Source organism: Mustela erminea, chromosome 1 (genome assembly GCF_009829155.1).
Source record: "Mustela erminea isolate mMusErm1 chromosome 1, mMusErm1.Pri, whole genome shotgun sequence".
Classification (NCBI taxonomy): Eukaryota; Metazoa; Chordata; class Mammalia; order Carnivora; family Mustelidae; genus Mustela; species Mustela erminea.
In genome coordinates this window covers 144,545,454-144,689,632 of record NC_045614.1, presented here as the reverse complement: position 1 = coordinate 144,689,632, position 144,179 = coordinate 144,545,454, and the positions used below count along the sequence as shown (strand labels likewise).

The following is a 144,179-nucleotide window of genomic DNA, read 5'->3' as shown; positions in this document are numbered from 1 at the left end:
AAAATGTTCTGACAAGTCATTCTGTCTTCCAGTACTCACTCAATTATAGCCTCTCACCATGATCAGCAACTGCGAAATTGGTTATAAACCCAAAATAGGAGCTGAAAACCAAAAAATAGAGGTGTGGCAGCAGGATGGAGCAGAATAATTTGGTCATTTTCCCAGCAGAGGAAAGCCAGTTTAAGAAAGACAAAATGAGTGCTTCTGCAAAAGGTATACAAGATTGGAAAATAACAGAGAAATTAAAGAAGTTATTAAAGCTCACAAGAGAATTTGGTGAGAGAACACTACTCATTTCAGCTCAGTAGGAGCCAGTTTGCATTATTATGTTTTGCTCTATACTTAGCTTTGAAGAAAGCCACAAATTACAATGGTTAAATAGAGCTTTTGAAAATAGAAAATAGCTACATTGCAAGTACAGAACAGCACTGGGCTAGAACACCCTGCAGACCATCCCCAAACCGGGATGACTGTAGAGCACTTCCGAAATTCCTCCCTCCCTCTCCCACCCCCAGGAGTTTCAGTCCTGTCCTTCGTGAATCCCCTTTACTGTAATAATATTTGTGTAATAAATACAGCTTTGTTTTGTTTTTAAACTAGGATCTTCAACCAAAGGTTGGGATGGAAAGAAAGCTGCCCGGGTAATTTGACCAGGTTGAATACTTGGGGAAGAGACTGAATTAAGACATATCCGGATCCAGAAAGGAATGATGATCATCACATTTGTTGAGGTCTTTGTATGTCGAAGGCACTGCTCTCTAGACATAGTACATGTGTTACATAATTTATCCTCATCACAACCTTAAGAGATAGATACTATTCCTAACCCTTGTTAGAGATGAGGACACTGGGACAAAGAAAGACTAAATAACTTGCCCAAGGTCACATGCTGTCAGGTGGCAGAACCAGGATTTGGTCTGGTCATCTGGCTTCTGAGCCTGCATTCTTTTTCTTTTTTTCTTTTCTTTTTTTTTTTTTTTAACATATAATGTATTATTTGTTTCAGGGGCACAGGTATGTGATTCATCAGTCTTACACAATTCACAGCGCTCACCATAGCACATACTCTCCCCAGTGTCCATCACCCAGCCACCCCATCCCTCCTACCCACCTCCCCTCCAGCAACCCTCAGTTTGTTTCCTGAGATTAAGAGTCTCTTATGGTTTGTCTCCCTCTCTGGTTTCATCTTGTTTCATTTTTCCTTCCCTTCCCCTATGATCCTCTGTCTTGTTTCTTGAATTTATCATATCATATGATAATTCACTTTCTCCGATTGACTTATTTCACTTAGCATAATACCGTCTAGTTCCATCCATGTCATTGCAAATGGCAAGATTTCATTTTTTGATGGCTGCATAATATTCCATGGTGTGTGTGTGTGTGTGTGTGTGTGTGTGTGTGTGTGTGTGTGTTATATCACATCTTCTTTATCCATTCATCTGTGGTTGGACATCTAGGCTTTTTCCATAGTTTGGCTATTGTGGACATTGCTGCTATAAACATTCAGGTGCACATGCCCCTTCAGATCACTACATTTTTATCTTTGGGGTAAATACCCAGTAGTGCAATTATTGGGCCATAGAGTAGCTCTATATACAACTTTTTGAGGAACCTCCATGCTGTTTTCCAGAGGGGCTGCACCAGCTTGCATTACCACCAACAGCATAGGAGGGTTCCCCTTTCCCTGCATCCTCACCAACACCTGTTGTTTCCTGACTTGTCAATTTTAGCTATGCCGACTGGTGGGAGGTGGTATCTCATTGTGGTTTTGATTTGTATTTCCCTGATACCGAGTGATGTGGAGCATTGTTTCATGTGTCTTTTGGCCATTTGGATGTCTTCTTTGCAGAAATTTCTGTTCATGTCTTCTGCCCATTTCTTGATTGGATTATTTATTCTTTGGGTGTTGAGTTTGATAAATTCTTTACAGATTTTGGATACTAGCCCTTTATCTGATATGTCATTTGCAAATATCTTTTCCCATTCTGCTGGTTGTCTTTTGGTTTTGTTGACTGTTTCCTTGGCTGTGCAAAAGCTTTTTATCTTGATGAAGTCCCAAAAGTTCATTTTTGCCCTTGCTTCCCTTGCCTTTGGTGATGTTTCTAGGAGGAAGTTGCTGCGGCTGAGGTCGAAGAGGTTGCTGCCTGTGTTCTGCTCAAGGATTTTGATTGATTCCTGTCTGACATTGAGGTCTTTTATCCATTTTGAGTATATTTGTGTTTGTATGTGTGTGGGAGGTGTAAGGAAATGGTCCAGTTTCATTCTTCTGCATGTGGCTGTCCAGTTTTCCCAACACTTTTTTTTGAAGAGACTGTCTTTTTAAAATTGGACATTCTTTCCTGTTTTGTTGAAGATTAGTTAACCATAGACTCGAGGGTACATTTCTGGGCTCTCTATTCTGTTCCCTTGATCCATGTGTCTGTTTTTGTGCCAGTACCATACTGTCTTGATGACAACAGGTTTATAATAGAGCTTGAAGTCTGGAATTGTGATGCCACCAACTTTGGCTTTCTTTTTCAACATTCCTCTGGCTATTTAGGGGTCTTTTCTGGTTCCATACAAATTTTAGGATTATTTGTTTCATTTTGAAAAATGTTGATGGCATTTTAAGAGATTGCATTAAATGTGTATATCGCTCTAGGTATGAGCCTGTGTTCTTGATAACCACACTGTAATGCCTCAGAGGTCACACTGTGGAGTGAATATTTGTGTCCCCCCCCCAATTTATATGTTCAAAGTCCTAACTCCCAGTGTTTGGAGGTGGGACCTTTGAAATGTAATTCAATTTGATGAGGTCATGTGGATGGAGCCCCATGATGGAATTACTACCCTTATAAAAAGAGAAGACACTAGAACTTTCTCTCCTTACCATGTGAGAGTACGCTGAGAAGGCAACCATTTGCCAGCCAAGAAGAGTGCCATCACCAGGAACTGAATCTGCTAGCTTCTTGGTTTTGGACTTCCCAGCAGCCAGAAGCATGAGAAAATAAATTTCTGTTGTTTAAACCAGCCAGTCTTTGGTATTTTGGAATAGCAGCCCAAGAAGACTATGACAGACCACTAAGCTGGCACAATCAAGCTGTTACCTAAGAGGTCAGGGAATTGTAGACAGAAGAGCTTCCACTCAGACCCAGGGATTTATTTTAAGTGCTTCCTTATGAGAGTCTTGCTTACTGTAGAATGGGATTGAGTTACATGGTTCGCTCAAAGGTAATCCAGGGTATGTACAAGTCCCAGAATCAGATTTCTGTTGTAAGCTAGGTACCTTCCTGCTTATCAGTGGCCACCTCATTTCTGAGTGAAGCAGCTGTTATGAGCTAAATATGCAGGAATCTGGATCTGGTTAGTGGTATTGAATTTAGAAGGAGGAACAAGGCTGTTCATTCCCCTCTCATTCCCTGGGATATGGTACAAATCAAGATCTGTGCTAAATTTGAAGAGATTAGTATTTGAGGGGCCCCAGCTTGTCCCTCTCAGTCTTTCATAGAGTTTAAGTCCCAACTGGTTTGACTCTAATTCAGTTCTTTTTATTGCATATTTAATGGTATAAATGCATAATGGTATAAGTGCATGTAAATTGCATACTTAATGGTATAAATGCAGTATCTCTCAATTACATGAAACTCATACTGTTACCAAATTTTTGCCACAAAGAACAGTGCTACATACTAACCCTAGGAATATATGCTCTTATGTATGGATAATTTTACTTGTACAGAATAAATTACAAAAAGTGGGATTTTAAGGAAAAAGTATTTTTAATTTGAGAGATATTATCAGGTTTGCATTCTAAATAGGCATTAACAGGGGTGGCTGAGTGGCTCAGTCAGTTAAGTGTCTGCCTTTGCTCAGATCATGGTTTCAGGATCCTGGGATCGAGCCCCAGCCTGATGTTGGGCTCTGTGCTCATCGGGGAGTCTGCTTGTTCTCCTTCCTCTCCCTTTGCTTCTCCCCCCCACCCCCATTTGTGTGTGTGCACGTGATGCTCTCTCTGTCTCTCAAATAACTAAATAAATAAAATCTTTAAAATATAAATAAATTTAAAAATAAATAGGTGCTAACAAATCACTCTCCACTGGTACTGTAGGGCATATTAGTCTGTCCTTCTTAATCATCTTCCTAAGTTCAGGATGTTCTTCCCAGGGAGAAGCCAGATTCTCACTTTCCCAGCACCCCTTGCAGTCTGCGTGTAAACCTGTGACCTAGGCCCTGCCAGTCAGGTACCACAAAGTGAAGTCACTTCCCACTGATGAGACAAGGACACAGGCGCTGTACAGAATCCAGTCTGGTGCAGTGTCTGCGGATACTTCCAGCTTCTAAACATAGCTGTGGCAGTCATACTTTGTTCTGGGAACTTTGCAGCTCTAAAACAGGGATATCTTGTCAACCCATCAGTAGTAGGAATTGATCTGTTCTTAAAGGCTCAACTTCAGTCTATCCCATTGCTTCTACTCCAGCTGAAGCCATAGTGACCCCTTCTTGGGTCAGCAGCAACAAACTCCCACGTGGTCTCCCAGGCCCTAGAGTAATTAGAATCCATTTTCCGTCCTGTAGCCTGGATGATCTTTCTAGAACTCAAATTGGATCATATCACCCCTGTGCGTTCAAAAGCTTTCGATTTCTCCACTCTGCCTTAGGCTAAAGTTTCTGTTCCTTAGCCTGGTCCATAAAACCCTCCGAGAGCTGCCCCCGACTTCCCTTCCCAGGCACACCTCCCTCTTCCCTTCTCACCACACACTCCAGTCATGCTGCCCACTTCTCAGGTCCTTCCTTGTCCCATGCCTTTTCCTACTTCTGGGCTTTTGCAGGCCCTCTAACCTCTGCTCTTTCCCCTTTTCTTCCTGTCTAACTTCTGGCTCTGCAGTTGTCCGCTTAGGTGGTGCTTCCCCTGACGGCCCGGGACTAGATTGTGTTCCCACAATACACTGTTTGTGTTTAGTAGGTAATGAAGAAAAATTTGATGAATTAATAAATAAACAGATAAGACAGATATTCATATCACTCATTTACTCATGAGATAACTAAGGTTTGGAAAGTCTATTTTCATTCATTTACTCATGAGGTAACTAAGGTTTGGAAAGTCTATTTTCATAAAGCTATAAGGCTAGTGAACAGTAGACCTGGGACCAAAACACAGATCTTCTGACTCTTGACATATTTTCAACTATCCCTCGATGGCCCCTTCAAATGCAATTTATCACTCTTCTAGGCTTAATAAATACCATTATCATGTGCAAACACTGTGAGGCAGGTTTGTCAACCTCAGCACTATTGACATTTTGGGCTGGGTAGTTCTTTGTCGTAGGCTGTTCTGTGCATTGAAAGATGATTAGCAGTATCCCTGACCTCTACCCACTAGATTTTAGTAGTATCCTCCTCCTTTCAGTTGTCTCCAGACATTGTCAAATGTCCCATGGTGGGGCAAAATAGCCTTCCATTAAGAACCAGTGCTCTGGGGCGCCTGGGTGGCCCACTGGGTTAAGCCTCTGCTTTCGGCTCAGGTCATGATCTCAGGGTCCTGGGATCGAGCCCCGCCATCGGGCTCTCTGCTCAGCAGAGAGCCTGCTTCCTCCTCTCTCCGCCTGCCTCTCTGCCTACTTGTGATCTCTCCCTCTGTCACATAAATAAATAAAATCTTAAAAAAAAAAAAAAAAAGAACCAGTGCTCTAAGGAAACCACGTATGCTTTGTTAAATCTCTACAGCTCTGGGTTGAGAATATGAGTTTCAGCATAAGGGCGCCTGGGTGTCTCAGTCAGTTAAGCATCTGCTTTCAGCTCAGCTCATGATCCCAGGGTCCTGGGATGGAGCCCTGCAAAGAGCCCTGCATCACATTGGGCTCTTTGCTCAATAGGAAGTCTGCTTCTGCCTCTCCATTTGCCCTTCCCCCTGCTGGGCTCTCTCTCTCCTTCTCTCAAATAAATTAAAAAATAATAAGTCTCAGCATAGGTATACCTCAGAAAAATGGAAAAATGGAAGGCAAGAGCATACCTATGTCTAAATATTGACGTTGCACCATTTAAGCCACAGGTCTTAATCTCACCAAGCCTCAGTTTTCTTATCTACAATACAGGGATGATAACGCTCAAAACTGTAGAGAGGATCAGAGAGAATGTTCATAAAGAACTCAATAAATTACATTAATGTAAGGAAGCAACTGCTTTCTTTTGAACAATAACTAGTGGATTAACTCACTAAAACAGTTATAAAGAAAAACAGGACTAAAGAGAGGAGCTGGAAATTCAGGTGAAATGGAATGGGTTTGATGAAAAAGGATTTTGAATTCTGAGAGGCCAAAATGAGCCCCACATTTCAGGAATGAAAACAAGTATGACATTTGAACTGGCAAGCTTATGGGTGTGCTGCCTCTTATTTATTACCTCCTTATTTCATGGTTTTGAGAAGAAAAGAGAAAAGAAAAAGCCATGCCTAAGGATCAGGTATCATTTTTAAAAATGATTGCATACCCCGTGGGAGTGGAGGACAGGGGGCATGGATTTCAACATTGCTCAAAACTGGAATCAGGTGAATTAGCAACTGCTCACACTCTTCATTTCCCTTATGAATTTTAATATTTGATATATTGTGTTTGTTTACAAGATTCCTTCAATTTTGAATAGCAAATCCAGAAAAAGATTTTCCTTGTAAGTATCTACCATTTTTGCTGACTCCCTACCTTGACATAATAGAGCTGCTCCAGAAAGTGCTTCGAGGAAATTCTACAGGGTGTCCTTGCCTGAGGGTTCAAAGGAGTGAGCTAAAGGCACAATGACAAACAATCCTGTCAGGAGTAGCAGAGCTCAACAGCACTCACTCCTCTAGCTCCCCAGAACTTCTGCTCTCTCTTCCAGTCCCTCTGTCCCTCTCTTCCTTCTCCCTCCCTGGAACTTTCTCCCCTCTGTCTCTAGGGAGATGCTCCAACCTAAGATCTTTTGCCACAGAGCTATCTCCTCTTACTTAGGTCTAAGGATATCTACCTCCTGAACCCTATACATGAAAATACAAGGAAATAACATCAACCAAAAGACATGCATTTAAATGCCCACCCGAACATCCATCACAATGGAATGGATGAATTGTGTAAATTCATACCGTTGAATACTACATAGCAAGGAGTATGAACAAAAGGCAACTTAGTGCAAAAACACAGATGAATCCATTGTTAAATGAAAGGGGAAAGCACAAAAAAGTACATTTGGTACTCTTCAATGAAGTCAAGAGCAGCAAACTAATCTCTGCTTTTATTTATTTTATTTTTTATTTTTTTAAGATTTTTATTTATTTATTTGACAGAGACACAGTGAGAGAGGGAACACAAGCAAGGGGAGTAGGAGAGGAAGAAGCAGGCTTCCCACTGAAAAGGAAGCCTGATGTGGGGTTCCAACCCAGGACCCTGGGATCATGATCTGAGCAGATGCTTAACAACTGAACCACCCAGGCACCCCTACTCTCTGCTTTTAGAAGTTAGACTAGTGGGATGCTTGGGTGGCTCAGCTGGTTAACTGCCTTTGGCTCAGGTCCCAGGATCCTGAGATCAAGTCCCCACATTGGGCTCCTTGCTCAGCAGGGAGCCTGCTTCCCTCTGCCTGCAGCTCCCCATGCTTGTGCGCACTCTCTGTCTCTCTCTCACTCTGTGTGTGTGTGTGTGTGTGTCCAAAAAAATAAATAAATAAAATCTTGAAAAAAAAAAAAAGTTAGACTGGTCAGGGAGTAGTGATTGCACTCTCTCTCTCTCTCTCTCTGTGTCCAACAAAAAAATAAAATCTTGAAAAAAAAAAAAAAGACTGGTCAGGGAGTAGTGAAAAGAAGGGTTTCTGAATGCTGGTTACACGAGTGTGTTTTTGTGCAAATTCAGCATCTCCTCATTTATGGCTTGTGCATTTTTTCATATGTGGATTACACTTCAATCAGACATTCACTAAATAAAACAAACATAAAAACATAACAAAACAAAAAAAAACAAAACAAAAATTTCCAACACTCGTATTTCTTTGAAAATCCTTTCTTTCATGGTAGTATTCTTTCATGAATATGACTATCTCTCTCAGATTATAGCCTTGTGATAAAAAAAAAACTGCTTTGATAACACTTTTCAGAAACTGAAGCAGTAATAAAAGACCTGAGTTCTAGGTTCTGCTTAATTTTCCTGTTGACTTCTGCAAACTAAGCACAGAATGTTACTGCTGCGAGAAATCACGGGAACGTCAAGTGACTTGAATTTCTCCCTTCTCCATAGTAGGGGAAGTTGAAGTCTAGAAAAGTGAAGTGACTTACTCAGGGCCACATGTTCTTTAGTAATAAAATGGGCATTAAAAAAAAATCTCAGGGGTGCCCGGGTAGCTCAGTTGGTTACTCATCTACCTTTGGCTCAGGTCTTGATCCTGGGAACCTGGGATCAAGCACCCCCCTCCCACCCTACCCCCATGCTCCCTGATCAGTGGGGGATTCTGCTTCTCTCTCTGCCAGCACCTCCACCCCAGCTCATGCTCTTTTTCAAAAATAAAATCTTAACAAAAAATCTAAAAAAAAAAATGACAATGGGAGTTCACAGTATCCCCCCACCCCAATCCCCATGATTTCACTTTCTATTTAAGAATAAAAATACTGCTGTAAGGGAGAAGGAACTGGTTTGGTTGTTCTATAAATACAGAACTTTAATTAACTGACACCACTTAGGTAAGAGGTAACTCCTATGACTCCTAAGCAAAATTCCCTTTTAATCAACACCTGTAAGTTAGTTTCTCCTTGAGACTCCAAACAACAGATGTAATAGGAGAGAGTATAGGTTATGCTGCAATAACAAACAGCCCCCATACCTTGATGGCTTAAAACAACAAAGTTTTATAATTATGCTGCATGCCCATCAAATGTCAGCAGGAGTTTTGTTCTACCTCCTTATGATCCTTTCCCTGGGACCCACTGAAGAAGCCACTCTCTGGATCCTGTGGCTATGGGGAAATAGAATGTGGTAAAGCATGCAGCAGCTCTTAAAGCTCTGTCTGAAAGTGACATAGGTACTTCCAGATCCATCTCCACCAGAGCAAGTCTTGTGAGCACTCCTGACCTCCCATGGGCAAGGAGGTACGATCCCACCATGAATCCAGAAGCCAGGAGAGCAGGAATATATGGGAGCAGCTCTAATGACTATCTAAAATAAATAAATAAATAAAAATAAAAAGTGAAACATCCACCGTGGGAGTCCCATATTTCCTCCTGAGTTTTACCATAATCACTATGACCTACCTACACTTTTTAAAGATATGATAGAGTGAAGATAAACTCTGGAGAAAGGAAAACATAGACATGAAAGGCAGCATTGGCAGGTGTAAATAAAACTCTTTCAACTATAATTGAAAGGATTTTTATGAAAGGCATGAAGTGGTTTCCTCTGCCTTTCTGCAAGTAGTTTAGTGGGCTGAATGATCAATATTCTTCTAAAGTGCCCAGAAACCATTTTGACCAAAGGCAACTAAATAAATTAATTGCCTTCCAGGACTGTAACATTGAACCCTTTAAATGAAGGCAGCTTTCATGGATGCAAACAAAATGTGTCCCTTGTGGTCATTGTAAGCTTTTAAGTAGGAAAGGAAAATATCCATTTTGTTGGGGTTACAATCTCTGATGCTAAATTAAAAAGAAAAGAAAATTAAATTAAAAATAAAATGATTTTATAGGTAATAATTTGTTTTGGATGACTTTCTCCCTTTTTTTCTCTGCACACAAACATAACATAAAAATCATTAAGTGCTGATAAATTAAAGGGAGAATGTGTCAGGCCTCACCCTTCAGCACCACTCACTTTCTGTACTAGATTTCAAGGGATATTATCTTTGGTTGGTAGCAAATAAATATTTTATTTTCAAGAATCTAGTTAAAACATGCATTTGAATGGACACTGGTCAAAAAGCAAGGTTGGGTATAAGTAACAGTCTATGAAAATACACACGCAACACAACTTGGCTAGTTAGCAGCTGGCAATGCAATGGGTTCTCTCTGGAATTAAGTATCATGTTTATGTGCTATCACACTTCAAATGATGCCAGATTCAGAGACTTGCTTTACAACTTGAAGTAATGTTATATAATACATCCTTCTGGGGCCTCTGTAACAGGAATATTGTTGATGTTCTATAGTCATATCATTTGTTAGTTTCAATGTCCAAGTGTTTGTAGGTATTATATGTAAGACCGTATACAGACTTATGGTTGCATCAAGGAATACACATGATTTAGGTTCTGAATTACCCTACAGATTTATAAATTCTTTGAGAAAAAAGGTCAGGTAAAAAATTTTTTCAATGTGGAATGTAAATGTGGGAAAAGGGAAATTCATATATGATTTGGGAATATTCACTCAAGTTTTAGTGTTAATGGCTTGTAATAAAGACACAAAGTTTGAGAACCATACCAGGGATGTGGGTTCCTGGAATAGGGGTCCAGGTGCAGATGGTGGTTTAGTGAGGGTAGGCAAAAATTGGGTCAGGAGATGGTGAGAAGAGTGGCGGTGATCAGGATGGCAAGGAAAGGAAACAGTCTTGCCTGCTAGGTCAGATGCAGTCTAGATATATGAAAGCTCTCCAGAAAAAACAAAAACAAAAACAAAAACAAAAACAAAACCCTGACATCATCTGAAGGGATTTTATCTTTCCCATCTAAGGTTAACTTGCTTGTTATGATCTAAATAGGAGTTTAGTCCTTCTGGAACTGAATGTCAGCCTCTTTCTCCAAAGAGGACTTTAGCTGGAGATCAAGGTCTTACCTTCTGGCCTGACTTTGACCTCCAAGGAGGAATCTGTACTTGCATTTATTAAATCAGTGCCAGACCTTGGTACATATAAGTACTTGATAAATATTTGTTGAAAAATGAATGTTGAATAAAAAACATGAGCAGAATGGGAAGTGGGGCAAATGGTGGTGGTATGTTCTCTTCAAAAAATCATTTATTCCTGGTCCAGCACCAGGGCCATTACAGAAACCTCCTTAGCAAAGAAGGCACCTTTCAGGGTTGCAGAAATTTTATTCAATCCCGTGCCTGGGTTTCTTCCACGTTGTGGACCTTCACTGGCACTTCACCTTTAGCTGGAACATGTGAACTCAAAGCACCTTTGTTAACATTCATTTATGCTACAAGGCAGTTGAATTAAAAATGTCAACTGTCATGACATAGAAGGAAAACCAAAGCTACAAGTGTAATTTCATGAGGAAATGTGGAAATAGAAGATAAGCCACCTCCTAAATGACATTGATCTCACTGGTGTTGAGTGAAGAGTGAAGTACTTAATATTGCAAATGCCATGAGCAACAGAAAAGCACTCATGTATAAATATATGACCTTTCATATGAACTTGACAATGATTACATGTTGAAATTGTAATAATTCTGGTCTTTCACTGACTATACTTACTTTCAAACACCTAGCTAAAATCTGGAGCATATGGATATCTGAAGTTTAAAGCCGAACACACTTAGGTTAATATTTTATATCACCAAGAATATAATTACAAAATGGACACTGATTTTTAAAAAATAGTTCTTGAACACGTCAAGTCTCAATGTACACTTCTTTTCAAAGTACACAGTCAAGACCCCACAATCTAACCTTCCCATCTTGCATTTGTAACTATCCTTGCAAAGTTATCAGGAGAACACTACTTGGGAAAGAGTATTTTCACAAAGTGTTGTGTTCACCCCTAATAAAGCTCTTGCCCTACTTGCTCTCTGGCCAACAGTGCACAACTTTATGTTCTTCTTGACTGGACTGACAGTAGACACAAACATAAAACAAGATATTTCTGGAATGGAGACAGCCTGGCAAAGGCACCAAACCAAATTCCTGTTGCCCCCAAATTTCCGGTTTCAAAAGGATTTTCCAAAGTCCTCAGCAGTTCTTCTCATCTTGGCTGTCCATTAGAAGAGTCTGTGAAGTTTAAAAAAAAAATACATATTTCCAGAAGCCCATGAGAGAACATCTTTGCAGGGTGAGGCCCAGGTACTTCCCTTCTCAAAACTCCTATGTGATTCTAATTCAGTGCTGTGGTCTGAATGTTTGTGTTCCCCTGAAACAAATACATTGAAATCCTAATGCCCAGTGTGATAATATAGGGAGGTGGGGACTTCAGGAGGCAATTAGGTCATGAAGGTGGAACCCTCATGAATGAGATTAACATCCCTATGGGAGGTTCCCTTGCCCTTTCTCCCATGTGAGGATGTAACAGTGAAGTCTGTGACTAGAAGGGGGTCCCCACCTGGCCAAGCCTGCACCCTGATCTTGGATTTCCAGCCTTTAGAACTGGGAGAAATGTATTTCTGTTGTTTATAAGCCACCCAATCCGTGGTATTTTGTTACAACAGCCCAACGGACTAAGACATCCAGCATGGCTTGAGAACCCATCAGACTATAATCACAGGAACTGAGCAGTTGATGTTGTCCCTTTGACTTATTTAGAAGGTCCAAATATCTGTTAGCCAGGAAGTAATAGCTTAGTGATATTTCTCAAACTTCTCATTTTACCACCTTCATAATTTTTGCCACATTCATGTATCATGTTCCATCCTTTACTTAAAATTTTTTACTAAATTAAATAACACTTAAAACTGAAACATAAGGAATAAAAACAAAGTTCTTATTACAACTGTAATAATGAACTCAGTCCCCCTTGCCATTAATAGAAGGAAACAAACAAACAAAGGCAAAAACAAACACCCCACACATTATTCAAATCAAGTGAAACACTGTGGCTTGCCCAGAGGCTTCCAGAGGCCTGCTCTCTTTTTGTTAACAAGGGAATGGAACGAGTCTTGCTTTAACTGGTCAGCACAGTCAGTCCCCTAACCAGGCCTAAGGCTCAAGCCTACTCTTGGCCATTGGAATTGTTCAGAAAAGTCCTTGTGAGTCAATCTGATGAAATAGGGCAGGGTGGGGGTGGGGGTGGTGAATGTTTCCTAGAGGTTTTCGGGAGGAAAAAAAGATTTTGTCTTTTGGGAGCCCCTGGAAGAGAATGCATCTCTTCCTTTGGATGTCGACTGGGGCTAATACTGGGGACAAATTGCAAGGCTGGAAGTGGCCAGCTGAGCACACCAGCCGGAGCTCTTCCCCTGTCCTTCTCTAGGCTAGTTTGGTGACTGAGAACATTTTGAGTTGGGTTTTCTGTTAGCTACCCATCAAATCACAATACAGGGAAAGAAGCAAGCATTCAAAAAATACCAGCAATACCAGAGACTTTCTTCTTGATATAATCTGGAGGACTGAAAGAGAAGTGGAAGGGGAGTAATATCCTTCTTGACTCAAGGCCGATGAATGCCGTGTCCATCTATCAGGCAAAATCACCTTAGGGGCACACAAGCCTCACTTGAGGAATATTGGTCTTAGGTTGGGAGACAAGGTAGCCTGATAGAGACAAAGCCGCAGTGGCTGTGACTACCTTATGTTTACTTCTTGATAACTTTTCTCAATAAGAAAAGCCACAGTGCACATTGCCAGCTGCACTTGAACTCCCACAGGAATCTGAAAATGTGAACTGGGAATGGGGGAGAGAATAAGTTAACCTAAATAGTGTCTGCACCTCTGGCATTATGCATAGAGCTCCCTGAACATCTCCTAAGTCACCAGAACTCAAAAGTGTAGCGCATGGACCAGCAGCATCCGTGGCCTCCCCTAGGAGCTTGTTAAAAATGTGGAGTCCCAGGACCTACCCAGACCAACTAAATTAGAACGTGTATTTTAACCAGATGCCCTTTGATACGTGCACAATAAACTTTGAGAAGAATTGCGCTTGGAGCCCGGATCCAGTGCTTGGAGCCTGGTCATGCAGCTTAGACCACAAACAGCTGATGGGTGCAGAGTCTGGACTCGGAGATTTGCTTCCCCCTGTGGAATGCTGGCTGTACACTTTTAGCCAAGACTGTCTGCTGTGTTTCCCTTCAGCTTCTCTGCAACCGATAGGTCATCTGCACAAAAGAACCAGTTTCCCCAAATCCTTGGGTTTCACTTAATACTAGCGTATCTCCGTCCATCGCTGGCGCTCTCACCTTAGAGCTGTAGAGGTCATAGATATGGGAGCAATGAACACCTTTGGGGTTTTCTCCTTTGCTATTACATTTCCTGCATCCTATGTATCAATTCATTCATCAACTCAAACACAGATTAAATGCCTTCTTTGTGTCATTTGTAAGCCATAGCTCCTAAATTTTTTTAATCAAAGCTACGGTGGCGATGAATAATGCCCTAAGGCCTTTTATAATCAGCAAATTCTGAGCTGTCCTGAGGAAATAGACCAGAGCTCTCCTGCCTCTATCAAGTTTTAGAAATTAACTATTAATATAACTGTCAAGAGTCAGGTAAGTTACATACCAAGGGACAGCTAAAGGTTAAATCAGTGCGGGCAAATAAAAAAGAAAAAGAAAATGGTAACGTCTTCCTGCTAGGTGGGTCCTCTGTCCTTCATTTTGCACATGTTATTTGGGAATGATCTACATAGTACCTGAGTGATGTTGAATCTAACTTTCTGCATCTGTAAGATGGAGACCGTGGTTCTGAGGAGTCCATGTCAGAAGACAGAGAAAGCAGCTGGCTGCAAAGCTCCATACAGTGAGGGCCCAAGAGAGATAGAAGCAGGGAACATAGACCCTAGAACTTCTACCCTTCCCACCCAATGGAAGTCTAAGTTTGACCCATTGGTAAGAAACGAAGAATTGGACAGAAGGGACTAAAGTTTAGGTACTTATGGCTGCTGGAGCCCAAGTTTCTGGGGAAGAGCTAGGAGCATATAGCAGGTGAGACCTTGAGGAGAGGCAGCCCATGAAAGATAAAAGGGGGAAGATGGGGTGGGGGAAGCTCAGACTACAATGCAAATCTCATTTATTTATTTATTTATTTATTTGAGAGAAAGAAAGAGAGATCCATGGGAGAGAGGGAAAGGGGCAAGCAGATTTCCCACCAAGTGTGGAGTCTGAGGCGGGACGTGATCTCACCACCCTGAGATGAACTAAGTCGAAATCAAGAGTCAGTCACCTGACTGTGCCACCCGGGAACCCCTATAATGCAAATCTGACAAAGTCTCTTCCAGCCCAAACAGGGCTCTGTTTGGAAGCATCCCAATGTTGGGCAGAAATGGCAAGACTGGAGTATCCCGCTACGTGCTCAGTTTTGGACAAGGCCCTGCGTCAGAAATGTGGGGCCTAGTAGCTAAAACCATTCTTGCATCTGAACACCAAGTTTCTTCCTTAAAGGGAGATCCAACCTGTACAGCTCCATGGCTGGACAAGATGGGATCATGGAAAACCTCCAGATAAGTTTAGAAGGATCCCACAGCAGAAGATGCACCATTGCCTGTCTTCCTCAGAGAGGCCATGACTATGACCATGACTGTAGCCCTTGAATATTGGAAAGGTAATGTGTGGGGAAGTGTTGGACCAGATGAATCTGGGGATAGCTTCACAGCACCCTACCCACCCTGTCTGGTCCCGGGGAAAGAGTTAAGCGGTCCTGAGATCCCAGCATGGGGGGCAAAAGAGCCAATAAGGGTGGAAAGACTTGGAGAGACTTTGTGGTCAGACTAGGAGAAGGCAGAGTATGTGGACCAAGTGCCCCAGGCCACAGGAAGGAGGTGCAGCAGGGACAGAGTGATGCCCGAGACCTGGGGGACCAGTTACACCTCAGGGGAGGTCACCAAGGCCAGCAGACAACTGTGGACCAGAACTGCACCTCCCAGGGGCCTTCACCTGGCTCAGTGGGAACCACGGGAGGAACAAGAATCCCAAATTGATGGAGAAGTTACTAAGAACAAATGGAATTTTAAATTGGAGGAACTAACTAACTTTGAAACAGTGGGATTATTTTCTACTTAGGAGACACAAGGGCATGGGGGCTATTTAAGTTCAATTCTCTAAAGAAATTCACAAACTGCATTTCTGAGTTCTGTAGTCTATTGAAGTTCATCTCTGCCACACATAGGTCCTTTAATCATGTCACTTTGGGGAATCTATTCTTAAAAGAAAAAATACTATGCAGAGATATGTTTTATTTCCATTTTTTAAAAAAAGATTTTATGATTTATTTGACAGAGAGCAAGTACACAAGCAGAGGGACTGGCAGGCAGAGGGAGAAGCAGGCTCCCTGCCAAGCAAGGACCCCGATGAGGGACTCGATCCCAAGATTATGGGATAATGACCTTAGCTGAAGGCAGACGCTTAACTGATTGAGCCACCATTTCCATATTGTTATTAATATATTATTTTATTAATAAAGATAAATTTATTAATAATTTAATAAGACAATTTACTAAAATAATAAAAATTAATTTATTAATTTATTATTATTATTATTTCCATATTATTTCTAGTAATGAAGTGATTTAAAGTAGAAGTATTTGGTAAATTACAGTATGTTTATTTGATGGCGTGTTAGACTAATTACAATGACATTATCGTTAATATGTAATAAATAGCATATAACCATTTTTCTGTTAAATTGGTCAGTGGAACAAACAGAAAGAAATAGTCTATGGTGGTTTTCAAACCTTTTCACCACAGCCCACAGTAAACAGTTCATTTGACATCTCGACCCAGGATGCCCGGATGTATTTTTATCACTGACATGAAGGTTGCCTGAAACAATGCTTGCCTACCCTGCATGCCATGCATTTTGGCATTTTATATGCTCCTCCATCCTGTCTTTTTCAAGGCCAGGCTCACTACATGGGTTTCCTGGCCACTGATAACTCATGCCCCTGCTGAGACTGAGCATGACTCCACTGACAGAAAACACCAAACGACAAAAGTGTACGTCTAGGAAACGTGCCTGGGGAGCTGTGCCAAATATCAACAAGACCAACTCCCGGGGATTCATGTCTATGCCCCGATTGGTTCCTAATAAACATAATTATTTTCGCTAACGGAATTGATAGCACCAGAGCAATTGCTAAATTGTTCCTGAGGCTTCCCTTCTCCAGGCTAAATAATCCCAGTTTCTGGCTGTGGGGCGAATTCACTGTAGACCGCCCGATAAACTCTAACACAGGAGCCCCAAAGCAGGGCTGGTGTCCAGAGCTAGAGGGAGTCGCGAAGCCGAAGCCCCACACGGAACCCCTCTGCAGCTTGGCGCCTCATGACTCACGGCCTCCACGCAGCCGCTGCTGAATTATGTGCATTCTAATGAGGAGACTGATGTCACAGTTCGCCTATCCTTGACATCTCCTTCCCTTTTTGACCTCTCTCCGACACAATTTTATTGAGTGCCTGTTTTGTTCCAAATACTATTCTAAAAGCTACTTTTGAAAAGATCTTTTTTTGTATTTTCCTTTTTCCTCTAATTAGCATGTATTTTTTTTTCATAGAGAAAAACACATATTGTTTTGAAAGACTTGAAGACCTAGGTTTTCTCTTTAAGATGCCCACAGCTTAGGAAGGAGCAGTCATGTAAACAAATATGTCAGTGCGAGACTTCGCTGGGTCGCTTACCTGCCCCAGCCTGAAAGTGGTGGCTCTAAGAGCTCTTTTTTTTTGTTTTTTTTTTTTTAAGATTTATTTATTTATTTGAGAGAATGAGGGAAAGAACATGCAGGGGGAGGGGTAGAGGAAGAGGGAAAATCTTGGAGCAGATTCTCTGTTGCACGGGGCTGGATCCCAGGGCCCTGAGATCATGATCTGAGCTGAAATCCAGTCGGCCGCTTAACACACTGAGCCACCCAGGCGCCACTACTCCAAGCAGCTTTTAACTGATGGGGCACAAGGTGTTTGTCTCTCCCCTTTCCCAGAACAGCACAGAATTTGTCTGACTCCCATCTCTGCCCCCTTAAGCCTTCACTTCCATTTGTTGGTTGAGAGAAATTAGAGAGAGAGCAAGAACAGAGAGAGAAAGAGGGGAGGGGGAGGAAAGACAAAAGAGAGAGGGAAAAGGGGAGGGAAAGGGAGGAGGACAGAGGAAGTCTGCATGGTATCTAGTCCGGGGTGGCCCACAGGCGCTTGGATCTAAGGTGGATCAGGTCCGTACATTGGCCATAAACATTTGACTGAGTCCAGTATTGGGAGACATGCTGTGATGCTCAGAATACCTTGTAACTCTGCACCCTTCTGAGCTTCAACAGTACTCACCCAAGCCTGGTTGATCTACTGGTTTATTGCCCATGCTGTCACGGATGGCCTGGCCTGTGACCTCCATGGGAATGAGACAGCCGGCTCCATATTTGTCTGGCATCAAGGCTGGAGCCAGATCTTTCTGATTACTTTCAGGTTTTCCAAGTTAATGAGTAATGTTCTCATGGTAGCTGCTACTCAGGACATTAACTTCTGATTCTGGTATTTCCCCAAAGAGGTGGCAGACAGCAAGCTGGATAAATCACCAGAGAATACAGCACAGCACTCCTTAGGTCTGAGCTCAGGGGCCACTGGGCATGGAGAACAACTTGATTTATCACCGTCTTGTTGAAGGAAGTGTCTATTTGTTTTTCCATCTTGGGTAGCCTGTCAAAATTTAATATAATGCTGGGGGCGCCTAGAGTCAGTCAGGGGTGTTTTCCCTCAGCAATTCCATGACCTCCTGAACTCTTGTCTCCTGCTCTAATCAGAAAAATTTCCCCTCAGCATATTCTTTTAATAATCCTTTGGACACAGTTGTGGAGGATTCTGACATGCCAGCTACCCTGGACCTGCCAGCCCTAGTTTCCCTCAGCACCTGTCTTCCTTCGGGGCCCCTGTTCTGCTGAAAGGCACTCTGCTGATAGCAGAGGGGCTGAGTCAGCTAACAGGAGGTGTTGGGGAGGTCTGGGAGGTGTGTTTCCAGTTCTGAAAAGCCCACGGAAAAACATCCCTCTCCAGTGCCTCTTTTGTTTGCACCTCATGATAAATGTTCCTTTGGCAGTTTATAAACAGACTGCTAAAATGTCACCTTTTTAGAAGTGTGAGTCGCTTGTTGGAGAGGGATGCTGGGAGTCAGGAGGCCCAGGTGCCGTGGCCTCCTTGGCCTGAGTGGGTGATTTGACTATGAGCAGGTTGTCTGCTGAGTTGGTTTCCCAGTTTGGAAAATTTCAAGATGCCATCCTTCACGCAGATAAAAAAAAAAAAAGTGACATCGGTGATCCTCTGAAAGTCAAACATGGGGCTTCTGAGTGCCTTTCGGTCTTCACGAATGCCTCTCAGTCCTGTCTGTGAATAGCATGGAAGATGAAAGAACAGGAAGCAAAGAGAGTCTTAGAACAAGAGAAGCCAGCTGGTCTAAAGTGGGAGCAACCCCCCGCTTCTATCCCCAGCCCCCTCTTATAGGAGCAACAAGCTCTAGCTCATGGAATGAAGCAGTCTGATAAAACTGGGCATTTACCAGCCAAAACAACCAGCCACAACCAGCTTCAACCAGCCTGCAGAGCGAGAAGGAATTAGGTCATCTTGATAATGCATTTGGGATCCCGAGAAGCTAATGTATTGTGAGGCGAAGGAACACATTATTTGAATTCATGCTTGTTCAATTAATGTAGAAATTAGTTGTAATTGGGTTCAGTCCCATCCACCCCAGAGAGCAGATGGAGTCCATTCTGCTTTGCTCATCCATCACACATGGATGAAATTCCATCTGAATTCCAGAGATTCCCAAGAGGCTCATAAAATTATATCTTAGTCGCTATACAGAACACATTGGAAATCAGGAAAATAAAAGTCTTAATTGGTAAAGTGAGGAAGAATGCTGGATGCTTCAGGAAAGGAAAATGCTCACAATTTTATAGCTAGTGGGGCTGGTCCTTCAGATAGAAGCTGTCTCCATTCAATGGCCTCCAAGGCCTATGCCATTCAGGCCCAGAGTTTTCTCAGCTGAATGGTATAATTTTTTTTTAAGACTTTATTTATTTATTTGAGAGAGAGCAAGAGAGCACAAGCAGGGTGAGGGGGGGTGCAGAGGGAGAGGGAGGGAGAATCCCAAGCAGACGCCGTGCTGAGCGTGGAACCAGACATAAGGCCTAATCTCACAACCCCTGAGATCACAACCAGAGAAAAATCAAGTCAGTCACATAACCGAGGCACCCAGGTACCCCTGAATGGTAGAATTCTTAGTAGCAAAAAACCTGCTTTACATTTGAATGGTTCAAATAAACCAATTTTTGACCTCAAGCTCAGATTCTTATCACAACCCTTTTCTTCCCTTTGACAACAAAAGGTTTAAGAACTGTACCATCTGATACAGTAGCCCCTGGCCACCTTAAGCTCTAGAAATGTACTAGTCCCAACTGACATGTGCTGGAGGAGTACAATACACACTGTGTTTCAAAGACTTAGCACATTACCAAAAATGTGAAGTATCTCAATGATTTTTTTGCCATCGATTACATACTGAAATGATAATTTTGGGGATATAGTGATTTAAGTAAAGTATATTATTAGAATTAATTGTTTCTTTTTATCCTTTTTAATGAGTCTGCTTGAAAATTTCAAGTTACAGAGGTGTATTTCTTTTTTTTTTTTTAATTTTTTATAAACATATATTTTTATCCCCAGGGGTACAGGTCTGTGAATCACCAGGTTTACACACTTCACAGCACTCACCAAAGCACATACCCTCCCCAATGTCCATAATCCCACCCCCTTCTCCCAAACCCCCTCCCCCCAGCAACCCTCAGTTTGTTTTGTGAGATTAAGAGTCACTAATGGTTTGTCTCCCTCCCATACATAGGTGTATTTCTAACAGACAGCACTGTGTTAGTGGTTTCATTTCAAGTGTGAAAAGAATCTCCAACTTTCTTTCCCACACACACCTTCAAAAATCTTCTTTTGGTCTAATTTTAAAGTCTTTTTTATGAGACACCAAACTTTTTTGTTGTTGTTGCCACAATTAGGAACAATATTCAAAATCCAATAATTTTTTTTTTAAATGGACAATGACTACTCAAGTAGCTTTGTACCTGGAAAGCCAGGCAAGAAACATGGATCAAAGGGATAGTCTCAGATGTTTTCAGGTGAAACATTACATTTTCTTCACCCCAACCTTGCACAAAATGGAGGTTTGTATGAGCCCCACTACACAGATTTGCCACAAGTAAGTCATTGCCTAAGAGTCAGGTTATCTAAGTTTTACATATCAGTGGGGCTGGATTCCTATTAGACATAAAAATACTGTAGACAGAAGGAACATCAGAATTAGCAAAGACACTTTAAAAGTGGAGGCAGTGGGAAGGACATGGATTCCATCATGTCAGTGTCCAGCCACTCAGAGCCATCTCTCTCTAAAGATAGAGTGTCAGATCTCAAGAAAGGTCAGATTACAAAATTTCTGCCATATAAATTCATTTTTTAAATTTTGTTAAAAAAAAAAAGAATTTATTTATTTGAGAAGTGTGCGTACAAGTGGAGCAGGGAGGGGCAAAGGCAAAGGGAGAAGCAGATACCCTACTGAGCAGGGAGCCTGGCATGGGGCTCGAACCAGGACCCTGAGATCATGACCTGAGCCAAAACCAAGTTGGATGCTTAACTGACTGAACCACCAGGTACCCCAAAGTTCACTTTAATGTTCTTTATATATTAGACATAATTGATTAATAGGTTAGCATGGCACTAACTCTGCAATTCTAATTTGTTGATATTCTTCAACATTAACATCATTCCTTGTAATGAGCTACACTAAGGTACAAATAACTGATACTGGATCTTCCTTCCCTGATATCATCTATTTTAATAAATGGAATTCTTTCTCAGGCCCCTTACTCTTTTTTCCCTTGTCTACTAAATACAGGTAAATCCCAGTTATAGGAGATATATATTTATATGTAACTTTCTTTTATAGATCTGCTCTATCTGGAGTTATTGCCTCTTTTTTCCCCATCTGTTCACTGGCTTGTTCTTCCCACACCTTGAATAGCTCTATAAAACACTTAAGAGTACAATCTTCCATTTTGTCAAAACTGTTACATAGTTCATCCAGTCCATTTTTCTTCCAGGGATAGTTCTTTAAGTGTTTTTTCCTTCAGGATGCCCTGTTTCCTGATCCTAGGTCTTCTATTCTTGGTGTAGTCTCATTTTAATGAAGCATTTCCTCCAGTAGCTTCTGAAAAACATCAGAAATAAATTTTTTGAAATTCAACATGTCTGAAATATCTTTATCCTCATATTAGAATGCTTCGAGTTCAAAATGATTTTCCATCATATTTTTGAACTTGTTTTATTGTCTTTTAGTTTTAAATGTTGTGGCTGAGAAGTTTGATGCCATTTTAATTTCTAATTCTTATGTATGATATGTTTTCTCTCTAAAAGATTCTGAACTCCCTGTTTAACATTGGAGATCTTAAATTTTGTGATGGACCTGATTCATATCTTTGTTCTTTCATTTCTTAGATCCTTTCAATCTGAAAGCTCATGTTCTGAAGAAATGTCTATATTACTAGGTTTTAATATGGAATATTTTAATATATAATATTAAATTTAATAATTTTCCTTTAATATAAAATTTCCTTTTCCATTATTTTTTTCTCTCTCTCTTTCTGGTTCCAAAGTTTAACTTTGTTTTTTGGTCACCTCTTTTTCTATTGTTTTTCTAAGGAATTTTTATCATTCCCTTTCACAGTGGAGGCTGTTCTTAAAAGATCTTGAATATCATAATTCAGCTTAAGCTACTCAGTGTGTTTGGATGGAGTCTATTGGTGTGGACTTTACTGTAGGGCAATTGCATGACAATCTGGCTTTTCCAGAAGACTATCAAACATCAATTTTTGGGTATCTTTGTTCTGCGGTTGTTCAGTTTCTCGAGAGGATCCTCTGATCCCCTGCTTGGGGGTCTTTAGGAAGCACATTTGTCTGTTTAATTTTGGACATGTTATGTTTGAGGTGCCCATGAGACATGCAGGTGGAGATGTTGAGCAGGTAGGGCTCTATTGGATGTATGGGTTTGGGGCTCAGAAGAGAGCATTAGGCTAAGACATCTAATGGGGCTGGTGTGGGTATATAGATAGTAAATGACAGGGCTGAAGTTACCTATGGAAGGAATGTAATGTGAGGAAGAGGTCCTGGGCAGAATTTCTGAAGAGTCACAAAACATCAGGGTGAGATAAAGAGAAAGCATGTGGCTAGGGAGATTGGAAAGGAGAGGTTAGAAAGGTGGAAAGAAAAGAGTATGAGAGTATGGCTTCATGGAAACCAGAAGTCTCCTGACCCAAGTGTTTTTTCCTAAAATGAGGTTAGACCCCCCTCATATGCTCTTCTCCAGGTTGCACTTTATATCATGTACTATAGTAAGCATTTACGTAATTGATTCATTTGTTCACTGAATAAATATCTAATGAGCACCTACTATGTGCCAGAATTGTTTCAGGATACAGATACAGCAGGTACAAGACAGACAGGGTCCCTGTTTCCATGAAGTTTATCTTCTAGTGGGGATTAACAGGTAGGGCTAATAAGGAAGGAGGTATAGCAAGAGAGAGGTCAAGTGTGGCAAATGCTTCTGGGAAGTCAGTGACAATGAGGACCGAAGAGCATCCAATGGATTTTTCCACATGGAGCTCACTGGAGACACTAGTGTGGTGGGAACAGAAACCAGACCAGAGAGGGCTAAGGAACAAATGATGTACCAATCGAGAGAGGAAACACAGATGACTTTGGTGGGAAGAATGAGCAAAGGGGATGGGAATAGAACAGCACCTGTAATATCTTCATATAGGAAAAAAATTCAGTTAAGAATGATTGGAACATGTTTAACAGGTGATTGAAAGGATCAAATTGCTAGAATAAGATTGAAAAGGTAGCAGAGAACAAGGGCAGATACTGAGTAGCTTGAGGTTTCTTAGAAGAGGGCTAGAGAGAGGTACAGGAATGCATCTGGGGAGATTTGCCATGGAGAGCAGAAGGGACTTGCTCCAAGGGTGGAGGCTGAACATGGGATGTTTAAATGAGTGAATTTAAAGATTTGTGAGCAGCAGTGGGTGTAGTATAGGGGAAACTCACTGGAAATGACGTTCGGGAAGTACATGGCAGAGGAACCGATGGCCATCCTGGGTGATGTTTCTGTTGCCAGGAGGACGGAGTAGATGGAAGGGAGAGGAAGGCTGGGTCAATGTTCTCAGTGCAAAGCCTTTAGGTGATGGCCTGGCTCATGGGCTCCACCCAGGGACTGAAAGTAGGAGAGAGGTGGATCCATAAACAAAGTCTCAGCCACAGTCCTAAGAAGGCATACCGTGTGCAGGGAGGCAAACCTCAAATGCTGGCTATGGGTCATGGACAGTAGTCCCCAGTAGATGCTCCATATGGAATCAGCCTGCCGCATGGGACCAGCTCCAGAGTTGAGACTGGGGACTTTTGTTGTTTCCTTCTACCTTAAAGCCCCACAGTTTATGCACGGTCCTGCAAAGTTCAATTTAAACCCAGAAGCCTAGATGTTGTGTCAATAGTGGCTTCTGTTGTTAGACAAAACAGTGTTTGGGGCAGGTAAGGCTTGTATTCCCTTAAGCTCCAGGTGGAGAGACATAGCATTTTTATTTAGAGCAGCGCTGGTCAATAGTGCTGTAGCATATACCAAAATCATCTGGAGAGCTTGTGTAAAAAAAAAAAAATGATTGTTAGGTCCTACTCTCAGAATTTCTGATTCAGAGGGGTTGGGGTGGGGTTTGGAAAATTTGCATTGCTAATAAGCTCACAGGTGCTGGTGATGCTGCTGGCCCAAGGACTACACTTCAGAGCACTGTTGCAAATTCTGATAGCACATTGGAATCACCTGGGGAATTTTAACACTCACATGGTCTGGGGTAAGACATGAACATCAGGAATTGTCCAAGCTCTGCTGGTGATTTGACAATGAGGACTGAGAGTCTCTGGTTTAGAGAATTGGCCCCACTTGAGAAAAGCACGTTGAACAATTGATTTCTTCTGCTCTTGGAGCAGCCGTGGTTATTTACTTCATCTGTTCGGACAGTCAGTTTCCAAGAGATGGTTCATTATATACCTTATGCCCATGAGCGTTGTGAAATAGTCCCGTATTTGACTTTGTGTTGCTGCTGTTTTTACGCAGATCATCACAAAGTGTGATTTTTAATCCAGAAGGAATTATGGCATTTGTTTATCTGAAAAGACCCATTTTGATCAATTTGCAATTTAAGGGGATATTTGGAAATGTGGTATAGTTCATTTCTTTAATGGAAGTGACTTGGCTCATTAAGCCCCACCAATAGGTTTCCACTTGAAAAGCTTTATAACTTCCTGGTCAGGCCTGGGCGGGGTACATACTTGAGGCAACACACTTGACTCCGTAAGAGCTTATAATGTGGAACCCACAAAACTTGCTTCTAGGCTGTCTACATTAGGAGCTAATAGAAACCAGGATAGGGGCGCCTGGGTGGCTCAGGGTCCTGGGATCAAGTCCCGCATAGGGCTCTCTGTTCAGGCTCTCTGCCTACTTGTGATCTCTGTCTGTCAAATAAATAAAATCTTCAAAAGAAAAAAAAAAAAACAGGATAAAAGTACTATGTGGTGCTTTTGGTACTCAGCAAGTCATCATTTACTCCTTACTTCTCAGTTGATCTATACCTTGCTAATTCTCTCCACTGTTGACTAGTTTAAAGCTCCTTCTCTAGGATCCATGATTCTAGGTTGTAGTTTTAGCCAAGTTATAATGAAGTCCTTCTATTATTCCTATGACCAAATTAAGTTAACAAATTTTAAGGGCGATCCCCAGATTTCGCAAGTTTAAAAAAAAAAAAAAGCCTACAGTGTAACATAATAAAACCTGTTTGGGGGTGCCTGGGTGGCTCAGTTGATTAGGCATCTGCCTTCAGCTCAGGTCATGATCTGGTGTCCTAGAATTGAGCCCAGCCAGTCTCCTCTCTGGCTCCTGGCTCTGCGGGGAGTCTGCTTAGTCCGCTTCTCCTTCTTCCTTTGTCCCTCCCCCACATTGTGCTTGTGTAGGCACCCTTATTTCTCTCTTTCTCAAATAAATAAATAAATAAAATCTTAAAAAAAAAAAAAGCCTGTTTGTGGTGCTGTTTAAGAGTATGGATTTTGGGGGCATCTGGGAGGGTCAGTGGGTTGAGCCTCTGTCTTTGACCTTCTGAGGTCATGGTCTCAGGATTCTGGAATTGAGCTCTGTGTCAGGCTCTCTACTCAGCAGGGAGCCTGCTTCCCACCCACCCCCCTCTCTGCCTGCTTCTCTGCCTACTTGTGATCTCTGTCAAATGAATAAATAAAATCTTTAAAAAGAGTATGGATTTGGAGTCTGAATGCTAGATTCAATTTCCTAAAAACGAAAGCACTTTACATAACTTACTAATTACATAACTTCCCTGAGTTTTCATTTCTTTATCTGTAAAATGGGAATATTAAATCACCTGGCAATAACTACTTCACAAGTTGTATCAAAAGACACAATGTGTGAATGCTTTCTGTAACTGTTAAATAAAATACAAATGTTAATGATTTCTACCACAGGGTTTACAACATGTGAAATTTTGGAATGAATTTTTAGGGATAATTGAGGTTTCTGTGCAAATGTTTTTATTTCAATGAAAGTGGAAACATTTTCCTCATGTTCAGCAATCCTGGGACCAGCCCAAATAACTTACCTATTTGCTCCAGAAAATACTTGTTCCCAGAGAGTAAGACTGAGGTTAAGATGACTTACCAAAAGTAACAGCTTGCTCAGTAAGCTCAACTTCAAGACTCTCTCCTCCCAGCCTGACAACCCGAAGCTATTGAGGTGTAATAGTCCCAGCCTCCTGCCTTCCAAGTCTTGCCTTCAAGTCATCCATCCCAAGCCCTAAAATCCTATGAACATCCTCCCTTGACTTTCACTTTTTGAGACACATCCTGGAGTGTCAAGGTGGTTCTCTTTCAATACAATACAGACAAAAATCTTAGTTTTTCTTAATTAACAGGTTTTCCCGATGGTCTTTTAAGGAGCCGATGCAATTCTATTGAAAAATCTTTCCAACTTTCTTCATCTAAGTAGGGATGGCTGCCCATGAAGAACATAAGGGAATCTTATCTATTTCCAGATATTATTCAGTGCCTTAATTGATCTCTGAGTACTGATTTTTTATCCAAACGCATAGCCCACTAAACAATCTAAACCTCTGGATAGTTGAGCCTTGATGAGTGGAAATAAAGTGGAATAGTCTTCAAAACTGGCTACCTACCTTAGAATCTTTGGGGGTGGAGCCCAAGAACAGGGTAGGTTCCATGGGAGCCTCTGATTTAATGTTAATTAATTAGGGATCATTAATTAGGTATTGGTTAGGTTCTCAAAATTCCACGGGCATCACAGTCTCCTGAGGAGCTTAGTAAGAATGCAGTTTCCTGAGCCTCATGTCCAGAGATTCTAATTCATAGACATTGGGTGGGAGCCCAGCATCCATATGTTAATCAAGCATCTGGAGTCTTCTACTGACCAATTTTGGGAAGGGTAGATTGATGTGGAAGAAGTAAGATTCTCACAACTGCAGGAAACTGATTATGATTAAAATCTTTAAATAATTTCTAATAATGAGGTACCATTTCCTGAGATAATACTTTTTAAATTCTGAGCTTTAGTTTCCTCATTTGCAAAATGGAATTGCTACCATAAGAGATGTCCTATTTTTGTCTGTGTCAGTACCTTGACTGAAATCTGCATAGTGAAAGAACAATTGGCAATTTGGTTAAGATCCTGTTTTGAATTCTATTGTTAATGTTGCTAAGCTCCTTTAAATTTAATGTGTTGCCTTAAATAGAATATTCATTCTCTAGGAATAAGTCCAATTATATGTAAGTGTTTTAAATATATTTGATTTGTGCTCATCTTGGAATTTGAGCTTAATCAATATTGTCATATGATCACAAATATTATCAGTACAAAAATCTTAACAAGTAAACAGCTGAGGTCCTAAAAGTGCCAGGTACTATAGGACAGGAGTTGACGAGACGTGACAGGTACATATAATTATAAAACAAGACCAACTATAATAAATAAACAAGAAAGTTCTGGGTCCAAAGGATAGAAACAAATCTATGAAAAGGTGGCACTTTTAAACAGTGAAATTTATAGAATTTATATTATATCTGAGAATTATATCTCAATACATCTGTTATTCAAAATACATATTTAGCAGCAGTCCCACTTTTGGGTATATATCCAAAATAATCAAAATCCAAATAAAGAGATATTTTCATTCCTGTGTTCATTGTAGCACTATTCACAATAACCAAGATATATAAATTACCCACATGTGTATCAACAAATAAGTGGATAAAGAAAAGGTATAATTCACACAATGGAATATTATTTAGCCTTTAAAAAGAAGGAAATGCTGTCATATATGACAACACAGATGAATCTGGAGGATATAGAGGATATAAGGCTAAGTGATAAGCCAGAGGACAAATGATTCCCCTTATATGAGGGATCTAAAATAATGAAACTCATAGAAGCGGAGAACAGGATGGTAGTTGCCTGGAGTTGGTTGCAGGAGGCGGAGGGAAATGGGAGTTGTTTAGTAAAAAGTCTTAGATATATGAGATGAATAAGGAGTAGAGATCTGCTGTACAACTTGGTGCCTATAGTTAAAAATACTGAATCGTGTACTTAAAAATTTATTGACACTAGATCTCATGTTAAGTGTTCTTACAACAATAAGAGACACAAGAAAACTTTTGGAAATGATGGACATGTCTATTACCTTGACTACAATGATGGATTCATGAGTATACACATTATGTCCAAACCCATGAAGTTATATACATTAAATATGTGCATTTTTTACACATCAATTATGATGTGGGAAACAAAGGCAAAAGAAGAAAAAGCGAATTTTCTTACTACTTATACCCCACTGGCAAGTCCTTGAAAAGGCAGAGTGAACTTCCTCTAAGAATTCAGCTTCTTTGATGTTGATCCTTTGCTGAAGGCAAAAGGCAATCTTAGGGGCTCCTGGGTGGCTCAGTCGTTAAGCACCCACTCTTGGATTTGGCTCAGGTCATGATCTCGTGGGGGAGCCCTGCATGGGGCTCTGTCCTCAGTGTGGAGTCTGCTTCTAATTCTCTCTCCCTCTCCCTCCTGCTCTCTCTCTCAAACAAATAAAAAATCTTTAAAAAAAAAAAAAAGGCAATTTTTTGTTAACATTGTCCCAACCTCCAGGATTCTACTTATCTCTACCCCTCAAGATATATACTAGAAGTCTTCCAAGCATATGGCCCATTGATATACATCTGAAGGGTCTCATGAGTAAGGTTTTACTAGACAGTAATAAGTGACCTTTTCCTAACAATGGCTAGCCCCCTCAAGATCCTGCAAACCTTGTTTCCAAAATTCGCTAGAGACTTGCACCATCCCTAAGCCTCTCCCAGCTTGAAAGTGAATAATGTGCCACTCCTCATGACCCCAGTGCTGCTCTTTCTGCCCACAGGTCCTGTCCCCATGCTTTAATAAAATCACTTTTTTGCACCAAAGTCATCTCAAGAATTCTTTCCTGACTGTTCGCTCTGAACCCCAATATTTCCACATCAGATTATACCTCATAGAGCTGTAAAAAATGCATATTTGGAAATGTAAAATTAAGATAAAACTTTTTCTTTTATATATAAAAGTAGTATCAAGACAGTCAATTCAGGAATGATGTGGTGTTCCACAAGGTCAGGGAACCATGCTCTGTCATCTTCAGCATGTGGCTTCCCTCTATGATTCCAAATGGCTATTTGGGTTTCGGTGACCATGCTGGCATCTTAGGCAGCAGAAAGAAGTAAGGGAAGGATGAAAAGCATGGTCTTCCTCTACAATACTTCCTGGAAGTTGTGCATGTCACTTCTTATATCTCCTTGGCAGAAGTAAGTCATGTGACCATATCCAATTAAAGGGAGGCTGGAGGATGTAGTCCTTACTCAGAGCAGCCTGAAGTCTGGGACTAGCATTCAGTAGGAAAAGAATATTTCTTATTAATGAGGAGAGAGAGGACAAATTAGTAGGCTCTGATACATGAACATTCTGTAGATGGTCTTGAATACCACGTTAGCCTAGTTTGTTCTTAATTCATCAAGCAACTTGAAGACAATAGATTATTTTGAGGCAAAATGTGACATTGCTTAGAAATGTAATTTCTGGCAGTGATATGTAGGATGGTTTGAAATGAGGAGAAACCAGAAGCAGGGAGACCAAATAGGTGATCATAATACACGGAGCAAGAGATACTATGGACAGAGTTTAGGGAGGGAGCAGGAGGACTGAGAGGAGACACTCAGTTGAAAGAATACAAGGGCTCCAGTAGATATGAACTGAGTAAAATGGGCTCCCACCTTCCCAGCAAGAAGGTGGGGTGTGTACGGGGGGTCTTCTGCATGCCTATTCTTTTGGGAGGATAGCTACTTGGGCCCCTGGAGGGGTACAGCTCAAACTCTGAACACCACTGGGACTAACTGAGAGTAAAATAACACACCTTCTGGCATCTCCTACAGCAGGAGATAAAAATCATTATCAATATCCCACATTTTACAGATCACCAAATACCCTGTTAAGTAGGTATATAATCACTTCTACCTCAGGCCTCAAGATGGGTAATCATTATATAACAGAGCCAGTATTTGAAAATGCTCCAACAGTACATAAAAATTAGCATTTATGTACTGTTTTGTAGTTTGCAAAAAGTTTCTAAACCACTCAATCATTCTCTTCAATGAGATACCCATTCAATAGGTGAGAAGACTGAGAAATAGCCATGTTGAGTAAGAGCCTATGGGCTGCGATGGGAAGGGATGACACTGAGGTCTTAATTGAGATCTTCTTGTCTCCTAATCCGAAGGTCGCCTTTCTTTGCTGCTTGAATGAGCAGAAAATGGCCATTTCTGGACGTGTTTGTGTGTAATGTGTGCTGTGCATTTGGTTATTGGAAAAAATGGAGAATGCTCCGAATAACCTGAGAATCGTGATTATCTTGTCATCATCAAAAATTTCTCCTGGGTGAAAGGGCCAGTGTTCCCTGTGATAGGAATGGTTTCTCCAACAAGGACATTGAGACTGGGTAGTATTTCCAGCCTTCCTAAATTACTTGTACATATTCCCTTGGTTGGTGTGGCAACGTGCTTCTCTTGTCACTCCTGATTTATGCAGGCCTTTCATGGTGTTCATTGAACTTACTGAGACTTCTGGGTTGGCTCATGGCCCATCCACATCTCCTTAAACCCTTCCTACCTCAAGTCAACAAAGATATAAAGCATGCTTTTAGCCTACTTAAGAGAATTAAATGCCTGCTAACCTAGAATAAATTACATCTGGTTAGGAAAGAAAATAGGAAGTATACTGTAGTTATTGATAACACGAGGAGTTTGGGACCTGCCCAAACATCTCAACATCACTAGGGCTTTATGTGCCCTATTTATTTATCATCACGAGCAAATAATGATAGATCTATTCAATGAAATGTTATTTACTCATTGAAAAATGGTAGCAAAAAGACTTTAGCCACACACATACAAAAATACATTATATAACAAGGGAGGGGAGAAAGCAGTTAAATGTGCCCCACAGTTTTTATTATGTGAAGGAAATCTAAATATGCCACCCCAAAATATGCCAACTTGGCATAAAAATTGCTTTGAGCTGATAACAATTAAGAAGCAACAAATACAGAAAGAGCTTTGTGGCTTCCCCCATCTGCCTAAAAGCAGGATATAAATCTTCCTTTGTGAAGGTGTCCCCCTCCCTGCTCCTGGACCAGAAGAGCAGTCATTATCATTGGAGACAGAAAGTTGGCCCTGCGATGGGTCTGCACAAACAAATCATACTGAAGTAACCCTTATCTTCCAGTAGTTTCCTCCATTTATTTACCTTCCCACAATTTACCACCCCCCGAGCACGAATCCCTTTTCTTTCATCTTGCACTTCTCCACAAATTTCTCATCCTTTATTAAGACGGTATATAAGCCCCAGATTCTGACAACTCCTTTGAGTGACTCATTACTGAGTCTGCCAGTGTATGTGCACATTGGATACATAAATAAGCTCTGGGGTTTTTCTTCTCCTGTTCACCTGTTCTTTGTCAGTTTAATTTGCAGGGCCCCAGAGCTAACCTAAGAGGATAGAGGAGAAAGTTCTTCCTCCTCTACACATGTTAAATAAAAAGGAAAATGGCAGGAAGAAAATATACCACCATGCTAATATTGGTTATGTAGTGTAGTACATTCAAACAGGAAAAAAAAAATCAGTTATCAAGCAGTACTGCAGTATTTTCTAAGGACTGAAAATTACCTGAACATAGCATCTGAATGGTTATAAACAAATTTGGCTCAGGAGTTAATCAACAATAATACCTTGAGGGGTACTTTGATTTAGGCCTTCATAAAGAGACTAGAACTCAATGAGAGTGAGTAAACCCATGCTATGAGGCAAGAGATACACAGTTTGACAACACAGTTAACAAAAGCATGATGAAGAGGCAGGCTCTGGAGTTAGACTGTTATTGGCAAAGGTTTGGGCAAGTTGTTTAAACTTTCTATGCCTCAGTTTCCTCTTCTTTGAAATGGGGGTAACAGTAACTGCTTGGTGGCATGGTTGAGGATGAAATAATACTGCCTATATACAGTAAGCACTCAATAAATATTACTAGAGCCATTCTGAAAATGATTCTTTTCTTGCTAAAAAAATGTTCATAATCATCAGCTATGTGTAACAAATGAATGACTTTATCAAATGTTTTGCAACTTTATTGGCCCTTCCAACTGTTTGATTACCTAAAACATCTCCCTGGGCCCTGGAAGTTTCTCTCTGGTCTGGGAGCTCTGTGGTCTCCTTTTTGGGTCAATAAATAACTTCATATATGAAGTCCAAAATAAAATGATTTCCACAAGTGGTCGGAAATACAGATGCCATGATATGTCCTGAGAAATGCTGTCATATGTCCCGTTTCCCATTTGGCAGCACACAAGGGAGGTCACAGGCTCCAACATGCAGTGCCCCTTATATTAGGCATGAATAGTGGGTAAAATGGAAGTGGCATGGGTGAGTCAGCTGTAGGAGGCAGAAAGTGTCATTATGAGGATGACAGACTAGAAGCGATGTTTTGCCACAAATTAGCTTTGTGACCCTGGGCAAATGGATTCCCTCTGAAAGGAGAGGAGGAAAGAGGGAGCATAGCTGTATAGATTCCAACACGAAAATTCTATGTCTATGCACCTCTCCCAGGGACCACTTCCTCTGAAATGACAGAGGAAACAATGCAGTCCTCATAGGCCTCTACTGACTCACAAGATCCCAAGCAGATTACAGTGGGCCCTCCACCCTTCTTCACCAGTAAAGTCTGACTCAAGCTGAATTTAGGCTGAGTTGAGGATAGAGGTTCTGAGCCCACTTAGGCGGGCTCTGGGTTTCCTGGCTGTCATCATTGCCATGGCCTATTGCTTCCTCGTCTTTGGAATTCCCTCATGCTGTACAGTCTGCTTCTCTTTTCTCCCAACACCCTTCTGAATCAGGCTGATCTCTTCCTTTCCTTCACAGAAGTTCAGTTTACTTCTGGCTTGAACTTGGAGCTTTGGTGATGAAACGAAGGAGATTGTATTTCTTCTAGTCAGAGCTATATTTTCAGGGCAGAGCTGCCTAGACCCACTAGAAATAAAAACAAGAGGAGATATGAGGTCATGGGCAAATCCCACCTGGCTGCCTCCTGGTTGGAGAAGAGCCCAGTGAGAATTTAGTCTCTGGCAGGTTAAGCTCAAAGTCTTGTGGGGTGGATGCCATGTACTGGTGTCTTATTAGCTGATGGGTTGCAGGGAGAGCTTTTTTCTGGGTGCTGGGTAGAACTGCCTCCAACCCTTACTCTACACCCATGACTTCATGACTCCCCGAGGTCTAGAAGAGCCTTGATCTTTGATACATGCAACGCTGAAACCAGAGGGTCCCTAAAAGCTGTTCGGTAGTGCGATACCACAGCCCTATTTGGTATGGCCCTGAAAAGCTATAACATACATGGCTGGTGCAGAACACATTCCGGAGGACTTCCAGGTGGATTAGGAACCTTTTCATTTTCACACAACATGAGTAATGTTGTGTGGCCAATACATACACAGACACAGACTCAAGCTCAAAGCAGGTGACTAAAGAATGAATGACCTGTTTTCCAAGGCATTTGAAATATTCACTCCAAGATGGCAAACTGCAGTAAGCACAAGTCTTATGATCTGGTAATAATAGCTGTGGGTAGGCAGTATTTACTGTACTCTTATGAAATGTCAGGTGCTTAATAAGGATTATATCATTTCATGGTTGCTATATGTTTATCAGAATGGGGTCACTTTTCTCCACATTGTATGGATGGGAAAATAGAGGCTTAGAAGACTGAAATAACTCTTCCAAACTCATAAAGCCACTAAGTGGTGAAAACAGAATTTAAATATAAGCAGTCAATCCATGGAACTTGTGTAGCCATCAGAAAAACTGATCTACTTCCACACATGTGGTCTCTCTCCCCAGAATATGGTCAACACTATTTATTCTGTAATGAATTTCATTCGCTGTAGGTTAAGAACTAGGATTTTAGAGAGTTACTGCCTGGGTTTGAATTTCATTTCTACCCTCTATTTATTGTTGTAATCTTGACTTGGCTTAACCTCTGTGCCTTAGTTTCCTCATCTGGGGATAATAATAGTACGAAGTTCATGGCCTATTGCAAGGATTAAGTGAAACAACACAAATAAATCCCTAAAAACATAGTAAGTGCTAGTCCTTCTTATCATATGTTAGTTATTATTAGTGACACGCATTTATTGATTGTCTACTATATGGCAGGTACTAGGTTCTTACATACAGACAGAAGAGAGGAACAGTATTTTGTGGTTAAAAAGATAAGTTATGGGGAGTGGAAGACAGATATTTAAAGCAATTGCGACACAAAGTATTGAGATCCATCATGTAACACTAAGAAAGAAGTGAAGAGGCGGAGAGAAAGCCGTAGGGGAAGGTTTGGGGCTAGACTCATAGGAATGAGTCTAAGGAATCCTATGTGTTAAGAGGTTAGGACTTCATCCTCTATAGGCAATCAAGGGGTTGGGACATTTTTTCTTTTCCTTTCTTTTTCCCTTTCTTTTCTTTATTTTGGGGGAGTGCATTTTAAAAAGAGGGAGTAGCACCATCATTTAAGGGCTTTACTCCCCTCTGTTTGAGCCCCATTTAACCAGAGGTGAGTGTAAGCAAAGAACTAACAGAAGAATAAAAGTTCTTATGAAACTTTTTGGCCAGATTTTTAAAAAATTATGTTTGGAAGCTGATCTGTAGATTTTATAGAAGAAGATTCATTGTACAAAAAAAGGACTTCAAGTCATTTTATATCCTGATCCCATATGCATCGTGCAAGTGACTCTCATTGACTTAATACATTTGGCACCTTCCAGCATGTATAAAACATGGTGTATAAATAGTAGCATAGCCCATGCTGCCAGGGGCTCCTCTTGACGAGGGCAAAGATGACACTGTATTCTCTTAAGAATATGAGGTAACCTATAAGGCAGTTTTCTCACTGTGTCTGCCAGAAATTTTGAGCTGGGGGCATAATCCCCAGGGAACAGCAATAATTTTAAGAGTCCTAGCTAGGGTTGGCTGGTTTTTATGGCAGTAAACTCAACCTGTTCCACTGGTTTCAGTCTGCATGGCTGATTAAATGACCAGCATAGCCAGCCAGCTCCAACACAGAGACGCAAAGGAAGTGGAAAAACCCAGGCTATTAATGAAATAGCCAAGGGTGAGTGTAAAAATTTAGCATACAATGTTCATTTCTTCTTAGAGTTGATGATAGTAGTAAGAATGCCCAACAATTGGTGAAATGCTTAAAAAATACAGTATACCTGTAACACTCATTCACAATTGCATAGTTATGGAAAATGATATGGAAAGGGTGACTGGGTGGCTCAGTCATTAAGCATCTGCCTTCAGCTCAGGTCATGATCCCTACATTCTGGGATAGAGCCCTATATTGGGCTCCCTGCTCACCAGGGAGCCTGTTTCTCCCTCTCCAGCTCCCTCTTGCTTGTGTTCCCTCTCTCTCTCTCTCTCTGTCATAAATAAATAAAATCTTAAAAAAAAAAAAAGGATAATGATATGAAAGAGAACCCAATGACAACTCAAGCAGGTTATACTCTAACCATGTCTAAAAAAAAAAAAAGTTTCTAAGTTGATGTGTAAAATAAAATCTTTTTTTTTAAAGAAAATAAAAGACTCACATTTTAATAGTTATTATTTCTAAGTGGAGGATTACAGTTAATTTTTATTTTACTCTTTTGCTTATATGTACTAGATAATTTTTCTATAACTGAACATCTATTAATTTTGTGTCCAAAGTTATTTTTTAATTAAAAAATTTTAAATGTAACTGGTGGGAATCCAGAGACATTTGACAACAGGATACAGAGAACATTCAAGGGCCAGAGTGTGATGCTTAGCACTGGTTATGGGAATAAGAAGAAAATGGAGTATGTGCAGCCCAGTGGCTTCCAGAAATTCCTGGTCCACAACACCACGGAGCTATAAGTGCTGCTGATGTGCAACAGACTTCACTATGCAGAGATTGCTCAAAAAATGGTTTCCTCCAAGAACCACAAAGTCATTGAGGAAAGAACTGCCCAGCTGGTTATCATAGTCACCAGTTCCACTGTGAGGCTGCACAGCAAAGTAAACGAATAGGCAGCTCATGGGCATGTTTTATTTGTGGTAAATAAAGCCATGAAAACTCTACCATCTGGCATTTTCCTCCTTTAGAGCAGAAACAGAAAAAAAAAAATGGAATGAAAACAAATTTGTAGGTGTTTCATACATGTGGCCCATTTTGTCCTCATGATAATCCTATGAGATAATTGTAGTTGAAACCATTGGTGTTCTACCAAATCTGTGTGTTTCACAGCATTTCCCAGCCTGCCTTTGCAGTCAGGTTGGTCACACCACAGACTTCTGACAGATTGAATACAGGCAAAAGGTAGGTGCCTCCTTTTAGCCTGGTCATGTAAGATCCCAATGTCCTTTTTGCTTTCTCTTCTTCATCTACAAAATTGCAAGCAATTGACTCCAAGTTGTGCCCAGTGAAAGGAGCCCACATGGTCAGAGAGAGCTGCCAGGGACAGCCATCCATCTGTACCTTCCTGTGAAACAAGAAATAAACTTTGACTCCCTTAAGTCACTGAATCTTTGGATTTGTTTGTTACAGCAGCATAACTTGTCCTACTTTAACTAATATGGATTAATACTATTGTTATCCCATTTTACAGGCAAAGCAACCAAGGCTCAGAGAGATAAAGTAACTTTTGAAAAATTGCAGGGCTATATAGGGTAGAACTAGGATCCAAACTAATAGCTATTACACTCCAAAGCTATACAGAGGACAACCTCCATAGAGTTATACTTTTTCTCTCAACTACCCCAGGTTGGAAGGCAACAATGCTTCCAACATATGTGGATTTTTAGAGTGAATATCAGGTTTGCTGTTGGGGGTATACATTAAAGCTTGAGGTACATAAAAATTACTAGGGATGCTGGTTAAAAACAAATACAGTTCCAGGACCCAATTCTCATAGACTCAGATTCAGTAGCTCAGAGGAAGGAACATGGAATCTGCATTTTTAAACAAGTACTAAAGAAGAAATCTGATGCCCAAAGGCAGGGCTTTTGAGGTAGCTGACCTCAGTGGTAGACAAGTCCCATCTTTCTGGTTTTCAGCCAATGACTCCCTCTAATGGAGAATTCTGGAAACATTCCTCCTCTTTCCGGGTTAAGGTATCAGAGAGAGTCCACCACCACCCTCCGTGAAGCTGATAAAGACAATTATACACCTTCCAAGATCCCAGGTGCATGACCTGGACTTGACTCTCAGCCACACCTTGGAACCAAAGTTAGTGAAGGAAAGGAAAACTGAGATGATAAAGCTTGTAAGACTCATGTTGAGGTTTCAGAATCATTCTAGATATATAGATCCAAGCCCAGTTCTCTACTGCCCTTCAGTTTCTGTGAGTTACCCAAAAACTTTTAAATAAATGACATTTAAGCTTAAATCCATGAGAATGTGTAGCTTGCTGTTGCTTACTAGTAAGAGCAATGAAACTTGCCACTCAAAAGAGTTATTATAGAGAATTGTGGCGGGTAGGTCACTGTGATTCTATTGAAACTGTAGCTAAAAGTGGTACAGTCTGAGCCATCTAAAAGTAATTTCAAAATATCTGACAAATTTACTACTCAAGCACAAAGCAAAGCAATACTAGTCTAGGGAAAATTTGTGAACATAATTTACTAGTCTAGGGCAAATTACAAACATAATTTGTAAGCTACCTTTTCTTCTCCATCCACTTGCTTCACACCTTGCAAACTTCCCCACTGCTCAGCAAACTCCTTTCCCAGGATGCTAATGAGATTCTCACATTCTTCCACCTTTCCCTTTTGCCTCTCAGTTCCACAGACAAGCCTCCTGAAGAACCTCTCTGGCAAAGGCAGATCTCTCCCAGTGGGCACTAGAATGATTAAAGCTGGACGGGTTAAGGCAGAACCCACTGCAATGAACTTGGGAGAGGAAGTCTGAGAATTCTCATATATTGGTGCTTTTTTGTTGCCACATATCCCGCAAATGAGTGAGGCCACCTTGCCCATTCTACTGCTGCTTCTCGGTGCCTAGAACTGGCAGTGGTCATGGGAATTTGTGCAGGGAAATCCAGAGTCTCCAGACAAGTCTTGTTGTGCAGCTTAGGAGGGGCCAAGAAGCAGGTAGGTAGAATACACCACAGACTAGAATACACCACAGACTAACAGCCTGCCCTGTAGGAAAGCATAACGTGGGCAACAAACCCCAGGCCATATACCCACCCATGCAAGAAGCAGAATTTTCTTTGTTATTTTTTAACTGTACTCATACTTCAGCTTTTATCCTGTCTGCTGCTAGAAACTTAACATTCGTTCAGAGTTCCTCCTTCTCTGTGAGGCTGGGTCTAAGTTCCAGGAGGCTAATACTGTGTCACGGCATTGGGAAGGGACAGCTACTAGGCTGACATCTGCTTAGATGTGTATTCCCTCCCCTTGGTCCACACGTGTATGTTTATCTCATCCCCATTTCTGACCTCTGGGGCTCTCCAAGTGTGGCTCTTTTTGCTTCTCTCAGTCCACTCTTGGGCCCACTTTTTAGTGCATCTTCCTTTTCTGTTTGGGAGCATGAGCAATTCTATGGGGCTCTTGCAGGTTCATCAACCCAGACACCCCACCTAACCATTTTCTTTCATTGCTCCTGCTTCCTGCCCAGTGCTGGATAAACGGGGGAGGCTTATCACCACTTGGGTTCCACTTGGGCAATAAGAATACACACCTTCTGCACTTGGATCCCTCAGATCTGTGTGGGGTTTCCAGCATTCCCCCAACAACAGACCCCAGGGAAGACAGGAACAGATGACCTCTTCAGGGACCCAGCTTTTTATACTCCCTTCTAGTCCTCTTCTCCTGGCAACCCAGGGGATTTGGGAAAGCTAGTTTGGAGGGTGGGAAAAACTGGCTCTGAGTCATTATTTATTCTTCTGGAATCTTTTGTCCTATGCCCTGTGCTCTTTCTGGTCCCTGCTGTGGGTTAGGCTTTTGGAAGTACAAAGGCTTCTTTTCCTCTCCCTATGTCATTCCTGCCCGGAGGCAAAGTGCATTGAGCTTGAGTGGGAGGAAGGGCCATGGGAAAATCCTGGGGCTGGGTGGGGCCCCTGTGGTTAATATCTTAAAATATTATTCCACCACAGGGGTCTGATATGTAATGTTTGGCAAGGGCTGTTTTTGGCTTTTTTATGAATGTCTAAGTATATCACGCTCCTACTCAGTCTCCCTGTTAGGTGGTGATTAGATTATAAGACCTTGCTCGCATACAGTCAATTAATTGATTCCTTTGATCATGTCTTTTTATTTAAAGAGTGGACATTATTATATTTTCCTGTACTATACAAGTGCACCTTTTGTGTGCATTTGGGATTAGTTGCTATAAAATGAAGTACAGCATTTTCCTCTTCTTGACATTTACATAAACGGAATTGTACACTGTACTTTCTTGTGTCTGGGTTCTCTTGCTCAGCTTAATATTTGTGAGATTCACTTATGTGGTTTTGTGTATTTTAAAAACTTGTTGCATAGGACTCCATTGAATGAATAGGCCATGACTTATTGACCCATTCTCTTACTGATGGATATTTGGGTTGTTCCCAATTTTTGGTTATCATTAAAGAAGCTGCTAAGAACATTCTGGCACATGTCAGTTGGTAGCATAGGCTTCACTCCTCTTGGGATATACCTAGAATGGGATTGTTGAGTCATAAGACAGTTGTGTGTTTACCTTTAATGTCTAATGCCAAATGGCTTTTTAGGAGTTGTACAAATCCCTACTCTCACCAGCAATGTATTAGAATTCCAGTTGCTTGACATCCTAATTAATAATGATTTGTATCATCAGACTTCTAATTCAGCCACTCTGTTGGATGGAATCACACACTCTGATGGGTTACATCATTGTGTTTTAATTTGCATTTCTCTGAGGAGTAATGTTGTTGAGCACCTTTTCATATGCTTATTAGCTATTTGCATATCCTCCTTTGTGAAGTGTCTGTTCAAGTCTTTTGCCCATTTTGTATTTGGCTGTTTGTGTTTTTCTTATTGATTTATACGAATCTTTTATACATTTAGATACAAGTCTTTTGTTGGATATGTACATTTCAGATATTTTCTCCTAGGCTATGGCTTATCTTTTCTCTCCCCTACAAGTGTCTGACTTTTGGCAGGCAGAAGTTCTTAATTTTAACTATGTCAGATTTATCAGTTTCTTATGTTAGCAATTTCTGTGTCTTATTTAGTAAATCTTTCCCCTTAGTCCAAGTTCATGAAAATATTTTACATTTCTTCTAGAAGATTTATTGTTTCACCCTTCACATATAGGTCTATTATCAATCTTAGATTAATAATTTGTGTTTGATGTCAGGTAAGAGACAATGTTTATTTTTTTATACATGGATATACAATTGCTGTAACACCACTATTAAAAGGGTGCTTGACTGGCTCAAGTTGGTGGAGTGTGTGACTCTTGAACATGGGGTTTTCAGTTAGAGCGCCACCTTGAGTATAGAGATTACTTAAAAATAAAATCTTTTAAAAAAAGATGATCCATTTGCCATTGTGTTAATTTGCACATCAAGGAATTGTATATATTTGGGTATATTTCTGGATTCTGTAGTTTATTTTGTCAACTTATTTGCCTATCTTCAGGTCAATATCACATTTATTTCATAATACCTTGCTATTTCACAATAACAAGGTATTCTATAAATATCTTTATAAATTAAGGAAGCTCCCTTCTAATCCTAGGTTGCTAGGAGATTATATCAAGAATGATTATTGAATTTTGTCAAATGCTGTGTGTGTTTTGAGGTGATCTATGATTCTTCTTTTTAGTTTATTTGGTGAATTACATTGATTTCTGAGTATTAAATTATTCTTGCAACTACTTGGTCATATGTATGTCTATTTATCACTGGATTCAATTTATTAATATTATTTTGTTCAGGATTTTAGTATTTGTAATCTTAAGACATAATGGCCTATAACATTCCTTTCTTACAATATCCCTAGCAGTTTTTGGTATCAGGGTTATGCTGGCCTTATAAAACTTGTTTGGAATTATTTCTTCTTTCTCCTCTAAAAGTATATTAATTCTTCCTTGAATGTTCAGAAAAAAAATAATCAACAAAGCCATCTGGGTTGGGCTTGTAGGGATTTGTGGAGGAGAAGGGAGATTTTTAATTATAGATTCAATTCCTTTAATCAATGTAGGACAACTTATTTTTCCTATTTCTTTTGTATCAGTTTAAGTAATTTATGTTTCAATTTCAACTATAATATTAAATTTGTCAATTTCAACTATAATATTACATTTTTGGCATAAAGTTACATAGGTATATTACTCTTTTAAATTTTTTAAATATTTAGGATCTATAGTTATGTCATCTTTTTTATTCCTGATATTGCTAACTTATGTATTTTGCTTCTTGATCCCATGCTAGGGGTTTATCAATTTTACTGATCACTTCAAAGAATACATTTTTAGTTTCTGTTTCATTAATTTCTGCTCTTGTCCTTTTTTTTTTTTTGCTTCATTTGTTTTTCTTTGCCTACTTTCTTACAAAAGAAGCTCAGATCATTAATTGTCAACTCTTTCCTTTTAAAGTTAAAACTTTCCCTCCAGGCACTGCTTTGGCTGTGTTCCACAAATTTTGATGTGTCATATTGTTATTTCTTTGATTTATTATTTTTATATTTTGACTAGGTGATGCAAGCACATGAAAACACACATATAAATGCATACACAGTGGAAAGTAAGATTCCATCTGTATCACTTAGAATCTGGCAAGAAACAAAAATTTCTCCAACTCAGATCATTCATATGACGATATTTTAATAAGAAATTATTATGGAAGTGTCACTAGGACAGAGGGCTCAAACAAGGAATGCTAAATCACTGCTGACTCATCATCAATAGGATGTCATTATCACCTCTAGATCTGATAGAGTAATGTGAGGAAATAGTTCATAGAAGCTAGTAATAGTTAGAACCATGGGGATAGGGCCTTCTTAGGGGTGTGCAGTTATGTAGGGGTGACGAGACTCCAGAACCACTTCATCAAGCAGGAAGCGAGTGGAATGACAAATACCCTGGCCACTCTTCTCTTGGGCATCCATCTTCTGCTGCTGCTGCTTTGTAGCTGAATCCAATCCAGTCTTTAGCAGGTAATCCCCAGGACAGAGAATAGGTCAAAGAAGGGGTGGGGAATGAGGGGGTGAGGAAACAAAGAATAACAAGCACAAGAGGATGTTCTTAGGGTGGAACATGAGGGTGACCCTATGACCTGATTCCATCCTGACTTAGCTAGGTTTGGTTCATGATGGGTGATTGTAAGGAAAGGCACTCTGGTAATTGGAAAGACCAGGACTCCATTCCAAAGAAAAGTAGGATTTGGAGGATCACAGAAGAAATTGCCAAGACAGTACATTGTACACTGCTAAACTCTATCCCCAGTGTGGAATGTATGTCACGGCGGTACACAAAATAGCGCTAGGACTTGGTATTATAGAATGCTGAATCACATGCTGAGAAATGTATTCCCTTTGAAATTACTCTTCAATCCTGGTTAAATCAGGAAGAAAGTTTTTCCACTTGAAAATTTTGACAACTCTTTAATAAAAACAGGCCCAGGGTGCCTGGGTGGCTCAGTCAGTTAAGTATCTGCCTTTGGCTCAGGTCATGATCTCAGGGTCCTGTGATGGAGCCCCACATCGGGCTCCTTGTTCAGTGGGGAGCCTGCTTCTCCCTCTTCCTGCTGCTCCCCCTGCTTGTTTTCTCTAATAAATAAATAAAATCTTAAAAAATAAATAAAACAAAACACATGAGAAAGCAGGCCCAGGTTCAGAGATTTTGTTAAGCACCAGTATCAAGATAGAAGTTAATAAAATTGTTTGGTTTTCATGGCACTTATTTTGAAGTTACTTTCAGTTTATGGTAAATAATACTGGTTTTCCATTTATGGTAATGATATAAGGTTTCTTCTGAAAAAATATATATTTAGGTAAAAACCAATCTGTTTCAAAAAAATAAGTAAACCATAACACAGGAGGTAATCAGCTGTGGCAAACATACAGAAAGGATACTTGAAGACTAAGTTGGGATGAGATTGTTTTAAATGTAGATATATTACCAAAACTGAGACAGCACATAGTGAAGGGTAGGGTTCTCCAAGAGGGGGAAAAGAAGCACAAACCTCTATGGAGGCAGAGTGCTACCTCCTGCATGGAGGGTTTTCTTAAGACATGCTCCCCACTTCTCTGTCCCTACAAAATTGTTATCAACTTTATTAATACACAATTCACACACTGTGAAACCCACCCATTTAACATGTAAAATTCAGTAGTTTTTATTTTCAGAGTTGTGCAATCTAATTTTAGAACATTCCCATCATCCCAAAAAGGAACACTATACCCAGTAGCAGTCACTCCCCACTATCCCTTTTCCTAGCTCTTGGCAACCATTAATTTATTTTCTGTCTATTGATTTGCCTGTTTTGGGTATTTCATATAAATGGGATCATACAACCAGTAACCTTTTGTGACTGGCTTTCAGTTAGCATAATGTTTTCAAGGTTTATCCATATTGTGGCGTGTTATCAGTGTTTTCATTTTCATTGCTAAATAATATTCCTGCAACGGACTGAATATTTATACTCCTCCCCCAAATTCATATGTTGAAACCCTAACCCTCATTATGATGGTGTTAAAAGATGGAGACTTTAGGTAATTAGGTAATGAGGATAAAGTCCTCATAAATGGAATTAGTGCCCTCATAAAAGAACCTCAGAGAACTTCCTTGCCCCTTCTGCCATGTGAGGACAGTGAGAAGTTAGTTGTCTGTGAATCATGAAGTGAGCTCTCCCCAGATACTCAAATCTACCAATGCCTCGATCTTGGACTTCTTAGCCTCCAAAACTGTGGGAAACAAACGTTTACTGTTTAAGCCACCAATTCTATGGTATTTTGTGACAGTCACCTGAATGAACTAAGACAATTCCCTTGTGTGAATATTCCACATTTTCTAACCATTCATCGGTTGATGGACGTTTGGGTTGTTTCCACTTTTTGGCTATTATGAATAATGCAGCTATGAACATTTGTACAGGCTTATTTGTGGACATATGCTTTCATTTCTCTTTAGTATATACCTAGTTGTAGAATTGCTGGGTTGTGTGGTAAACCTGATGTTTAAAATTTTGAGGAACTGACAGACTGTTTTACAAAGTGGCTACATCATTTTACATTATCATCACCAATGTAGAGAGTTACAACTTCTTCACATTCTTGCCAACACCTGATATTCTTTTTTAAATTATTATATAGCCATTCTACTGGGATGAAGAAGTGTCTCACTGTGGTTTTTATTTGTGTTTCCCTAATAATTACTAGTGTTGAGCATCTTTTAATTTTATTATTGAGCTGTAAGAGTTCTTTATACATTCTGGGTACAAGGCTTTCCCATTCCTCCCCCTCCAAAGGATAGCCCTCACCAGCTAACTTAGCAATTACAAGAGATAGCAAGAAGCAGATGTAAATGCTAATCCACTAAAGAGTTACCTTGCCTTGTAGGAGGCAGTCTACCAAGTGGGGTAGCCTGGGCAAGTGTGTTCTCAAGAAGCATTCTGAGGTCTATGCAAGTGTTTGGAAAGAAATTTGATGTAAGCCTCAGATATCCCCACCAGCAAGACTTTAAGAGACGACATCAACCAGGAAGATTTTGAGTCCAAAGGTTTTTTATCACCAATTGCTGCTGTAAATATTCTGCATATCTTTGCTGTTCATTGCTGTTCAAAGTGTGGACCTTGGACCAACAGCATTTACATCTCCTAGGAACTTGTTAAAATTACAGACTCTCATGCCCCACCCCAGACCTACTGAATCAGAATCATTTAATAAGAATTACAGTGATCTGTACATACTTTATAGTTTGGGAATTGCTGCTATAGGACACTTAAAATAGATTCTAAAACTGCATTGCAGAAAGCCTGCCTGGGTACCTGTGCCAGATGGAGCTGGCTGGTACCTGAGACTGGATTGAGGAAAAACAATTATGCATGCAGATTTTTCTCCAGTATCCCTACACCAACCCCCTCAATTCCAATTCTTTCCTTTTATATTTGGGGTCCTCCTTTTTCTAATTACTTTTTTAGATTAACCAGTGCTTTCTCTTTATTTTACCTCTCTCCTATAGCACAAGCTCTGAGCAACACTCTGGCATCACACTACAGAGAACAGAATTAAAGGTGTCTACAATTTATAATTTTCCTCCAATTAAGAAATGAGAAGAACTAAGTCTTTTGGAGAAAACTTGATAGACTGGGATGCCCGGGGATTTTTCAAGGTCCTGAAATGATACCAGAGATCATCTTTATTACTTATATCCTATATTTTACATTGTGCTAAAAAGAATTGAAGAACTGAAATAAGTGTAACAAAATATGAAAAAGCCCCCATGAGTAGGGTTTGTGTGCCAAATCTATACCATATTGAAGAATGTCTTGCTAGAAATCGGTTGTAAATTTGGTTCTGAGCTTCCTAGCGGCCAATGAGAAGGGTAAAATACTGTGACTCACATGTTCTGTATGTAAGATAAAAAATCAATCAGCTGTTTTAGTTGCCTGGCCATTCTTGGTGCTGATGTGTAAGAGAATTTTCTTTTTCAGTCCGGAAATTTCCAGATAAGAGTGGACACATCCAAACACATGGACACTCAGTGAGTTGATGTCCTCTTAGGAAAAGGACTCTAATGTGAGCACCTTGGACCAGCACAAGAAATAAACCAAAGAGAGGGCTTGGGACTGGGGGCCACTCTGACATACCAACAAGCAGTCAACTGAGGCAGAAAGGTTTATGTCATCGATAAATTGTACCTTGTAGGTGGTCACCTGGATAGGGACACTCTAGTGAACTACTTTTTTTCTTTCTCTTTTCTCCTTCCTCAGATATGATCCTACTGTAGAAAATCTTAAGGAGCCTTATCTTTAGTCCAGACAACTGAGTCAAAAGATTTATTCTCTTTTACCTAAGAGGAAAAACTGCCTTTGCTTTCTTAGCTTAAATCCTCTGAGAACATTGGGAATGACAGGGACCTTGGAAACGATCTAGGCTACACTCCAAATATCAACAAGCCAGAGAGCCATGGAAATTGGCTGCTTCCAAGGGACAGTCATTGCACATTTTGCCAATGGAACAGTGCTGATGCGACTCATGATACTAGCAGCTGGCTGCCAAGTGGTTATGATAAAAGGGAGCAAGCTAGTTGAAAGCATGTGGGAGGTGGAAGAGAGGGCACAATGTGACTCATAGGCAAGAGGAGTTCGTTGATATAATGGAAAGAGTGCTAGGCTAGCATCCGCTGTGTGACCTTGGGCATGTCCTTAAACTCCCTGGATTTTTCTCACCTATGATAAATAATCAAAGTAATTAACACCTACAGGGTCCTTAGTACTTTACGTGAACCATTCATGTTGAATTTCCACAATAATGCATAAGCTAGATCCTATTATTTCCTCTATTTTCCAAATGGGGAAACTGAGGTACACACACCCAAGGATCACTCAGTTGAACCCAGGCCATCTGAATCCAGAGTCTGAGCTGTGTTATCTGGGGTGTCAGATTAGATGAATGCTAAAGACTCTACCTCTGCAATTAACTTCCTTTCTCACTAAGATAATAATAGCTTTGTGAAGATTATGAAGTAACACAGATGAAGTGCTTAGCACAGTGTCTGGATCATAAGTGCTCAATAGATGTCAGCTGTTACTATTGTTCATAATTTCACTTTTACTATTGCCATTTTATGGAACAAATCACTTCTGTCACCTCCTCAACAGCTGCCTCAGGGCACAGTTAGCCCAACTGAACCGATTAATAAGTTCGAACAGTGGATCAATTCAGCCATGAAATCAAGCAAGCCTGAATTGATGCCAAAGTAAATTGCCTAGTTAAATCATCTGAAGCAGTGCTCCCCAATAGAACTTTCTGTGCTGGTGGAAATGCTCTTCATCTGTGCTAATATGTTAGGCACTAGCAACGTGTGCCTACAGAGCACTGGAAATGCGGTTAGTGTGAGTGAGGGACTAAGTATCTCATTTAATTTCCCTTTGAATTTTTATCTTGCTGCATGTATCTAGCGGCTACCATACTGGACAGCTCAGGCTAATGCCAATCTGACAGCCAAGAACCCTTGGTGAGAGGACACTAAAGCATCAGACACAAGAAAGAAAGTTTGGAGTCCCTCTGACCACAGCTGTTTTGTTACAGGTGCCTTAAAGAATGGTGGGTATTTGAATGTTCCTGATTTGGAGTACTTCCTCCACATAGTCCGTAAAGTTGTGTATTCTAGGGGTGGGAGGCAGGAGGATGAGAAGAAAGAAGGCAACTGCACTTTCATCGCCAGGATGTCCCTAAGGGATTCTGAGTAGAATCAGATTCCTTATTGTTGTTAAAAATTATTTTTAGGGGGTGGGTGTTTTATACCTGTGCTATGTGACAGCACCATGACATGCCATTTTTCAAATGCTTGGTTTCACTACATGAAGAAACTCAAAAGTGATTAAAGGTCATGGCTTCAATATTTAATTAGGGAAAGATGATCACAATGGAGGCTCGAAAAATCGAAGACTTGGAAGGGGGCTGTCTTGCAAGCATGTCCATTACAAACTGGCATTTTAAGGAAGCCATGCATACAACCCCAGGACACAAGTGCCACGCTTTTTAGGCTCACTGGCTTTGGATCAAGAGAGGAGGAGCAATCAGGCAGATGGTGACAGCACCTCCCTCAGCTCTTACCCTGGTCCTTCAGGATCTTGGCTTTTTTTTTTTTTTTAGTGGAAGAATTTCTTGATGATATGAAGAGATCAATAAGCCTATTTTGATCTACATATGCAAGCATGAGACTAGTGCCCTGGTACAAATTTCTATGCCTTGTATTATATTCTGGTTCTAAAAATCTTTCAGCAATGAAGAATCCCTCTTCTACTTACTCCTCCCTACCACCAGGATTGGTTGGGTGACTAATTCAATGGCTGCCAAAATTTGCAGACAACGAAATTGAAATCTAATGAGGCTTGCTTGTGTTAAACCAATTTTTAAATGATAGTAATTAAGAGAGTTTTCATATAGGAAAGGCTTTGTTTAGATGGCAACATTAAAAGCTAAGACCAGAAGAAACACAAGGGTCTTATGCACAAAGGATTCTCTTTATGTTGTTTTGTAATCAGGCTGGTCAGTGTTTGAGCGGTGAATGCTAACACAGTGGCCCGCCCTGGCGTGTGCCTCACTTTACCGCTGTCCTAGTGAGTCTACCTCGGAGAATGTCTTGTACCAGGGCTGCAGCTTCTCAGGCTGTCTGCAAACAGACACCAGGCCATCTGCCCTCTTGCCTTCCACCCAAACACAGCTGCTGGGCTCCATCCCAGCTCCAGCCATCTGGAGGAGGAATAAAGGCCCCTCTCCTCACCCTCCTCCTGGCTGCCAAGAGGAGACTGGGGAATCTTGGCACTCTCTTAGCCCCAGTGAGGCAAGGAGAATGGAAGAAGCCGCCAGATCTTCTTCCAGTGGCAGGCAGCTCCTTCTCTCTGGTTGTTGGGGTCAATGAAACCCTTTATTCATTCCCCAAACATGTATTGAGCTCTTGCACATGTCAAGCCCTGGACCGGACCAGTGTCTGAGGACTGGATGGGGGAAGACACAACTCCTGGGCTGTAGAAGTTCAGACTCTGGTGAGGGTGATGGACATGTGCACAGTTAAGTTCATTGTGGGCAGAAGCAAAGAGTGGTAGGGGCCCAGCAGAGGGGTATTTGACCCAGTGTGAGAGGATCAGAGAAGTCTTCCCACAGAAGGTGACACTGGGCCTGACATCTCAAAGTGAGTCTGCAGTAGGTGCTAGCAAATCAGAATGTCAAAAGGCTGGCCCAGGTGGAAAGAGTATGGAGCCCTGCCTGGTAGGGTAAGGAGAATGAAGGGGGTAGGGTTCATTAAGGGAGGGGCTGGACAGAGACAGCCGGACTCTGGTGGGCCTCAATGCCCATCAGAGAATGCAAGGTAGGCAGTGGAGGGCTGAGTGACAGTCAATATGGGAAGATGTTCAGGTGGTGGGAAAGAGGACAGCTCTAAGGCATTAAGACTAATTAAGAGCAGTCTCCATATATCCAGAAGAGAAATACCTGGGGCTAAATGAAGTAACGGTGAAAAGGAAATTGGAGGGAGATATCTTTACTAAAAATGTCTAAACCCTTCAAACTGGTTCCCAAATAATTTTGAAGTTCACAGGAAGCTCTGCAATGGAGGAACTTGAAACTACTCTGCAATGTGCCTGGACCTTTTCAAGGACAGGAAGAACTTAACTGCACAGGGCTCGCTAGTGCCTAATGGCCCCAGGAGCCACCTGGCAACCACGGATGGCAAGAAATGGCATGCCAGGCTACTCTCAGAAAGGCTATTGACCAAGAGATACCTGAAGAAATGGCTCAAATCCCAACTATAGCATTCACCTATGATCCTCGTTCCAGTTCAGTCCCCAAAGCCACGACCAGAGGAGACCGGACCTAAGGCAGGTGGTTTGGCTGGTTGCAGTCATCTCTCGGGGGCTTTTGGCCTGATTGGGAGAACTTTCGGGCAATGTAGGGCAGCTCAAGGAAGAGAGGCAGGTCAGCCGCCACCTCTTTCTCCTCTTGGCCTCTCTAGAAGGCCAGATGCTGCCCACCAGGCCCTGCAGGTCAGAGGCCAATGGGCCGTTTGCTCTCTTCTCCCTAATTAAAGGGAAAGGAGGTAAAGGTGCTTTCTGTTCCAATGCCCTTCATTCCTGGCCTCCTGAAAGTGTGCGGAGTCCATCATTTCAAAAGCACTCATGAAAAAATCAGGAGCCAAAAAGCAGTGTTTGAGACTGGCTCCTCTTTGAAAGGCCAGGATGAAAAGTTACTGACAATCTGAATTAAAGATAGAAAAGGAAGCAACAGATACCACAGCCCCATCCCTGAGACCCAAGCAATAGTGTCCACGTGGGTCGAGAACCCAAGGCCCAGCTCAGTGCTTAAAACCTCAGTTTCTAACCATAAAAAAAAAAAAAAAAACGTACAAAGCACTTTATTATTTGCAGATTTTTCCATTTTTGAAAATGTGAGGCATGGAGAACTGTAGTAGGTCATAAATCTAGCAGGTAGATTAAAACATCCTGTAAGTCTTGGAAAACGTGTATACCATTATTTTTCTTTCTCAGTGATGAATCTTAATTTCTATTCTGAGGAATTCTTCTTTACTTTTAACACATAAAATTTAAAAATTACAACAGCTAAAAATAACCCTGGGTGGATCTTCTATCCTTTTCTCTAGTTTCTCAGGCCCTTGTATCCTTGCTGCTTTCCTCTAAGAAGGGTTTGGTAGGTTTTTAAAAAATGTATATTTCCTATTGCTTTAATTCTTGCATTGTAGAGCATCTTCTGTTATTAATGTTACCCTAAATGAGATAGTATAAGAACAGTAGATAAGCTTGCTAATTCAGTTGATTCATAATTTCTTACATTAAAAAAAAAAAAAACCAACAAGTCAGCAGCTTTAGAAGACATGATAGATTAATGCCATACCTTTCAAAACAGATGGCTGAAGAGCCCAAGGATTACCACTTAGTGCCTTTGTTGGGAAAGTTTTTCCCCCCTCCTGGTGTCTTTTCCATATTTTAAGAAAGTAAAAGATTTCAAGCATCAATCTCATTTCTAAAATTCACGCTGTGAATCCTCAGCACGTGGATTCCCAGAGCACTGAGCTTTGTAATTCTCTTCACTTCCCTGGGCCTTGAGGTTTGCCCTCTTGGCTCCCGTGTGGAGTGCCTGAATGCCTGCACTCTGAAATCTGCCTTCCCCCTTGCTGCGGGCTCTGTTATTACGGTCTTTGAATCACATGCTTTCAGTCAGAGAAGCCTCGCGACACAGTTTGCCCTCCAAGATCCTGCATACTTTTGTTGGACCAGAAGGGCAAGTCACATGACTTCCTTCACTTGTCTGGAAATTGCTCAGTCAAAAGATTTCTCAGCAATTCTTTCACTTCATTTATTCCAGATCCTTCAAATCCTACTTTGTTCTCATGCTCAGAATTTCAGCAGATGGTCTTCTAAAGGGAAAAACCTGTTGTGGTGTTCAATTCCCCTCTCTTATACCCCTCACCTCTCCTTAAAGACTTTTTTTACAAGCCACCCTCTTCTAAGCATACACACACACATGTATATGTATTTTTTTCTTTTGAAGTAGTGATCCACACAACCACAATTTCTTATTTTTTTCTCACTTCCAAGACAAAATCTGCAGGCAACATCATTTTGCACCTTCAGACAAATGCTGAGGTTTTCATTATAAAATCCGTTTTTTTTTTTTAAAGCCACAGAAAATGTTTTAGCAATTCCAAAATCAAGTTTTCTAGGAACAAAATAGAGAAGTGCACAGTCCTATCTTAGGGGAAGGGGACTCCTTCAAGAGGATGCGATGGAGCATCCACATGCTTCGAATGAGAAACTGACTGTCTGGAAGTGGCAGCCCAAGGTCACGCCATAAGCCCTGGCATAGTCAGGGCCAGCGCAGAGCGGACAGCTGCCTTCCAGACCAGAGTCATCACCAAATCAGTTTCTCCAACTGTAAAGTACAAAGGATAATACAACTGTAAAGTGATGTAGCCGGCCTGCAAGAGGATGTTGAAAGGTAAATGAGTTAATATGTGTAGGCGCTTAGCTCCTGGTGCAGAGTTCATGTTCCATAAATGTTAGATTGACATTGTAGGGAAAGGATGCCCTATATTCTCATCGTGTAGATTTTGCCAAAATGATCTCATTTCTGTATTCTATGGAGTTTCTATTAGAAATGTGGAGGCTAGGATTTGGCCCAAAATGATGATGCTGATAAGTAAATTCACCAATGTAGAATACAATACTAATAATTTAACAGTAAAATAAAATATCTCAGTATTAAAATGTTTTATAAGGGGGATGGCATCACTAAGGGCATAGTGCAATTCTTCATAATCTGTTCTCTTTTTACTACATGTATCAATATTAAGGGTTTTTTGGGTTTTGTTTTTTTAAAGATTTTATTTATTTATTTGACAAGTAGGCAAAGTAGGCAGAGAGGCAGGCAGGGAGGGGAAGGGAAGCAGTCTCGTGCCAAGCAGAGAGCCTGATGCGAGGCTTGATCCCAGGACCCTGGGATCATGACCTGAGCTGAAGGCAGAGGCTTTTTTTTTTTTTTTTAAGATTTTATTTATTTATTTGACAGACAGAGATCACATGTAGACAGAGAGGCAGGCAGAGAGAGGAGGAAGCAGGCTCCATGTTGAGCAGAGAGCCCGATGTGGGGCTCGATCCCAGGTCCCTGGGATCATGACCTGAGCTGAAGGCAGAGGCTGTAACCCACTGAGCCACCCAGGCGCCCCTCAACTTTAAGTTTTATGATGATTTTCTCCCAAAAATATATACTATATTTTAAAACATCAACATCTTCTACTTTCATTCCTCAGTACTTCTTTTCCTTTCTTCTCGTCCATCTTTATTATTATTCACTGAGAAACAAACGTAGGGCCTTCTAGACTTACAAAATGTATCCAGAAGTAGCAGTCTGTCCTTTCTATAATCTAATAAGGCTACTTATTCATCAAACAGGAGCTCTGTTTTTAGTTATATATTTGCATCCTTATCCCTCTGATATTTTCATTCTTAAGAGGGAGTAGACAGGGGATGGTGGTGAAGAATCTTCAAAGACAAATGGCTTAAAATAAAAAGGCTTTAAAATGTCAGTGTGTCAATACACTTACAACGTAATGTTCATGGATATAAATAGAAAGAGGAGAGAGATGAAAATAACTAAGTTATTTGCCAAATGGTTGAAAATGTGGTATACATTTAGAGTCGCCTTTCAAATGTCAAATTTGTAAGAATATTTTTAAATGTATGGCTATTTTATATATTCATAATAATTTACATAGATCCTTAAGAACAGATTAATTCTGGGGTAAGTCTGGACCTGACTGAAATCTGCACTGTGTACCTTGTGTGTTTATTTTTCTGTAGGCCACTTCTTCTGAATAAAACAAAACAAAAAATCCACATACACTCACTGATGGACACACATACACACACAGGTAGTTCCAACATGACATTTTAGCAGGAACCAGTCTTTATTTTAGACAATTTTTATGTTTGGTTTATTCAAGACTGGTTCTCTTGGCCACCCTCAGAGGAAGGTTAAGTATGCAGTGTATTCAGCAGTGCCTTTGGGATGAACATTTGTGAAAAGGGGAAAAGAAAGCAAAGGAAGAATGAGACCCACTGACTGACTGCCTAAGAGACTCAGCCAACACTACAGAGATCTCCGGAGTGAAAATTGCCCTTTCAGGTGTCCCACATGAAGTTAAAGGCTGGGCTTTTCTACTGCCTTCTCAGTCAGTCACTGGATATGGGCTGCCCCAGGAAAGGCCTGTTCCCAGGAGAGACTACTCTCTGCAACTGGGGCAAATCCTAAAAAGGCTGACAGCTGAATGCTGTTGGCCAGCTTAGCGGCCCTCCCAGCAGCACTGGCAACCAGTCCTTCAAGAGACATCTGGGCGACCCATTAGTGAGACCACCCTGGATCTGGTCATGGTCTCACCATGCACTTGGGCAGCATCACTTGGGGTTTCAATTTTATTTCCTAGAAAAGGGCTGACTGGATTAGATCATCTCTAGGATTTCTTGGAACTCTAAAATTTTAAATTAAAAAAAAATCAAACTGAATTTTCATAACCTGACTTCTACCTTGCCTCAGCCAATGTAGAAAATAGTTCTATGTAATATATACAATGAAAGAATATAAACATGCATACAAGTAGATGGAAACTTGCCTTGTTCCTTTGGTCACAACAGGAGTTTGGCAGGAAAGTACAAGCAAGGGGGAAAGTGGGAGGGATTAGGTAAGAACTCCACTTCTTGGGCAGCGCTAAAGAGCTATCAAGGGGCCATACACTGTGTGTCTCTAGAATATAGAATTCAAAAATAAGGTTGTTTTCTGAAACCTTTAGCTCGCTCTACCCAACAGTGATAAGAGCATGTTCTCTCTTTCTCTTTCTCAAATTATGGTGATTAGACCCAATTGTTGCAACATTAAGGGGAAAAAAGTACCCTTCTCATCTCTTCCTTTATCAGCCAGCCCACAGGATCTTCCACCTCCTCCCCAGCTAGATTTTTCAAGACTCGTGTGGGCATCTGCAGCATGGAAACCAGATGGCAGTTTTCTTGAATCTGCCTGTTCTACTTTAGCAGCCTCTCTGCAAAAAGCTCCCCAAATGAGTATGCTGCAGGTAGGGTCAGCATGAGAAAACTGGATTCGGGTCATCTGAGAACATGGGATCCCCCCTCAACACCAAGAAAACGATGAGAAGATAGTCTAAAGACAAACTCAGTAAAATATGCAATGTGGGGAAACATGTCCAAGAAATAGTCTCTCTTCTTACTTGAATTGTAGGAACATTCCCCCATTTGTAGGAAGGGGCTGATTGGCAGGGGGAATTTTGGATGTCTGGTGTGGAACTAAACATTTTCTAGACTTTGGGGCAGATCTTTGTCTCATGATGAGAAAGTCTCATGATGGATCAACTTGGTTGCTGGGTTTTGGCTGCTAAGAGAAAATGGTTAGGGCAGCATGGCTGGTGGAGGAAAGGGGAAATGTTACAGGATTCTGAGGTGAAGAAAGATGGAGGGCTCTGTAGGTTCTCAAACACCAGTGGGCAGGTTGAGATCAAACTGGCTGCTTCAGAATCACTTAAGAAACTTGTTAAAAATAGAGATTTCTGAAACCCACCCCAAAAAGTTTTGATATCATTACAAATTCCCCTGTTTGATTCTGATATACAGATAGGTTTAGGAACTATGGGGGTGGTTGGAATGTAAATACTTAAATCATTAGAATTCATCTATTATTCAAATATATGGTCATTAAGCATCTTCTATGAAAAATTTGCTTAGTTAAGTTCTATGGGGTTTATAAATATGTAGAAGACTTAGGCTGCCTCACCTGCCTTTGAAAATGAGCAGAGGACAAGAAAGTTATGCAGGTAAGTGACAGGGATGTTCTCAGATATCAACTTATAGTCCCGTGGGATGGAGAGAATAGAATGGAACTATGATGCCAGGGGGGAAATAAGCAGATGTTTTAAACTGAGTAAGAAAAGAAGAAGGAGACAGCTTGGCAGATTTCCCAGGAATGGTCCCTAGTTCAGATGCCCAAAAGTTGGAGAAGACAAATACTAATATAAACCTAAGTTTGTGGAAAAAATTCAATGAAAGCACGTATAGAGTGCTAAGCACAGTCTGTGGTAATCAGCAGTAAATGGTAGATATTAATAACTGTAGGAGATTTAAAGAGCTATGGGCAAATACCTTCTTCAAAAATATCTTCCTCTCTGCCTGTCACGGTGCCTATAATTCCTTTACTGAGTTTTGAAATCTTATTAGAAAATACTTTTATTGAGGAAGCTATTTTGAAAGTCTTATACCTTAAGCTTTTAATAGTCTAGGAAGAAGGCAAAGAAAAACAGGGGACAGTGGCCACATGGGAGGACAGAAGTCAGGAAGGGGTTGAGGTGGTGTCAGAAGCTAACTTTCATACATATGACATCATTGCTATAGATACTGCTTCCCTGAGAGTGAGTCAGCAGTCTAAGGCAAGCTGTAAAGCTTGTGTGATCATCGAGAGCCTGGGCCCGCTGCACCTAATGGCTCCTTTTTCCTCTTAGCAGCTGGCAGATGGGGAAAGAGCCTGAAGAGAAAGGTCCTATTTCTTAACTACTCAGGTCTAAACACACACACACACACACACACACACACCCCTCTTTGGGCTCACATTCCTTTGGCGACAATCAGTCACTTCGCCCATCTAGACAGTGGGTAGGTGGGGGAGGATGAGAAGTGTAGCCCCTGGCTGGGCAGAAGGCCTCGGGACTCTTAGAGTCCTGAGGGATCCTGGGAATGTGACAGCACATTCATGAAGTGGAATCAGAAACAAAGAGACACAAGCTTGGCCAGCAAGAGAAAAGCTAAAGTCCAGAAACAGGCCAAAGTATAGGTGCCCCCCAAACAAGTGAACCTTTTCAGGGAGAAGAAATGTATTAAGTTAGGTACCAAATGGAGAGAAGAGAAGGGAAAGCATTTGGGGGAAGTTTATAAGGGATTAAGAGGAGTGGCCTGGGCTGAAAAGATGAGAAATCATGCTAGAAGAAAGTAGGGAGGCCCAGGGGAAGAAAAAAATCCCCAGATGGAAATTTGGACTTTAAAGACATGTGATACACATGGTTAGTTGATCACCACAGATTCACGATCCCCCTGGCCAGCCAGAGACCACATCTCCCACTCCTTACATGCAGGTGGGCTGTTGATTGCTTCTCACCAATGGAATGTGAGCAGAAGATTTTTTTAAAAAGTCAAGGGAGCCAGTGGGCCACGAGAACACATGTATCTCCAGATAATCGCTTTCTCCATTTGCCTGCTTCTAAGAAGATGAAGAGGAAGAAGGAACCACAAAGGAAAGAGCTCTGGGCCTCTGAATGATCACATGGAAGGCCATAAGACCTGCATTAGGTTGCAACAGGAATTAGAAAGAAACTTTATTGTTTTGGGTCTCTGAGAGTTCAGGGTTTGTGTATTTCAGCAGCCTGCTTTACTTAGTACATATAAAATACATATGAAAGGTCAGAGGAGGCCTGTGGGGAACAGAGGCAATTCAAGAATCAAGGTGATGACTCCTCTGAACTAGACCTTAAGATATAGCATCTTAGGCAGCCACCAAGGCCAAGTAAAGGAAACTTCCCTCCCCCTCCACTTCTACACTAGGCTTCAGGCTCCAGACTTTGGGGGGATTGATTTCTCTTTCTTAAGGCCTCCATCTGTCATCTCTAAACCACTTTGATTCTAGACAAAAATGTAGAATAGGAAGGACACTAGGTGTTTTTACCCTAGCTTTTTTGTGAGGAGAAGGGGCAGAGTAACAGAATCAGATAAACAGGAGAAAATCAATTGTGAAGAAGAGGGCAGTGCTACCATAAGAGAACATCATAGTATCTCTGACCTCCGGGTATGTTAATGGAGGTGGTTTTTAGTCAGGCTAATCTTCCATGGGCTTAAGGTGCGTAAAAACTGGGCTGCGAACTCAGTTTGGGAGGAAGACCTGGCGAACGGTTTGGTTGAGTTACTCTGCAGGGACGTTTAAGGATGGGAGTTGAGGGAAGGAAGAAATGTAAAGAGAAGTGACGGCAAAGTCCCGAGATGCCAGAAGAGTTGGCAAGGTGAGAGCATTAGGGATGTGATGGGGAGGAAGATGAATCTGCCACATCCGTGAAACATGCGTGTTCAGTGTTAAACTATCTGGTCACTTCCACATAAGTCTTTGTTTCTTCCATTATCACTGAAGGCTTTCTACCTTCTGTGGGAGGTTTTCCAGGAGCACACTAGGAAGGGCTAGAATTCTACAATCTGACAAACAGTGAAATAAGGACGTCATTGTGCAGGTTGGGCAAAGAGCTATGTACAGAGCTGATCTGGGTGGAGCCTGGAATCCATGAACATCCATGAACATCCATGCCACAGTCATTGAGCACCAATATGTGCTGGGCACTACTCTAGGACCTAAGGACAATGGCTTGAGCCAAACAGAGAAGGTCTCTGGGAACTCACAGTCTAGTGGAATGGTGGACAATACATAACTGAACAAATAACTAAAAGAGAAAACAAATTGAGGGGAGGTGATGTGAATGGAGGACCTACTTGAGAATGGGTGGTGGTCCTGCAGAGGCCATATGGAAGCTGAGACTTCCATAAGGAATTTGCAAACACCTTGGAGGGTGGAAGTCTAGTCTCCCAGGAGCAGAGCCACCCCAGTACATGTAGCTACTCGTTTCTACTGCTAATTCTTTCCCTCCTCGCCATACTGATGTAATGTTCTTTTTCAATGGACAATAAACTTGCATTGAACCCTTTTTTGTCTGCTATGGAGAGAGACTTGCTATTCAAAAGGATGAAATCAAGGTTGCCGCTGAAGAAGGTCCCAAAGGAAAAAGGAGTGATCCATGGTATTTGAAATGATTTGATCTCACCCTGGTCTAGAGGCAGAAGAATAAAGATGCCTGGCAGACCGCTTAAGCTCCTTAGCTGTCCTGAGGGAAGATGCACTCCACCCTCCCCCAGAGTAAAGATGTCTATGTTGGCGGAAGCTGACATCCTGGTAAAGCCTGAGGTGCCAGGGGCCCCCTAGCTCTGGGTTCGGAGAAACTGCTGAACCCAAGCTGGCTCCCGCCCGCCCGCACCAGCTGAGAGGGAACGAAAAGAAGGAGCTCCATCTAGTGTTGTCACAGAACAAGACCCAATGCACCCTGAACGTCATTTATCAGGTGAACAAACACACCTTGTCCGGTATCAAGAAAGATGATCTAAAAAGCTGGAACTGCTGGGGGAGTTTAGCACAAAGTAGAAGTGGGGTTCACCTTTGTCTGGGAAGGCAGACTCAGTGGTCTTAAGCTCTTGCTCGTCCGTGACAACGCATAAAATATCTCCTCCTGGAATGGCAGACCCCAGCCCCACACACAGGTTCATTTATTGTTATAAAATCAGGGCCTGGGCCCTTGACAACATCCAGAGGACCGTGGGGAGACATATACACTGGGTCCTGCACATTGGTGACTTTTTTTGGAGCTTTTGCACACATTTTTGCACTTGATGGGTCATGGGGTTCACATAGCTTCAGCCTTACTGAATAATGGCAGACTGTTTTCCTAAAAGGGATATGATGATTTATGCTCACTGACACTCTATGAGGGTTCCTTTTAGTCCTTGTTGTCTCCAAAACTTGGTTTTGTCAGCCATATTCATTTTTGTCATCCTGATGGCTATGGTCCTGATACTTTGTGGTGTTTTAATTTGCATTTTCCTAGTTAGTAGTCAAGTCAAGCACCTTCCATTAGTTTCTTGGCTATTTAGATTTCCTCCTTTATGAATTACCTATTGGCCATTTTCCCATGATCTTTTTCTTAATTCTTAAAGTATTTGTTCATTACATATGCCAGTTAAGAGGTCTTTATCAGCACATGTCTCATGCCTTCTTTCTTCATTTTCTTTTCCTGGCATCCCCGGATGAACACTCAAATGGAATTCAATGTATAAATCCTTTCTTTTTTAATATAAGTCCTTTCTTTTATGGCTTGTATTTTCTGTGTCCTATTTTAAAACCATTTCCCTATCTTGAGGACAAGAAGACATTGTCCTATATTATCTTTCAAAACTTTATTAAAGTTTTGTTTCCTGTATTGAAGTCTGCACTCTCCTGAAAATGAAATTTTGTTGGTAGAAGGTAGCACTCATGTTTTTAAATTTTCTTCCATGTGGATTTCCAATTCTAGATCTGTTTATTGGAAAGACTGTCCTCTTCCCACTGTTCCGCAGTACCACTCTGATCTTAAATCAGGTGTCAGTTTCTGTGTTTTGAAATGTTCTATTCTGTTCCACTGTCCCAGTTGCTGTAAGTTTATAATATGTCTTTATATCCTAGAGAGCTAGTCGTCTCACCTTGTTCTTCAAGTGTCTTGGCCATTCATTTTTTTTTTTTTAAGATTTTATTTATTTATTTAACGGAGAAAGAGAGCACAAGCAGGGGGAACAGCAGGTAGAGCAGTCAGAGGGAGAAGCAGGCTCCCCACTGAGTGAGGAGCCCAATGCAGGACTTGATCCTAGGACCCTAGGATCATGACCTGAGCCAAAGGCAGTCACTTAACAGACTGAGCCACCCAGCATCCCACGTCTTGGCCATTCTTTTTTTTTTTTTTTTTTTTTAGATTTTATTTATTTATTTGACAGACAGATCACAAGTAGGCAAAGAGGCAGGCAGAGAGAGAGAGAGGAGGAAGCAGGCTCCCTGCTGAGCAGAAAGCCCGATGCGGGGCTTGATCCCAGGACCCTGAGACCATGACCTGAGCCGAAAGCAGAGGCTTTAACCCACTGAGCCACCCAGGCGCCCCGTCTTGGCCATTCTTAAACCTTCGTACCTTCTGAATGAAATTTATAATCCCAGGGTTGCATTAAATCTGTAGGCTATTGGAAGAGACTTGACATCTTTATAATATCAAGTATGCAGTCAATAAACATGGCTATTTATATAGGTCTTATTTAGTTGTTCTCAATAATACTTTGTAACTTTCCATATAAGCATCTTGGACTTCTTTTATTGGACTTATTTCTAGGTGTTCGATTTTTTAGGCTTTTTAAATTTTTTAAATAGACTTTGTTAGAGTAGTTTTAGCTTCACAGCAAAATTGAGCAGTAAACAGGGTTCTCATATATGCTCTACCCCTGCATGGACATATCTTCCCCATTATTAACACGACTTACTAAAGCATCACCTTTGTTACAACCAATGAACACACAACAAATCATCACAACCCAAAGTCCATAATGTACATTAATGTTCACTTTTGCTGTTGTAAATTGCATGGATTTTGACAAATATATAATGACATGTATCTGTATCCAGCACTATAATATCACACAGAGTAGCTTCAGTGCCCTAAAAATACTTGCGCTCCACCTGTTCATCCCTCTCTCCACCCTAACCCCCAACAACCATTGGTGCTTTTACTATAGCCATAGTTTTTCTTTTTCCAGAATGCCAGATAGTCGGAATCATACAACTTTTTCAGATGGGCTTCCTTCACTTAGTAATATACATTTAAAACTCCTCTATTTATCTTTCCATGGCTTGGCTGAAGGACATTTTGGTTTCTTCTAAGTTTTGACAATTTTGAATAAAGCTGCTATAAACATCCCTGTGCAGGTTTTTGTGTAGACATAAGTTTTCAGTTCCTTTGGGTAAATAACAAGGAGTGTGATTGCTAGATTCTATAATAAGAGTATGTTTAGTTTTGTAAGAAACTGCCAAATTGTTTTCCAAAGTGGCTGTGCCATTTTGCATTTCCACCAGCAATGAATCAGGGTTCCTGTTGCTCCACATCCTTGACGGCATTCAGTGTTGTCAGTGTTCCAGATGTCAGCCATTCAAATCGGTAGGTGTCTGGTGGCATTTCATTCTTTTTCTAATTTGCAATTCCCTAATGACATATGATGTTGAGCATCTTTTCATATACTTTTTTCCATCTGTATCTCTTTTTTGGTAAGGTATCTTCTCAGGTCTTTTACCCATTTTTAAAACGACTGTTCATTTTCTTATTGTTGAGTTTTAAGAGTTCTTGGTACATTTTAGATAACAGCCCTTTATTAGATATGTCTTTTGTAGCCCTTTTTCAAATATTTTTTATCCCCATCTATGACTTGTCTTCTCATTTTTTTTTGGATAGGACCTTTGGCAGGGCAACAATTTTTAATTTTAATTAAACCTAAGTCATTTATGAATCATGACTTTAGTATTATATCTAAAAAATCATTATCAAACCCAAGATCATGCAGATTTCTCCCACGTTATCTTCTAGAAGTTTTATTGTTTTACATTTTATATTCATGTCCGTAATCCATTTTGAGTTTTTTTTTTTTTTTTTAAGATTTTATTTATTGGTCGCTTGGGTGGCTCTGAGCTCATGACCTGAGCCAAAGGCAAAGAATTTAACCCACTGAACCACCCAGACACCCCCTCCTTTTTTCATTACATAATGACCCTCTTTATCACTGATAACTTTCCTTGCCTTGAAGCTTGCTGTGTTTTGACATAAAACTCACAAAAATGTGGAGGGCCCCTAGGACTGGGCTTTTAACTCTAAGACGTATTCACACTGGGTCTCTAGCACCTTATCAATTACAGTTAAGATTTTCCTGCCCCACTAATCATTCTCAGGAAGGTTTCTGCTCATGGGTTTCTGCTTCAGTAAATTGTGATTCTCTGTATTTGCCTGTCTAATTTAGGGGGCAGTGGTTTGCCCTCCTACCTCAATTCTCTTGACAAATCTAAGAGGAGTTGATTTTTCAATTTGTTCAGTTTTTTACTTGTTTTGGAATAGAGCAATGATTTCCAAGCGCCTTACAAGCTGGACTGGAAATGGGTAGTCCCATTATATTTGAAAGCAATTTAATAATCTTTGTTTTTTAATTCAAAGATTTATTCTATTTATAGTTACTATATTTGACAGATATATTTGGATTTTATCTCTGTTACTCTGTATTAATTTTTCACATATAGTCCCTTTCCTTGACTTCATTCAGATTGACTGAGTGTTCTCAGCAATCTTTCTAAGTAAGATTCTCCCTCTCTCTTTTGGCCAGATGTATATTAATGTATTTTTATGTATTTATCCTACTTGGGATTAATTTGGATTCTTGATTCTGTGGATTGACATCCTCCATCAATTTTGGAAATTCTCAGCCATTTTCCTTTCAAAAATTTCTCTTGTCCAACTTTTTTCTTCCTCTCCAACTCTAAATAAGATCTGTGTTCTTTTATCTTTTTTTCTTTTTAAGATTTTATTTATTTTTTTGACAGCCAGAGATCTCAAGTAGGCAGAGAGGCAGGCAGAGAGAGAGGAAAGGAAACAGGCTCCCTGCCAAGTAGAGAGCCCGATGCCTGGCTCGATCCCAAGACCCTGAGATCATGACTGAACTGAAGGCAGAGGCTTTAACCCACTGAGCCACCCAGGTGCCCCTGCGTTCTTTTATCTTTACTACATTCTTTCATACCTCTTTGCTTCATTCTGCATATTTGCTTCTAAACTATTTCCAGTTCACTAATTTTTCTTCAGCTGTGAATAATGAACTATTAAGCCCATCCATTGCATTTTTTTTTAAAGATTTTATTTATTTATTTGACAGAGAGAGATCACAAGTAAGCAGAGAGGCAGGCAGAGAGAGAGGGTGAAGTAGACTCCCTGTTGAGCAAAGAGCCTCATGTGAGGCTCCATCCCAGGACCCTGAGACCATGACCTGAGCTGAAGGCTTAACCCACCAAACCACCCAGCTACCCCCATCCATTGCATTTTTAATTTCACTGTTTCTTTTTTTCAGTTCTAGAATTTCTGTTTTTTTTTTTTAAATTGGCTATCAAAGTTTTCAGTTCCTTCACCAGATAATCCGTTTTGTCTTTTGTCTTCTTGAATGTATACTGCAGTTATTTTAATACTTGTTTCTGATAACTCCAATATCTGCAGTTTCCATACATCATTTTCTACCAGAAGTCGCTATTTCTACTGATTATAGTTTGTGTTGTTTTATCTTCTTGTGTGCTCAGTTATCTTTGTGTGCCAGGCATTATATTAGAAAATTTTTTTCTTGAAATTATTTCGAAGCCAAGGTGATACTATATTTCTCCAGAGTGCATTTGACTTGCCTTTGCCAAGCATCTGGAGTCCCTAGCATTGTTGGATTACTTGTGTGAGGTCTGTAAGAGGACTGTGAGAGACTTTTTTCTAGGTTCGCTCTTTAGTTCCAGGGGATAGCTCGGGGTCCCAGACCAAAATGGGACTCACCAAAGCCCTACCTTGACAGATCATTTTACTCTTTTATCTCTCTGACTCTAAAACTAACAAGAGTACTGATTGGCCTCTTGGCATTTCAACAGCCTCTTCTAAATCAACAAAAATTTCAAGGCATAAGCATCACCTTTATGGGTTTTCATTTTCTTCCCACTCTTGACCTACTACACTCTCTCATGTTTTTAGACATATCTACTTATATATAATTTTTTCCATTTTTTACTCATTTTTCTCAGTGAATGGGTTTGTCTCATTTATCTAGCTCCCCATTTCCAGATGTTGGAAATTTAGAGTTTGAAATTTTTGGTTTTAAAAATTAATCAGTTTGGGTTGCCTGGGTGGCTCGGTGGGTTAAAGCCTCTGCCTTCAGCTCAGGTCATGATTCAGGGTCCTGGAATTGAGCCCCACATTGGGCTTTCTGCTCAGCCCCCCCCCCCCCACTCTGTCTGCCTCTCTGCCTACTTGTGATTTCTGTCAAATAAATAAATAAAATCTTAAAAAAAATTAATCGATTTAACTAATTTTAAGGGGAGAGAAGCTTAGAAAAAGAAATACTAAAACTTCATTTAAGTACAAAAACAAGAATGTCAATAGAAAATGTACGTTTGAAGAAATGCCCTAAAATAAATAATTTGCCTTAGGCATAGCATATTAAATAGAAACATTATTAACTTTTTCCTCACCACAAATATGATGTTTGGTCCACTTAGGTATTACCACAATCAGACAGAGTAGGATGCCAGAAGACCAGTTCTGGTTTAACTAGACTGACATTGTCCGGCCCTGGGTTTTAAGGTCTCAGGATCTATAGGTAGATCTGAATAGACTACTTTCCATTATTCACCCTAATCTTACTCAATTCATATGTTAGAGCAAAATGTTCAGGGTATTTTTCTCTTATTTAGAAAGCACTTAGCTAAGGTGTGTTTAAAGAAAATCTATTTATGATAACTGTATAGTCTTATTTTTCCCAACCACTGACTAATCCACATGTACAGTATTTATCATTCTAATGAGAAAATAGTTTTTATCAATAATTTCATATAGAACACTAATATTTTATTGAAATAAAAGTGGATTTTCATGCTTTTTTTATATGTATAGCTAATGCACATAGATGAAAAAAAAATAACCGAGAAAATAAGGAGAATTGGCTTGAAGTCTATATATTTTGAGGGTTATGCTTCAGATTTAAGAAATACATTATAGTACAGAGAAAATCTTTATTATGTCCACTGAGAATTTAGGATTCTCTATCTACATGCTAATAAAATTTCTGAAGGAATATTTTATACCTGGTAACACTACGGACCATGTTCCTATCTAGTGTACTCTCTGGATTTAAATCTATATTAATAATAATGAAAATAAAAGTGGAGGTACGCACAATTTAAATTTAGATTAAATAAAATCTATATTTTGGGATCAACAAAACTTCTACAACTAATAAGTGAGTTGAGCAAGTTAGTGGAATACAAAATCCACATGCAAAAATCAACTGTATATCTATATATGTCAATGATTATATGGAAATTAAAATTAAAAACAAATTGTAACCACTGAAAACAGAGTAAAATAATTAGGCATAACTCTAATAAACCATGTGCTGGACTCATATGCTGAAATAAAAAATATTTATGAAAGAAATTAAAGACCTTAAAAAAATAGAAGGATATACCATGTTCACAGATCGAAAGACTCAACATGATAAAGACAGCAGTTCTCTCCAAATTGAGCTACAGTTTTAGTCCCATTCCTATCAAAATCCAACAAGAATTTTTGCAGATATGGGAATAGTTACTCTAAATTTTATATGGAGAAGCAAAGGAACCAGAATAGCAAATAATTTTGAAAAAGAAGAATAAAATTTACTAAATCCCCCTACTTGATGTTTAGACTTAATATATAGCTGTAACTACTAGGACAGTGTGGAATGGCCAAAGCAATATGGACATAGACCAGTGGAAAAGAAAAGATAACTCAGAAATAGAGCCTGTACACAAGTATGGCCAACTGACTTCCAAAAGCATTTCAAAGGAGGAAAGATATACTTTTCAATAAATGATGCTAGAACAGTTGAACATGCGTAAGCAAAACTAATGAACTTTAACCTAAACCCTCATACTGTCTATAAAAATTATCTCAAAATAGATCATAGATTTAAATACAAAACCATGAAACATTTAGAAGAAAACAAAACATCTTTAGGATCTTTAGATCTTGATCTTTAGATCAAGAGGTTTTAGACATGATACCAAAAGTACGATCCATCAAAGAAAAAAACTGGTCAACACAACTTCATGGAAATTATGAATTTTGCTCTGCTCTGTGACTCTGCTAGGAAAATGAATGGACTGGATATAGATTGGGAGAAAATATTTGCAAACCACATATCTGACAGAAGATATATCTGGAATACATATATATTTAAAAACTCAACAGTAAAACAAAACAAAAAGCAAGTAATCCCATTAGAAAATGGTCAAAAGACAAGAACAGACATTTCACCAAAAGGGATTTCAGTGGAATTGTCCTGAGTAAAAAAAATCCCATCTCAATAGCCCACTTATGCAGGGTGCCTGGGTGGCTTAGTGGGTTAAAGCCTCTGCCTTCAGCTCAGGTCATGATCCTGGGGTCCTGGGATTGAGCCCCACATCAGGCTCTCTGCTCAGCGGGGGAGCCTGATTCCTCCTCTCTCCCTCTGCCTGCCTCTTGGCTTACCTGTGATTTTTGTCTGTCAAATAAATAAACAAAATCTAAAAAAAAAATAGTCCACTTATGCAACATTTCAAAATGAGAAAATTTATGGAGATGGTGAACAGATAGATGGTTGCCAAGCATTAAAAGATCAGGGGAGAGGAGACTGGGTATGACCGTGAATGAGGAATTTTTGTGGTGATGAAGTAGTTATTGACTATGGCAGTGGGTACATGAATGTACACTGTTGGGTCCCCCAATAATGGGTCCGTGATTAAAGGAGCGAGACTGATACAAAGCGAAGGTGAAGCAAAGCTTTATTTTGCGCCAAGCATCGAGAATCAAACCGAATGGCCGGGGCCACATCTCTTAGAGAGAGTGCGACCCCTCCCTGCCTCACAGACTAACTTTTATAGAGCAACCATGTGGTTGGGCCTGGCCAAACACAGGTGGCGAATGAGATTGTAACACACAGAGAAAGCTGCACAGTCATGCTAGGTCACACATAAGTGACCAACTGAATTACAATTTACCCTATAATAGACATTTGAACTAGACATTTGAATTGGTGCCCAAAAGGCAGGGGCCGGGGGCGGGGGGGCACACTCCTTGGTAGCTAGGGAGATAGTATGCGCGCGCTCTACTGATTGGATGTCTCCACCTGACCCAACTCATCCCTGCATTGGGCTGCTATCTCCACCTGACCTGACCCACCCTTGTGTTTGGGCTTTGTTACAAAGCCCAAAACCTGGGACTGGTTTCTCCGACTTGCTTTTAAATAAGTTCCCCTGGCGGGGGCCAGGGTCAATTTAAGTTTTACTGCATAAACAACAAAATGGCTGTTCAACCGAGGTGGGGCCTCTCTGGCTAAATAGGCCCTTACATACACATGTGATAAAATTGCATAGAATGTGCACACATGCACACACACACACACACACACACAAATAATGTGTATAAAATTGGTGAAATCTGTAGAAGGTCTGTGAATTGTACCAATATCAGTTTCCTTGTTCTGATACTGTGCTATCCTTGTTAGCTGTTGTCACTATCACTGGGGAATGCTGGGAGAAGGGTACATAGGATCTGTCTCTACTACGTCTACAACTTCCTATGAATTTATAATTACTTCAATATGAGAAAACTTTTAACATACTACATTTTTGCCACTGGTCTTGCTCTCCTTTCTTCAAAATCTTTACAGAAGATGCCAAGAAGTAGCCAGTTGGGGTGATTTATTTTTCTACTATCTATTCTCCACGACTTAATGGCAAGGACCCAGACTTGAAATATATACAAAGTCACCTAGCAGAGGAAGAAGGTGAAAAAAATCAAAAATATGGGCCAGGGCCGGAAAGTATTCTGTGCAGTCATTACTGAAAGAGATGCCTTTCTCAAGGCGTTTATTTTTTTAAATGACCTTAGATTAACAGGAGTCAGGGCAGCAAGCCCGTTTTAAAGAGAGGTGTTTGCAAATGAATGGGCAGGAGGGGAAACCTTGGAGGCAAAAAAGAAGAGTGAAGAGATTTAGGAGAGAAGAATTCCCTCAAAAGACAAGGTGAGTGGAGGAGACTGTAAATTCAAAAATAAAAATGATCCAGAGAGCCAGCACTTGATAAAATTATGAGCATTTTTACTTCTTACCCACTAGCCAGAGCTAGTCTTTGTTGTGGTTTCCATGAACCTCTGAATTGCATGAGAGAGGTGAGAGAGAGCTCAGTAGAATCCAGAATTACTTGACAATGGGTATTTACCAAATAAATCTTAAAGGGAAAATATCCTGTTTCAGCAATGTTAATTGCTGCCTCATTGTCTTGTCTTTTGTTACCAAGTGAGCAAAATGCAAATTGTTTGTTCGTAATTGTTCTATGGTTCTGTGGTGTTCTATCAATATTTGCAGCATCTACAAAGGGATAATTGGATACAGACAAAAGTAAAGAAAACTCAGACTTCCAAAACTCAGACTTTTGCAACAGACTAGCTTAGAATTTCAGCCCCACTACTCACCAGTACAAAGACTCAACATCCCTGAACCTCAGCCTTTTCAGAGGAGACAGTAACACCTTCCAGGACTACTATGAGGATTAGAGATGATGTGGAGAAGCTTCTAGCACAGTGTGTGGCACACTGTTGGCATGTTAGTCATTGGTAAATGTTCGATTATTATGTTATTATTAGTAGTAATGATTCTTCGAATTACACTATTCACTATAAAGTGTCATTTTGCACACGTTGCATCTTTCTTGAGCCAATCCAAAGAAGACTAGTTACTGATGAATCACAAAGGCCTCTGTATGAAGCAGTCTTAACCATATAAGGCTGTCTCCTGGGAGGGATCCCAAGGATAGAGTTACAGGGAGGTCATAGGTTTATTTCCCCAAATTATAAATCTTACATAATAGTGCTCTGTACTAATATAGTAGAAAGCATACACTGTAGATCTGTTTTTTTCTCTTCCAGAAACCCAAATAACATATCCATAACATAATCATAAAATAATTAACAGATTTACCCGGAAAACCTCAGGAAGTCAAAGCCAAAATTATATACATTTTTGTCCCTCAGAAAGAAACCCAGGTTTTTCTACCTCTTGACAATGATTCTTTGCTTGACCAAACTTAAGCCAGGCTCCTGAAGCTTTTCTTAGGCCCAATGGCACACTTACTTACAAAATCCACTTTCAGCAAGAACCCTGCTAAGTCAGTGTGCCAAGGATCCCCCATGCTCCACATCTGATCACTCTGGACCTCTACTCAGGTTCCTCAGCCTCCACATTCTCTGGGTGATGTCTGGTCACCTTGGCCTGTCTGCAGCAAGAATCCTGTTAGGTCAGTTTAGCCGGACCCCCCTTGACCCCCCAGTGCTTCCTCTAAGTAACTGTCCACCCACTCACTCCTGCTATGTTCCTTGGCAATAAATTCCCGCTTGCCCATGCTATACTCAGAATTGAGCCCCGTTCCACAATAAGGTTGCTTTTCTCCTATTCCAAGAGTCCTGAATGAACTCAGATTTTACTGCTTGAACTACTCTCCAGCTCTGGCTTTGCTTGGACAGTCTCACATCCCCAAGACTTGCCGTAGTTCTCTGAGTCAGTGAAGTGTTCAGTGTGTTCACAAGATCTACCTCAATTTTTATGGGATTAAATTACACATTATGACTGCAAATCTTTGAGGTGGAAATGAATAAATTCGCCGAAAGAAGTAATTATGGTTGTTCTCCCACCGCCAAGTTCAATGTTACACTTCTAGGCACTCATCTTGCAGTCATGAAGGGTCCACTTGTTGTAACTGAACCCTAAGTGACTCCCTGTGAGGTGCTTTCTTATTAAGACTTCTTCGATTCCCCTGTGGTTCAGAACCCAATGAATTCTGGAATATTTGGCCGTCCTGAATCACCTGTCATGTTCCAATGACAATGGAAACATTTTCTATTACAACCTTAAAAGGAGAACAGCAGGGTACGTTTGGAAACAACAAGTTCTCAGGGAAAGCCAGAGAAATCAAATTATCTGGGAAGATTTAATTTTCATAAAAATATTGCCTTTACCCCAAGTTCTCTCTGAGGTCTGCTCTATGAATGAACTAAGTCTCTGGAAGAAAAGTTCAGTGGAATTTGACAACAGAAAAGCACGTTATTTTTAAGAATTAAAGGAAGAAATCATGACTCCAGCTCTTCTCATAATCCTAATTAGTGATTGCTTAGACCCATAAAACTTTATAATGGGAGAGAGACCTCAGAGATTATAAAATCCACTCCCATAGTTTTCCTGATGATGTAACTACAGCCTGGAGGTGTTGCTGGCCTTTCTCAGGGTCACATAGATCCTTAGCACTGAGCTGAAGATGAAAACCCAGGACACCTCATCTGTGGGCCAGGCTCTTTATACTACCATAGCAGCCACTTTAGATCACTATATGAATCAGGGCTCTCCAGAGAAACAGAGCCAATAAGGACATAACCAGGTAGAAAGAGGTTTAGTGTGAGGGTTGGCTCACATGATTATGGAGACTAAGGAGACCAATGATCTATGGTCTGCAAGCTGGAGCCTCAAGAAAGCTGGTGGTGTCCTTCCAGCCCAAATCCGAAGTCCTAAGAACCAGGATAACCAATGGTATAAGTCACAGTCCATATCTAAAGGACCCCAAATCAGAACACCGAGGTACAAAAGAAGAAGATGGCAGAAGGCAGAAGAAGATGGATGTCTCAGCTCAAGCAGAGAGATTTGTCCTTCCTCCGTCCTTTTTGTTCTGTTCAGGCCCTCAACAGATGGGATAATGCCCAGGCTCATTGATGAGGGTGATCTTTACTCAGTCTACTAATTCAAATGCAAATTTCTTCCAGAAACACCCTCACAGGCATACACAGAAATAATGTTCTATCAGCTATCTAGTATCCCTTAGCCTATTCGAGCTGACACATAAAATTAACCATCGCAGTTATTGTGTATTTTCAAATATGTCTTCTATCTCCTCTTATGTGTCCAATAAGAACCTCAAACTCAACAGAAGGGGACTTTGTTGGTGGTGTTTATTACATTCCAGAGCCTAGACTAGTTCCTGACACCTCGTGGACAATCTGTATTCCCTACAGAAATCACAGGGAGTATTAGGCCTACTCCCACCGCTGTGTCTATCTATTCTAGGCCTGTAGATCACGTTCAGGCAATCTTATAGTTCATTGCAACCATGGAGGATGAAAGATGGCCACAAATTCTTAGATAATACTCCAGTGGGGTGGTAGGTCTAAGTCCCCTTGCTCAAGAATCTAGATAAGCTCTGTAACTGCTTTGACCAATATAATACGGTGAAAGTGAAACAGGGCCCATTTCCAGGGCCAGTTTTGAGAAACTAGAAACTTCTGTTTGAGCTCTTTCTCTCCAGGGGCCCTGAGCCACCATGGGATGTCTGAGCTGTTGTGGTGGAAAAGCCATGTGTATGTGCTGCAGTTAAGAGACCCCACTGAGCCCTGCTTCAGGGGCTCCCTGCCAAGGCACCAGACAAGTGGGTGGAGCTGTCTTGGAGCCTCTAGACTAGACCAGCCGCCAGCTGAGTACCACCCAGTGACCACAGTTGATGCCATATGGATCAGAATAATTGCTCAGCCGACACTGCCTGAATTCCTGACTCACAAAGCCAGGAAAGAGAGTAATTGGAATAATTGCTGGTTTAAGCTCTAAGTTTTGGACTGGTCTGTCATGCAGTAATAGATAACCAGAATAGGCTCCCACCAAAACCCCTTTCTGTGCCCTCATGGAGGGTCTTAATAAAGAATATGTTTGGCTGCAAATAAGAGAAAACCCTGTTTAATGGCTTGAAGAGATAACAGAAGTCCAGAGCCAGGTGTCCTGGAATGGGACAACTTCTCCAGGCTACCCTTGTGGGCTGGGCTCTACCTTCCTGCTTCGTCCAGGATGACTACAATCTCTCCAACCACTGCAGCAGCACTGAAGACAGTAAAAAGAGGTAAGGGCAGAGCAATGAGAGGACAAAGGCCTAGGAGACTGCCAGGCAAATCTGCTTCTTCCCCAAAGCTTTTATGGAGGTTTCATTCAGTGACTTTCCTGTGCATTTCTTTGGCAACATTTGGATCACAGGGGGTACCTCCAGCCATCAAGGGAGTCTGAGAAGGTTTTAGCACAGCACATCATCGCCCTCATCATAACCAGAGTTAGCAAAGAAAATGGGTAGTAGAGAAGCAGTGAGCATATTTCCCAAGGATTCTTTTTGTCCTGGAGCCTCAAGCAGGGAAGAAGCTGCCTGTTGTTACAGGTCCTGAATTCCTAGAGAGAAATGGCTTAGAGCACAAGTCTTTTCAGAAAGGTAGGTGATGGAAGCTGAACTTTCAGAGCAAGTTCACTTGTTTCTGCTTAAATTCATTTAAACGTTTATCAGGATGGCTTAGGGAAGCCTGTGATTTCTTTTAGTCGGGGAGCGACTCCCCTCCCCCACTGAGCACCCTTTGAAACTGACCCTGTCTTCTCAGGCAATGAAGCACCAGCCTCCTCAGCTACTCTGGGAAATGGTTTGAAATTTGCTCTTCACAAAATATAAAAGGCCTTAATAACTGGGTCAACCCATACCAATCATTTCTGTACATCTTTGCATGACAAATGCACAAAGATGCAAATTCGCTTTCAGCGGCACCCATATACACAAAAACTCATTACAAAAAAATGGAGGCTTGTCATGTTTGGAACAAGAATTAAAAAAAAAAACAAAAAAAAAAAATGAAGCTCATCTGAAATCCAAATACCTCACAGGCACTTGAACGTGTAACATGGCCTAAATGTTAATGAAGCAATTCGGCTCACTCAGCAGGATGAGCAACAAAAGAAAGTCTTTTCAAGACACAGCTGTCAACAATTACACTTGGTGGGGTGGAGCTGGCTGATATTCAGCATCTTAAAACTCATGGAAATGTGGAGCCTATTTGACCAAAACCATTCCAGACTCCAGGGAAGACAGTAAACCCTTATTTATTTGGCAGGCCCGAGCACAGGATATTCTGGGGAGCTGGGCATCCCCACCCAGCTCAGACATAAATGACAGATTTTTGGAAAGACTCAGAACGATATAGAAAGCACTTATGAATGATAGAGGCTCCAACCTACCCTTCCTTTGAGGTGGTGATTCAGATGGCATTTCGGGATCTGGCAAGGCCTCGGTTTTATATTTCAGAATTAAAAAAAAAAAATTGGAACTGATCATTTTTATAAACTGAAATTCACTTTACAGTATTGGGGTTACTTACAAGAGAAAGCCCCCATTGTGGCTGGGAGTGCTCCTTTGAGAACTACTACCCTTACCCCAACAGACTCACACACACGGGCACCTAGTGAATGCATTTGTACCACAGATAATTGGGCTGAGAGTAATCTCTGACCAAAGGAAGATACTCAGATTCTCTTTCCTGGCAACTGGGAAGTCAGAATTTAGGGAAAGTCCTGCAGCCTCTACCAGTTGCCTTGAGCCAAGGGTTTGAGAACTTGGGACCTAAGGAGTGGCCATGTTCTGCCTTGTGCATAGGGATACAAAGTGCCAGAGGGGGGAAAAAAAGTAGGAGGTACTTATGCTGAATGAAGAAAGACTAGAAACCATGTAGCCCCAGAAGGAGACCCCACACCCCCCAGAGTGGTGGCCTGGGTTCCTAATAGCTGCAGTTCCTGGGTCTTGCCCACCCCCCCGAGGCCTGACTGAACAGCTTCCCTTCCACTTCCTCCCCTCTCTCCCTCCATTTTGTGGCAGGTCTTTCTGCCACATTGATCTAAGACTTACTATTTGTTTAACTGTGAAAGATTTCTAACGTCCACAAAAGAAAGCATAATTAAAACCAAAAACACACATATTCCCATCACCCAGATTTAACAATTGTCAAGATTTTGTTGCATTTATTGCATTTTTTTTTTCTTTTCTGAAGTATTTTAAAACAGATCTCAAACGTCACATTATTTCACCCCCACCTACTTCAGTGTGTTTCCCAGAAATATATGTAATTCCAGGACTTTTGTGCTGTGAAATCAGAGGATGGACATTGAAGGATGGAGTTGAGCAAAACTGAGGAGTGGGGAGAACCATGGGGAAGGGTAATGGGGGGAGGAAAGTGGGCGAGGGGTGGGCAGAGGAGGTGGAAAGGACTTGTCAAAAGCAGTGTCCTAGAGAGCTGCTGGGCTGGGGATCAGGAAGAGGGTGTGGGTGAGCTAGCTGAGAGGCTGGGGGAGACTGAGGTTTATTAAAACAAAGAGACAAGGGGGTCCTAGAAAGCTCATAAAGGATTGTATTTGATTACCCTTACATTCCTTCAAAAAACTTGAAGACTTAATTTTAAAAAGCTGATTTTTAAATATTTATATATTGAAAATATGACTCTATTCTCAGTGTGAATCATGTGTGACTTGGCTCCACCGAGGTACATTAAGTGTGTTGGGAGAAATGGAACACATGAATTTCCCTCAATATTGTAGGCATCTTTTAAGAGTGTTTTTCTTAAGATTCACTCACAATGGGCCAGGCACTGCTTTCAGTACTTCACGTGAACTGGTTTAAATTCACAGTAACTCTATGAGGTAGGGGCTAAGGCTATTATTATCCCCATATTACAGATGAGGATATCATGGCTGAGAAACGTTTAAATGTCTTGTCCAATGTCACAGGTTGTGGGGCAGAACCAGGTTATCGAACCCTGGTGCATCCTTTCCAAAGCGAGGCTCTCAACCGCTCCTCCACACTAAGGATTAGGAGACTGTGAGCCCCCAGTCGTGGGTGGGATGCCCATCTGATAGGCACAGAACATTCCATGACTCTGTGCTGTCAGAAATGCCACCACTACCCGTGCGCTCTCCTTTCTCGGGGTCCCTGCGGGTCCTGCGGGGGTTTCTGTGTTTACAAATTCCTGTAAAAACAAACTCCCCCTGAGAAGGCAGAACCAGTGAGGTGAATTCACTGCTCATGAATATGTGATGAGCTGGAAAGGAATTGTCTTAGTCTGTTCGGGTTGCCACAACAAATTACCATACACTGGATGGCTTATAAACAACAGAAATTTATTTCTTATGATTCTGGGGGATTGAAAGTCTGAGATCAGGGTGCCAGCACAGTTGGGTTCTGGTGAGAGCCCGGTTTGGGGTTGCAGACAGTCTACTTCTTGCTGTATCCACACATGGAGGAGAGAGAGCAAGCTAGCTCTGGGGGGGCCTCTTAAATAAGGGCATGAATTCTCTCGATGAGGGCTCCAACCCCAGGTCTAAGTACCTCTCAAAGGCCCCACTTCTCAGCACCATCGTATTGTGGATTACAATTTCAACATATGAATTTTAGGGGGACACGGTCTATAGCAGGAATGAAGCGATTAGGAGGAGGATCTTTGGATTCAGGGGACCCTGGTCTCAAGTCCTGTGTCTCCCCTTTCTAGGTCTGGGACCTTGGGCAAATTGCTTAATTTCTCCAGACCTCAATCTTCTCAAAGCAGTAATTACATGATTACAAAGAGTAGAGAAAGCAGAGGATAGGGAAGAAGGACATGGTTCATAAACCCTAAGAGGGGAAATAACATGGAAAGGCAACCATGTCAAAAATAAGTTTCACATGTTGGGCTGGTGATGTTGGCCTTTTGTTCTGCCTATTTCAAAGCCTTCAGTCTAGGTCAGAGTTTCTAAAGAGTGTCCCTGACATTGACGCCTCCTCTTTGAACTAGACTTTGTGGGTGGATGGTACCTGTTGACTAGCAGAGGTGTGGCCTAGTGGGCTCACGCATGGAGCCAGAACCATCTACTAACAGAACATCTTACTGCCCACTAAGAATTGTCAAGAATTCACACTGCCCTGCTCCTCGTGGTCCAACATTGTAAAACACCGCCAGGCCTTCTGCACTGCACACAGAGTGACCAACCACTAAGGAGGGGTTCTGGGTGCCAACTGGAACCACCCAGGGCAAACCGGCATAAACTGGTCATCCTACCCACACAGCTCCAGGGCCGGGCTCCTCATGAAGGCGCCTGTGTGAATGATGCCCCCTTGCGTGAGGCACAGTTTGTGTTAACTACACACCAGTCCCCAAAGAGGTTATTTAAAAAAACCTTTCAGGTTACATTATTATGGACAGTTTGTACTCTCAATGGTTAACTCCAAGTACCTCCAGAAATGAGAAGAGGGTGAAGAAGTAAATAAAGTTATTTGGGATCTACTTGGAGAAAAGGTCAACCTTTTTTGGCTCTAAAAATAAATAACAAAATGACCTGGTCTCCAATTGAACCATGAGACCAATTTTTCTCCCAAACCATTTATTCTCTCAACATTTTCGCACATATGGAAAAGGAAAATGGGACAAAACAACTATACACACTCCACTTAGTTTTTTGTTTTTTTTAAAGAATTATGTATTTATTTATTTGACACAGAAATCACAAGTAGGCAGAGAGGCAGGCAGGGGCAGGGGGAAGCAGGCTCCCTCTGAGCAGAGAGCTTGATCAGGGCTCCATCCCACCATCCTGGGACCATGACCTATGCCATCCGGGTGCCCTCACTCCACCTAGTTTTTAACAATTGTTAGCATATTGCCATATTTGCGTGTTCATCCCCACCCCCCTCTTTCTATATAGACAGATATGTAGTGTGTGTGTATGTGTGCTACATATCCTCCTAAATATCCTTCAACACACAGGACAGGCCCCACAACAAAACATTACCTAGTCCAAAGTGTCAGTAGTGTTGAGGTTGAGAAGCTTTGCTTTATATGAATCTGTCCAGAGTCCAGTAGAACCATTATATTTTAAGGTCAGAACACATTCTAGAATGCAATTCTTTGCTACTCATTTTCATGACTGTTACACTCCTGCTTCATATCAAGCCTTATGTTGAATAACCTTCCTCTATAAGGAATGGTCTGATCACCTTCATCCTCATCTTATACACAGGCCATTATTCTTTGGACCCAAATGAATCCTTCATTTTTAAAAATTCCATGTTGCTGATTTCATTCAGTGGGAACTGTTTTTCCCCAAAGGATATAAGTTGTCCTCTTTGCTTTGAATAAACTATAAATAACTAGGTAAACAACTCTATGTTACTATTGTTAAAATTATTGGTAGAAAATCATTGACCAGAAAAGGGCCAAGGTTGGGTGTTTTGTGGCACATCAAAAATAACGAGTTGGACACAGAAATTAATCACTACATTGTATGTGCTATGATGTTCAAACAGAAATGACTTAGGAAAACTGTCATCCAAATGGTCACACCTCACTGGGGATGATATCTGCTATATACTACATTGTAACCCCCCCACCCCATGCCTCCATTCATAAGTTGAAGTCCTAACCCCCAATTTGATGATATTTGGAGATGAAGCCTTTGGAAGGTGCTATGGTCTGAATGTCTGTGTCCTCCAACTTCATATGTTGAAATCCTAACCCCCCAGGTAATAGTGTTAGGGGGTAGAACCTTTGGGAGGCATTAGGTGACAAGGGCAGAGCCCTCATAAATGGGATCTGTGTCCTTATAGAAGAGGTCTGACGGTGCTCCTTGCTCCTTCCACCCTGTGAGGACATAAGAAGTGGGCCATCTGTAGCCCAAGAAAGGGCCTTCACCACAACCTGACCATGCTGGCACCGTGATCTTGGCCTTCCAGCATCTAGAACTGTGAGAAATTTCTGTTGTCTATAAGCCACTCAGTTTATGGCATTTTTGTTATAGCAGCTGGAACATGCTAGTATGGGAAGTAAATAGGTTTAGATGAGCTCTTGAGGGTGGGGTCCTCATGCAAGGATTAATGCCTTTATAAGAAGAGACCAGAGAGTCTTGCACTCTGCCACCCCTTCCCTCACCACCCTGCTCTGTGAGGATATGAATAAGGTGTTGGCCAGGAAGAGGGCCCTCACCAAGAACCAAATCTGCCAGTACCTTGATCCTGGACTTCACAGCCTCCAGAACTATGACAAATAAATGTCTATTATTTAAGTCACCCCGTGTATAGTACTGTGTTACAGCAGCCGAGCTAAGACACCATCCTTGACGCTCTGGAAATATTTTACTATTTTTATGCCATTTGTAATCTGATAACCCCATCAAAAGGTACAACTTAAGATTTCTTCACAAGGCATTTCCCACTGCTCTGAATTTTAGGAAACGTTCTCTCTTTGCTGGAGCTGCTTTGCCAATGTGTTTTTATCTCATAAATATAACTATTAATTATAAGACATACCATTATTTAAGTTACTAAGAGATAAAAAGCCCAATGTCATAATGGTAAGAGATATACAAGGCACGTCTAGTTTTAAAGATGCTGAAATGTAAGAAATGTATGCTTTGTAACTGAGGACCATATGGCCCTGGGCGTAAGGTGTGACTCTAAGAAGAGAGGAAAGAATCAAGCATTTCTGGACCATGGTACTGGTCCTAAAGCTGAAACTTCCTGTCTTACTCCGGATTCCTTTTTCAAGGTCCACATTTAGAAAGTAGCTCTTTCCTCAGTGGGGCTGAATGGAATGGAGAGCCATTTGCTCTCCCCATCTGCTAGGGAAAAGATTGTTGCTCAGCAATGATGGGGTGTCAGCAAGGTGCTCTTTTTTGCTGTCTGAGCAAAAAGATGTGATGAGATCGGTCTTCATTGAACCAGGGAATTTTGCAAAATAGGGCCCTTCTCACTCCTGGCTTGAAGCAGAAATGTTCCCTTGTAGGTAGACTACAGAAGAAACAGTTCTGGAAATCCAAGAAAGGAGAGGACTCATGGTGAATGGGAACCAGCACAGGACTCACATATATTGCTTACTTTCCAAAACAAGTCCACGCCAGAACCGAGGGCGGACATAGCATTCATCCCCAGATTCTCGGGGGAAGGCAGGCACTCACAATAAAAGCCAGCATCTAGATGCACAGGACAACAGAGGCTCTCCGCACTCGTGGCGAGAGCACATCCCGACAGTGGATTCTCTCTGGTGGTACTGGAAAAGCAGTAACACCTCGTTAAAAACCAACTCATGATTCTGAGGCTGTGAGGCGCTGAGGGAGCCTGCGTGCTTGCTGGAGAGCTTTTCTATTCTCAGTCTTGCTGCCAAGGCCCTGGGCAGCTGGGAGTCCCAGGAGGAAAGCCTCCCCACTGTGGCTGGGTTGGGGAGCTGGGCTCTGAGGCTGGAAGCCTGTGATTTGTGAACATTTCTCCTTCCGAGTCTCTCACAGAAGGATCTGACTGGTGCTGTTTTCCGGGGTCCAGACTGGACCCAAGGACCTTCCTTCTGCACGTTCAGGCTTGTCTGGTGGGGTGGGGAAGGCCCCCCAGCCTGCCTGTGGCAAGTGGGGCAGTCAGAGTTCCCAGGTGATGGTGCTCTTTTGGGGTACCTTTTACTTTTTGGCTGGGAAGCATGCTACACCGCCTCACGGCACCCTTTGGGGCAACAGAAATGGGCATCAGCGTTCCCTGTAAACCAAGCCAGGCATCTTGTTAACTAGCCGGAGTGACCTTGTCACCAACAACATTTGCAGTCGTGGGCAAGTGGCTCCATTTGCTTCCTGTGCTTCCAGAACGCTGGCACACCCTGCTGGGTCTCACAGCTTGGCCTCCACATGCTTCTCTGCTGGGAAGCTGTGCACAGAGCAAGGCAGGGGTTGGGGAGGGTACTCTGCAGTGGTTTTATTCTTGGTCATCACCACTGGAAGGTTTTTGTATTTTTAATTTCAATATTGTCATCTTGCCAAACAAACAAACAAATCCCCTGTACCAGAAGCATTTGAAATGTTTAACAGCATCCCTTTCTTCAGGGTGACAACCCCAAAGGCCAGTCCAACAGGACATGGGACATGAGCACCACAAAGCAGTAACAGCACTTGAATGTTACACTGATGCCCTAGCAGCGCCCTCCCCTGGGGCTCATTTTGGAAATTTATGGGGGAGTTTATGATTTCACCATGACTTGGGAAGGGGGTTCCCAACCTGTAGAGCATGGGCTCTCACCTTGAACAATAATTTTTTTAAAAAAGATTTTATTTGTCAGAGAGAGACAGAGACCGCACAAGCAGAAGGAACAGCAGGCTCCCCAGTGAGCTGGGTGCCCGATAAGCCCAATGCAGGACTCAATCCCAGAACCCTGGGATCGTGACCTGAGCCGAAGGCAGATGCTTAACTGAGCCACCCAGGTGTCCCTCATACAAGAATTTTTCTGTATCCCGAATAAATTATAAATGTCCCGCTGGACGGTTGGGTAAATAAGAGACGTGTTCATAAGTTATATGTGTAAAAAACCTAACCTGAATTACAAGGTACTTTTTGTGAAGTTTTAATATACACTGACATTTTGGGGAACTGCCACTAGTGTACAAATGGACAGAAGATTGTACTCTGTTTTGTACAAAATTCTACCAGCGATTGTTCACTGTTTTGGAAAAATGTGGTCAGTCTGATTTGTACCTGTGACTTTCTCTGTGGTTCTATACACAGGGTGCAAATATCTGGCTCTTTCATATGTCTTCTTCAGTGATTAGGACTGGGCACTCACCTGTTGAAATACATGTATTATTCTCCTTTTAGAAAACCTTCCTTGTACTTCTTATAATAGAGTTAAGACACTATACTGAAATTTATTATGTTTTATAAGCAGACTACATTATCTATGAATTTTATTTCAAGATGGAGAAGGTGAGTATTACTTTTCCAGTGTGGTATTATAAATTACCACAGATTTAGTGGTTTAAAAACACATTTATTCTCTCCAGTTTCTGTGGGCAAGGGTCCAGAGGTCCTCTGTCAGGACCCCTCACAAAGCTGAAACTGAGGGAGGTGTTTGCTAGTTGTGTCCTCATCTGGAGGGTCAACTAGGACAAGATCTGCTCCAGGTTCACTTGGTTGTTGGTAAAATTAAACTCCCCGTGGTTGGAGGGCTGAGGTCCTGGTTTTCCTTGCAAGCCATGGGCCGGGACTGCCCTTAGAGTCTAGCACTTTCTGCAAGTTCTTGCCAGGTGCTTCCTTCCACAGACCCTCCAACAGTGTGGTAGTTTGAGAGAATGTAATATTTCACTGTCTTTTAAAGATCAGGTTCACTTGAGATAATCTCCTTTATTAACTCACAGTCAATGGATTAGTGTAACCTAATCATGGGAGGGACATTCCATCCCATCACCCCCTCGGCCTGCCCACATTCTAAGGGAGGGGATTAAACAATGTGTGTACCTAGCCAGGTAGGTACTAGGGGGGACTCCCAGATATCTGTTATGAGAAGGAGGCCCTGGGTCTCCTAGAACTGAGGAACCACTGCATGCCATGAAAGGGAGTTTTTCACGTACATTTATCTTATGGAAGCCTCCAAATCACCTCTGGAGGCAGGTATAATTTTTGTGGCAACTCTCCCCATAGCCATAGTCAATGTGAATTACCACTTGGGCTGACTTAAAAATGTTTAGGGCCGGGGCACCTGGGTGGCTCAGTGGGTTAAGCTGCTGTCTTCTGCTCAGGTCATGATCTCAGGGTCCTGGGATCCAGTCCCGCATTGGGCTCTCCGCTCGGTGGGGAGCCTGCTTCCCTCTCTCTCTCTCCCTGCCTGCTTGTGATCTTTCTCTGTCAAAAAAAAAAAAAAAAAAAATGTTTAGGGCCCCAGCATAGCAGGATGGAAAAAGAAAGAAAAGGAAAACTTAAGCTCCAATGAACTTAACTGGAATTTGCAAAACCTAAAATTTTAGAGGAAATTCTAAAGCCAGAGGCACACAGATAGGCCACCCCCGCTCCCCGGCTTGATTTCTGACACAAAGAAAACATGAGGTAGTAATTGTTTGCTATCTTAGCTACTAAATTGTGGGGTAATTTGTTATTTAGGGAGGGCTACAAATATATGAGAGATACAAAGCAACAGCTGATTAATATTAGAAGAGGCCCACTTACCAAGCTGATTTCATGCCGACTCACTCACGGAGGAAGCATTAGAACAGTACTTCAGAAATGCAGAATTCTTGACCTATGGATGAAAGAGGACTATGTATAAGGATAGGAAGAGGTAAGTTATTCTAACGTGAGCAGTTTAATATCCAAATGAGTGTCACTCCTTTCAAAATAGTCACCTTGAGTGACTGTACATTTACTCTAATGACAATTGTTCCAACCACATCGGGAACAATTCTCAGATACTCCACTTTGAATAGCCAAGAAGTTGCTGGTCACACCTCAGAAGTAACAGATACCCAAAGACAGAAATTCCAGAACTTCTTTCTGTGACTGTGGCTAACCCTGGTAAGCTCCTACAGAGCTTGGCCCCAGGTGCAAAGTCAGTTGAGGGCACTCTGATACTGACAGAGCCATGACCTGAGATTTCCTTCTGCTAAACCAGCAGGGAGAGGTCATGGCTCTGTCGGTATCAGAGGCCAGATTGGTACCAGAGCTCAAGATTCCTCGAATTCAATGTAGAAGAGAATTCCCCCACAGTGGTTTGTAGTGGGGGGCTCTGGATGGGTTACTAGAGTGTCCTAAACCCCGATTTTCTTAGGCCTCCACGCTTGAGAGGCTGGGGCATCACTGGCGATTTCAGTGTTGGTTGCCACGCACAGTGGAGCTGAAGGCAAGTGAAGGAGGCATCTTCCCCCTAGGCATCTACACCCTGGCAGAGAGCAGCAGTGCCTGTACAGATGAGGGAGCCAAGAAACAAGAATGAAGCCCAAGAGGTGGCCAACGGAGGAGAATAAGGAGACAAAAAGTCCCAGCTTCTAGGCTTCATAGGTACCTAGTATCTGTCTTTATATCCCTGGAATACTTTGGGCCATTTGCAGCAAGGGAAGCCCCCTAATGACATATGTCCTCTGCAAATGAAATATTTGCTCTAAAAACCTTCCATTGAATTCATAATCTACTGGAAATGCCAACATTCTCTTTCCCAACGAAAGAAGAGGAAGAACAGTGGGGTCTCTTTTGTTAGAATTTCCCATGTTGTAATTTTTGGACGGCTGTAAAGCTGGTCTTAGAAATTTTATCGCCTTCTATAGCAAACAAAATCCTTGATGGTGACTGTCAAAACTCTGAAGAGGTTATGATTAAAACATCTTGAGGAATTGTTGTAAGGAGACATTTTAGGCATCAAAATCTAATTTAAAAATTCTGTTGATGAAAGCAAACTCAAGCTTCTCATTAAAAGTGTTAAACGATTTTATTTGAAAGTTTCATACACATTCAATACTTATGTAATATAATATGATGCCTCCAGATCCTCTTTAGTTCTAGTTTTTTTTATACGAAAAGTGGCCCTCTTTATGCATTTGTGATATAAAGATGGTTGGGAAGCACTGGGACAGTAGGAGCCCACTTCTGGGCCCACACCAGCTCAGACCCACCTTCAGAGGAGTGGAAGGGGAGCAGAGGCTGCTCTCCAACCCCAGCCTTCTCTCAGCTGTGTAAGAACCAGGGAGAGGCTAAGAGAGCATGCCACAAAGACAACCTCCTCTCACATCACAGAGCTATAACCCCAACACCAAGGCTGGATTCTGTTTATTCCTCCCTCCTCGTCGTGGAATGGTAGCCCCTAATGGAGGTGGTGAGTCTTTATCCTTTGGAGGTGGATTAATTTCCAGAAAAGTTTTGGGTCACCAGAGGCTAAATTCACTTGCATAAAACACTTTGTAAGATGGCTAATAATATTTGGAGTCCCAAAGAGCCATGACACAAGTCAATTTTTAAAAAATTTTCCCTAAATGGACTCCAAGGGTAATTTCCTAAGCCAAATGCTTTGATGCCTGCAATAATCATATTGGTTCCTGCAGTTTGCAGGAAGAGTGTCAATTAGATAAAAAAGGTCTAAGATGTTTAATTAAAAATCATTGTCACTGCTTTATGGCTATGCCTCTTAGGATATGCAAAACAGATTCTCTAAATAGATGCTTCCAAGAGGCAACTGAAATAGCTTTACTATTGTTTCTAATGAATTCCTAACAATTGAATGGCATCAAACACTTTGAGTTTTATCTTCGTAAAAAAGTGGAAATGGTAACAGCTTCAGTTAAGAGTCACTGCAATTGGGGTGCCTGGGTGGCTCAGTGGGTTAAAGCCTCTGCCTTCTGCTCAGGTCATGATCCCAGGGTCCTGGGATTGAGCCCCACATCGGGCTCTCTGCTTATCAGGGAGCCTGCTTCCTTTGTTCTCTCTCTCTCTCTCTGCCTGCTTCTCTACTTGTGATCTCTGTCAAATAAATAAAATCTTAAAAAAAAAAAAAAAAAGAATCACTGCAAAACACTGACACTATCTGGTATTAATTTATTTCTATTAATTTCAGGCTAAAGGTAGTGTGTTCAGAAGGCAATTAGAATTCATAAAAGAATGAAAGAAGGAAAAAGAGACCATGGAGATGAGTACAGATGTGGAAGTGGAGGGGCAGTGCCTCATAACAAAACAAAAAATCCAAGAATGACATTGATGTTTCCTAGAACTCCAGAGCAACTTTGGGATTTTTCCAACATTTTTCTCACTGCTTGTTCTGTTTCCCATTTATTTTAAATATGTTTCTTTATATGCTGTCAATTTAGAAAATAATGTATGCTTCTTTAGACAAAAAAAAAACAGAATAGTGCAAAGTAAAAGATGAAAGTCCCCCAACGATTTATTCTTCACATAAAACATGATTAAATTTTGACACGCTCCCCCTCTGTTTAATTCTACAGTTGTTTTCCCTCATGTTCTCTCTGTTCTGCTCCCCACTAGGCCTCCCCCTTCTCTCACTTTGGCTTTCTGTCCAGATTCCTTTTGTGGGTTCAGTCCAGCCTCTGGGGGTTCATTACTGCTGCGGGTGGCTCTTTTAAGCCCAACTCCCTACACCACTGGCTCCCTCTTGTGGCTCTAGAGGGTCACTGCATACCGCTGAGCTGCCAGCAACTTCCAGAGAGGCTTTGACCCTGGGAGAGCAGTTCCACCCTAACCGCCTCCCCCAAGGTAGCTGAACAATTCCGCACGTTGTCAGGAGTCCGTCAAGATGCTGTCTTCTAACTCTAAAGACATTCCCAGAGAGCAGTTTGGGTCTCCTAATGAATGTGAGGGCTCTTCTTAGGATTTCTGAGAATCATGACCCTTTCATGATTTCTCATGTTCTTCTATGAGGGTTTCCAAGAGGCATCAAAAGAACACACCTGAACTGTGTTGTTTAATTCAAATTTGCTGAGAGTAGGGGCACCTGGGCAGCTCAGTTGGTTAATTAAGCATCTGCCTTCAGCTCAGGTCATGATTTCGGGGTCCTGGGATGGAGTTTTGGGCTCCTGGCTCAGTGGCAGGGATGGCCTGTTTCTCCCTCTCCCCCTGCTTGTGTTCCCTGTGTCAGATAAATAAGTCTTTAAAAAAAAATTTGCTGAGAGTAGAACTTAAATTATTTTCATATAAAGATAAGCATATGTAAATATGTAAGGTGATGAATGTGTTCATTAACTAGATGGAATGCTTCACAATGTATACCCATACCAAGTATTTTACAGTTTAATATGTCAGTTATCCATGAATACAGCTGGGGGAGAGGAAGCAAAGTCTGCAGGGTTGAAGTTCGCGTGTGTGTCAGAGTGAGTGAGGGTATGCGTGAGAGAAGTGTGTGCATGTGTGTTGTATGCAAATGTAGCTGGGAGGAGAAAAAGGAGTGACAAAAACTTCTGCATCTCTTTACAGGTCTTGGGGGAGGGGAGGGATTTTAAAATTCATTTACTGTGCACCTGGGTGGCTCAGTCAGTTAAGCATCTGCCTTCGGTGGGGCTGGGATCAAGTCTCAAAGCAGACTCCCTGCTCTGTGGGGAGTCTGCTTCTCCCTCTGGCCCTCACCCTGCTCGCTCTCCCTCGGTCTCTTTCTCAAATAAATAAAACTTTAAAAAAAATTTTTTAAAAATTCATTTGCTTTACTTACAGATGTCAAGCAATCAAAATATACCAGCACTGGGGACGCCAAAAGTAACCAGATACGATCCCGCTACCAAGGCTCTCTTTTACAGTTAATGGGAGACAGTTTATAGGAAACACTGGCCTAGGAGCAAGCACTGAATGGCACAGAATCAGAAGATGTGATGTTGAGCCTCTCCTCCACCACTATGCAGCTTTGTGATCTTCGAAATAATGCAGGAGTTGGAAGAAAGGCGAACAGGGACAGCCCTGCCCAAAGAGGGAACCACCCCTAAAAGGATTTACACCATGGGGAAAGGAGCCCTCCACCCTTTCCCAAGCCATAGTAGAGGACAAAAACCTGACTGGATGACAGGCACAGGAAGGGTTAATCAGGTTAAAATAGATGACAACAAGCCCATAAAACCCCCTTGACTCAGAAACTCCGGTGACAACCCTCTCAGGTCCCCTCCCTCCTCGGGAGCTTTGTGCTATCGCTCAATAAACTTTGCTGCCAACCACTCTGTCTGGTCATCTACCTCTTTATTCTTCAAAGTAGTGTGAGCAAAAACCTCGGCATTAAAGTAAAAGAAGTCCTGTAACAGAAATAGTCACTTGACCTCATTGAGTCTCAAGTTTTCTTCATCTGTGAAATGAGGACAAAAATACCCCCTCATTTGTCTTCATTGCCCCGTTGTGAGGGTCAGCTGAACTTGTGAATGTGCTCTGAAAACCCCACACCAATGCAGCTAGACGCTGTTATTCTCAGTATAATTTGGCCCTTCCAAAAGCTGTATTTTTTTCTAAAATACCTTCCTGCAATTTGTGCCTGGAAATTCTGACCCACAGAGTCACTCTTAAGGGGTTTTCCTAACTGGGCAAGGCATTGTTACCTGGAGGGCCCAGCGGTTATCTGCAGTAGCTCGTCTATCCCACGAATCCACCCACGGATTACGTCTACCCGCATTCCAGTGGAGAGGCTCAGTGGGAACTGGTGACTTACCCCACACAGCAGGGCCAGGTTCTAGCTCTTTAACTGGAACTCCCGACCACTGTGTTATCTACCTACTGGCTCCAGCATGGAGATCACCCAGACTATACCTGAGACTATGTCTCTTTCCCCAGTAGCTTCCAACCACCATGCCCATTTGGGCTGGGTCATATCGTTTTGGCGTTTTGGTACTGCTACCACTATCATAGTGGGGATAATCCTTAGCTCAGTTCTGATACAAATTTGTGGCTGAGGCTGACATGCCCAGCCAGTATCTCCTTGGCGCTCACCTCTAAATACCAACAGCTGTTTTTGTAAACACCTGCTTTTTCTTTGCTGAGGGCTGTTTTGGGATGCCAATGAGTCAGCACCTCCAGATGCAGCCCCCAGGCAAAGTCAGAAGAGGTGTGGATAAATACATCAAGTTTCTCATCCCTTGGGCACTGGATAACTGAGGAATATTCTAGAGTGTTTCCCAGTGGGATTAAATCCCAGTATCTCCCAGAGGGCTCTTGCTTGATACACACCCTTATTGGCTTCCTGCCCTTCCCTGTCTCTACGAGTGCTTCCTGGGAACCCCTCACATATCCACTACTTACACCCAAATCCTTGTGTCTGAGTCTGATTCAGGAAAACGCAAACTAGGACAGTTGGTACTGGAAGTTAAACTTGGAATGGCATTGTGGAATCAGACCATTAAGCAGCCCAATGGCAACAAGGGCCCATTGTGAGTCTTATCTGGGGCTTTGAAAGATTCTAGAAGATTCTCTCTTTAGCTTGTGAATAAGTTGGGTAAGACTCACTTGCAGTGCCGAAATGGAGTCTGCTGGAAGGAGATGCATCCGCTTATGCAATGGCTTTGGCACTGGCATATCAGAGATTCAGTGGCAAAAGATTATAGAGCTGGTTAATTGTTGAAGAAAACAACAAGCTCAGATCAGCCAACCATCAACTTGGAACATAGCGTAAAAGCCAGAAGACTTTGGGGCGCCTTGGTGGCTCAGTTGGTTAAGTGTCTGACTCTTGGTTTGGCTCAGATCATGATCTCAGGGTTGTGAGATAGAGCCCCATGTCAGGCTCTGAGCTCAGTAAGGAGTTTGCTAGAAGTTTCTCTCTCTCTCTCAAATAAATCTTTAAAAAAAAAAAAAAAGCCAGAAGGCTTCGCAGGCAACATTTTAAGAACCCTCCTCCACTGCAGCTGGAGGGTCAGTCAAAAAGAAAACCAGGTCTAGGACTGGATTTTCAGGCTGTTGCAGTAACAAGAGGTTGAAGTCACAGCCTTGGCCATATCTCCCATAAGGAAGTGAGGGCCCTGATAAGAGTGGGACTCTGAGATGGGACATCTGGGGTGATGTGCCCCAGAAGCTCTAGGCTGTCACAGCAGCCCTCTCCCAGTAACAGAGCGACCACCTACCACCTGGAGATTAGACCAAGGCCTCCCCGCCGCCAGATACCTTGCTAGACAGTGTTTGCTAGCCTCGAGATTTGCTCCTCCAACTCCTATTTGCAGCTGTATCAATAATTACGGTCCTGTCTTAGTAAGGCTTGGAAAGGGAGTAATATCCCCGCTACCGGAAGGAGGCAATCATTCAGGAAACCTGGCCCGAATTCTAAACGACTCCCAGGTGAGTTCCGCCAGCTGTTCTATAGAACCGTCCTGCTTCTACACGGAGGAACTGAACCATCTTGTCCCTTCATGTTAGTGGCTTGAAACTGGCCATGGTGGAATTATGTCCCAACTAAAAATCAGTAAACGCCACGTATTGAAGTCAGAGTTTTTTCTCCTCCTCCCCTCGTGCCACTTCCCCTCCGCTCCCGCGTTTTCCTCCTTCTTCATAGAGAGCTGGCCTACCACCAGCATACCACCGTGAGACACGGAGCCTGGAGGCAAGCCCCAAGTGACAAATGTTGCGCAGCCAAGGTACCTTCTACTGGCTCTTAGGGTAGGACGGCTTCCCACACAGAACAGAATCAGGAGACGGCCAGGAGTCGGTCCCCTGCACAAGTCAGATTTAAAACAAGATCCGGCTCCAAAAAGCACCAATGAGCTGCCTGAGTTGCCGCCCATATCAGCCAATCAGGATTAGGCTCTTCCAACCAATCAGGATAAGGTCTTTCCAACCAATCAGGATGAAGCACTACTTTTCTTTCCTTTATTAACATATTTGACCCAGGGGACCGGGAACCCGAGTGGGCACTTTCTCTGTATAAAGAAAGCCTTCCCCCTCTTTTTTCTTTCTTTTCTTTTCTTATTTTTCTTTTCTTTCTTTCTTTCTTTCTTTTTTTTTTTTTTTAGGAGACAATCCTAACTAATTATTTTCTATTGTTTGTGTGTGTGTGGTTGCTCCATGTGGATTGTCCTGTGTCTTTTGGCTGGGACTTAGCTTGTTTTTGTTGCAACCCACACCGAGAAACTGGGTGAGGGCTGCCATTCTTCACTGTGGCAGCTGACACCAGCCTTTGTCCATTTGCGCTTGATCTTTTCTGTTAGGTAGGCTAGGAAGACCCGTACTGGCTCCCCTGACTTGACTCCCACGTGCACCGTGGTCTAGCAGTCATTAACAAAGGCCTCTGGAGGGTTGTCTCTCTGCCTTGCTTGCCATTATGGCAATAACTTCCACCTTGCCTCTGATGGGCAAATGCCTCCCTGCTCCCCCCCCCCCGCCCCCATACAATGACTAGAGCCCAAGTTTAACGTTATATATCCTTCAGTCAGTCTTGGTCTACAGAAGGCGGCCACTGCTGAACTGTTCAGGGGTGTTGGTGTAAGCCCTCCCAGCTAATGGTTCTTTATCTGTTGGAGAAAGTGTCTACCATGCCTTCCCCAGGATGTGAGTCCTGATTCATGAGAGTGAGTCAAATAAAAAAGTTTTGCCTTATTTTCTGTGGCCCAACGGTAACTCAATACTCTGAAGATGAATTTCCATACTTGTTTTCCTGGTCCCTCAGTGTATGAACAGGATGCCTATATCAATCAGCTAGCAGAACTGACCGGGGAGTCCATTAGAAATGCAGAATCTCAGGCTCCTCCCAAACACCGAATCAGAACTGATTTTTAATGAGCTCCCAGGTGATTCATCTTTATATGAAAGGATGAGAAGCCCTGTTTCAGAACTTTCCAGAGACCCCAGCAGAGAAGAGTCTTCAGTTTCTTAGGCTCGAGTAAAAGAGCTAATTTTCTCCGACTCCATCATCACCAACCTCCTTGTCATCATCAGTGACTGTCAGCGTTATCACCTCCAGCAGGATCGATCAGGCGGACACTTCATCGTGGACCAGCACATATGGAGCAGACAATGCCTTGTCCTAGCTGACCCCTTTTCTACAAGTATATTTATAAAGTAAACCATTTATTTTTTCCCTATCTGACAGGATTCTGTAACTTATTTGCTTTCACTCAGAGTTTTAAATCACCTTCTCTGGCAATTCCCACTTTCCCCAACTCCTCCACCCTCGACTGCTTCTCATCTGCCCAACATGCCAGGTTCCTTCCTCACCCTGCCCCTCCACCTTTGTGCACTTACTAGAAGGCTTCTGCTGTTGTCAGAACTGCCAAAGACAACAATGCTTCAACTGGCAGGAAACAGTCTTCACACTCAGGATTTCCTATTATGTGCAGCCTTTTCCAGAAACACAATTGCATCTAAAAATAGAAACTGCCTGGATTTACCTTCATCTCAACACAATGACTCCATGGCCACTGTGACTGGCCTTGAATGAGGGCCAAACACTTTGAAACACAGAGACACTCTAGCAATGGAGGTGAAGGAAGCCACTTCCAGGGACTTCCAAGTGAGGGTAGGCAGCTGTTTACTTATTCCCCATTCTTTGTTATTTTGCTCGGTTTTGCCAGTAAAGCTGGGGTAGGAGGAAGGAAAGAGAGGAAGACAGGGGGCCATGGACCGAAAGGAAGGAATTCAGGGAAAAGGGCTAAGGAAGAACAGGAGGTGGGAGTGACAACTGTGGGGCCGAGGAGGTGACTCATGAGGAAAGGAAAAGTGGCAGGTGTGTTGTTGAGGAAGAAAAGTGAACTGGAGAAGGAAGAGAGGAAAAGGACCACAATAGGATTTTCAGCAGTCTCCACGCAGCTGGAATGGCCAGGGCTTCACAGCTGGCTCACGGTTTCCTGAGAGTGGAGAATGAAGAGAGCCGTGTTTAATGTCCGTGCCAAGTTTGGTGTTGTTTATTTTCTTCTTTACAATCCCCAGAGTAGCAGAACCTCCTCTGAGGAAGAGATGTTCTCACCTCTATCCTCATTCCCTTCTGTCGGACACGTGTGTTGGGGATGGAGAGGGACAGGGCATGGAGGAGGTCAAACAGTGTCTTGAAAGCTAGAGAGGTGTCTGCCCCGTCAACCTGAGACCAGAGAAAATAAGCTGTTGCTAAATACAGTTCTCAGACTCCTGTTTGAGAAGACACCACAGCCTAAGAAGTAAGCCCTAAGAAGTTGGATATTGGAGGAGGTGATCCTGGCAGAGAATTTCTAGTGATGATTCTGGGAGAACATTTTTCATGACCTGAAAATTCAGAAGCAAAAGCAAATGGAGAACTGGTGAGAAGTCAGGAGACAAGTGCATTGGAGGGTACCTGGAGAGAAATAAGCAGAAGGCTGGGAGTTTTCCAGGGCTGGCAGGCTCTCCTGACTCAGAGTTAAGCAGAGCTAAGGGTAGGCCCAGCTCTGCCCTTTCCCACTGGGGGGCCTGGAAGCACTCTCATCCTTTCTCTAAGCCTCAGGGGCCCCATCTGTGAAACCTGGACGAGGACACCCACTTCCTAAGGTGTTTGTGATGATTCCGGGGTTTGTGAATGAAAAGTTCCACTTCCTGTTTGTTCTATTTGGGGGGATTACAGATAGAGTCAGGATTTAGGAGGTGTTAACAAAAGAGCTTTGACCTGAAGTCAGACATTGGACCAGAGAAAGAAGGAGATGCAAGGGAGCAAAAATTAGAGTTCATATTCAGATCTGGTGAATGAAGAGAGAATATTGGAACCCTAAGGACCCAGACTTTGTGACACAGGGAGAAATGGTGGCAGTGGAGAAAGAGCCAGTTTCTTGTATATACTGTGCCTCAGGACAACCAAAGAGATGTAGAAAGTGTCTCCCTCTAGGAGTGTTCCGCCTAATAAATGAAGATAGCGAGAATTAAAAATGTAACCATTTTGCAACCTCTAATGAAATAAAGGGCCTAGGACCTGATCATTGTGTCAGTTATCAATTTATTGCCTCTCAGCCCCCTACCACCCTTCAGTACCTGCTCCGTAATAATGGATTGGACTCTTGAAGCAGTTTTTTTGAACAATGAGTGCAATGTTAAGCTTTGTCAGTAGAGGGCGGAGGAGGGACACTGCTGGAGAATGGGGGTTTTTCTCAGTCTGCGTTCCAGTATTGTTTTTCTTGGTCCAACCGCGTGGCCTCTCAAGGGTGCTTGCTCTGCCCCAGCCACGTGCTTAGGCCGTGCAGTCCCTCAGAGACCTCAGAGTCCTAGCCTGGGCCCAGCGATCACCTTGACTCGGCACTGCGCTCTCCAGGCCTCACCCGGGCAGTGGAGCCCCAGCTCCTCCTCTGCACTGTTCAGCATCAGCTGACTTGTGCCTGAGGACACTGTTCCCAACATGAACGCTGCGCGCAGGCCTTCCACCCTTAGCAGCCGCCAGCTCCCACCGTTGCCGGCATCCGTGGAGTCTTTCTGGCTTGCCTGGCGACTGTGGACTAGCTCTGGCCAAGAAGCCCAATGAACTCAACTGCCTTCATCTGCTGTGCACAACCAGACCTGCTCCAACTAAGGGGCAGCCTCAGTCTTTGGAGAACCCTCTCTCCAAGCTCATTTCTCCATGAGTATTCTCCCTTAGATATTGGATACCATACATCATCCTTCTTTACAGTTATTCTCCTATCACAGTTAATCATTCTTTATATGATTAAAAATAAGGGAATGCCTACTACTAACCTCACAAAGACACAGCTGGAGTCATGGGGCCTTGCTGGAAACACAACACACCTATAAGATATTCTTGTCAAAACATCAATCTTGAATCTAAGCAAGACTTCGACACAAGTATTCAAGAAACTCACAGGACACAGAGACATGTCCAATGATATCATCAGATGCAATCAGCAAAATCCAGGCTATGGGAAACTCCAAAGAAAAAGAACCAGAATTCTCCAACAAATGAGAGAAAGAATCTGTAAATTAAAAGAGACTTAGAAGGCCTATTAGCCAATTAAAATTCATTGACCTTCTTTGAATCTGGATTCAAACAAGCTGTTAAAAAAGATTTATGAGCCAATGGAGGAAATTTACTGGATACTTGATGATGTTGAGGTAATTATTTTTAAAACTACAAGAGCTAATGAAGGAAATACGAACACTGAATGTTTGATGATATTAAGGAAATAATTTTTCTTTTTGGATATGATATTACTGTGGATATTTTAAGAGCTTTGATCTTTTAGGTTTACTTACTAAAATATTAACAGATGGTTTGGTATGATGTTGGGGATTTGCTTCAGAAGAATCCATGCATGGGGTAGAAATGGATAGGAGAATATACTGGCCCTGAGTCGACAGTATCAGAACTGGGTGATGAGTACACGAGCTGATTAAAAACCTTTTTCAACTCCTACAGATTGATAAGAAAAAAGGCAACCTAAGTGAAAAATAAGCAAGGGGTATAAATAGGCAATCCATGAAAGAAATATAAACAGCCAAATGAACATGTAAATGTGCTCAGCCTTGCTGGTAATAAAGAAAATGCAAATATAAAACAACAATGGAAGATCAATGAGATGGGGAAATGGGTATTCCCATTCGTATTACCATACAGAAGGACAAGTGGGCAGAATCTTTCAGATGTAAAACGTGCATTTCTATAAACCCAATTCTTTTGCTTATGGTCAGACATATGGGCAAGAATATTTGTTTATTGCCATATTTTTTTTTTTGAAATAGCAACACCCTAGAAGCAAACTAAATATCCATCAATGAAGAAGTGGTTGACCAAAAGGAGTAGCTAAAACATGATGTGATATATCCACACAAGGGACTCTGTAGCCATTTTAAAAGGCTTCATGAGCTGATATAATAAAGCACTCTAAGACATATTGTTTAGTGCAAAAAAAGCATGTTACAGAGTAATGTGTTCCAACTGATCCCATTTCTGTAAATAAAACTAAATACACCTTGTGGGTGGGGGGACACCTACAACGTGTCCCCTTAAAAATGGAATGTTGTAAATGTTTACATTTCCATGTAAATATTTACTTGTATTCATATGACTTTGTATATACACATACTCTGCTTTGTTGATTTTTCATAATACTTTCATGGTGTTTATGTCATTTACTTTTCTTTTACTTTGTAAGAATTTACTAAATTTGGCAAGAAATAAGTCGTGATGAACTGAACATAAGTGATCCCTCCAGGGTATGGTGGGAGACCCAAGGCAGGGAAGTGAGAGCTTGGTGGGGGCCCACACGCCAGAGGCTATGCCCACAGCCAGGCCCTGGCCCACCCTGCCCCACCCACCTTACCTGCCTGGTTCAGTTAACACATAGATAATCAGACAAGTTTTAAGATAGAGAAAACTCAAACAAGTTTTTACTATTTAAAAGGTTTCCTCAAATGTGTCTTGTCATAGGACTTTCAGGCCAGTGAGTTCAATTCCTGATTTTTAAGGATGCTGAGGAGCTGAGGCCCAGGGAAGCTAAGGGAGTTACCCAAGGCCTCCGGACTATTTGGCATTTTAAAAAGTTCTCTTGCACAGTACTAAGAGGGCAACCAGGAAAGCATTCCCAGGAAAGCTCTGAACGTTTGGGAACAATGAGGAAGTAACTAGGGGATTATATGTTCAGGACAAGCATTCAGAATTCCAGCAAATTTGCTGACAGCCATTATGAGTGACCGGCATCCCGGGGTAAATCACCAGGATCAGGAGAATGAATCATCCCAGGCTTTGTTCTTTGTAGGACAGCACATTTTTCTCCCGCTCCCTCTGTTCTACATCACGGGATTGTTTCCATCAGGGTCACCGGGCTGAAGGACCCACTAAATCTGGCCTCAGTCCTATCTTGGCAAGCGGCCATGACCAGGGTGATGGAGGAGTGTTTACACATGTCAGATCCCAGGAACATTTTCTCTGTTCTGTCTGATAAAGCCCAGAGTCAGATAGGCAGTGGTGAAGAGCACTGGACGAAGAGCCGGCTCACCTGCGGGTGGCTTTTGTTCTGCCCTGAATCCAGCTGTGTGAGCCTGAACTGGTCATTTAAGGCTTTCAAAGCAGGCACAATAAACAGGTTAGATGTGACTCCCCAGGTCTCATGCCCCAGGAACCTGCTTTGGGATGAAAGTAGCTTCCAGCCTGAAGATCCGTTTTCAAAATCTGTTCTCTCAAGCAGAGTGAGAAAGAAGTGCAAGTTTATAGCCATGACCAGTATAGAGCCAAGGCCAGATGTAAGGAAGAGAAAGAATCAAGGTGGACATCACTACCCTATCCAGGTAGAGCAAGAAGACTCACCCTGGGAGCCAGCTGTTTGTAGCGGAGGCCTGGAGCACTATGTTGAGAAGAATCTAAAGGAAAGCTGAGCTCAGGGAAGAGAGTTCCCTGACCCATGAATGATGTCAGCCATAGTTGAGGAGGGTGAGGGCACACCATGTTTTTGCTACCCTTGCTCCTAATTACTGTATTTATGTTCCTATAGCCATGAACCCGGGGACCCAATATGAAGCAGGAAAATGCATGTGATGAAACCTTTTTAGAAAAAAATTTCAGGGGCACCTGGGTGGCTCAGTCAGTTAAGCATCTGCCTTCGGCTCATGTCATGATCCCAGGTTCCAGGATTGAACCTCGTATCAGGACTGCTGCTCAGTGGCGAGTCTGCTTTTCCCTCTACCCCTCACCGTGCTCTCATGTTCTTTCTCACTCTCTTTCTCTCAAAGAAATAAAATCTTAAAAAAAAAAAAGAAAAGAAAAGAAAAGAAAAAAATTCAGAAAGCTGGCTGATTTGGGGTATAATTAGCAGATAAGGGGGTGGGGAATCTAGATGCCTGGGCTCTGTTCCTTGGCCTGTCACTAAGTAACTAAGAATCTTGGAGGAAATCAATGTGTTGGGATATCGATGTTGGGATCTGTATGTTCCGGCTCTGTTGTGGACTAAGATGTGATAAGGAAGGTGCTAAAAGGCCTTTGGAAGTGGAGATGGCTTGTAGACCAGCCCTGGTGTTCCTTCAGCCACAGGAAGTATTTCTTAGGGGCAGTTTGGCCCAGTTTTGTCTTGTTTTAATTAATGCTGTAATTGTCCAACATAAGAAAAAACAAAGTGAATTATAAACATTTCTCTTATGATATGTAAAAAAGGGCAGAAAAGAGAGACCAAAAGAAAATTATCTGGTTTTGGGGGGGGGGGTTGTTTTTGTTTTTTGTTCTTTGAGAGTAGCCAAGAGGGGCAGAGGAAGAGAGAGAATCTTTAGTAGGTTCCACGTCCAGTGCGGAGCCTATCACAGGGCTGGATCACAGGGCGTGACCTGAGCTGAAATCAAGAGTTGGATCCTCAACCAACTGAGCCACCTAGGAGCCCCCAAAATTACCTGTATTCCTATCATTCAAATCCAACATTTGATATCTTATATTCCCTTGATCTGAAGAGAAGTTGATATAAATGTCTTCTGTGATAACTAACAGATTCACCTTTTTGGGCTCCTTTTCAGGAAACTGAACTGCAGACGAAGAGAGTGTTTTATTTAATATTAATTTAATTTAATAATATTAAATATTCATTAAATAATTATTTAACACAATTGGTAATAATAATTTTATGTTATTTTATCTTTTTTTTTTTTTAAAGAGGAGGCTGAGAACAAAGGTGTTACAAGCCTGTTCTTTTTTTTTTTCCCAAAGATTTTATTTATTTATTTGACAGAGAGAGGGAGATCACAAGTAGGCAGAGAGGCAGGCAGAGACTGAAGGGGAGCCAAGCAGAAAGTCCAATGTGGGGCTCGATCCCAGGACCCTGAGACCATGACCTGAGCCGAAGGCAGTGGCTTAACCCACTAAACCACCCAGGCGTCTCTTATTTTATCATTATTATTATGAATGACTAACCAGGGCCAAATGAGGGTGACACTCTTTATGCCAGCATCACTTCTAACTTTGTGTATAAAATTGAGGCAAACCTGGTCCTTTTTGAAATTACATGTAAAAGTGAGTGAGGACTAGAAAGTAACAGATAAAAATAATAAACTACTTTTAAATTTTTTATTTGATGCTGCTAAGTTATCTTATTTGATAAAATAAAATGAAAATCACTTGCAAGGATGAAGGAAAACCCTAGAATCGTTTTCCAAGGCAGGGTGAGGTATCTAGTATACAGTACTTGTTAAACCTATTGGCTCTGACGTCAGACAGGCCGAAATCCTGGCTCCTCCCAAATAATAAGGATAATAGTGGGAGCCAAACTCTTATAATAAATCATTTCATATATATGTACATATATATCCTATTGTCTCTGTTTCTCTGGAGAGCTCTAATGCAACATGCCAAGTCCCTAGGACAATGTCTAGCACATACCAAGCACACAATAAATCTTGTTAAGATACATCATGTTGAATCAAACACGATGAGGTTAAGTCTGTGTTGGGCTCCCTTAGAAGATCTTTGGTAGCAAGTATACAGAGCAGAAACTGTTGCTAGGACTGAGAAGAGGAGTACCCTTGCTGGCAAGAACTAAAAGCAACAACGAATGCCAGAAATTTCTCAAGTTCAGAAGCTATGCCACTGAAGTTGTGGTTCCAGCCTCTCCCTCTCTTATCTACACAGCACACCATTGCTAGAACGTTCTAAAGTGCCTTTTAAAATGCTACTAGCTAAGGGTGCTAGGGTAGCTCAGTTGGTTGAAATGCTACCAGCTCAGTGAGGGTGAACTCATTCATTGACCCCATGAGTATTTATTGAGGCACTGGGCCTGATTCTGGGGATAAAACAGTGAGTGAAATACCACATCCTTGTCCAGGGAGTGTAGAGCCTAGTGAGGGAGCCAGACACCCACACATACAGACACCTCTCCGGGCTTAAACTGATACAGCAACAAAAAATAACTTGGTGCTGCGAAGGGGATCACTGAGGAGACCTTAATTCAGAAAGATTTCCTGAAACTCCCACTACTTTGTACCCTCCTCACCCCAGGGCACCACTTTGATTTAGGTTCGATGGATTTTTTAAATTTTATTTTTATTTTTATTTTTTTTTGTCTTATAGATACTAGAGGCAGTCAGTCACAAAAGGGAGGTCTCTGAGAGTGGAGGAACCCAAGGCTCCAGGGCATGACACCATTTGTCCCAAATTACCCACCTCAGCCATGGAGGGACCTGGATTTGAACTTGAATCCATCTTCTTCCTCCTTCTCGCTCCCCTCATTCTCTCCCTTTCTCCACCTCCCCCAGCATCACTGGGGGGGCACCCACTCAGCCTTTGCCCATGCTGTTCCTGGGTGTTTCCCTTCTCGCTGCTGCTCAGCTAAACCCCTCTGTGTGGTCTAACCCTAAGTGCAATGGGAGAGGAAAAAAGGGGGGTGGCGGCACAAGCTGAAGGCGGTAAGGAATGCAAGGGGGTCTATGTTGGACCTTGAAGGTTGTGTGGGATGTAGGATTTAGCTAAGAGAAATGTGGGCAAAGAGGGCCTGGATTTGGGGAGCAGTGGAAGAGGTTATATGTGCTGCCAGTGACCAACACGAAGCCATTTGAGTGGTCTGGGAGAACTGTGGAAGGTGGGATATTAACGCAGCGATATTATCATGGAAAAAAACAGACAACATGCCTGCCCTCAAGGAATTCTCTATTAACTGGAAATGCAGAAGAAAAAAAAAATCTCTTTAATAACTCCTCATGCCCTGGCACAATCCTGGGCACTGCATAGTTTCCAAAGTTCAATACCAGACTGACGGGCCGAAATTCTTTTGAACTCAGTAGAGAGCCGACTCCAAACCTTTCCATCTGCTGACTCCTTCTTTGTACACGAAGACCACATTTTCCATTTGCCTTAAAACAGCTTAACATTTTTGCTGCATTACTGAGGCCACTTTAATTTATCACTTTGTTTTAAAGAACCACACCATCCAAAAATAGCACAAAATTACTCATTCTGTTCGAGGGTAGATGGTACGTACTGTAACCTTCACAGGAGGCGTGTAATCTCTTATTGATCGGACCAGTGTGAATACAGTCCCGATTATCTGTGCATTCTAATGGTCTCAAATGGGAGCTGCTCAGTGTTTGTGAAGCAGGTTACCTGTTTTTTCCCCCTCCAGAGCCACTGAAGGATGGCTGAGCAGCCACAGAAAGAAGCTGCACGACTGGGTTCTGAATTCCTCCCTTATCCAGGCCCAGGCAGGCTCAGATATTTTAGAAAGAGTTGACTTACCAAACTTTCTCTCCCCCAGCTCTTCATAATGTTATTTCGTGTCTTTATTTCTCAAACGTTTAGTTTTACATTGGATTTCATATTTTAAGCACAGAAGAACATGGTTTAGGATTTCATTGGAGCCTGGGCAGATCATTTAAAGGGAGAATTTTTTGAGAAATAGGAGTCAGGGCTGGGCTTTCCAGAAATTTTGTTGGGATTACTTGTGATTGTTCTTATTTTTATAGCAATTATAGTTTCCTCTCCCCACCACTTGCCTTGTGTCCTCCCTATCCTCCCTCACCCCCCGCCAGAACAAAAGAGGGCTCCTTTTGAGTGCTCTGTCATGAAAAATCACCATAATGGAATATATATGAGGATTAGGAATAGAAATGTCAGGCCTTATTAAGTCTCAGTAGTCAAACTCTTGTGTTTCCCATTAGGGCTCCAGTGTTTGAGCTCTTCCAGAGAGGAAGAATTCTGCCTGTCCCATAGGAAACGCTGCCCCTCCCCCAGACTTAGCAGAACCTTGCCTGGGGTCAGTCATTATTGGAAGCCTGCAGTGTTTTCCACTTTTTTTGACTTTTAGAAAATTCTATTTCAGAGGAGACCTTTGGGAGCTTCGTGTAATCAAATTCTGTCAAGGAGGGGAAAGTCTAGCTGTTAGTATATTATTAAATGCCCTGTATAACTACAGAATCTGGGCATTCATAATCTCTCTCCCCAAGGAGCTCAGAGAGCTTTGGAAACATTACTTTCTTTTATTCAACCTCACAAGGGACATGAAGAAAAGGGGGGGGGGGCAGGCTCTTTAAGCAATCCTCCCAGCATGCTCAGCTGTCTTAGTCCCATATTCCTTATTTCTATTCTGGGCTTCTATAACTCAGGAGAAATGTGGACGAAGGTAGAGCCACCAGAGAAATGAACTACGAAGGTAGAGCCACCAGAATGGGGGCAGTCGTCAGCGTCTGGAGGCACTCCTGCACTTGGAACAAAGCAATGATCTTGTTCTTGAGTGGACTTGTAAGTCCACTTGTGAGGGAGGAAAGGAGGTGCCTTCTTTACTGCCTGGGAATTAGCAGATGACTTCAGGAGCCCAGAAATGAGCCATTGGCCCAGGGTAAACCTTGCTCAAAAGGCAAGCTCCCCCACCTTCTGCTGCTAAGGAGAGCTTCTGACACATCTCCCTGGCCATCTTCCACTTTAGAGAATGATTGTGCTTATCAGCATAGACCCACCTTCCTGTGGGCTGCCAAGAAGTATCTGGGTTAGTGGGAGTTTCTAGCTGTAGGAGCCGCCAGCCCAGGATGTGAACTATGGTGATTCCGTATTGAACTTTGTGGTCAGAGTGACCACGCGCACTCTCTCAGGGGAAGAGTCCCTGATGTCAGACCAGTCTCTAGGCAAAAAGTAAACCAAGGGGCATCTCTTCCCTTCGGGCATCTAGATTCCTCTGGAGTGTAGATGGAAATAGTTGGAAACCTTAACACACATTCACATCTCTTCCTCATCTACAACTTTGCTCAGTCGGCTTTACAGAAAAGACTGAATGAAATTATTCTTGGTGAGATTCTGTTGCTTCTCCCAGGGGTATTTGCATCTGTAAAAGAGCCAAACTTGAGGTCAAAGAGTAAAACTAATATAGAGGAGGTATTGGGAAGTAAGGGAAGCATTTTAGCCATAGTACATCCCTCCCCTAGACAAAGATTCTCCCAGAAGCGTGGCAGATGCCTGCTCTCCCTTCTCAAAGATGTGGGACAGGGGCACCTGGGTGGCTCAGTGGGTTAAAGCCTCTGCCTTCAGCTCAGGTTATGATCTCAGGGTCCTGGGATCAAACCCCACATCGGGCTCTCTGCTTGGCAGGAAGCCTGCTTCCCTCTCTCTCTCTGCTTGCCTCTCTGCCTACTTGTGATCTCTGTCTGTCCAATAAATAAATAAAATCTTTTTAAAAAAAATGTGGGACATACAAGAGAGCAGCAAGGAGCGTGGAGATTAATCACGGCTTCACCAGCTGAGTGACTCAGCCCTGACCCCTCCCGCTTCTGGACATAGGTCTGTGTCTCTGAAGAATGAAGGACAGAAGGAAGACCCAGTCCACACCATTCCTTCCACCATCTCCTCTCCTCCTGCCTCTTCCTCCCCCTCACTGTTGGGGGCCCTGAACTGATAACAGCGTTTACTCCAGGCCAGCTGTGTAAGCCACAGCGGGAAATCAGGGCCTATCGCGAGTCACCCCCAGAAGTTCTGTGTAGGTTGAATAGGGAGCAGCAATCTGGTGGAAGGGTGGAGCGGGCAGGCGCGTGCTCTACATAGTCCGGTGCCCTCCCCACCTCCACCCAAGCCGCTCTTCGGCTCTAAGGCTTACCAGCTCTCGTACGTCCTTCGGCTCTAACACTTACCTTATCCCCAAGATACCGTATAGCCTAGAGTTTTAGGATTCAAAATGTCAGCCTCAACTCTGGAATCTGACCTAGTGGCTACTTCAGACGGAACGTCTCTCCAGCCCTTCTGTGCTTTTTTTTTTTTTTTTTTTTTAAAGATTTTACTTGTTTATTTGAGAAAGGGATCACAGGCAGGGGAGAGACAGAGAGAAAGAGAGAGAGAGAGAGAGAGAGAGACTCCCCGCTGAGCAAGGAGCCCTATGCGGGGCTCTATCCAAGGACCCAGGGATCATAACCTGAGCCCAAGGCAGCCGCTTAACCAACTTGAGCCACCCAGGCTCCCCCTTCCGTGCTATCTGCCTTCCGTCTTTTCCTGCTCTGCCCTCCGACGTCAAACAGGCTGGAGAAAGGCAGGCCCCTTTCCGCCGCAGCTGTGAGCCCGCTGGGGCCTCCCGTCTTACGAAGCTGGGAGCGTGGTGCCGGAAAGCCCTTCAGATCCCCGCAGGCCCGGCAGAGGCACGAGGCCGGGCAGGGTTGCAGCTGGAAAGGGAGTAACAACCGGTTCTATCAGAGCAACTTGCATGAGAGCCGACCGGCCGGACACGGGCACCAACGCTAACACGAATTAAACAGAGTCACTGCAGAACCGGTATTGCTCTTTTTCAGTCCCTGGGAGCCTCCTGCCAAGATCAGAGCGATCCCCACGGATGTGATGAGTGTGGGCAAGGCCAGAAAAGGGACCGGCCCGCGCCGGCGACACGTGTGTTATTTTAACCTTCTGCAAGGCTATTCTTAGTCTGTACACCTTGTTCTATCTCAGATGCGATCCAGATGGTTCACAACCTAATGGTGTTGCTTCAACAGAGATTTGTAGGTAACCAGACCAAGCGTACACTACGTCAGGAGCTGCTCACCTGGGGGCCCTGTGGTTCGGGTCACCGGCGTGTCCCCGGGCAACGCGCTAATCAAGGTGCTGGAAGCTGAGGACACACGGTGAACTCCTTCTCTCCCCTCATGGGCCAGGTGCACAGGCAGGTAACTTTAAAGTGATCCCAGACGCAGAAAGAGCCAAAGGAGCCGGGAGGAGGGGCCGCTGACTTGGCGTGGCGGTGGGGGCGGGGCCTTGGAAGACAGAGGTGAGGCGAGGCTTACAGGTTGAGAGGAGTTCCCCAGGTGAGAGGGAGGAGGGAGGGCATTCCCGGCAGGGGGAGCTCTCCTGTTGTGCATTGCGTGGAACTCCCGTGGGGGTGGCAAAGGAAGCCCGCAAAGGGGAAGAAAAACGATTGCCTACTCTGCCTTATCTATTCTTCTCACCCGGCTCTGATTCCTGAAGAGAGAAAGGACACACGGAGGGATGGTTTTGAGCCGCTTAAAGGAGGTTGGATAATGTTGGAATGCTGTTTCTAGTCAGGAAGAAAACCAACAAAAACCCAACCTGCAAACAGGAATGTCCATGCATCGGGAAATAGTGAAACAAATATGGTACACCCAGCTATGTTATGGGCAGTCTGTAGTCATTAAAAAAAAAAAAAAAAAAAAAAAAAGATCTACATGTGCAAACACAAAGAGATAGCTGAGAAACACTGTTAATTAAAAAAAGCAAGTAAAAGAAAAATATGTATAATTATAGTAGGTTCCCATTTATGTAGAGATATGTAATTTTTTTTGCATTTATGTGTTTTCTGTGCATTTACACATACAAACACATAGAAGATACTATGTGATTACACATACAAACACTAGAAGATACTCAGCTTCTGGGGAGGGAGGTGGGTTAGAGAAAGGCAAAGGAAAAGAAACTTTTAACTTTTATTTAATTCACTTCCATATTATTTACATTTTTACAAGAGCATGTATTACTTGGGTAATTTTTTTTTTTTCCCAGTGGGAGAAAAAGCACTGGATTCAAAGACAGAGATCCTCCAAGAAGTCGTAGAGAGTGGTCTTTGCTCCTTCCCTTCACTCCCCGCAATCATCTAAATTCAGGAGAAACTGAGATGCCCCAGAAACTCCCCTCTCCCCTCCTGGCCATCAAGAATAATGCCAGCACAGAGAACCAGAGGAAAGTAGTGTACTAGGAGTACTGGATTTGTTTGTGGGCTTCCCTATTGTTAGAAACAGATGGTTTATTTCATTTACTCTCGGGAGTTATTTTTCTGGTGGTAAGTAATTCAAGGGATCCTTTGTGATCACCTGTGAATACATAAAACAGTGATATTGCAATTAAAATAAAATAAATTAAATTAATTAAAATAAATCATTAAAGTCAACTTTAATGCTGACATAAGGAATATAATCTAAATTCTAACGTGCATTTAAATTATAACGTTGTGTCAGAGGCTATTGGACCTAGGGATAATATTTTCTAAAATGTCTTCTCTTACCCAGTTCCCCACCCCACCCATCCATCCATGATTTCATTTGATCAACCACAAAACAGAAGTATCAAGCTCGAACAATGCTTCAATGATACCCTGTTAGAGCCTGTTCCACCAACACCACATGGGCTTGGTGGGGGGGGTCATCTACCTAGAGTCTCCTATGTCAAATAAACTCCAATAATCCATGAGGGGTCCCTGATTACCTACAAGATTCCTTTCTCGGACTTCTGGTTCAAGTCTGATCTAGAAAGAGCTCCTGGCCTTCTTAACCCTCAACTTGCCAGGGATAGAAAATGACCATAAGTAATAGAACTTTATTCTGCCTCAGGAATGAGAGGCTGTAGGGTTTGAGGGCTCTGCCCATTGTTTAGTTCTGGAGGAAAGGTCACTTAACCTGCTTAAGCCCCCATTTTCTCGCATCTGCACAGAGTCTAGGCCAGAGAATGTGTTTAAGTTGTATGTACCCCTGGCAGAGCGGGGGCGGGAGCTGTGAGATTACAGAAGATTTTATTTTTGAGTAGAGCTTGGCTGTCACACCCCAAAGCAAAGCAACCCACAGAAAACTATTTTCTTTTGTATAAATATTCCCACAGTGAAAAACTAGAGGTAAGAATGTTATAGATCCCCAAGGCCAAAGCTGTCTAAGTCAGAGTTTTGTAACTGGGATCCTAGAACACAATTCAGAGGGCTCATGTTTAGTTGGAGCAGGGAATAAAAATCTGTCTTTATCTTTACTAACCTCTTTCAGAAATTTAGTAACTTTTCTCTTTTAACTGTGATCACAAACCACAGTAGTATTATCAGTCAGGACCTGTGATTTAGTCACCAATAGAAATCACAGATAATTTTATAGTACATGACAGTTGTCCCACATATCTCAATTTATTTGCTTTCATCTCTACTCCCAAATTACGGTAGCTATTCAACCTGCAATTAGACCTAGTTAGTTAATACTTAATATAGAGGCACACATGTTATTACATCACAGATTTAAAAGAATATCCCAATAACTATATTTCAGGATAGTCAGATTTCTTTATAACCCAATGTGTATTTTTTTTAAACTTTTATTTAAAGACCTGAGAGGGGTCCATTAACTTTGCTAGACTGCCAAAGGGATCCACGCCCAATAAAGGTTAAGAACCCCTGCTCTAAGTGGGGTTAGAGTGGGGTTTGTAAATGTTCCTAAAGGTCTGTGTCAATGTCACTTTATTTACACATTCCTGAGATTCAGCCTCTAGCTCATTGAGCTCTTCCTAACCAAATATGCTGAGGAAGAAGCTGCATCTGTGTAAACATCATCCAGCTAAAGTGTCAGGTTTCCTCCTCTTCTTCACAGTTGTTTGAAGCCAACAGCTAAAGGCATTAGAAGGATCAAATATCCTGTATGGCTGGATGAAGAGAGAGGAACTTCTATGGAATTACAACCCAGGCATTTTGGTTGAACCCTGTGAACTTGTTTGCTTTGCTTAGAGTTAAGTGCAACGATGAAGTGTTCTGAAAATGAAAGAAGTCACAAACCTATAAGTTGTTGGTTTGATTCTCTCCATGGGCAATTAGGGCATCACCTAATACCTGCCTAACACTTTGATTATGAACAGTCTTGCTTTTGATCTAGATTGGGTACAACAGATGGCTTTCTCCCTGATCTCATCAAGGTATCATTGAGTTAGAAGGGTTCCGAGGCCATCTCCAGGCTTACAGAGGGAAAAGGTGCTGTGGTTGCTTGCTGATGGTTGCCATGGTGAGGAGATGTAGCTATGTGCATGTTCTGTGATTATCCTCAGTCTAGTCCGAACTGGTACCAATGGCCATCTTTACTTGAGACCCAGATAGAAATACATTCTTGACCATTCCTTTGGTGTCCCTTCTCTGTGCTGAAGAGAAAGGGGAACCTCAGTACTTGCAACTATTTTGCCAACTAGTTGATTTAACACCATGACATTGTAGAAAACTGCCTGGGATGCCCCAAAATAATATAGCACAATTGATAAGGGGAATTTATTTAAAATAATTTGATCAAAGAAAATGTGATTTCTGTGCTTCCCTCCCACTTATTGATATCATAAAGTTTGATCTCATGGCTTTGGTTCAGAAACAATTCTTCAAACCTGATGCTTACTGATTCAGTTTCCTTGGCTTTGCTTCTCTTGTAGGCCATGATAGGCAGGGTTAAAGCTGTCTTGCATTTACAGAGTGCTCTGTCTTTTACAAAACAGCTTTTATTTTTACACTCTCTCTGGAGGCATCTCTCAACAGGCAGGAAAGCTCAATTGTTATCACTATTCCCATTTTACAGATAAAGAAACAGGGGCTCCAAGAAATCAGGTGACTTACCCAGGATCTTACTCTCAGTTCAGTGCTCTCTCAGCCATAAGATATTGCCTTCCAGCGTCTGCTTGCTTATATCATGTTCTTCTAAAGAAAGGAAATACTTTTTTTGTTTGTTTGTTTCAGTGGGGGAGGGGAAGAGGGAGAATGAGAGAGAGAATCCCAAGTAGGATCCACACCCAGACAGAACCTGCTGCAGGGCTCGATCTCATCATCCCAAGATCGTGATCTGAACCAAAATCAAGAGCTGGTCGCCTTACTGACTGAGCCACCTAGGGGCCCCAAAGAAATCTTCCTAAAAGAAAATGAAAACAAACCAATATTCTTATATGATCAAAATGCACTGTCATTCACCTATCAACTCTTCTCATGCTGGCCAAGCTAGAGATGACGTTTCTGGTTTTCTTCTCTTTCCTCCTATTTTAGCAGGATTTAAAGTATCTGCTTAACCATTTACACTTCATCCTTCCACCAGTTCAAGTTAGTAAGAACACGCGTTGTTCAAGCACAGGGAGTCTGCAGAAGGGTTCTTTTTAGGATCTCAAATCAAATGATCCAGTCCAGGTTTTGTAAATACATTTTCTTACAAGCGCCACTTCTGATGCCAGAGGCAGATGCAGGTGTTGGAAGTTTATCTTAGGACACACAAGGAAGTGAGCAAGCAGAGGAAACCATCTTGACAGAGATGAAGACAAGCTTTGTGGAGCACCAAAATGTTCCTCTAGAGACCGCAGTAACCCCAGAGGCTCAAAGCAGTGTGGTAGCCAGAATTTCTCTGCCTCTGCTTTTGTGCCATAATCAACTGCCAAATCCCCAGCTACCAAATCTCACAACTTCTACTGCTTCATGGCTCTGCTTACCACCTTTTGTGTGTTGGCGTCCGTCTCTACACCTTGGCAGTCCTAAGCCTATGTCTTTCTGGGAACTCCAAGGACCAGAAATCAACTTCTTCGGTAGTTCAAACAGAACCCTCCTAGAGAAGGTTATTATTCGTTTTTTTTAGGTCCCTTGTGTGTCCCTGCACCAGTCAGTGAGGGTAGAGGGATGGGGGGTACACTTGTCGCCAGGGATTTAGAGTCCTATCTCAGCCACATGTTGTGGGAAGGAGCTCTCCAAGAAAGTGGTGATCCACGAACAACCTGAGGTAATTTTTCTGAAAAGAAAAAAAAGTGTCCTTGGCAGGGAATTTGGACTTCATGGCCTGATCTGAATATTTTCCTAAATATAGTTAAGTGCTTTCACAATTTCAAGTTTCAATTTCTTCTAGAAAATAAGAATCTATCAGATTGAATGTTAGCTGGTTTTTAAATGAATCTCAAATCTATAGAACACTCATAAGACATTGGGGTATGTGCAGAAAGGAACAGAACAAAGAAAAACCATTATATACTGTCTATGTCTCCAAAAGAGTCTTTATCTTCTTTAAAAGACTTTATTTGAGAGAGAGAGGGTATGCGCAGAAGGGGCCAAGGGAGAAGCAGACTCCCTGGTTAAGTAGAGAGTCTGACGCCGAGCTCGATCCTAGGACCCTGAGATCATGATCTGAGCCAAAGACAGATGCTTAATTGACTGAGCCACCCAGGTGCCCTTCAAGAGTCTTTTAGTAACAAATAGTACCAGTTGTGTTTCTTCATTTGCAAGCAACAGAAATCAACACTGGCAATCTAAGCAAAGTAAAATGTACTGGGAGAATACTGAAAGGAAACAGGGCATCTCTGGGGACTTTGAAACAGGAATCTTAGGACTGGTAGGCCTTATAGCAGGACAATATGTCTGAGCACACCACTGCGATCAAAGAGCTCTAGATGCTCATGCAGGTGGTGAAATTATAAAGAAAAGCGAGAAAATCACCTTCATAAAAGTTGGGTTAATAGTAAACTCAAGAAATAAAGATAGGATGGGTTACATAATTTATAGGTCCCCCGGCAAAATGCAGAATGATTCGTTGAAAGATTATAGAATTTCGAGATGACAACTGCAGAACATTAACGCAAGCCCCAGACACTTCTAAGCAGGGAGTCCTGTGTGACTGCCCAGCTTACACACCCATGAAGTCGTCCCTGAATGAGGACAAGGGTTTCAGTTGGTGAAGGGCACGGAGGAGGCTCTAAGAGGCAAATAATCATGACCGTAGTCCTACATGGGCACTTGCTTTCAATTCTTTATAAATCTTTTGTGTAGTTTTATGTGCTCTTCTTGAAGTAGTGTTATATTTCACAATTTAAAAAAAAAAAAAAAAAGGACCATACCTCCTGTCCTGTGTTAATTGTACAACATTCAATATACCAGGATAAAGAGTCTGAGTGGCCCAGTTCAGACTGCCATAGAGGAATAGTAATCGAATAATAATAACAAAAATGAAAAGGCAGGGGCGCCAGGGTGGCTCAGTGGGTTGAGCCTCTGCCTTCGGCTCAGGTCATGATCTCAGGGTCCTGGGATCGAGTCCCGAGTCCGGCTCTCTGCTCAGTGGGGAGCCTGCTTCCCTTCCTCTCTCTCTGCCTGCCTCTCTGCCTACTTGTGATCTCTTCTGTCAAATAAATAAATAAATAAATAAAATCTTAAAAAAAAAAAAATGAAAAGGCAAACTAGACCAAGATGAAGAGACAAAGAAGAATGCTGCGTCGAAGAGCTCAGAGTTCCTGAGCCGTTAGTCCGTGCTTGAGATGCTATCTGAAGTCACTCATTAAGCATTTGTTATCACCCTGTGAAATAGGGCCCCCCCCTTTAGCTTCCAGAGTGGGTTGTGGGTGCTGAACTTGTGACCATGATCTCACACTGTGAGGGAAAGAGAATTCCTTAAAAAGAAAGCGGGATGTTGGGGTATAGAATGGTTGTGGGTAGCCAAGAAAGGCCAAAATCCACTACATCAAGTAAGAAGAGAGGGCTTTACTATAGGCTTTTCTGTTCTGCATTTAATAATCATTTGCCCGGGGGTGCCTGGGTGGGTTAAAGCCTCTGCCTTCAGCTCGGGTCATGATCCCAGGGTCCTGGGATTGAGCCCCACATCGAGCTCTCTGCTCCTTGGGGAGCCTGCTTCCTCCTCTCTCTCTGCCTGCCTCTCTGCCTACTTGTGATCTCTGTCAAATAAATAAATAAAATATTAAAAAAAAATCATTTGCTGGTTTCCAAAGTTGGAAAGAGAGAGGAACAAAGTTGAACAATACAGTGATCTTCAAGTTACTATCCTATGTCACTAAGAAAAAAGGGGGAAGAAGGGGAGGAAAATCTCTAAAATACAAAGAAATATACATGAAGTGCTTCGTAACTAAAGAAGCAAGTTGTGGGTGTGTCCAGGGTCAGCATTACACATTACATTCCCAAGGTAGCTTCAGCCCTGCAAAGATGGACCCAGAAGCTTAAACCCTGTGCGAGGCCATCTCCTCCATAATGCAGGGCCCTCAAAAGTAACCTGGCCACAGACGTGGTTGCTTTCTTGCCAGCCTGGAACAGCTGAGAGGCAGGCACACTATTCACATTAGGTTCACGGACATGCAAAGCTGCCAAGAGGGGGGCTCACGAGGAGGCAGAAATCTGGAAATGCCATTAGTGACAGATGCAGCCCGGCATGCCTGTCTGTAGAGGCACCAGCTCTGGCCCTTGGGACCGAGGCAGATTCATCTCGGATCCTGACAGCCCCTCAGGGCCAACCTGAGAACAGGGTGAGTGGGTGGTGGGCCACACAGAAGGACCCCATAAAGCCAGGCCAGTTGTTGGTCACAAGGGTTCAAGTCCTTGGAGGCTGTCCAACCTGACTTTGGAATTAGGAATCTGAGATCCTCCCTCCACTGTCTCACCTTGGGCAAGTTAATTTACCCCTCCCTGCCTTATTTCCCGGGTGCAAAATGGGGAAGCCATATTCTGGGCTGGTTAGGATTAAATGAGATGATACAGAGACACTGGCAGTGGTAATTATTGTTAATCGTGTCTATGTAAAATGAGGGAACGAGTGGAAGGATCTCTAAATCTCTTTCTTTCTTTTTTTTTTTTTTAAGATTTTATTTGTTTATTTTGACAGACAGAGACACAGTGAGAGAGGGAACAGAAAGAGGAGGAGTGGAAGAGGGAGAGAGAGGCAGGCTTCCCACTGAGCAGGGAACCTGATGCAGGGCTCGGTCCCAGAGTCCTGGGATCCTGACCGGAACTGAAGGCAGATGCTTAATGACTGAGCCACCCAGGCACCCCTCTAAGTCCCTTTCTAATAGTGACATTCTGTGATAATCTTGAGGCTAAAGTATTTATGAGTTTGAATTTCTATTAGCAGAAGTAGCTGTTCCGTTGAAGGCACTATCTGTGCGTGAATTTTCACTTCTGTTTTTATGCCTGTTAAAATCTCTGGCGATCTTCACACGCGGGCTCATGCAAAAGACAACTCTTTTAACCTAACCGCTTGAACATTTATAACCGGTGCAGCCAAATGTTGAACAGGGAGGAAAACTTGGAGACTGAATCTGTCTATTTTTAATCAGTCCTACCTTCTCCAGAGAGTTCGTTCAGGAAGGTAGGAATTGAGGCCCAGAGGGGCACACATCAGTGCGAGGAAGGTCACGTGACAGGAGAATTCTAGATTTAGAAGTTCAACGTGGAGATTACACTTGCTGAAAATATTCTTAATGTATATTTTCGTGGTAAATTGTTAACATTCTTTCCATATTTCCTAACCTCAGCTATTCCCTTTCCTCCACTGTGGTTAAGGGTAAAAATTCAGGAATGGATAACTTTCAGAGAACTGAGGAGACAGGACTTTGCCTGTGGTCAGGGAAAAAAAAAAAAATCAAAAAGGGAAATTTCAGTTGCTTCGAAGCTGGTTTGTGAAAAGTCAGCACAGGGGAAAGGCAGTGGGAGGAGGCCTCTCCAGGGGCCCAGTTGAGGCTCCAACTCCCCATTTGTCTTAATTTGGCTTGTGGTTCTGCAGGCCCAGGAAAACACAGACTTGCGCTAATGTAGCCCAGGCAAAATGTTGGAAGGAAGAAAGTTTAGACATTTTGTACAAGCTACCGAAAATAAAAGCAATAAGAGAGGTACTGTAACTTCTCAAGGGCACTAAAAAGAGTCCTCAAATACATCCTCAAAGAAACTGGGCTGTTTATTGTGGTGTCACATTTATGACCCATATAGGTAGCAGTCAACTAATATCATTATAAAACTCTGATTTATAGGCACTTATATTGGATTTTTCCTCCCACTGGGACCTCCCATTTGACAGGACTGTGTCCTCATTTGCGTGAGGAATTCCTGTTGCAGTTGGGGGATGGTGGCTTTCCAGTGGCCAGGATGGTGACCACTGATGACAGTTTAACATATTCCATTTCTTCAGGGGGCAAAAGTCACATGCATACGGTTGGATTCTTGGTAGAGTGTCTCTTTCAATTTCTGGTATGTTGATACAGAGAATTTCTCTGGAAAAAGATCTCTCTAATAAAATTATGAATAAATCATTTGGACTGATCCCAGTTGGAGAAACCAATGTGATTTTTAGAAGTCGAAGCCTTCAGATTTTTCATCAAGGTTCTTGGTAAATTCATTTTTTAACAACAGCAGCACACCATAACTTGGTCTGGGGAATCATGTAGATCGGATTTGTCAGACAGGGGACCAGGAACAGATGATGCCAATAATCCAGCAAATGGTTGATTTCTGCCACTCCCCCCACCCCCACCCCCACCGGCCGAAGGAACAACTACTCTTTGAAAGCCAGCTCCTGACTTCAGGGCTCCCACAGTCCCGCTCTCTGAAAGCCCTGTAAAAAGCAAGAGGGGGGGTGGGACGGAAGGCAATCATTTTAAAGAGATCACATTCAGTTTTATTAAAAAACCAAAACAGCTGGGGCATTGATTTGCAAGCTCTGTAATGTCATTGGTATGCCTGACCTGGCCAAGATATTAAAAAGATATTTAAGGAAATGTCAGTAAGTGTCTCAGGCACAAGCTTTGGCATATCCCAACAGCATTATGGTGCTTTGGGTCATTCATCTTCCTTTATGTTTTGCTATGCAGAGAGAAGGGAGGGAACAGTTACAAAATGATTTACTGTGACACGTCCAGCTTAATGAAAGCATGTGCCGCTCGCCAGTGCTCCTGGCTAATCTGCCCCCTCCCAGATGCTCAGCCATATGTCCCATGCTTGGCCTGAGCAACAATTGTGTTGGTGGGGAAGGATTCCTGGGATCTGAGTGTTTTTAACAGAAATCCCAGAAAGCTCTGAGGCTGCTGGCTCAGGTAGAAAAGCAGCAGGAAAGGGCTCATCAGTTTGGGGCTAAGTATTTTTAAAGATGCTCGTGTGGTATAATTACAGGATGGAGGGAGATTTACTGTCTCCTCAGACCCTGGAGGATAGCTAAAAGAGGAGTTTGGGCTTCAGCTGAGCAACTTTGCACTGTTGCTGGCCTCCCGGCTCAGGTTCTTTCTTGCCTAGCCTCTTGCTGGCCCCTCTGTGACTCCCGGCAGCGGCCGCATTCCCCGGTTGCCAGAACGTGGCATCCCACCCTTTCCCAGCTGCACATGGTACTGCTCGCTTAATGCAAGCAGCTGCTGCTTTGACCAAGTGTGTTTCTAGCCCTCTGCCTATTGCAACACTAGATCCATTGCTTCTGCCTCTTGGAATGAAATCGACATTTATTGAACACCAGCTATATTCTGTGTAAGACATCTTGTGAGGCCCTGTGAAAGACAGAAAGCAAGTCGGTATAAAGTAGATCTTTGCCCCCCAAAATCAACGAGATAGTTGTAAATTAATGCTCCCATCTTATGTCCCGGTATACCCTGGACAAGGTTCTTAACCTCTTTGTACCTCAGTTTTTCAATCTGTAAAGTGGGGAGAATAACAGGACACAGGATTGCTGCCTATGAATTAATGTGTGCACAATGCTTCGAATAGTAGGGGACACATAAAGAGCACTCAATTAATTTTAGCTCGTTTTGAGCCCTAGTTGGAAGGAAAAGGAAAAAAGAGAAGTAAAATAATAGGCATCTGCCGCACCCTGTAATAAGAGTTCTATATGCGTAAACATAATGCTCCCACTGTGGGATAAGGCAGGTTTTACTATTATGCTTTCATTTAGGAAGATCTGCCAGGTTAGTAAGTTGTACACGTTTCCAATGTTGACAGGGCTGATGGTTAAGGCCAAAACTCCTTGGTGCCAAAGCCCGCAATTCTGAAAAGACAAAGAATTTAAAATGTAATTCATGTTTCCGAGACACCAGAAGATGTGTAGTAAGGTGCTAGCTGACTGATTCCCAGCACATCCCACAGGAAGACAAGGCTGTGAGAGTTCACTTCCAAATGGAACCTCAGGGCAAGAAAGCTGACTGGAAAAGGTGGAGTTGGAAGACAATCTTGAGGGATGAGTGTAATTTTGGAAGGGTAGCCGAAGCCCATTGACTCTGTGAGCAATCCTACAGGAGTTTGCACCATCTCTCTAAGGGACAGGGCACAAACTGTTTGCCCAAAGCCAAGAGCTCAGGAAAGTCTAAAGATGGCAGGTTTGAACTCTTTCCTCTGGGCATTGGGGGTCGATGGAGCATCTTAGCAGTGCCTTTGAAAGGCTTGTTCTGCTAGAGTATATTAAATAAGCTGGAACATAAGAGTCCATTAGGAGGCCAGTGCTGTCCTCTTCAGCAGAATTTTTGCCGGTCTCCTCGAGGGTGGTGGCAGAGAAAACAGAGAAGCAGAAAACCAACAACCTGCACCAAAGGGGTGACTGAAAAGGGTTAACAGAGGGGCTCTTCCCAGCGGTCTTGGTAGTCTTGGTAGGGCTGGACTCTGCCATCAGAGCTCAAGTCATCCTCTGTAGCTCTTACCAACGCAAACCCTGAAAGGGCAGAGACTGAGGTGCAATTCCTGGACTCCGGGAGCGGAGCTGGATCCAAGGGCCACCTGGCAGGAGCTGTGACTCTGGGTGGGGGGACACAGCCAACATGCTGCAAGCAGCAGGGAGGTAACCAGGAAAATAAATAGCCCATCTTCCCTCCTCCCAGTCCTCTCCTGCCTGGGCAGGAGCCCTCTCTTCAGTCCATATAGGCCATCATTCCTGGGCAGAGGACAGGATGGAGAAGAGTCGAGTGCGACCCAGGGGTGCAGATGGAAGGCACACAACACAGAAGGTTTGTTACGTGATTAGGTAATCGACATGGCCCAGAGCCTGGCATTCAGAAGGTACTGAAGACTTGAAGGTCATTATGATTTCTTAGTGTTTCTCCTGCTTTGGTTGGCTTGGTATTCATGTATCCAGCTCAGCACCTCAGACCTCGCCACAATCAAAAAACGTTCTCAAATCCCTCAGTAGCATGAGAAGTGAAATGAAATCACTGAAAAGACAAATTGAGACTTTTGCCAACAATCTTTGACCTCTTTTTTTTTTTTTTTTTTTTTTTTAAGGAATCTTAAGGAAAAAAAAGGAGGCTTGGAAATCATCTTTTTAAAACACAGCCTTTGTGATTTGTTTTATTGGAAGTTCTAAACAGAGGAAAGGGGCTTGTTTGTTTAGATTGCTATGCAACAGGAGGCATTGAGTAAATGGTTTCTCAGCTTTTATTATTTTAAACTTCACCCAGGAGAAAATTGATCCAAGTTCAAGAAAGAGAGAAGGAACAGAATATAGACTCTAGTGTTTTCAAATTTCTAAATGGCACCGCAAATAGTAGAACCTTGAAAACAAACATTTACATATGGAAAACTTACCTTCATGATTCTCATTTACAAGGTAAAATCAGAAGAAAATCTGTCTTCATCTAGCCGAACAGATTTTTTTTTTCCAGCCGATTTATGTATGCTACATGCTGAATAACCAAGGGAAGTTGGAAAATATATCCCTTTCAACCAAATATCAGCAAAAGGTGAAGTAGTTCTGCCAGAATTTTTTGTCCTCTTCCCTCCCGGCTCTGGACGCATGCAAAGCTCTAGGCTCAGATGCAGCCCCAGGTGAAGAGAGCAGAGGGGCACATGCCTCCCGGAAGCCTCACCCGATTTTAAGTTCAGTCCTCGAGGTTGTTGACCAGAGCTTCGAATTCCCCCTCACAGGGTTTTTCATTCTGCCAAGGGCTTTCTAATTGACGCTTGCATTGGTGCTGACTCTCTCAGGTTGGCAGGCTTTGCTATAGTCTCTGCATTTTCTGTCCAAGCTAGGGGAGAGAAGGACATGAGTCGAGTGCCCTGAACTTGGTTAAATCCAACATCTGGAAGCCAATGGTGGAGAAAGAGAGCAAAGGTTAGGAGAAAAATAACACTCAGTAGCAACCAGCAAAACAAACTTTGGTCTGGAGCAACAAGAAGGCACAGCAAACATTGGATGAGCTCATGTGGCACCAAATCATCTTTTTAAAAAGTCTTACCGCTTTATCTAAGGTTAGATTATACAAAAAAGTAAAAAGGAGTAAAGAAAGATAATTAAAACACCACTACCCAAAGACTGCTGGTCCTAACCCTTTGACACATTTCCTGCCAGTCTTTTTTTAAACACATACAGATTCTATATGCAGATATGTATATAAGTAAGATTGCAAAAAGATACAATGAATATTTTTCAATCTAAAAAACAGAATTTTACCCCTGTAGTTTTATGCCGTGCATTTTAAGTCTGACACTATATCTACACATTTTTCTATTTCATAAAATATTCTTGGAATGGTGATTTTTTAAAAATTCACAACGTTGGGGTGCCTGTGTGGCTCAGTCATTAGGCATCTGCCTTCAGCTCAGGTCATGATCCCAGGGTCCTGTGAGGTTCACGTTGGGCTCCCTGCTCAGCGGGAAGCCTGCCTTTCCCTCTTCCACTCCCCCCCACTTGTGTTCCCTCTCTTACTCTCCCTCTCTCTGTTAAAATAAATGAATAAAATCTTAAAAAAAAAATTGCAACATCATAGTTGCCCTGCAGAGGTAGCATGACTTACTTGCCCCAGCCTCATATTGTTGGCATTCACGTTATTTCCAATTTTTTTTTTTTACTGTTTCAAGGATGTCCATTGAAATATTACTTGTAAGAATATCTTTATAATTCTGTCTGTGGGATAAATTCCTAGAAGTGAAATTACTGGTTGAAAAGCACTTAAAACATAGGGCTCAAACTGCCATCTAGAAAAGTTATGCCAACTCTTGGTCTTGTGGTAAGTTTACGAAAATACTTTTTTCCTTACATTCCATCAGTCCCGAGAATTACATCTTTAAAATTCTTTGCATATTTGAGAGGTGGAAATGGTGCCCTGATATTTTAAAATTTCATTCTCTTTCTAAGCATTTATTTGCCATACTAAACCAACTTAGCTATCCTTGAAAAAACTAGTTTCCGTGTGAGTAGACCTTGGAGTGCCCATTCCCTGGGAAAAGTCAACTTCCATGGGGCATGTGAATACACCCTCTTAAAACAAATGCCACAAAATCCCCATCAACCTTAATTTTAATAATAATGCACAATGGATTCTCTCCTGTCACATTTTGTAATACAGTCATACCAGCTTTCAAAGGCTGGTGTGCCCTGAAATTACAAACACAGTCTGTGGCAGGAGACACTGGCAATTCTCCAAGCCAGAATGACAAGGGAGCATCTCTGTCACTCTGAGCCCACAGGGCGATGGAACAGGGACATGGGACCAAGTGTCATGGATCTCCAACAGCAACCTGACACTTGTTCACCCCTCACATGTCAGGGCTTCCTAATCTTTGTGCCAATTAGCCCTTTGACAGTCAGGCAAAGTCTACAGATCCCTTCTCAGAATAATACCTTTAACTGCATTAAAGAAAACACATAATTATAAAGGAATCTAATTACATTGAAAGTTTGTTATCAAAATATTTATAAAAATCTGTGGCTTTGTAATATATGTGCTTATTTATTAAACACTAAATAACAAGATCTAGTGGGAGATCTCACTGCCATAATTTCAGAGTGGTAATGAGGGTAAAGATATTTCAAGATCTCTACCACAACTAATAAAATATGAGAATACTTATGAACTCTATTAGTGACAGAGTGCAAGGACTGCACATACTGTTGTGGTTTGTTGCCTACAGTCATAATGAAGAAAATGCTTCCTTTCAATGGGAGGTTAATAAAAGATATAACTTTCTTTTTCTCTGTCATAGAATGTCTGGGTTCTCTCCATGGACCTATGGTCACATGAAGTGCTCTGAAGTTTGGAAATTATGTAAATGCATTATCTCCACCTCCTCCCACTTGCAGAAATGTGACATTTTCTCTGGGCCCTATCCATTATTTTTCTCGCTCTAATTACTACTGTTCTGGGAAGCTATTGGAACAGGGTGGTAGGGTTGGCCACAGTGGAAGATCTTAGTCAAAAGGTTGAAGCCACGTAGTTAAAAATACTGTACTTGATGAAGTCGTGGAGCTGTGTGCTCTGATCATATGCCATGCCCAGCACTACCCTGTCCACCATGCCTGAGAGGCAGGAGCTCGAACAGATTTGCCACTAACTGGCTCCTGTGGCTGCAAAAAAGCCTTTTGAACTCCCTGAGCCTCAGATTTTCTGAACTCAAAAAAATCATCTGGAAGGGACCAACAACCGTAAGTTCCCCTCCTGGCTCTCACAGGAGGTGATTTTAAAACTTCCATTGTATTTTGACAATTCATGCATCTTTCCAAAAGAGTTCTTCAGTTTCCGGGACAGAAAGCCTCACCTGTTTTCTAAAATCAAGTTTTCATCCCTTCCTCTGTCCCCTCTTGGTTCCATTTTTGGTTTTATTCCTCATCCTTCTTTTAAAACAAAAGACTTTTGTCTCTTCCTTAAAGCAACAGAGCCTGAATTCACATGCCAATTTTATTTATTTATTTATTTATTTATTTATTTATTTATTTTTAAAAGATTTTATTTATTTATTTGACAGAGATCACACGGAGGCAGAGGCAGACAGAGAGAGAGGGAAGCAGGCTCCCTGCTGAGCAGAAAGCCCGATGCTGGGCTTGATCCCAGAACCCTGGGAATATGACCTGAGCTGAAGGCAGAGGCTTTAACCCACTGAGCCACCCAGGCGTCCCCTCATCTTGATTTTAAAGATTTTATTTATTTATTTGACAGAGAGAAATCACAAGTAGATGGAGAGGCAGGCAGAGAGAGAGAGAGGGAAGCAGGCTCTCTGCCAAGCAGAGAGCCCGATGCGGGACCCGATCCCAGGACCCTGAGATCATGACCTGAGCCGAAGGCAGTGGCTTAACCCACTGAGCCACCCAGGCGCCCGACCCTCATCTTGATTTTAAAGGAGAACTCGGTTTGTCTGGGTCTTCAGTCTAGCACACCACTTCTCCTCACCAGGCCTAACTGCCCAGGACAACTGGTCTCCATTTCGGCCTCGGTTCTCATGTTCCCCAACTTCCGTTCCTAAGCCATCCTTGCTTCCTCCGGAGGCACGCCTTCCTTCATGTGTCTTTTTCCATGAGGCCCGAGGCAGGAACGTCTGAATTTTCTCTGGGTTGTTGCCCTGAAGAAGTTGAGTATCCCGTTCTCTTACTCAGCGGGAGTTCACGGGGTAAATATTCCTCATGAATTTTCCTTCCTAATCGCCCAACATTGTTAAATGCTTGGCAGTCTGCTCTGTTCAAGTGGTCGAGTCCAGAGTCAGGGAAAGCTTCAGCTTCAGGTGTCTGAGTGAACAGGAGTGCTGGGTAAATGAGGAGCCCTGGCAGGAACACCATGGGGGCCCCTTAGGCCCTAAGAATACCAACAAGGCTGAAAGGAAAGGCTCAGAGGCAGCCCTGCTCTTGGCAAGCCCAGGCAGGGTTCCCTTTGATGTGAAGTCTTGCTTGATACTGCTTTGTGTGTCTGCATTTGTCCTTGGCAGGCAGAAGGCTGTTCCTTTCCAACAATGAGGTGCCCTTGTGTATTGCTGCCATCCGCTGAAACAGTGAGGCATGCAAGCAGCTCCCAGGGTGACAGGGGAGGCGGGAGGGAGCTGGGAGGCTGGGATTGGTGGTGGGGCTGGGGAGGACACTCAAGGAGAGCTCAAGTGCCAAGGATGTCAGCAAGGAAGCTGAGACAGTCCTGGGAGTCTGCACCACGGTTCTTGAAACATTTTACCTCGAAGTAGGAACACTTGGAGAGGTATACAGAGTAATTAGGAGCAAAATGATGAAAGTTATTTCCTTTGATTGAGACACAAAGAGGTTTAGAAATATGGATTGCAATGGCCTGAAGTTGGTCTGGGCCTGATAGTAGCCTGTGAATGTGAATTATCACAACTGGCTCAACTATTCTTAGGTTCTGTGGATATTATTATGGCTGTTCTCTAAATATTTCCAGTTCTCTGTCCTTTCAAGCACAAGGTGGAATGTGCTTCCGGGTCTACTTGTGGTTGTGGTTGGATAGGACCATGTGACTAGTTCTAGCCAATGAGTAGAGGTGATAAGGGTCTCTTCCAGACCGGAGTATTGAATTACTGATGCAAAAGTCTCCAGAGTTTTCTTTCCTCTTTGGAATGGGGACCACCAGTATTTCAGATGGTAGCTTCTCTGTCAGCCTGAGTCTTCAAATACCTATTATGTCAGACTCCAGCTGCCAACCCACATGAGGTAAGTAGCATGAGCAAGAAATCATCCTTTGTGGTTTAAAGCCACTAAGATTTACAGATTTATAACAACATGACCTAGACCATTATAATTGCTGAAGGGCCGGATGACTCTCTTTTCACTGAGCTGGTACACTCACAGAGATTAAATATTGAATCTATTGAAGTCAAATCCTCAGCTTTGCTGGGAAAGCATCTTCACCTTATTGAGGCACTGGAAGGTTTCACAGCCAGAAATTTCTCTAGGGAGTTTCACCAAAGTGGACTGACTAGGCTTGCATCTCAGAGCCTCAAGTTTTGAGAAGCCCAGGGTGTTGCACATGAGAGCCATGACAGTTCCAGAAGCTGCGGGAAGATTTTCACTGGGACTGGCTCAGCCTCAAGGGAGCCAAGAGAGAAACATCATCAACCAGATGCATGAATTACGTGTCTGTTTTCATATATTTCTGTGGTCAGAGAACTTCAGTCCCTGAGCAGTTTTTAATGTGAAAGTGGAAAAAAAAGGAAAAAGAAAAATATGGTTGGAGGAAACTCACAAACTACAAAGAGCCCTAAAAGAGTACTGGCTGGAAATCAGAAGAGATGTAGTTTATACTACAGAACATGATTTGCAGTCTTGGTAAGGCACACAAGGAACATTGGTTGGAGCTTCATGTGAAGTGTAAAAAGGGCTGTAGTTAGTCAGGAGAAGTTTCAGGAAAGATGTCATTTTCAGGAACTACTTCACTTTTAGAGGGAAAAATAGAATGGTGGGTCAGGAGGAGAGCCATACAGTCTGAAGCCCTTCTTGGAGAAGGGTTGAGAAGCCAGGTCAGAATGACTTTACAAGAGGGCATTATAGAAGTTTGCCCTGGGGGGGCCCAGTGGGTGTTACATTTTCAGGGAGTCCTCTAAGATGAGAGAGGGAAAGTCAGGGGTAAGCTGACAGAAAAAGAATTTTAAAAGGAAAGTAGCTAAGGCCAAGAGAATCATTCTGAATGAAATGATCCAGGCAAAGGGCACTGAAGCAGGCACAGAGACAAAAAACGACATGGACATCAGCAGTAGGGTCAAGATTACCACCTGGGATGAGGGTGGTGTTGGGACCTGAGAAGAAAAGAAAAGGAAAACAGCAAGCTTGGAGGAAGGAGAGGGGATGGTTTGGTGATGTGAATGGGAGTGCTAACTGTCCTCTGAATCCCTTCTTGCCTCCTCCCCTAGGACGATGGAAGATGGAAGGATGGAAGCTCCCCTTACCCCATTTTTAGCTGAGTACACAGCTGCACAGAATAAAGATTACATTTCACACCTTCCTCTTCACATAGATGTGACCGCTGGGAACGAAGGAACACGAGCAAAATGTCACATATGGTTTCCTGAAAGAGCAGGCTCTTAATCTTCCTTCTCCCTCTGCTGCCTGAAATGCAGATATGAGAGGGTGAGCTAGGCCAGTTAGCTTGGACAATTAAGTGGGAACATATGAAGAAAAGAGTACCAGAGAAAAGAAGCTTGGGTACTCAGTGGTCATGGAGCCACCATACCATCCCTGGAGCGCTTACCCATGAATTTATTTATGTGACAGAGGAAGAAATGTGTGTCTGCTCTACTTAAGCGACTGCTAGAGTGACTTCTCAGTCATAGTTGAACCTCAGCCTTGTCGATTCAAGACACAGCTTGAATATCACGACAGGTGATTTTTATTTCCTTCTGTATAAGTTTTCATATCTCCCAAGCTTTTTAGAGTGAATCTACATTATTTTTGTAATGGGGTGGGGGATTTGTGTGTTTTTTTAGATTGATAGAAGAGAGGACCCAGAACACAGGTCCACATTTCTCTGTGGACAGTTTACAAATGACACTGAAAGGCACACCGATGCCCTCTGTAGTGCGAATTTGAATTTGTTTCCTTCCATCCATTAAAGAGTTGTCCTTGTCATCCCTTGATGAGTTTCCCTCTGTTTTGCAAGCTTCCCATCCCCCATTCCTGTGGGTGTTCATTGCAGGAAGCAGAAGCCATTTTAGGTATTTCAAGTAAAAAGGAATTGAATACAGGAAATTAGGGGGCCACAAAAGCATTGGTAGAGCTACAGAGATGTAAGGGAAGAGGCCCCACTAGATGGAAAGGCATGCTGCTGCCATGTGTCTAACCTGGTAGCCGTGAGCTGGAGGTTAGGAAATCACGATCAACACCCCGACTTCAGGGACCTGCTGCCAATTTCACAGTTGCGCACATTCATGAAGCTGGTCATTAGAGAGTGGGATGGGAAGTCTGTCCACAGCAGACTTTATTTTTTAAAGATTTTATTTATTATTTGTCAGAGAGGGAGAGAACACAAGCAGGGGGAGCAGCAGGCAGAGGGAGAGGGAGAAGCAGACTTCCCGCTGAGCAGGGAGCCCAATGTGGGACTCGATCTCAGGACTCTGGGATCATGACCTGAGTGGAAGGCAGACACTTAACCCACTGAGCTACCCAGGCGCCCTAATAACTCGTTTCTGCCAGAACCTGCCACTGTTGTAAAAATGAAAATGACCCCCACTTGCATTTCGCCTTCTAAATCCCATGGGAAGCATTTCAGACCCTAGCAGAAGGGAGCCCTAGAGGCCTGCGGCTCCACGCTGGCCTCCCAGCCCCGGTGCTGGCCGGAGTGCGCACCGCAGGGGGGGTAGGAACACTGAGCACCCGCCCACCTCCTCAGGCCATCTCTTGCTGGTTCTCTCTCAGACCTCGCACATTCTCAGTAGCTTTCTGAGACAGCTTCCCTGTTGGTACATTTCTCTGTGGACAGTTTACAAATCCCGTTATACATTTATTCCTTGCTAACACCATGTTAGGCCTGCAGAGTGAAATTGCAGTTTTTATCATCTGATGCCTCTTCCACTCAGAAAACATATGCTCAGCGTCTATCAGGTACTCAAAAAAACATCCATAGCTCCTCATTATCTGCCAACTGAAGTTCAACTGCCTTCATTTAAGCCTAACAGACGCTCTAGAATCTGACCTCAACCTTATCTCTCATTTTTCCACTAAAGGAGCTCTTGTGGACCAGAAACACTACATTGTTTTCTGTCCTCTATACATATGTCTCTCTTTTCTGCCACCACCAACACTTGAAGCTACATTGTTTCTCCTCCCTAGAATGTTCTTCTTTCCATCTCCCTATGTCAAAGTGTTGCTGATCCCTTAGTTTCCAGCTCAAATGTCACCTCTCCTATGAAGCCTTTCCTGATGCCTTACAGCTGGAGATAAGCTTTCCTATCAGAATCCCTGGAACTCGATCTATATTTCTGCCATGGGATTTAAAACAGTCTACCTTCTATTACAGCTTTTTACATAAACATCACTTCTTGTCTAGTAGACCATGAGCCAGAGAGGAGCAAGGATTATTTTTTATTTATTTTTGATCCCCCATAGTGCTATAGTGTGTAAATGAATAAATGTAAACCTCAATGACAGTTATTACTCTCAAAAATCTTGTCTAAAAACGCAAAAATTTTAAAAAGCACCATCACTTTGTATTTCTTAGCATTTGAAATCTGAACTTCTTTGCCCAGGATTTCATGCTCCCCAGTTGACATCCCACCTCTTAATTCTTTAGCTTTCTGTGACACTAAATGAGCATTTTGTTCACTTTGTATGTCTTAGTCATCTTCCTTTTCCTATTATTCTTGCAACTAAGTGTGTAATTTGTGTGATGTTATTTTCCCTTTGTTAGTAACCCCAAATAAAACAGGAATGCCTCCTTAGTGTCTCTAGCGGCAAGAAACAATTAGCAAGGTGTGTTTCTGTGTTTCTACTCTAAACCAACAATGCAAAAGATGTGACTTGATTATAAATGATGAAGGGTATATTTCACAGGTACATTTTAAGATTTCACATCAGGTAACCCATTTACCAATTATTTTCATTTAATAACGCCTCCAATTAAAGAACAAGTCATAGACCTTAATCCTTTTTATCAAACATGAATTAGATACAAAAGATTATAATCAAATTGTACCTTTTTTTGCTCCATGTAGAATTCACCATTTTTTATGGTTTCCTTTCTCAGATGTGTTCTACTCCCCCCAACCACCCTCCCATGAGCCTTGGTGCCTAGACCACTGCATCTAGCCTTCCAATCTTCAAACAGTAAGCATTCAAATAATGCTTATTTCAAGTAATTACTAACGAAAATAGGGGCGCCTGTGTGGCTCAGTGGGTTAAGCATCTGCCTTCAGTTCAGATCATGATCCCAGTATCCTGGGATCGAGTCCCGCATCAGGCTCCCAGCTCAGCGGAAAGTCTGTTTCTCCCTCTCTCTTTCCCCCTGCTCATGCTCTCTCTTTCACTTACTCTCTAAAAAAAAGAGAAAGAAAGAAAAGAAAAGAAAAAAGAAAAAAATTACTACTGAAAATAGCATGAAGAAAATTGTCACTGCTTTCTTTGTGCAAAGAGGTCCTTCCAATTATTACCTAAGTGAACCACCACCCGCTGTTCACTAGAAGAATTTTTTCTCCCTATTTCTAAAAACATGCATAAGTCTGTTATATGAAAAATAACACGGTCTGGGGCTACAAAATAAGTAGGCTCATAACCAGCAATAGAGTTACATAAATATACTATCACTGAGATAAAGCGCTAAGGGAGTATTGTAAAAAGAATGATTACCTCTTCTTGGAGCACATCTCCACCATCCGATGAATGTTTATCTGTCAGGCATATATATGTCTTTGTTATGCCTCTGAATTTGCATACAGAGCACTTAGTACTCCTTGCTAGTTGGTTGTTAAATCAGGTGCCTGCCCTTATCAGCCATGCAGACTTTTGTACTCCAGCTTGGTTTGTGCTGGAGATTACAGGCTTTAACTCCCTGGGGATCCATTCTTATTCAAAGGCCAGTTGTGAGAAATAATATTTACAAAGGAGTGGTTCAAGGGCATTGCTGCCCATACATTATTCTAGACAGGCTAAATATCACCCTTGAGTTAAACCAGGTCATCACAGGTCTGTAAACTTGATGTCTTGTTTTGACTCCTTGTAGACCTACGTTTCCCAGTTTTGTCCCTTAACCTAAGCCATCAGCCTCAGAAGAGGAACATGAAGTTCCATGGAACATGATGGAAACTGTTGGTGCATTTACTGCAGGGATTTATGCTGAGGGCATCGGCAAAGGTATAGACAGTGTCCTCCTTTTGAGAACACCCAGGAGTGAGGCTGCTCAATGGCAGGAAAAACTGTTCTTTTTGTGCTTAGACAATGTCAGCCCAAAGCCATCCCCAAAGCCTTCACTTGCCCTTCTTTTTCTATAAAAGTCAAAAAGGTAGATGCTCAATGTTCCAGCCTCTTGGTAGGGAGGGTGGGGCCAAGGAGTCGTCACATGATCCAGTCTGGCCATAAAACATAAAAAGAAGTCTGCAAAGAAACTTCTTGGATGGCAGTTGTTTTCCTGGTGAAAGAGAGTAGTCCTCATTTGGCTTGAGGCTATGAGACTCTTAAGAGTGAAGAAAAGCAATAATACCCTATGAGCCATGGGAAACACAGGAAAAGCCTAGATTGATAGCATCACTGAACAACTGTCTTCCTCTGAACTTCTTGTTGAGGAAGAAAAATAACCACCAATTCATGGAGACCATTATTAGTTGTGTTTTCTGTTACTTGCAGCCTAACATGCTCTAACCAATAATCCAGCGACCAAATTGGTTTCCATTGTGTGGCTTCTTATAAATCTTGTAATTAAAGCATGCCTCTTGCTTGACCCCCAGAGACTATATGCTTTAATTTTTGTCTCTGGATTGTGAGCTTTTTTAAAAAAAAAAACATTATTTTTAAGTAAGCCCTATACCTAACACAGGGCTTGAACTCATAACCCGAGGATCAAGAGTCGCATGCTCTACTGACTGAGCCAGCCAGCTGCCTCTGCATTATGTTTGTTTATTTGTTTTTAATCCATGTTTTCCTTTTGCCCCGCCTTCTCCAAGTATTTATTTTGTAATTTTGTGTACGTGTTTTAAAAATCAGTTTTCTTTTCTAGAACACTACAAGGTATAAACACTACATAAGCAAACCAAAATCTCAAATCCTGCTGGAAGACTGAGGAAGTAGCTGTTTGAATAAAGATTTCACAGAGACAACATCTGTGCCTCACTCTTTAGTTAAATTCCATAGTTCCAATTATTCCTCAGATTGTAACTGAACTGAATCAGCAAGTAGTTTAAATAGTGACATATTACATATTGTATCTCTATTAAATTTAGAACTCTATATCCTCAACTAGGGGGAACACAGACCTCAGAACATCCTTAAACCTCCCAATATGAACAAAACTTTGTTTGTACACACAAATGTGTATTTTCCTGGGTAAACATCTGAGGCTTTCATCCAACATGACATCCATTATTCCAAACAAGGTCAAGAACTTCCAGGCTGAGTTACATTAACCCTTTTTGAGTCACGTTTCCCCCCCCGCCCCGCCCCCAAACCAGAGTCACCACGGTGGTTTTTGCTTTTCTGTCAAGATCCTAAAACTTCTGTCAGAATGTTGATGCGTGCTTTGTTCTGGGAGTGCACACTCAAGAAATGTTAGTTGACTTGCATTGATATTTAATTATTTACACTGCATTTGGCTTCTGGAATGGCAGTCTCTGGTTGATCATTCTGGAACTCTGAATCCATTGGCTGCGTCCCCATGGGCTTGGCGTGTTGTAGACACACAAATCACAGGAGTGTGAGGGAGGAGAAAAATCATTCCCTTCTCGGATAATGCATTTTTCATGAGAAACAGGTCATTATGGAACCAGTGCCGAGCACTTGCTCTCGTTCTAGCTCTCCATCCTTTCTCTCTTGTCAAATTATTCTGCCTCTCCCTTCGTCTCTCTGTCTCCTCTCTGCTTTATTACTCTGTATTTGATTATTTTACCATCTCCTCTTTTCTGATATATTTAAATGATTTCTACATGATATGTACCTTTGAGATATTTTCTTACGTATCTAACTTTTGTTCCTTTTTCATCTTGGGGCGTCTGTCTTTTTGTTAGTAGTTACACGTTATCCTGTCACGTTCCAGTTGACACATTGCACAGATTTTCTCAAACTTAGAATTTCAGTTCCCAACACATAACAAGACAATGCTCATATCCTGTTTTTTCCATGATACTTTGATTCTCCCTGAAGATTTAATTTTACTGCCCATTGTAATATGTTCCTATTTCCTTTAAAGTCTGTGAATAGAGACTCAATAATTTACTTCTACCAGTTTTCTATCAGTTATGCAAATTCTGTGGCAATTTCCTCTCAAATGATGGACTTGAGGTGATCAAGGCATCACCATTTCTTAGAGCAACACTCTCTTCTCTGGTTACAATCAGGAGTGGGTTTAAGCAAGCCAGAGATTTTTGAGGAAGGAGATTTATGTCATGAGAGAAGGGACTCCTGTGGGGGGACAAAACGTCTCAGTGAAAACTTCTTTCATGTTTCTGTTGAGAGGATTTTTTTGTTGTTCTTTTTTTTTTTTTTTAAAGCAGCTAAGTTATAATTTTTACCAAAATTTAATTACATGCAGAGAGTAAACATCTGGAAATCATCCTGGGTAATCAGTGTGAACTCATATGGTGAATCAGAGGCTTGTATTATATGCCAGAGTTTAGAGATTACAATCTTAATGATCTGTACATTATTCATAAGTCTTTGTTTTAAATCTGTCTGTAAGAAATAATTAAAATCCAAGGCATTCATGAAACAGGAAACTTGCCACTTTATTTCTTACACGTAAGTGTATGTCCCTCTGGACAGTGGGGTTGTCAGAAAGGGGGAACTAAGTATTGGTTTGTTTTTGTTGTGTATGCTTTTTTCTTTACTTCATTTTTAATTTGCGAAATTTAAGAAGCAGTAGGGATCCTAAGTCAGGCAAGTAAGCTGGAAGACAATAAAACTTGAAAACTCCCCAGGCGTGAAATCCCCTTGAACTGAGGAATGCTTCCACCATTAAATTCTTCATAAGCATGAACTATAAATGATAACATTGCAAAATCAGTTTTTGAAGGAAGGTGCATAATAGGAAACTTGATCATCTAAAATTAGCCAAACCTACCTTCTTACTAACCTAAAATAATAGCCTATACTCCTACCCGATATGACCTAAAAATAACAGATTACATCTCACCCCCAAAGTAACTTGGCTTGAGCCCAAGAATTAATACATACATGACACTCAGAATTGCATCCAAAAAAAGAAGTGGCATTCTCTTTCTTGTGAGCTGTCACAGGGCGGTAAGCCTCCCTGGCTCTGTAATCCTAATTAATGTTCGTTGTCTTCACTGCGCTCGGTGTGAAAAATGTGGAGCGGCAACACTCTTTTACTGGGAATCAGGTTCTCAAGAGGCTGCCATCTCAGAAAGAGTGTCTCGAACTCTCTTCTGAGCCCTCCACTCTAAAAGGGATTATGTATCTTTCTCAGAAAGCTGATAACCTGAGGAAATAAGCAGCTGAGACAGGAAAGAAAAGCTAACGCATGGAAAATGCTTGTTTTTATTTTTTATATTTTCATTTCACAGGAGAGAGTCACAGAGACAGAGGCCAGAAAATGCTAGAGGTGGGAGAATTATAAGTAAAATGGTGGAGGGAGGCCTGGGTGGCTCAGTTGGTTAAGCAGTGCTGACTCTTGATTTCAGCTCAGGTCTTGAACTCGGGGTCCAAAGGTGGAGTCCATTCTCAGGCTCCCTGTTCAGTGGGGTGTCTGCTTGAGGATTCTCTCCCTCCCCTCTGCCTCTTTCCCTAGCTCACACTCGTGGGCTCTCTAAATTAAATAAATAAAGCCTTTTTTAAAGAAAAGTAATATGGTGGAGAGTAGAGAGAGGCAAGGAAGAGAAGAAGGTGTAAAAAATAATGGGAAGAGAGAAAAAGCAACACAAGAGGGAAAAGCAGACAGCAGGGCTATGCTCTGACTTTTGTGGGCCTTGGGAAATTTTGCCTTCTTCTGGAAGAAAATATTAAAGATGAGATTTTACTACTTCATTGGAATAAAGATAACTACCCTCTTATTATGCATTAAAAATTTTCTTCAAAAAAATTTTTTTGAACAAAAAAAAAGTTCATCTTTTGCTTCTGATTTTAAAAGAAATAAATTTATTTTTGTGTGCTCCTAAAAGAATGATGAGCCCAAGACACTGTGCCCACTGTGTCTTGTGGCTAACTTAGCCCTACAGATAGAGGGAGAGGAAGGGAGATAGGAAGAACACTTTGCTCAGAAGTGAGGGCAGAGTTAAAATGAGCAATACAAAAATTCTAAAAGTACATATTTTGTATATTTCCACAATCTAAATTTAAATTAGATTTAAATCTAGATTTAAAGTATTAAATTAAATCTAGTATTAAATTCTTCCTAATCATACCAGCTAATATGTCTTGAACAATTACTCACTCCACAAAATAACCTGGAAGCTAAGCAGAGGAAGATAGACCTTGAAGCTTTATGGTCCCTCACTTGCACGGGTTCCTTCCAAGATTTTGTGCCCAGTTTTTAAGAGGGTCTCTCAAAATTCTGTGCATTTCACACTGTAGAAAACCTGAATATGACCATATGGATAGATAGACTGAATACATACCCTCAATTCACAGTTGAGTTCATTGAAACACCTACATGATTTGCAGAATGTTCAGAGTCACAGAGCTACTTATTAAAGGATAGACTTGTTGAAGGAGATTGAGTTTGATTAAAAAGGGATCTTGAGTCATGGGCTGGAATTCAGAATCGCACTCAGTGATTAAATATAAGGTGCCCAGAACTTCATTCTCAGCCACTTTTCCTGGGGAATCTCTTTCATGCCCCTGGTATTAGCTGTCACCCATTGGCTGGTGACTGCCAAATTTATATCTTCAGCTGCCTCAGTTAACATGCTTTCAATTGTCACTAACAAGATTCTCACCTAAATGATCATAAAAGATACTGGAATGTTCATATAAGAGGCAGTCCAGAAGTGGTATAAGCTTCCCAAATGGCTGACATGCACTGGTTCAACAATGCCATCAAGGAAGCAGATCCTCTCTCCCCACTCTGTACTTCAGAATTGACTTCATCCTGTGGCTGGGTATCTTTGTGGCTTAGGGAAGCCATCAGGAGCACCAGGGTTGTAGATCTCCTCATCCAAATCCATTAGGAGAGAAAGCCTGGCTTCCAGCACCTCTCCCAAAAGCCTCCTGCGAATGTCTCTTTGCCTCTCATTGATGGAATTAGATCACATGGCTATCCTTGATTCCTGGCATGTAATTACATTTAGATAAGCACTTTTAGATCAATCAGGTCTATGTTGAAGATGAGGTCAATTTTCGAAATCACATTGAGAGAGGACCAGAATAGGTGTTGAGGTGTCAACAAGAGCAGTAACATCAGCCCCACACCTCTTCTAACATGTGCCCACTGCCTGTCTCCTCATCTTATAGTTCACAGTTAACTTCAATGCAACATGTCCAAGGGTGAACTCCTGATCTTCCTCTAGAAATTACTCTTCCTCCCAAGTGCCTTAATTTGGTCAGAAATATGAAACCAGAACTCCGAAAGTAATTCTCTCAACTTCTGTCACTTCTTCACCCCCATATCCAGTCATCGAGGCTGCCCCAGTATCCTCAGCATCACCCTATTTAACCCATTGTGCGTGTTTACTTGAATTATTGCAATGCCCTCCTTCATGGCCATTTATCTCTTCTTTGACCCATGTCTCCACTGCTAACAGAATTATGTTTACAGATAAGGTAATAAGGAAAGGGAAGTTCATGTCTCTACTTTATATAACTTCCTTTGGTAGCTCCCCATTAGCTTCTGGATATGGTTCATTTGGATGAACAAAACAGATGAAATCCCTGCTTTGATAGGAGTTTAAGGGAATAGAGGCAATAGACAGAAGGCACCTAGAGAAAAGTCCAGATCCAGAGGGCATGGCTGTTGGTCAGTTTTTGTCAGAAATTAACACCTTGAGGTTGTTACATGAGGTTGGGTAGAAGAGAGTTGCTAAAAGAGAAAATAGTAGTGTTAGTGTGCCCAGAATTCTGTGTACCTTATTAAATCATTCATTGTATTGTCCAGATCCAGAGGGCATGGCTGTTGGTCAGTTTTTGTCGGAAATTAACACCTTGAGGTTGTTACATGAGGTTGGGTAGAAGAGAGTTGCTAAAAGAGAAAATAGTAGTGTTAGTGTGCCCAGAATTCTGTGTACCTTATTAAATCATTCATTGTATTGTCTTTATAGCTATTTGTGTATGTCCTAGTCTCTCCCTTTAGACTATTGTCTTATTCACTTTATATCCCCAAAGCCTAAAATTTCTGTGCACCTTATTTTTTCATTTCATCCATCTATTTATACCTTACCCTGGTTTCCACCCAGGGTAACCAAAAAAATTGGGATTGCTTAACCCATAGTAGGAATGCAAAAAATGTCTTGAACACCTTTACAAGTGAAAAAATTGAGACCTGAAAGGTTAAAAATGTTAAGCAAGGTCAGCCAGCTAAATTTCCTCTAAAAGCTATAAAAAGTTCAAAGAGCTATCATGAAAGGTAAGTTCCCCATCACAGGAAGTGTCTGAGGACAGGCTGATGTTATGAGTCATAGATTATCCTTAAGTCCAAGTGGTCTTGTCTGAGCTGTGATTCTACAAAGCACAGTACAGGCTAGTGATTTGTAATACCTTATAGAACTTCTTCAATATGGTTACAGTAATTTTATTTTTTAAGTTCAAAATTTTAAATATTTTGGGAAATTTTTAATATCTATAAATATTTATCTAAAAAAGTTTGATAGGTTCTAGATAAATACATACTCTAATAGGAATCCAAAATTATATCGATCTATATAGTGTAAATTTGCTTCTTAGAATATGAATGTGGTATAATAAAAGCAACACTTTCTGAATTTTGTCCAGGAACACAGCTTCAAGTGAGTGAGTTGTGCTGAATGGCCCAAAAGAATAATGAAACTTCTGGAAATCCCATGGAGACAGCCAAAATAATCAATGAAATAAGAATTAACCTTGAGGAATGTTTTAATATACAGTTGCTTCTATGGGTATGCTAAAATCACGTGAAATATTTCTTACCAGCATTAACAAATGTTTGTTAGGCTTATGTGCATAGAATAATGAGGATGTGAAAGCTTTAAGTGTCTAAGAGCCAAACAATGTTTCAGGATGCTCCTTGGATTCTTAATGCAATTTTTATTTAATTGGAGTCTATAATGTTTTATTGAGCATCCTATTTCCAAAATTATAACGAAAGTAATTGTGAAAAATTATTGTTTTTTTATTTTGACTGTCCAACCAAATATACTGGAATATATTTTGTATAGAGCAGGGTGAGATCATTCTTAAAAAAAAAAAAAAAAAGGAAACCACTTTGAAGACATTTTGATAGAATTTTATCTCTCCTGAAATTTGGTCTATTCCATGACATCCATGACATCTGACTGAATAGTATAATCACATACATTCAACTTTATGACTTAAATAGTTTTTTTGTAGACTCTATGATGAGTATTTTCCTACCTCCTTAGAAATGAGAAGTATCTAACTTACTCTAAGCTCCTGAGATATGTTAATATTTTTCTAAAGCCACCTAGTCAAATGCCTCCTTTCTGGGTATTTTCTGCTTTGTGGAAATGAGCTGCAAAGACCTGCAATTCAACACACAATATAAACAAAGTTTCCTTGTCTTAAAAATTTGTCAAGGCAGAATTCTATCAATAAATCTCTTTTTAAATTGTGCCTAGTAGTTTGCCTTGTGTTTGTGGAAAGACACAACTTGTTAACAGTAGAGCCTGAATACTAAACTTAGAGAGATAGTCCAGGAGGAAGGGCCCGATGTAAACAGACGTTTCCAAAAGTTGTAAATAACAAAGGGCACACATTTGATGTGTATTTCATTCAGTTGCCACATCATAGACTCATAGTAAATGAGTCCAACATGGCTCAAGACCCATGCACAGAGTTTCTCCTATTACCTAATGCAACGTGGACACGCACATCACACTCAGATCCTCGCCTTCACCAGGAAAAGTAAACAGTGTCATGACATCATTCATAGCCAATCCAAGCACAGGAAAGGCAAAGGAAGTACTGGGAGAATCGTTTCGCAACTGAGACTCAGGGTGAGTCTGCAATATGTCTGATAAGCTACACTAACACATGCCTGCGAGTTCTGAGCTGTATTCATAAAATAGCATTTGCTTGTGGCTCAAAAACTGCTGAAGGAGGCCACAATATGTCACATTCCACAAGAGGAGCAATTGTGAGGATGGACCCAAGGTGACCAGGGACAACCTTTGTTCACTCTTCCATCACATGGCTCTATAATAAATATTAGTCATCCAGTGTACACATAGGATGTGGTGAGGCTTTCTGAGAAGGCAAAACCCTCTTCCAGAGGTCAGAGTACACTCCCTGTTCAGGCAGGTCCCTAATCAGATTTGTTATCTTTACCTTGGAGAACCACAGCTTTCTACTAAGTAGAAGCCATCACAGGCAGCAGCACTGGAGCTCATTTATTATAACCACTTTCAAGTTCTCCTTTTCCCACCTGAGGCCCAAATAGTTCATGGTCCTCTGATTTTGATTAAACCAGATTGTGTTTTAAAGTTTTGCTTCTCTCCCTTATCTTGCCTCCCCTAAGTTAATATAAAATGTTCCAAATGATCTCACCTTGTGGCTTCATTGACTAGAGATACTGCAAAATCAGAAGGCACTGCTATTATACTTGGAGGCACAGGCCTTTTTTATCAGAACCCATCTCTCCTATGCTCCATCAGAACACAGCCTTTTCTCAACACAGGGTTGCAGATTCTTTACCAGACCTTAGCGGGAGTCAAAAACAAAAACAAAAACAAAAAAGCACTGTGATATGCAATACACAGCATCATCAACTTAATACAAAAGATTGTATTATTTCTTAGGCTGTGTTTTATTTAAAGATACAAACACACTGGTTTTCACTTTCCTCCCACAATGAATAACCTGGCTTTTTGTTTGTTTGTTTAAGAAATTTTCAGTATTAAAGGAAACATCATACTCTATCACTTTCTATTCAAAAAACAAATAGGTGAGAGTTAGAACTGATAGAAAGAATTGGCATGGGATATCTACATTGGATTTGTTGAGAAAAAAATAACACAACACTATACATACAGTAAATCCTCTGAGTATCTTTACTAACTAGAAATATACCCGCTTTACAGATATTGCCTTATGGAGGCCCAAGCCTGAGTTAAGTTAGATCCCTTCATTATGAAAATTGCCTTTCCAAGAGGGATTACAGAGATTAAAGAAAGACCAGCACCTTGCCTAGGTAGCCTGGTGACTGGAGCAAGACTTTTTCGTAATCTTCAACCCATCCATCACTCCAACCAAGTTCTTCACAATTGATCCTTGTAGTTAGAGTAAAATATTTATAATTAGACCTCAGTGAGCATCTGGATTCTCCTGGTATATCTTAAATTCTTCCACCTTGAATAAAAACTCTCTCAGTAACATTGGCATTTATCAAGATCTACAACTGACTCTGCATATAAGGAACTTGAAAATCCTCTCTCTTTCCTAACAACAAGTAAAAAGCTGAAGACTAAAAAATCAACAGCTCTTCTTGGATCCATAAGAGAGAGAAGAACATAGGGGAGATAATCCTCCAGATTGGGGGGACAGACAGGAAAATACAAAGAGCCTTGGCTTATTGAAACAGAGACTTAAGAATGGAAATTACCCACATGAAATTACCCACCCACAGTGCCAGGGTTGGAAAACCTGAACTACAATTGATGAATTGCTGGCAGTTCAGTGGGGATAAGCCTGAGAGTTACAAATGCTGGGAGACCCCAGTCATATAGGGGCCCCACAATATTGTAAGATTTACCTCCAGGAGTTCAGCCAGGTTCTCATAGTAAATATTAGAGAAATAATCCTTGTGCTTCCTAGAAGAGGAGAGGAAAAAGAATCATTTAAAAATAATGTCAGAGCACTCTGTTTTTCTCTCTTTTCCTTTCTTTCTTTCTTTCAGATGTATTTATTTATTTATTTATTTGAGAGACTGAGCATAATTTGGGGAAAAGGGGACAAACAGATTCCCCACTGATCAGGGAGCCCAACTCAGGGCTCAGTCCCAGGACTCTGAGATCATGACCTGAGCTAAACTCAGCCATTTAAGCAACTGAGCCACCTAGGTGCCCCTAAGCACTCTGTTTTTCTTAACAAGTCTTGCCTTCAGGAGAAACTAAGGAGCCTAAATTGCTGTGGTGCTATCACATCCTAACTGACCTGGGGAAAGAAACGTGCAATTCCAGCTCACTCTGGCCATTCTGTCCCATCCAAAGGAGGACAAAACCACTGAGAAACACTTGTGAAGTTTATAGTCCAGAGGGATAGGCTCACTAAAAGAGTAAGACCCAATTATAGGTCTACAAAATGATTTCCCTCTCCCTCCAGCACATTACTAAAGCTCTATTTACAGCAGTTCCTTTTACTTGATACATTGTGTCTTGCTAGCAGTGAAAAATTACAAGGTATAGTAGAAGGAAAAAATACAATTTGAAGACACAGAGACGGAGCAAGCATCAGAACCAGGTATAGCAGAGATGTTGGAGTTAAAGACTAGGAATTTAAGAGAACTGTAATTAACTTGCTAAGGGCTCTAACAGACAGAGTACACAGCATGCAAGAATGACAGGACAATGTAAGCAGAGAACTGGAAATTCTATGAAAGAACCAAAAAGAAAAGTTAGAGATCAGGAACACTGTGATAGAAAGGAAGAAAGCCTTTAATAGGCTTATTAGTGGACCGGACATGGCTGAGCAAAGAATCTTGAGCTTGAGGAAATCTCAATAGAAATCTACAAAACTGAAAACCAAAGAGCATGAAGGGTGAGAAGAAACAGAACAGAATATCCAGGGACTGTGGGACAACCACAGAAAGTGTAAGATATGCATACAAGAACATCAGAAGGAAGAAAAAGAGAGAAAGAATCAGATGAAATATGTGAAATAATAATTTCAAATTATTGAAATTCATTATTATACTCAAAAACTGAGAATTTCTCCAAATTAATGACAGTCATAAACCACAGATCCAGGAGGTTCAGAGAACACCAAGCAAAATGGATGTCCCCATCTATACCTAAGCATATCATTTTGAAACTACAGGAAATCAAAGATAGTGAAGAGCTCTTGAAAGAAGCCAGAGGCAAAACATTTACCTATAGAAGAAAAAAGAAAAGAATTACATCCAATCTCCTCAGAAACGAGGAAAGCAAGAAGAGAGTGCAGGGCAATATTTAAAGTGTTGAGAGAAAAAAGGAAAAAAAAAAACCCACCAACCTAGAATGCTATACCCTGCAAAACTATTTTTTAAAAGTGAATGAGACTTTCTCAGATAAACCCAAATTAAAGGAAATTGTTGCCACTAGACCTGTCTTGCAAGAAATATTTAAAGAAGTCTTTGGATAGAAGGAAAATAATATAGGTCAGAAACTTGGACCTACAGAAAGAAGGGAAGAGCATCAAAAAAGGAGTAAGTGAGGGTAAAATAAAAACCTTTATTTTTCTTAATATTAACTGATCTAAGAGATAACAATCTGTTCAAAATAATAATTACAACAATATATTCAATTATGTATACTTATGTATATATCATGTATATATGCCTTGTGTATGCTTAAGTGAAATGAATGACAGCAATGATATAAGGGATGGGAGGAAGGAATTATTGTTATTATTATAATCATTATTATTATTATTAGGTACTCTCAATACTTATTAAGTGGTTTAGTGATATCAGAAAGGAGATTTGGATTAGTTGTAAATATATATTGCAAACTCTAGGGCAACCATAAAAAAGGGGGAAAAAGAAATATAACTGATACGCTAGAAAAGGACAGAAAATGGAATCAAATAAAATACTCAGTTAAAACCACAAAAGGCACAGGGTGCCTGGGTGACTTAGCAAGTTGAGTGATGACTCTTAATTTTGGCTCAGATCATGATGTGAGATCAAGCCCTGAGTCAGGCTCTTCGCTGAGCACAGTGTCAGCTTGGGATTCTCTCTCTTTCTCCGTGTGCCCCACCCCAAGCTCTAAATAAATAAATAAATAAAATCTTAAAAAAAAATACAAAAGGCAGAAACAAAGATAGAAAAAAAGAACAAAGGCTACAAAAAGAAAAGAGAAGCAGTATGACAGCTATTCATCTAACCTTGCCAATAATCACTTTAAATGTCAATGATGTAAATGTGCCAATTAAAATGAACTATAAATAGCTTTTAATCATAGTGGATCAGGAAACAAAACATGGTTATATATTATCTGCAAGAAATCCACCTTAAGTATAAAGTCACATACAGATTAAAAGTTAATGAGTGGAGAAAAACATCCCATGCTAACATTAATCAAAAGAAAGCAGGAGTAGCTATATTACTTTCAGACAGAGCAGACATCGAAGCAGGGAAAGTTATCACAGATTAAGAGAGGTGTTACATAATTCTCCAGGAAGGTATAACAATTGTTAATGTATATGCATCTAGCACAGAGCATCAAACTTGATGAGGCAATACTGTTAGAAATGTAAGAAAAAACAGATGAATCTACTATTATAATAGGAGATCAACACTCTTCTATCAGAAACGGACACATCCTGTAGTCAGAAAATCAGTAAGGACATGTCGAATTTAATACCATCAATCAACTGTGTATAATTGACATCTATAGGGGTGCCTGGGTGGCTCAGGGGGTTAAAGCCTCTGCCTTTGGCTCAGGTCGTGATCCCAGGGTCCTGGGATCGAGTCCCGCATCAGGCTCTCTGCTCCGCAGGGAGCCTGCTTCCTCCTCTCTCTCTCTCTCTGCCTGCTTCTCTGCCTGCTTGTGATCTCTGTCTGTCAAACAAATAAATAAAAATATTTTTTAAAAAATTGACATCTATAGCTGCTTTATCCAGCAATAACAGAATATACATTCTCAAGCTTACATGGAACATTCACCAAGACAGGCCACATTCTGGGCCTTAAAACACACCTTAACTAATTTAAAAGACTAGAAGTCATCTCATCTACGCTCAAATCACAGTGGAATTAAATTATAACAACAGAAGGCAACTAGAAATCCCCAGATACATGGAGATAAAGCAACACACTTGTATATAATACATAGGTCAAAGAAGAAAACTCAAGAGATATTAAAAACAAGATTTACACATACCACGAGACTAAAATCCAGGCTTGTTTTTGGCCAGTGGTCACTCACTAGGCTGAGTGGTTCAAAGATCACTGAAGCACATCTTGGATAGTTTGATTTTACCTGTACCTTAGTCACCAAACTAGTCCATCACTGTTTTTCTCACCTTTGCTTGCCTGTGTCCCTCTAATCTGGGGAACTCTTCCAGCTTTATTGATGTCTCCCTCTTTTCTCTAAGGTGGATGTCATGTTTCAGACCTCAGATTGCTATCACAATCATGACAAACAGAGGGCACTAAGACTCCCAGGACCAGCTATCAACCATCATCTTCTTCACCTTTCTGGAAACTTCACCTGAGGCCCTTGTAAATTTGTCCCTTTGATCATTCTGACCCTGAGTGTCCAGAGTTTAATGGGGTGGGGGATAGTAGGCATCTTCTCTCAAGCCTCAAACCCATGATCCTCAGGAAAAACGATTCCAAGGGTAACCTATTCTAGGTAGCTCCAACCTTTTCCATTCTTACTCCTAATCCAAGAACAGATTTAATCTGAGCATGACAGCAATAATATCAACAGCTTTGCTCTATTGCAGTCAGGTCAAATCAGTTACTTAATGATTTTATACTTCCTAATAATCTAAGGAACTTTTGAAAGAGTGTCCTAAAATTTCATTTGACATTGTGAAGAGTTGTTTTGGAACAACTCCAGAAAAGATTCCAAGTTCAGGGTGGCAGAAAAGATCTACAGGCATAATATGCTTTATATTAGAGTTTCTTTATATCAGATGAGATTATTTTGGAGAAAATTGTTTTTTCTTATGCTTATTTTTTAAACCACATGTTACTTACTGAAATGTGGTCAGTGGAATTATTGAGCACTAAACTTTTTTCTTAAAGGCAGCAGACACGCACTTCTAGAGAAGATGACATTTGCAAAGTGGAGCTATTGTGGAGATCTTTGTTTCTCAAAGGGAATTTTTCTCTCACTCAGAAGGATCAACCACAAATTAGGTGGTCCATGCTCTACTGAGACCTGGGGCTAGCCTTTGGCAAAACTGAGTAACTGGCCAAATCAGGCTTTGCTGCAACCTCCTACATACCCATAGTGGCCCAGGTGTATACCAAGCACATTGAAGTCTAGTCTGGCCAATGTCTGGAAACCTTCCTGGCAAGTGTCCTATTCCCCAGTCTTTTCTTCCTTCTCTCTCTTCTGTGTAAATGTCCTCTCAGGAGGCTATCCTATTGTAAATAGAGAAAATAGGGTCAAATTACAAAATATTGAAAGTCAGCAGAAGTTATAGTTTTAAAAATTCTTAAAGTCATCCAGTAGGGCTATTTTCAAAATTGCTGATTCCTAATATATTAGCTGTAAAACTCTTTCTTCAGAAAAAACAAAATTGAAAAAAAAGTAAGTCCAACATATAAATAAGATAATCCAGAACTGCTATGCTTAGAACCCTTTTCCTTTCCAGAGGGGAGCTTGAAATTCTACAGAGACTTAGAAAAATATCAATCTAATCCAATTCCTTAAATTCACAAATTACAAACTTGAGCCCCAAATTGAATCAACTTGTCCAACATTGTCCAATGAAATGATGACAAAGGTCAAATTCTCCTCAGGGACCTATCACTGAGCTTGACCCAGGCCTTCAGAAGTCTAACAATAAGTGTTAATTATCCAAATTCAACAATTTATGTTATGGTGTTAATGACTGATACCATCTTTACACATTGCACTTCTTAAGGGTGTTGATTTTCATTTAAACAAAATTCAGTTCCTTAGATCAAAGAAAGGAATATCCAAGAGCAGATATGGAAATGTTATAATAAGCTTGTTGGCACAGGAGAAAATTGAGTAGTATAACAGACCCTCCAGAGAGGGCTATGCTGTCATTTGAAAATCATATACAATTTTATAATATGGTTGTGGGTGTATTGTCTTAGGGGCAGGGAAGAATCAAAAGCAACATCTGTTGTTTTTATAAAAGTACCTAAAATAAGAAAACCTAAACCAAACTATATTGACTGATCTGGTGTGCTGAAGTTAGAATGAAACTAAACTAAACTAAACTAACTAAAAAGAGTTGTGCCTATAATTCAGGGAAGGACATATCTGTTAGCTCCTTATGATGTCATTACCTATACCGTACAATACATACTTCTCTGTCATGACATGAGCAGAATGTTTTCTGTCTTGAGTATAAATTTTGTTTTATTTTAATTTTGTCTTAACTATATTAGGTTTGGTACCCTCCAAAAAAATAATTTTTAGGCCCTCAAAATGTATTCTTGTTTCTTGTTCTATTTCTTCCAGCCCATAAACTGAGAAAGTTATAAGAAATAAGTGGGAAGTAAGTATTTCAGTAAATTTATTTAGATTTCACAATGGTCACCATTAAATAGTGGCAGGTATAATACTGTGAGCAGATGTGTCATTGGAAAATAAACAAAAATTCCAATTATTAGAGATCATGGAAAATTGAGTCACTGGGTGGGGAGGACCTATACCACCCATCAGCCCCATCAGCCTCCTTCTTTGCTTGACCAGACTGAGGAGCAACCTTCCCTTCAGTATTCCTTAGTTTTATATTATTATTATTATTATTATTATTATTATTATTATTATTATTTGGAGAGGGGGAGCTGATGATAACAGGAAGAAAAAAAGAAATGAATGTTAATTATGGTTTCTCATTTATTGCAAAAGAAGAGATTCACCTTCCCAATTTGTTGTAAAAACCAAAATACTCAACTGCAGCACTATGTGACTATCATCTTGAGGGACATTTGAGTCGAAATCATTTAAAATGCTACAGAGTTGTTTTATTTTTCTGTGTTGGCACAGTCACAAGCATTGGCAACACATGAAACTGAAAAATATTAAAACATCAAGAATTCACAGGGTGGTGAAAGTTTTCTATCACGAAGTTAGGAGTAAAAACAAAAAACCCACCACTTTACAATCTGCATTCTTCCAAAACTATACTTGGGGAGAAATTTAAGAAAAAGTTCCAAAATATTTCCTCATCTATTTCCCCGCCATCAAATGACAGACATCATTGTTACCACCAGTCCAATCATTGCCTTTTCAGCCATTTTGATGGCTTCTTCAAAAAGGACATGCTGCTCAGCTGTTTGCTCATTTGACTAAAGAGGATGTGGAGGGAGAAATTCTATCTTGTTAAATATTGAAGACTATCATCAAGGCTTACAGTTTCTTTAAATCAGTTCAAATGAGTAAAAATGATCATAATGCCCATGGAAGGTGTTCCAAGTCAGAATTTAGTTACCCATTGTTACCAAATATCAACTTCCATATTGGCCTGGGCAGCTATAGGAAGACCTCAGTCTTGCCCTCAAAACACCTGATGCCTTGCCTCGCTTTGTGAAGATCTGCATGCCTACCACATAGTCCTTTGCTGAGTTCTCGATTCTTTGAGAAATACGATTGGCTGCAATAAAGAATCGAAAGATTCAGGGGTAGCTCAGTCAGTTAAGTGTCTGCCTTTGGTTCAGGTCATGATTCCAGGGTTCCTGAAATGGAGTCTCACATTGGGCTCCCTCCTCAGTGGGGAGTCTGCTTCTCCCTATGTCCCTCCGCCTACTCATGCTCTTTCTTCATCTCTCTCTCTATTAAATAAATAAAATCCTTAAAAAAAAAAAGAATGAAAAGATTCAGCTGCCCTATTTTTGAAATACAGAGAAAGGTTCAGGAATAAATCTTCAAAATATGTCATAGTCAGTATGACATGGGTACTGACAAAACTAATGCTGGCCATGAATGATGGGTACACTGCCCTGGAGTGTACCTCCAGAATACCAATCTTCCCCACTTCAAAAATAATGAGATCACACCATAGGTATCAACATGGAATGATGTCCAAGTCATTGCCAACTGAGAGAAAAAAAAATTTGTAACACTTTATATGATTCCATTCATAAATGTTTAGAGGAATCTAAAGAGACTTAAAAAGTACCCCAATAAGATTCTGATAAACAGGTGCAAAACCTTGCACAAAGATCCCGTAAGAGTCTATTTCCTAAATTCTAGTCCTGACTCTACCACATTGCTTAACTCTTTCATACCTCAGGTTCTGTAAAATCAAAGAGGTAGATTAGAAAATCATGATACCTATTGTAGTTCTGATTTGTTGTGTGTGTGCGAGAATATTCTCTTTAGTTTTCTTTTATAAAATAAAGGATTAAAAATATGCTCTTCAAAAACTATTATGAGGCTTTAAGTGGGTTTGAGAATACATGTTGTAAATTTGTGAATATAGTATATTAATAATGATCCATAGCTTGAAAAATTCCACACTACAATTTATTAATTATTTCTATTAGCTCCTCTAACTTTAGCTCAGTTTGGAATATTACCTAGACATATTCTTCATCATAAAAAGCAAGGGACTTTATGTCTAAGGTTATTTTAGGGGCTGAACCATATTAAATATCAGCCTCAGGGAGCAAAAACTGTTGAAGCAAAGCTGACTGAGTTAAACTTCTGAAAAGTGAATTCTATTTTCCCACTGATGTCCTTAATGAAATCAGAATCATGTTTCCTAGAAAATATTTCAGTGGATTTGGTTGCAAACTTATTTTTCTATTTGAAGAATTATAGAAGTTGGCTGGATAGTCTTTGTAGGGTCTCTATAAACTAAAATAGACTATGGTTCTGATTCTATTTTAGGATTCAGTCCAGGAGGTACCCTCCCACAAACAGCAATGCCAGTGAATGGGCCCCTCTCAAAATTCCATAGTGTCTTAGGAATGTATCATTTCTTAATGTCAAACCACTAAACTGAGTTTACTCCAAATTTGTTTTTTATTAAACTGTGTGTCTACTGAGGACAGAAATAGGATTGGTGATAAATGCTGTTGAGAAAATAATTCAATATGAAGAACTTCCTAAGAACCACAGTTGTTCAATTATGAAAAAAAAAATAGGCTGCCATTTGGAGGAATTAAGTTCCCTGTGAACAGAGACCATCCAGAGAAGGCTCTCATGGCCTATGGGGTTGACTGTCTATCTACTTTGTGTCCAGGTATTTATGCTTATCTTTTATCTCCTTTAATGCATTGTAGTCATGCTGTGGACAGGTTTGGTTGTTTTTTTTTTTTTAATTTGTCTTGTTTTCGGATTTCTGGACACATTGTAGATATCCAAGGAATATATTTTTATGAATGAAGGAAAAATATTGAGAGGGGGACCTTGCATTCACTGAGTGGAACATTGGACAGAGAAAGTTTAAGACCCCTTAACTGTGAAATTCTTGGAAGGGTTCATTGTCCTGTGGAAAAGCAAATTCAGTGGTGAAGCTGCAACATTACAGTGAGTGTTTTGCAAATTTTTAGAACTCTTGACTCCAGACTGTTATCAATTCCTTCCTGCAATTCTCTACTTAGACTATTTTATTTCTTATTTCGAAGCCCAACTTCATACTTGGATGTCCTGGGACTAAGAAATCATTCTTTTTATTGAAAAATGTATAATATTTCAAAGAACTATAATACCAAATCATCTCTTACCAGTATGTGCCACATAGTAATTGCAAAAAATACTTGACGACAAAAAACTTTGAACTTTCACATTATAGCAAATAATGACAAATTTGGTATCTTCTGAATTCTACAAAACTTGTTTGCTTCAAATAAGATATACCTGAATCTTATATCATTATACAGTCCAACCAGCACCCTGATTTGTTCAGGTCTGTGTTTCACACTCACAGTCTCAATTTTTCAGTTGGTGGTAAAATCAATTTAATGGGTCACAAGTCAGAATTTTTTAAAAGAAGGGAGTAGGTTAAGTGTCCTATTCTTGATTTAGACTCGGTCATGAGATAGAGCCCTGCTTTGGGCTCCACTCTGAGTGTGGAGTCTGCTTAAGATTATCTCTCTCCCTCTAACTCTAACCTTGCCCCCTGTCTCTTCCCCAAGCTTGCACATATACGTACACTCTCTCTCAAAAAAATAAACAACAAAAAACCCCAACAACAACAACAATAAAAACAACAACAATAATAATTAAAATGAACAGAAAATACCAGAATGTTAGGATGCCTAGATTGTTCAGTCAGTTAA

At 41.6% G+C, this 144,179-nt stretch overlaps 1 long non-coding RNA gene across 1 annotated transcript; it reads right to left on the bottom strand.

Annotated features, from left to right (window-relative positions):
• Nucleotides 1-36,821: 36,821 nt before the first annotated feature.
• LOC116592452 lies at nt 36,822-102,794 on the bottom strand. The gene is made up of 4 exons (XR_004286489.1): nt 102,649-102,794; nt 100,872-100,953; nt 82,028-82,100; nt 36,822-37,035 (listed from the first exon to the last, which is right to left on the bottom strand). It is a non-coding gene; the product is annotated as an uncharacterized LOC116592452 (long non-coding RNA).
• Between the last annotated feature and the right edge of the window lie 41,385 nt (nt 102,795-144,179).